The 112970-nt window shown below is 37.9% G+C and overlaps 3 protein-coding genes across 3 annotated transcripts; 2 read left to right on the forward strand and 1 right to left on the reverse strand.

Annotated features, from left to right (window-relative positions):
- The first annotated feature begins 3847 nt into the window (after positions 1-3847).
- On the forward strand, positions 3848-10347 carry SRP9 (signal recognition particle 9). The gene is made up of 3 exons (XM_070949473.1): positions 3848-3970; positions 4883-4951; positions 9550-10347. Exons 1-3 carry the CDS (start codon positions 3899-3901, stop codon positions 9667-9669), a joined length of 261 nt encoding a protein of 86 aa, XP_070805574.1. The 5' UTR covers positions 3848-3898; the 3' UTR covers positions 9670-10347.
- Positions 10348-14196: 3849 nt separating this feature from the next.
- On the forward strand, positions 14197-42219 carry EPHX1 (epoxide hydrolase 1). The gene is made up of 9 exons (XM_070949489.1): positions 14197-14261; positions 25979-26166; positions 27136-27316; positions 28416-28643; positions 29511-29640; positions 31937-32151; positions 35904-36012; positions 39086-39211; positions 41568-42219. The coding sequence occupies exons 1-9, from the start codon at positions 14234-14236 to the stop codon at positions 41779-41781; spliced, it is 1419 nt and encodes a 472-aa protein (XP_070805590.1). The 5' UTR covers positions 14197-14233; the 3' UTR covers positions 41782-42219.
- A 13538-nt stretch (positions 42220-55757) lies between these two features.
- Positions 55758-99621, reverse strand: TMEM63A (transmembrane protein 63A). The gene is made up of 23 exons (XM_070949503.1): positions 99592-99621; positions 96644-96835; positions 96049-96122; positions 93994-94048; positions 88027-88064; positions 86579-86721; positions 81990-82041; positions 80748-80856; positions 79395-79465; positions 76118-76198; positions 74575-74698; positions 74057-74190; positions 73229-73366; positions 72279-72432; positions 71480-71586; positions 68089-68175; positions 66635-66694; positions 64657-64819; positions 63301-63406; positions 60138-60305; positions 59475-59590; positions 59220-59285; positions 55758-56716 (listed from the first exon to the last, which is right to left on the reverse strand). The coding sequence occupies exons 2-23, from the start codon at positions 96827-96829 to the stop codon at positions 56555-56557; spliced, it is 2394 nt and encodes a 797-aa protein (XP_070805604.1). The 5' UTR covers positions 96830-96835; positions 99592-99621; the 3' UTR covers positions 55758-56554.
- Positions 99622-112970: the final 13349 nt, after the last annotated feature.

The raw sequence follows: 112970 nt of genomic DNA on the forward strand, positions 1-112970 counted from the left end.
AAGGGTGGTAGCGACGTTTCGACGAAATCGCATTCGTCATCTTCTGGCTGAAGTTCTCGGTTTGGTGCTTATGGGCAAACTGTGTGATCATAACTGATGTTTTTCTATGAAAAGAGGCAAAGGTGTATTCTGATTGGTCGACAGTGTTGTTGTATTCTGATTGGCTGATGACATAGCTGTATTTTGATTGGGTGGAAGCGCTGTTGCTTGGTTGTGGGTTAATGGATAAGTTATGCTGGAAATGGTGGCAACACAGGCATTATGATAAATCTTTGATCTATGGTTTATATTTTGTGTTATTAACACAGGAGGATATTGTAAAATCTCCATTCACACCCCACTTCAGGGAAAGATTACGGCAAAATCCCCATTTCCTCCCGACCAGCTGGGTCTTGGGAGGCAGAGAATAGATAGGGCGGGGCCAGTCAGAATTTTTACTACCGGTTCTCCGAACTACTCAAAATTTCCACTACCAGTTCTCCAGAACTGGTCAGAACCTGCTGAAACCCACCTCTGATTTATACCCTCTCTTGGGCCCCGCCTTAGAGCTTCCTGTTCCTGTGTAAGGGCAGGTATACCATTGGTTGCTGTAGGGGTCATGTGCAAATCCTAGGAGTTTGTCTGGTTTTTTTTTTTTTTTTTTTTTTAATATGCTGCCCTTCTCCGGAGACTCAGGGCGGCTTACAATGCATTAAGCAATAGCCTTCATACTTTTGTATATTTTATACAAAGTCAGCTTATTGCCCCCACGAACCGGGTCCTCATTTTGCCCATCGTAGAAAGGATGGAAGGCTGAGTCGACCTTGAGCCTGGTGAGAATTGAACTCGCAGTAATTGCAGGCAGCTGGATGTTAAACTGGTTGAACTGTGGGCTGATGTAATGTCCCTAGGTGATTTCGCAATGCAGTGAGCCCTGCTGTTAAATGGGTAGAGGGCTAATCCTATCATCTCCTGAGGGCCATGTCTTAATCCCATCACTCTGGAGCTGAAGGGTGGGGGGATGGGGAGCTGCAGGGAGCTGCTTTGTCTTTAAAAACATGTTTCTCCTTTTCTCATCTCATATAATATTCTGCCTTTTTAATATTTCCTAGAATATTTCATTCTTCTAAGAGGGGTGGGTGTTAACTTTCTTCAGGTTCATGGCATCACATGACTGCATTGCATAGCAGCAATCATGGCAATTCTGGTTACCATCATAAGCAGAATACACATGGGTCTTTCACCAGGAAGCAGCAGGAATCCTATGTAAGGAGGATGGGGCTGCCATGGAGGGTGGGGGAGGCACAACACAAGGCATATGCAAGCCATGGAAATTACTGGAGTAACTTGCGACCTTCCCTGCTGGTTTCCCCTTTGACTTATGGGAAGTCAGCAAGAAAGGTCGTAAATGGTGATCAAGTGACCATGTGGCACTACAACCATCCTAAGTGCAAGCTGTTTGCCAAGCACCCAGATCACGGTCATCTGACAATGGGGGTGATGTGATGGCCAGAATTTTGAGGAGCAGTTGCAAGTACCACTCCATTCAGCATCACTGTAACTTCAAGAAGTTGCTGAATGAGTGGTCAGTAAGCAAGGATTACCCACATATGAGAAGTTCTGGATGTTCCAACCAATCACAGGCTGAATATCTAAGCCAACAATGTGACGTAGCTTCTAAATAGCAAATGCTATTTGGGGATGTATTAGCAAGAAATTAGAGAAAGTAGAAAGTAGGAAGTAATTATCCCACTCTTTTTTGCCTTGGTCAGAACCCACTTGGAATACCATATTCGGTTCTAAGCACCACAAAGGTGTTGGTTACCACCTTTAAAGCACTCCATGGCTTAGGGCCTGGATACTTACAGGACCACCTGCTGCCACTGACAGCCTCCCACCGACCGATACGCTCCCACAGAGAGGGCCTCCTCAGGGTGCTGTCGGCCAAACAATGTCGACTGGCAACTCCCAGGGGGAGAGCCTTCTCTGTGCCGGCTCCTGCCCTATGGAACGAATAGCCCCCAGACATACGAAGGATCCCCGACTTCCGTGCCTTCCATTGTGCGCTGAAGACCCTGTTATTCCAACAAGCCGGTCTGATGGGACAATAATTTTAATTGGGTTTTAAATATGGGTTTTTAATATGGTTTTATAAGGGTTTTAGAATGGAAATTTTAAATTCGCCAAAATTGAATTATTTTAATATGGTTTTTAAACTTGTCTTTTATATTGTTTTATTATGGCTGTTCACCGCCTTGAGTCCTTCGGGAGAAGGGTGGTATAGAAATATAAATAAATAAATAAATAAATAAATAATAATAGTAGCAGTAGTAGTAGCAACAATAATAATAACAACAATAATATATTATTATATTATATTATATTATATTATATTATATTATATTATATTATATTATATTATATTTTATATTATTATTATTATTATTATATTATATTATATATGTCACTTAGAACACAACATGCCAGATATCACAGTTGTCGAAAATCAAAATGTACAATTTATTGACAATTTATTGGTACCAAGAGATGCCAGAGTCGAAGAAAAAGAACTGGAAAAAATTATGAAATATCGCGACCTGGCCATCGAAACTACACAGCTATGGATGAAACATGTAACAGTGATACCCATTGTCATTGGGGGACTTGGTACTATGTCCAAGAATTTTATAAGATACATCAACAAATTGCAGCTTCCTGCAATAACACCAGCGGAACTGCAAAAAACTGTGCTACTTGGAACATTGTACAACTTAAGAAGGTACTTGGTTGATACCTAGGATGCTGGCAGCAAGCCGTATCAATCAATCATTAGCACCAGTCAATGGTATTTGTTATGCATTTTTTGAATGTTCAGTTGACTGAGTTTCATATTTAATGAATAAAGATAATAATGAAGAAGAAGAAGAAGAAGAAGAAGAAGAAGAAGAAGAAGAAGAAGAAGAAGAAGAAGAAGAAGAAGAAGAAGAAGAAGAAGAAGAAGAAGAAGAAGAAGAAGAAGAAGAAGAAGAAGAAGAAGAAGAACCTGGAGCAGTGGTGAAATCCAATTTTTTTACTACTGGTTCTGTGGGTATGGCTTAGTGGGCGTGGCAGGGGAAGGATCCTGCCACCCCAGTCTGAGGCCAGCCAGAGGTGGTATTTGCTGGTTCTCCCAACTACTCAAAATTTCCGCTACCGATTCTCCAGAACCTGTCAGAACCTGCTGGATTTCACCCCTGACTTGGAGCCAATTTAGAACACGGCTACCAAGCTGATAAGGCAGCTGGTCACATTTAGTCTGCAGAAGAGAAAACTGAGCAGAGATTCGATAGCAGTCTTCAATATTTAGCGTTATTTTAAATTACAGCTTTCCTTTTCCTTCTCTGAACTAAAAAACGCATGATATGGATTAAGAGCTGCAAAGCTGCCTAACGTTGAAATACATCTCGAAATATTGCACAGCGAAATCTTGACAAGGCAAGGAGGGAAACCTTCGCTTTCTTACATTTACCTTCTTCTGATTGGCCAGAGCTGCCACCGGTGATCGCCTTGACTTCTCTGTCACATCGGCCCTTGAGACTCAGATCTCTGGCAGCGACTGAGCTCTTTTTTTTTTCCCTCTCTGCACCACGTGGGGGCGCTGTGCTCTGCTCCGTGACCGCTAAGCTCCGGAAGACGGCGCTCCTTTTACCTCTGTAACACTGTTATAGAATTTTTCTCTCCCGCTCGTGCGGCAGGAAGAGGCGGAGATTGAAGGGGGGGAGCCACGTTTGAATAACAAGCCTCCCTATTAGTGATAATTCTTGAGCTTACCCAATAGGAGAACCCTTTGCTCGAATGTGGGCCGTCTAAAAACGCCATCTTACTTCTTGTTCAGAGTGCTGAGCTGTACGTTCCCGGTCCGAGCGCGAGGGACCCAGCTATGCCGCTTTACCAGACCTGGGAGGAGTTCACTCGCGCCGCGGAGAAACTCTACTTGTCCGACCCACTGAAGGTACTTGGGCGTGGAGGAGAAGTCGGCGGGAATTCGCTCAAAGGTTGAGCAGAAGGAAGAGGGGTTGGTGGGTGTCTTGAGTCTCTGGACTTGCATGGTTTGTGGGGAGGGGTGGCATTTGTTACCATTTTAATGTAAACCACTAGACCAGTTTTCCAACTCTGGTGGTGCCGAAGTAGCAATAATTGCTGGCTTTTCTGTAGTTGGCAACTATAAAAAAAGCTTTAATTTCGCTCAGAGTGGAAAGATATTAATCAGAAGTTTTGATTTTTTTTATTTATTTTTTTGCCATGTATTGAATTTGTGATAGTTGAGTGTATTGCAAATCTACGCATCTCGCTCTTTATCATGTTTCCTGGCAGGACTAAATTCGGAAGTAACTCTTCTGGTATAAAATGTTCCCTTTTATTTGTATCCATTTCATGTATTCATAATCATGTTTATACTTATATCTGTTATCTAATACATGCTTGACAAAATGAAAATAAATATATGTATGTATGTATGTATGTATGTTTGTATGTTTGTATGTATGTATGTATGTTATAGTAAAGATAGGAAGTCTTCCGAACTTCTAGTGTTTTGGGTATTTGAATATCAATATTTCACTATTGAATGAACATACTCTCTTTGGTAGCAGCTGTTGCAGAGAGTTGTACAAAACCTCCTAGGCAACCAGTTCCTGTATGGTTATGCAGTATTGTGTAAAGGAGAACCATTTGTTGGTTTTGTTCATTTCAAGTGTGCCTTGGTTGGGAACTCTCATCAGATGAAAAAGGGCTAAAGGTTAAAATGCTGTGTGTAACTGGCGTTAAGGCAGATTTGTAAATAGCCATGTTTTTTTTTAACTTGTGGAAGTGTACATTGATGCTATTTTATTTTTTTATAAAATGATTTTTTGTGTCATTTCAGGTCCGAGTTGTACTCAAGTACCGACATTGTGATGGGAATCTGTGTATTAAAGTAACAGATGATGTTGTTGTAAGTAAAACCTAGGTGATATGATTTACAATTTTAAATTCTCAGAGTCCAAATTTTCAATATTGTTTTAACAGAAAAATTGGTTGATGTATCAGCTGATTTACTGAATACTTCTCAAAGAAGCAGTTGTATAAACTTAGAGGCATTCAAATCATTTTTCTAAGATGCGGTGTTTTTAGAGTTAGTGCTTTGGCATTTTAAAATTCTAAAGCAGTATCTCAGAATAAATGTGAATTTTTAGAATCTTAATATCCAGAGTTATGTATGGTGGGCGGCCATAAAAATCTTTTAAATAAGTATATAAATAAAAAAGCATTTACCTACTGTTTCACACATAATCAAATGTCTTGGGCCCAGTACTCCTCAACAGCTTCATAAATTATTTAGATGAGGAGGTAGAAGAGAAACTCATCGAATTTTCAGACAACACCAAGCTGGCGGGAATAGCCAACACCACAGAAGATAGGCTCAAAATCTAGATGGATTTTGACAGACTTGAATATTGGGCCCTATCTAACAAAATGAAATTCAGTGTAAGATTCTACACTTAGGCAACAAAAGCCAAATGCCAGGTATCAAATAGATGGTAACTGGCTCAACAGTAGTAACCTGAGAGGGATCTTGGCGTCCTAGTGGACAATTACTTAAATATGAATCAGCGATGTGCTTCAGCCAACAAACATATAAACATATTAACATATAAAAAAGATGTTGAGATTCTAGAAAGAGTCCATAGAAGAGCAACAAAGATGATTAAAAGATTGGAGTCTAAAACATGAACAGTTGCAGGAATTGAGTATGTCCAGTTTAATAAAAAGGATTAGGAGTGACATGATAGCAGTATCCCAATATCTAAGGGGCTGTCACAAATAAGAGGGAGTTAATATATTCTCCAAAGCACTTGAAGACGCAACAAAAAGCAGTGGATGGAAACTAATCAAGGAAGGAGCCAGCCTAGAAATAATGAGAAATTTCCTAACAGAACAATCAGTCAGTGGAATGACTTGCCTTCAGAAGCGGTGGGTGCTCTATTGCTGGAGGTTTTTAAGAAGAGATTGGACATCCATTTGTCTGAAATAATATAGGTTCTCCGGCTTGAGCAGTGGGTTGGACTAGAAGACCTCTAAGGTTCCTTTCTGTTACTTATTAGGGAAGTGCAATCTTTGTATATATTTCATATATATTTTTAAACTGAGAACATTTGTCTTTTAGATATCCTGATTAGAAGTAGCTGATTCTGCTTAAACTTTGCACTAAAGAACAATTTTTAATTAGATAGTCCTCAATTTACTACCAGAACTGAGCTCAACATTTCTGTTGCTAAGTTAAACATTAAGTGAATGTTGCCCCATTTTACGATCTTTCTTGCCATAGTAGTTAAGTGAATCACTGCAGTTAAAATAGTAACACAGTTGTTAAGTGAATCTGGCTTTCCCAGTGATTTTGCTTGTCAGAAGTTCGCAAAAGGGGATCACATAACTATAACAAAATAATCTGATCCTGAGCAATTGCACTTCCTTTTTATATATTTTGTCCTCGTAATCACTGCTTCTCCTTTGTTAGGTCTTTCTGTCATAGCAGTTTATCTGCATTGTAAAACTATATTGCAACAGCTGTTTTATGTCCTCATGATATAAGAATAAAGAGCAAGTTATGTGTTTTAGACTTTTAAAAATGTTTGATTATGTGCCAATGTTAGATTGGATAGATAGATAATCAATGTTATCTATAGGTGATCACATGGATTGACCTCTCCTCTAATCTGACTCCAGCCTGGCCCTTCAGGTCTCCCAACAGTGCACCTATTGCTGTAGTAATCAAGGGCACTCACCTTGCTCTTGGTTATTTCCTCCCCCTTTTTTTCCCTAATGTTACGTACATCTGAACAGAGCAGTCTGCATAATGTATCCAAAATATGATTACTTGAACAATTTGTTCAAATTTCATTTGTGCCTTGAGTGAGAACTATGATCATGGCATCTGAATATCTTTTCCAAGATTTTCATAACCACCTTACCAAATTCTACTCTGTTGACAGCTGGCCCTTTTATTGTTGATCATTGATTCTGAGAAGCAGAAGCTATCTACCATATCACTGACTTTGTTGTCAATTCTAAGGCTGATTGCTCTCCCTGTTATCATTCATTTGGTCTTTATATTTAATTGTAGGCCCATTTTTTCATTGTGCTCATTGACTTCTATTAGTAGAACTTCCAGATCACTTACATCTATCAGACTAATGACATCAGCATCAGGTTATTGATATTTCTTCCTGTAATTTTAGTTACTCATCTTCTTCCAGTCCGGCCTCACTCAATATATTTTCCACATGTAGGTTGAATAAATAAGGAGAGAATATATAGCTTTGTCTCATTCCTTTGCAACTGTAAACAAGTTTTTAATTCTGTATAGACCAGTGTTTGCAAACCTTTTCGGCATTGTGTGCTGAAATGGGAGCACATGCATGCTGGGGAGCGCCGGAAACCAGAAGAGCAGTTCTCCGACACGCTTGTGTGCGCTAGAAATCTGAAGAGCAACGGATAACGGCTGGTGTGCCCGGAGAGATGGCTCTGCTTTCCACTTCCAGCACACATGCCATAGGTTCACCATCACTGGTATAGACTGTGGCTTTCCTTCCTGTGTCATATAAAGTATGGGCTTTGTATGCAGAAGTTGAGGTATTTTTGGATTCTCATTTTCCTAAGGACATTCCATAACTTAACGTGGTTGACATAATTGAAAGCCTTTCTATAATCAGTAAAGCATATATTGACTTAGTTTTGGTATTGTTTGGCTTTTTCAGTTAACCAGAATGCATCAGCGATGATGTCTATTCTTCCTGTCTATTCTTTTCTAAAACCAGCTTCATCATTCCACATTTCTATGGCTATAATCTGCAGAGAAAGTGAGAAAATGCTAACATGTGATATTGTATGATAATTTGCACATTCTGTTAAGTCTTCTTTGATTGTGGTATGTAGACTAAGCTCCAATAGGGTTGTGTCAGTCTCCAGGTTTGCTGGTATAGTTGAGTTAGAACTGATTTGTCTTCTGTTGCTTGTCACATTTCTGTAGCCTTCTCATTTAGTAATGACCAGTGTGCTCATCTAATTTCATTTGGTTGTACTAAGAATTCATGTGAACAGGGAATATCTTCTTAAGTCTCTTGGTTGTCTTAAATATGTACAGAATTTCAGTACTGTACACAGTAATCCCCAAATTGACAGTCGTAATTTGAGCTTGGCAATCAAAGTTATAAATTGAGATAATCAGAAAGTGGGTCACCATGTGACCAGAACCAATTCTACAATCTTTTTCATGGTGGCTGTTATGGAAACTGTGCAGTCATTAAGCAAATGCTGCAGTTGTTCATGGTTTGCTATGGACCAGTTTTTGCTGGAAACAGGAAGTAAATACTGGTTTCCAGCAAAACCGTTGAAAATCGTAATCATATGACCATTGGACATTGCAAACGTCTGTAAATGTGGGCTGCTCAAAATGTGATCATGTGGGGAGATGATGTTGGAACTGTGCCATAAATAGCTTTTTTGGGGGGGAATGTCTGTGAGAACTTCAAATGGTTGTTAAGTGACCAGTTGTAAATCAAGGACTTCCTGTATTTCTTCTGTATGTTTGACTTCTCTGAATCTGTTACTACTCATCTATTAACCTTGAGCATATCAGTTTGAGATTGGAATCTCCTGAGTTTGAGGATCTTTTGGAAGACTTTTCTTATTTATTCCATTACTGTTTAAATCTTCAGTATCTTTATAGATGTCATTTGTAATATGGTTTCTTGTTTTTTAAAACAATAGTTCTCTGAAATAGTTAAATATGTTCTTGAAATCTTTGATATTCTTGGCTTTAACTTTGCTTCTTCGCTTCTGTCATTGTGATATCAATTTTTATTTCTTCTGTTTCTTGGTTCTTGACAATTTCTTTTCATATTAACTTATTTATTTCATTTTGTTTATCATATTTAAGACCCATTTCCATCACAGAGGGATTCTGGGTGGTGTACAATAAGATTTAATTCCACAGTTCCTCTGGTTGTCAAGTCATTGAGTTCAGGTTTTAAAATGAATCCTGGTGTTCTTAAAAATGCTGGGTATATTTTTAAGACCACACTATAGAAAGTGGTTGGCTTTATTCATTTAGCATGTTGAATGCAGTTGAACCTGAGAGCTTATCACACAGCACTGGATCATCAAATCACTTTTTATTGTTTATCCAGGTGGTTTTTATTTTTGACAAAATACAGGAGTTCTTTTATCATTGCTTTTTCCAGCATAGTATTGAAATGGTGCCTTTGCTAAATTGTTCTTCCTACATTACTATTCTTCCTAAATTGTTGTTGCCCAAAAAAGGTGCCTCTTTGGGGCGGGCGGGGGAGGGGGTGGGTGGAAGATCTTAATGTCATGGGTGATCCTGCTAGAAAAATGTAGTTTTAACATAATCCTGGCATTCTTTGTGTATCCCTCCCAGAAACACTCCCCCACTGCCACAATGAAGTAGCATAGCAGGACTGTGTGTGTGTGTTTAAAAATATGTTCAGATAAATCCTGATTAGTCTTTTCTCTGTGCTTTTTTTCTTTCAGTGTCTACTCTATAGGACAGATCAGGCTCAAGATGTAAAGAAAATTGAGAAATTCCACAGTCAATTAATGCGACTGATGGTAGCCAAAGAATCCCGCAGTGTTGCCATGGAAACAGACTGAATATCTGGAAATAAAATGAATGTTCCAGTCACGTATCACGGGAGGAATGTATCTGTTGGATTTGGGCATATTTGGAATGGACACACGATGGCATCAAGTGGACTATTAAAATTGAGTTTTGTAAGGATTTGGGGGCTCCACTTCAGAGTGGCTGGTAGACTATATGCTTTCATTGAAAGCTTCTATTTATTTTTCTTTCAGTTTGAGTGAGGAAATATATATATGTTCTTTCCTGGAATTCTTAAAGGTTAAAGTATACTCAGCCAGATTTATAACTTCCTTTCTTAAATCTTTAGGACATTGCCTAAAAATGGAAGGAGTACTCTGGTGGGTTGAAGAATGCTTTTATATAGAAAGGGGGTTGTGGAATTTTATGTTCTGTTAAATTAGCGATGTATAATCTTTATATATTGATGTATTATTTAGTTGGCAAATAACATCTGATAAAATGTTCTGGAAAAACAAGGATGCTCGCGAATCAATTCATATGTCTAGACTTAAAGATTCAGAACTGATTCTTGCTTCATAACCATATAAATTGAAATACATGTTCTGTTTTATAACAGCCAATGCTAAAAACAGCTATTTCTGTACTGTATTTAAGATTCTGGCAAAGACACCATCGGTGAGATGAGCAGCATACAAGTTTGATGAATAAATACCATGTTTCCCTGAAAATTAGACCCTGTTTTATATCTTTTGCCACCAAAAAAGGCACCAGGTCTTATTTTCAGAGGGGAGTGGTGTCATCCACTGACTCATCTCGCGCGCATCACCCCCAGCCTCTTTTTCACTATCAGAGCCCTTCAGGAACTTCTTCGTCCAGCAAGGCTTTCCTGAAGGCCTCTGCAGCCAATAACAGAGTTCTGGATTGATCTGGAGCTCTGTAATCAGCTACAGGGGCCTTCAGGAAAGCCTTGCCAGCTGCAGAAGAAATGGGCTGAAGTGTGCAAGGCCTGGCTGCAACTGTCCAAAGGTAAGTGGTAGGACAGCTCCACCCCCCCACCCCCTAGCTTAATTAACCCTACCTTAATTTTTACCTGTGCACCCTGGAGCGGACAGGGTTTTAATTAGGGCTTATTTGGGGCTCACGTGCAAAAATCAAGCTAGCACTTACTTTCTGAGTAGGTCATATTTTTGGGGAAACATAGTAGTTCAAATTGACTTTGATTTTGAATGATAGAAAGGAATAAAGATGTGCAGAACATTTGATCTTCAACTGCTTCTGATGTTATGTTACGTTATGTTTATTATATTTGTATACTGCCCTTCTCCTGAAGGACTCGGGTGGTGAACAGCCAGCAGATAAAATACAAAAAATACAAAATTTAAAACAATATTAAAATCCAATTAAATTAATTTGGCCCACAATTAAAACACTCTTATATTAAAACCCATAATTTAACAATTTAAAATTAAAACAATTTTAAAAAGTTAGGTCAGGTCAGCCCGGCTTGATGAAACAAACGTCTTTAGGGCACGGCGAAAAGTGCACAGATCCAGGATCTGCCGTATCTCCGGGGGCAGCTCGTTCCAGAGGGTAGGTGCCCCCATAGAGAAGGCTCTCCCCCTGGGGGCCTCCACCCTGGGGGCCGCCAGATGTAAAATTTCAGGAGTCATCCTGTTCCTAGTACAAAACTGAAACACTTCTGCAGTGCTTGAAACACCTGTGTTTCATACTTGAATGAGACATTTTGCAAAATATGTTAAAAATGGTTTAAACCAAATGTTTACTTGTAGAAACACCTGAGGCATATGAATAAAGTTGTGTGTAGAACTTTTAAATAACTGCTACAGAAACCAGCCTTCAAATGTCTTATAATTTCTTTTTATATGAAGTTCTCACTTTCAAATGCTAAATTAAGTAGTGGTCTATACATGGGACTATGTATTATTAAATACAGTTGATGATAACAAAAGTTTCACAATCATACAAAGTATAAAATGTTAGGCACAGCTTGCCAATAATAAAATAAAATTAATCTTAGATTGTTTTTCTGAAACTAGGAAATATTCACTAAGAAAATAATGCTCAAATATTTTACTATAGAGTTATCAGCTTCTCTAGGGAATTGCAATGATCAGAGATGTGCAAAGCTTACTGTTCCAGAGATTAAATGTTTTAGGAAATATGGAAATTTTGAAAATTTGAATTATATCAATCCAGCTGACTTTGACGACCATCATTGAATGGGGCAGGGTTTAGTTTATTATGCAAAGGCTGATTATATTGTTATAAGAAACTATTTCTCACTCTACTTGAGCTAGTTGGCTGTGAAATCAATTTTGTAATTTCAGAACATGTAAATAAGTGAGCCCCTGTGGTGTTTTCTTTAACTAAAATATGCTGTTATAAGCTTATGAAGAAATATAATCTAGAAAAGCACTCTTCATACTTGAACTAATAAACTGCCCTTTAGAAACTAAATTCAGATTGGAAAACGAGCAGGAAGATAATAGTTTCAATTACCTTTTCCGTTTGGAAAAAAAATCTCATAGCTTCAGTGGTCAAAAGTATTTCTTAACTATCATAGTTTGTTTTAGTATTTAGATACTGCACTAATTTTAAAAACTTACAGTAAGTGGAACCTGCAGTATGTAATGCTTCTAATCGGTATCATTCAGTAATGGGTTTCAAATCCCGTCGCTACTAGTTCGCCCGTGGATGCTCGTGCACGACGCTTCTGCGCATGCGCAGAGAGGTCCGGGCAAGTGGGCAGAGCCTCCTGCCGCCACCAGTTCACCCGATCTGGGGCGAACCGGTAGCAATCCACCACTGGTATCACCCATGCTATCTCCCAGTACACTCCATTCACCTTTATTTCCTCCCCTGCCTGTTGGTTGACATTCTGTGCCCACTCAGCATGCTTAAAAAATCCTGGAGCATTCTCAAGAGCAATGTTCCTCAACTTTAAGAAAAGTGGACTTCAACTCCCAATGCTGGTTGGGGAATTCTGGGAGTTGAAGTTCACTTGTCTTACAATTGCTAAGGTTGAGAAACACTGTTCTAGAGTGTTTTCCACAACAACAAGAAAAGTTACTTTCTAGCTGGGAATTTCCAGGATTGGTTTACACACACACATATACTATACACAAGCCTTGATCCTTTGTGGATTTTTGCACCAAAAATTTGACACTTTTGCTGAAATTCATTGTATCTAGAAAGCAACAAATTTGAGAAACCTGATGAGAAGAGTCTTCTGAATACTCCAGACCATCGTGAAGTCAGTTTATTTGGTTGATGAATACTCATTTCATGTGATTACTTCTGCTAACAAAATATGATTTTGAGAAAAAAAATCTGCCAGCTATTCAAAAAAGCAAACACTGCTGTAGAAATAGGTTTATGAGAATGCTAATATATCTAATTTCCTTCCTTATGCTAAATCACACTTCTGGAACACACCTCCCATTCAGGCATTCTCATCCTTCTTTCCCCCCACTCCCGTCAATCTTGCATAAAATAAAGTATATTATTCATAGTTTTCCACTGTAATTTATAGGCCAAGTTTGTGATATTAGTAACATGTAAATATCATGAGCTTAAATAGTCTCCCGGGGATGATAGAGGACAGGAAGGCCTGGAGGAAAGAAAGTTCTCCATGGGGACGCGATGGCTTGGACACAACTTCGCAACTAACAACAAAAATATATACCTATCTTTACCTTTTTTTATAACTGAACAAGGTTATGACTCAAGGCCCAATGCTGAAAGAGGATTTATAAGATTTAGAAAAACAAACACAAGATCTATTTTAGATCTCTTGCTCTTCCAGTTCTCTGTCCTTGTGTTTTGTTTTGTTTTTTTTATCCTCCTTTTTTCCATCTTTTCATCAAAACCGCCCCAGGATATTTGGCTGCTTTGCAGTGAAGGATAAAATGGTACTAATTTATGGTACTAATTTCACATACGTGTGTGAACTGGGCAGTGGTTCAGGCAGTACTGCGCCATAATATAGGGAGCTGCAGTCCAACGCCTTCAACCTCCGGGAGTTTAGGAGAAATGAGTACAAGTGAAGACCTGGGCTGATCTTTATACCGCGGACCGAAGCAGGAGTTTCTTAAGAACTACATTTCCCAGGCTTCTTTAGATTTAAGCTTCCGTTCCCTGCCTTAACCGCGCCGGGCTTGGGTTGGAGGTGCTGGAGGGGAGGTTCTGACCTGTTTTTGGAAGGATGAGAGATTGATGTGATTGCGGGTTTTTACAGAGCTCTCACTTTGTAATGAAAATTTAAGCCTTCCATATATTGTGCATTCTCTCTTCTGTGTTGATTCCTTCCTCGCTGACAACATTCACGCCGCTCGTCACTAGCTAAGCAGCCGCAGGGGAATCTTTTCGATCGTGGAAATGAGCTTCATATCTTGCTCAGGCAAGGGGATCGGGGGAACAACGTGGGCATATGGGTGGGATAGTCCATCTCCCGCTACCGTTTCCTAACGCAGGACTATAATTGGGAGAAAACGAAGCGTGGCGTAGGTATCTGAGCCATGACACGATCTGAAAGTCTGAAAAGATTGTCTTTTTCCTCCCGATACGCATTTACACGATTTTGTGTTCAAGTTTATGCTCTTGAGTCCCACAGCTTGTGCAAGTAAGTACTCGATTCTATGCAATTTGTAAAGTAACGACAGCAGAACTTAGGGGCTGAAAAGTCGCAGCCTCCTCTACGATCATTGAGATTTAAGATTTACTTAAGAAATTTCAGGGTACGGAGACGAATGCTTTTTAAAAAACAAAACAAAACAACAAAACAAGATGTAGGTTCCAGTGGCAATTTTAAAAAGCTTTAAATTGTCGGCGAAGATCTCAAGTTGGAAATAGATAAGTAGCCAATGTCAGCTAAACCTATCAACCCGAACCTCTATTTTATTAATTGGGTCACTAAAGTTCCTGTTAAGGCTGTTATTTTTTGATGTTCTGTTTTAACCTTGCCACCCCCAAATTCAGTGGTGTTGAGAAATCCTCCTCCTATTTGAGGAGCTATAGGAAAAGAGATGGAGGGAGAAATCTGGAATGGAAAGGATGTTCCTCTTCCCCCATGGATCAAAAGGAGAATTAAAATGTAACCTTCATAGTCTGAAATACTGCCATTTTTCAAGATGCATTCTTGATCCCCTGACAACAGCAAGGTTGGTTTTTTTCCCCACAACAAAAAAAACTTAAGAGACCCTCTCTTATAACTGCATGATTTCAGCTGGCAAAACCTTTAGTTTTTTCCCTTGGACTCAAATAAGAAAATGGGTTTTGAGTTTACTTCCCATGTTTCTTGATATAACCAAACTTGGATGACAGCATCTTATTCCAAAGACTTTTGATTTTGATTCAGACAATCAAAACTTGAGAACAGAGAATGGAATAGATCAGTCTGGATTGCAACCTTCGTTAGACATCTTTATTTTCTGGGAATTTCTAAGGCTCTGATGGCCCCTCAGAACAATTAATTTTTGCACTTTTGCTTTCGTGTATTTTTATTTATTTTATTATTCGTATTTCTATGCCGCCCACTCTCCGAGGACTCTGGGCGGCTTACACCAAAGACAGTATACTAAATAGCATATTGCCCCCAACAATCTGGGTCCTCATTTTACCCACCTCGGAAGGATGGAAAGCTGAGTCAACCTTGAGCTGGTGAGATTTGATCTGCTGATCTGCTGAACTAGCAGTCAGCTGAAGTAGCTGCAGTACTGCACTCTAACCACTGCGCCACCTCAGCTTTTCACTAAGACTTTTAGGCTGAGCTTTTGCACTTTTTTGTTCTTGGATTTGGCTGATGGCAACCTAGCTTTCTTCTCCATGAGTTTCTGAAATTACTGTTTGAAGATGACTTGTATGGGATAGGAATTAAGAGTGTCAGTTTAAGACTGAGGGATTCAGAGGCCATGAAATTCATTGAGGAACTGCGGTGGTCATCATTTTTCAACCTAACTTGCCTTGTAAGGTTGCTTGGGAAATGAAATGGGGAATGGGCACCTACTGCTTTAGTTGTTCAAAGAGGGCAGAGATCAGGCAGCAACAACAAGAAGGATCATCAAAGCTTGTGACTCCAGATGGCAACAGCGGTTTAGCAATTCCCAGAAAATAAAGATGTCTGCCTGATGAAAGTTGTAATCCAGACTGATCTGTTCCATCCTCTGTTCTCAGGTTTTGAATCAAGTTGTCTGAATCAAATTGTCTCTGCAATAAGATGTAGGTGTTCAGTTTCCATAGAAACTAACAACAGTCCCTTGTCTGCAACTGTAAGACATTTAAACAAAGTGAAAGAAAATATTTGAAATCATTTTTGGCTGTTATTTGGGATCTTATACATATTGTTAAATAATTTATTCTGTTGCAAAAATGGTTTATATTCTATCAATACTGCATATAATATAACGATATAATATCACAATACATATATTAAAATAAAAAATTCAATAATTATCAAGATATAAAAATGCAATTTTGAAAAATTATCCTATCTTTATTATTTTAATAAATAATTCAAAGTGATAAACATACCTAATACTCCTACTTCTTATTTTTCTCACAACAATAACCCTTTGGGGTGAGTTGGGCTGAGAAAAAGTGACTGGCCCAAGTTGGCTACCCAGCTGGCTTTCATGCCTAAGGCAGGACTAGAAATCATTGTTTCCTGGTTTCTAGCTGGGTACATTAATCACTAGACTAAACTAGCTCTGAATACTTATTCAGCTAAAAATCTAAAATCATATATATGGGTAAATTATCTACACAAGGACATACACTCTTAGCCTTGAAAACTGTGCTGAAATTTTAATGAAAATCTGTGTCATACTTTGAATAAATAAATACAGCTTGTACAGTATATACAGTTTGGCCATTGTTTTAAAGAACAAAGAAAACTAACACTGAATTCTTATCTTGGAATAATTCCCAATGAATATATTGGGAGTTATATATGTAGAACATTATAAGATTGCTTTGCATCTGAAATTTAAAGCAATGATAAGGTTCCACATGTTTTTAGGAAGAAAACTGAAATGCAACTCAGACCTTCAGAAATGGGTTTCTGAAGCCAAGATCACAGCTATGATGATCTGTATCATTTATCTTCTAGCAGAAGTTTTAATTCTGTGTTTGACTGGACTTGCAACTGCTGTTCTTTCATTTTTGTTTCAATGTCCACATATATTTCTCCAAAGTGAATATACCTATATGATCATGTGTCATTTGTCACCATTACATATCAAGAACTACCGATCCAACTTGCATGGAAGTTGGAAGTTGTCCATCAATTTCTTCTGTTTCTGATACACAAAATCCTTGACTTTGTGTACCAGAATCAGCCCTTGGCTTAATTAAGTCAAGGACTTAATTAAGTCAAGGACTTAATTAAGTTGACATCATCAAGGCATGATGTCTGGAACTTACTTTCCCCTTTCCAAGACCTGAGTAATTAAATAGTGGTTTTCTCACGTTTCTTTCTGCCTCAAGTGCTATTATGATATTAGTTTTATGCTAATTGATTATATTAATTATTTAAATATCATCACCCTAACTTGCAAGACAGTGATCACACCCCATTGAATTGTGAGCACAGGCAGTAGAAGATCCACTTGATCTCATTGATACCTCAGCCTAAACTTTCAACTGAGAAGACATTCCCTGAATATCCTTGACATTCCAAAAACGAAGGTACTGTACACAAAGACAATCCATACCGAGGGAGACATTCCTCAAGAAACAGATAACAAGGGTACTACCTAGGACTTAAAAAGAAGATATATAGAACATCTAAATTAGAGACTGTGATTTGTCTCTTGGTATTAATTTTCAAAAAGGAGCAGGAAACGGGTACAGGTTTGTGTCTGTGTGAATAAATGCATGTATGTATGAGTGTTTAAAGAGAAAGAATCTGTTTTCCGTCCTTGTTTCAGGTTCCTTGAATAATTCGTTATTCTTTTTTCTGTTTACATTTTGTTTCTTCTTAAACCTCTTGTTTTAATATAGTGTGGTTTCTTGTGGTTTCTTCAGCTCTTCAATTACAGTACTTATAGGCATGTCATTGCCCAGCAGTGATCTTAATATAAAGTAAATTATTTGTATTTTGCAAATTTTATATGTTATATCCTAGCTGAGAACATTCTACTAGAGCCCTTTGTGTTTTATACTATTTTACCAATATCAGTCTATTTATTACAAACATGTTGTAATCTAACATTTGATTATAGCTGAGTTCATGTGTGCTTTGCTGCTAGAATATTTATTGTTTGCTTATTTATTTCCACTGACACAATTTTCCCCAACCAACCAGCATCTGAATGGAATGGATCATAAATCTCAGTATCCCAAACTTCTGTCTGCCATAGCAAATTATCCCAAAAGTGCTTTTTCAAATGGCAACTGGACTTTCTTTGTTTTTTCCTTGAAGATGTGTCCCTTCTCATGCAAGAAGCTTTTCAGTTCTGAACTGAAGTAGCTTTTTTTTTTTTTAATTTGATTTATATGCCGCCCTTCTCCGGAGACTCAGGGCGGCTTACACTGCATTAAGCAATAGCCTTCATACTTTTGTATATTTATGCAAAGTCAGTTTATTGCCCCCACAAACTGGGTCCTCAATTTACCTACCTTAGAAAGGATGGAAGGCTGAGTCAACCTTGAGCATGGCGAGATGTGATCTTACTTTTAATCGCAGACAGCTGGTGTTAAATTACAGTGCTCTGTCTGTTGAGCTATCCAAGCTATCCAGCTTCTTGGATGAGAAGCAAAACGCCAGGAAAAAACAAAGAAAATCCGGTTGTCTTTTGAAAAAGCACCTTTGGGACATAATTTTGCAAGAACTATGTACTTCACTCTGTAGACGAAGGGCAAAATAAATAGTCTTTGTAATGGATTGCATGAGCTAAATTACTAGAACTGAAATCACATTTAAATCAATGGGCAAAACTAATCTGAATTTGTTAATTCCATTAAATGGAAATTTCTAATAGCTAATTTCATCCAAATCCATGACTTGAATTACAACCCACCCCTCACCCCTCCCTTCTTCCCTCCCTTCCTCCCTTCCTTTTTTATTTTTATTTTTTTGATTGATTAAATCCTCAAGAGCAATTCAAGCAAAAAAGGCTAGCTTTTAGGAAGCTCAGAACATGCTATTGGACATACCCAATTACTTCAGTGAACAGGCCCCCACATGCCACTGTTAATTCTTCTCAACATTTTGCTGTAACAATTGGCACATGATATTGCATGAAATTTAACATAAAACAAATAATTGGTCAGGTTCCTAAGGGTGTTGGCATTTTCCAGCATCTTCCCATGACACATAGCAAGGAGGCTTTAAAAAGAGTTGCATGAGTTCTATGAAAAGCAAAACAAGTCCAAGAGCCCCCTCAGTAGGTCCGGCCTTCAGCTCATTTTGTTCTCTGATTTTCTGAATATATTGTTCGTTTATGTGATTACTATGTGTAGTACTAATTTACGTAGTTTCATTTTGATAGAAAACAAGACATATTAAAAAGAAGAAAATAATTTTGGTTTTCCACTTCTAGGTGGAACTAATTTTCTCCTTTCATTTTTCTCTCCTTTCTTGGGAAGACATTGGGTTCTGTTATAGAATGTCTTGAATAGCAGCATTTTAAAAAGGAGGGAGGAATCAATCCATCAAATAAAATGCTGTAGATAAGATCCAACCCAGGGCAAGGGCCTAAGACACACTTAAAATTCCTCAAAGAGAAATGCTGGTTAGGCTTCTGGAGTTCCTATTTGCAGGCAGCCTTCTAATAACCATAATGTTGAGACCTGAGAGGAAAAAGAAGGAAGATAATATTTTGAGAAAAGAAAAGTAGAATCAGAGCTGAAAATGGCAAATTTGATATGTTTAAGAAGGAGAAAGAAAAGAGGTCAAGCTCGAGGGTTTAACTGTTGAGGTATGTAAGAAGAAGGGATTTTATTTGTATGGAGATGGGAACAGAGGGATCATTTCCTGTGGGACTAAAAAAATCAAGCTCTTTTTAAAAAAAATGGGAATAGAACAGTGCAGGAGGACATTATGCCGTGATCAAAGTTAATAAAGTTTTCAGGATTAGGTTTTAAGAAAATGATCCACAATACCTTTGGATATATTTTCTCCTTTTATTTTTTTCCTGGTTTGGGGGAGGGCAGTCTATCAGAGAAAGCAAGTGCCTAACATAACTTGCATGCCCACGTTAAACCCAAAAATACACTAAGGCAGAAGCTTGTCCACCACAAGGATAAAACACCCAAACACAAACTAAGCAATGTGATATATGCAGTACAATGCAGTGAGACATGCAGGTCTATACATTGGAGAAACAAAACAACCACTTCATGAACACATGGCACAACATAGGAGAAGAAACCCATCAAGATAAGATTCAGCAGTCCATCTGCATTTGAAAAACAAAGGTCACTCTTATGAAAAAACAAAAAGTTGTGATTTGATGTTAATGCCTTATTTTATTGCAACAGAGAGAGTGGAAGTCAATGTTCCTTTTTTTTCCTTATCTTTCCTCACTTCTCTTCCCTCCATTCCTCCCCACCATTTTCCTGTTTACTTCCACATTTTGTATCTTACTTTATAACACAATAAAAATGTTAAATGGAAAAACAAAGGTCATTTTTTTGAAGACAGCAAAGTTCACATTCTGGACAGAGAGGACTTCCAGAATGAAAGAGGGGTCAAAGAGGTCCTCTGCCTAAAATTTGAAGAGCCCTGTCTCAACAAAGGGAAAGGAACACAATACCATGTATCTTCTGTTTATAACACAGCAGTTCCAAGAAGGTTCCAAACCCATTTGCACTATTCAGGTGACCCTCAGGGCACAGATAAACCTTCAAGTGGCCTCAATGACTCTCAGTGAGAATGCTAATGATCAGATGACTGCAAAGAATATAAAACCTTCCATTCTCCACCATTCAGTCAGAACTGAAGAAGCTTCTTGAATGAGATGTAAAACATCTTCAAGGAAAAAACAAAGTCCAGTTGCCTTTTGAAAAAGCACCTTTGGGACAACTATGATTTGGATCAGTGGTCACCAACTGGTGGTCGGTGGACCACTGGTGGTCCACAAGAAAATTTTGGTGGTCTGCAGAAAAATTATTTGCATTTTTTATATTGCACTAAATCGGGGTCCTCTGTTGTGACCTAGGCTCACTTAGTCATTACAAGACACAATTAGTCCCAAACAAACCTATTTTATTATAACAGCTGAGAATTACTTCATTCCCATCTTAGTCCAAATTAATTGTAAACCAAGTCTTTCAGAATAAGATCTTCGGGCTTATCACAAACCTTTTATCTTCTTTGGTACCCTGCCAAAGGCCTTTCTTGGCAAAGCCCCATGAAGTTCAGAAACAAGAGACACCGACTAGAAACAGATTTAGCAATGTTGCTTTCCTACAAAGAGCCCAAGAGCCTTTGATGCTCTTTTAAGCCTTATGGGAGGGGCCAATCATCTCCTGACCTTAGTCCCGAGTCGTCCCTTTTGCTTTAGCTGCTCTTGCCTTTTGGCAGCTCTGCGCATGCGTGCACTAGGAACAGGCTCCTCCTGTTCTTCTGCCTTTCTGCTGTCCAACTCTGGAGGCTCCAGAGTCTGCGCCCTGGGCCCATCTCTGCCTCCAATGCAGATCCCTCATCCGGGCCTTCCCCAGACTCCAGGACTGGCCCATTGTCCTTCCCAGCCTCCTCACTGTCCGACTCTGCTGCCAGCTCCAGAGGCTGCTGGTGGACCACAACATCCTCAAACTATGGCCCCGGGACGAATACGTGCAATGAACATTTGTGTTGTTGCAGAGAGTCTCCCCCTTCAGGGTCTTTTTGTGCAAGTCGGAGGGGGGCAAAAATTCTGACTTGGGGACTGCCTCAGCCTCCTGGTGCAGGGCTTTGGGCGAAGGCTGGAGGGAAGCACCGCTGGTGGGAAAGAGCCAGGGGGCCTTGTTCCAGTGGGACTGCATCATGGCCTGGAACTGGATGACCATCTCAGCCCGCTGAGCCTCCAGGCACTGGCACTTGGCCTTGCACTCCTGCTGGTCTTCTCTCTGCTAGGAAAGCCTACGCTCATAGTCCTCAGTGAGGTGCTTCTGCTGAGCCTCCTTTTCAGCCAGATCCAATTTGAACTGAGCCAGCTGTTTTGCCAACTCTTTCTCATGGTGACTGCTTAGCTCCAACAACTGCTTCCTGTTGGGGCCCTAAGTAGCCCGGGCAGGCAGGCGAGGAGTGGGGAAGAGGGGAGGGGCAAGTAGAGGCTGGCGAGGTGCCCCTCGATATGTGTGACATCAAGTTGGCCAAGTCCACCCAGTCACATGATCACCTACCCATGCCCATCCAGCCGGTCATTAGGCAGATCATATTAGTGGTCCGCGGGATTTAAAATTATGAATTTAATGGTCCCTGAGGTCCAAAAGGTTGGGGACCCCTGATCTGGATGACTGAGAATCTGCAGACACCCAACAAACTTTGTCCTTTGCATCTAGGTGGAAGACTCCATGACACCACATTTATTGGAAGAAAAACAGCAACTGGACAGAAAGTATTGCGTAGAGCTCCTTGGGTCAACCAATACCCAAATAACCAGGAAAGGGCATTCCAGAGTTCTCTGAAAGAGAGGCGGGAGAAAGGGCCTACACTTGGTGATTTCCATGTGGAAAATGGAATTACCTTCCTTTTTTATTGATGTATTATTCATAATAGTTGCTCCAATCTGGAACCAAATCTGTTGTGTGAGGATCTCTGTTACATTTCCTGCAGTGAACAGTAAAGCAAGCTGAAGTTCTTGTTTAATTAACCTTTCAGCTTGAGTTCTCAAATTTGCTAGCACTGACTTTTCTTAAGCTGTCTAAAGTGCAAGCTGGCCATCTTTTGACAGTGAGTGAAAAAAAGAGTAAAAACAAAAAGTTGGTATTCTTTAAAACAATAAAAAAAATGTGGTATTGTGATTTTCATTTTTTAAAAAATATTTTTTTTGAGACGGTCATATTTACCAACAGGTCAAAATCAAACCACTCTGTTTATCTGTGAAACATTTCTGGAAAGACTAACTCAAAAGAGCCTGTACAGCAAAATACTTTTTGAATAATGCCTTCCCTGAGGAATATTTATTTGAAATTTGAAGTGGTAATAATTCATAATTCTCAAGATAGTAATGATTGTTTAAATACAAAATTCTGTAAACTATAATCTTCACTTTGTTTATATTTTAAAATTTTCAGAACAATTAATATTAAAGAAACTCATTCTTTACTTAAGCTGTCTAAAGTGCAAGCTGGCCATATTTTGACCATGAGTGCAAAAAAGCGTAAAAACAAAAAGTATTTAAAAAATCTTTGCATTGCTTCCTTAGAGTGTATGAAAGTGTGTGAATGCAGTATCTGTTGACCACTCATTAATCACATCTATTTCTAAGATCATCTGGCTGCTTTAATGAGTGGCCAACAGATACTGCATTCACATTCTCGTAGGCTGTGAAATAGCTTTTTAGAACTCAAGTTTGAAGCATTTCACAGTTCTAATGTTTATATCAAATAAGGAGATCATTGATTTGCAAGAGAAAAGACAGCAAACTACAAGTATTTTAAATTTCCAACCTGTTTCTAAAGCTAGAAGATACTGTAGTTATATTGGAAAAGCCAGGCATAATCTACTGAATGTGATAGGATAAATTCCTAATAGGTGAGATTTTATTTATTTTATTTTATTTTATTAGATTTCTATACCGCCCTACTCCCGAAGGATTCAGGGCGGTGCACAGCCAAACAATAAAAACACATACAATACAAAATTTAAAAATAGAATAAAATCAAATTAAATAATTTTGGCCCCGACAAATTTAAAACCCCAAGCTTTTAAAACCAATTTAAAATTGAATATATAAATACTAAAAGATATTTAAAATTTTAAAAATCTTTTATAAAAGAGGGGGAAATTTAGGCCAGGCCGGCCTGGTGAAATAGTAAGGTCTTTAAGGCGCGGCGGAAGGTGCGCAGATCCGGGATCCTCCGTATCTCTGGGGGGAGCTCGTTCCAGATAGTAGGTGCCCCCACAGAGAAGGCTCTCCCCCTGGGGGCCGCCAGTCGGCATTGTTTGGCTGACGGCACCCGGAGGAGCCCCTCTCTATGGGAGTGTACCGGCCGGTGGGAGGCTATTGGTGGTAGTAGGCGGTCCCGCAAGTACCCGGGTCCTAAGCCATGGAGCGCTTTAAAGGTGGTAACCAAAACCTTGAAGCGCACCCGGAAGACCACCGGGAGCCAGTGCAGCTCGCGCAGGAGAGGTGTTACATGGGAACGCCATGTCGCTCCCATAACCACCCGCGCGGCCGCACTCTGCGCCAGCTGGAGCCTCCGGGTGCTCCTCAAGGGGAGCCCCATGTAGAGAGCATTGCAATAGTCCAGACGGGAGGTGACAAGGGCATGAGTGACCGTGCGTAACGAGATCTTTTTGCAAATTATGTATTGCTTTTTCTTATTTTAGACAGAGGGAAGTAGCCTACAAGTTAAAAAGTATCTTGAAAGAGGGTGACAGGTATCCTTTGGATCCACATATCCAAACAATATATCGTGAAAAAGGATAACAGCATCCTTTCTACTGCTTCTTCTGAATATAATAACTTTCCAGTGCTGTTTCGGTGATTGCTATTTCATCATATTTGCTTTCCATTTCTAATCCTCCATGTTTATTTCCCACGCTATTCTAATGTACAATATACATACCCTTATTATGGTTCTCCTTTGGCCTGTACATAGTGTAACTGCTTTGATGGTTATTACAAATATTGCCCAGAAAGCAAACTGCTGAAGCTAGTATTTCCTGTGAATTCCTCTATCAAGAGTCTGTGTGGGTAGATGTAATGTGGGTTATATGATTTGTAGTTATGTGATTTCTGCTAGGCAATAACTTGTATATTTCTGTTTAATTCTTTTTTGGATTTGTTTTTTTTTTTATTTCATTTGTTATATTTACAACTTGTTTTTATTCATGATTTTGAAACATCTAACAGAAATAAACTTACAGTAATAAAGCAACTGATAATATGCAGCATCTTACATGAGAGCAAATAGCTTTAATATCTTATTTATTTATTTATTTATTTATTTATTTATTTATTTATTTGTTTATTTATTTATGAAACACCCAAAAAACCAGAGACGATGACAGAAAAGTGCAGTGTCATTTTTTTAATTAAACACTAGGGTAAATAAGATTATTTCATTTTATTTACAATAGTTTATTTTATCATACAAACATCTGTATGATTCCTTGATTCACAAGACTGGTACTTTAAGCATTAATAGATTTTTAGCATAAATTCTATAGTGCTGCCATTGAAAGATCTGACTCTGACTTCTTATAAAATGCTGTGTAACTTGAAATTACCAAAAAAGGCTTTGTTCTTGCTTGATGAATTCTGACTTATCTGCATTAGTATTAAGTCTCATCATTCACAGTATATATGGGATTAAATTGGTAAAGACTGTGGTAAAGAAACAATTCCTAGCTAATTATGAGTGCTCCTACTTAGCCCTTACCAGCAATTCAAATGGCTACATGCACTATACATGTATGTATATGAGGCAGAGAGCCAGTTTGGTCTAGTTGTTAAGCAGAGGTGGGTTTCAGCAGGTTCTGACCAGTTCTGGAGAACTGGTAGCAGAAATTTTGAGTAGTTCAGAGAACTGGTAGTAAAAATTCTGACTGGCCCTGCCCCCATCTATTCTCTGCCTCCCGAATCCCAGCTGATTGGGAGGAAATGGAGATTTTACAGTATCTTTCCCCTGCCACGCCTACCAAGCCACGCCCACCAAGCCACACCCACAGAACCGGTAGTAAAAATTTTTTGAAACCCACCACTATTGTTAAGGCACCAGACTAGAATCCAGGAGACTATGAGTTCTAATCCTGCCTTAGTCATGAAAGCCAGCTGGGTGAGTTTGGGCTAGGCACTGTCTCTCAGCCCAACTCATCTCATAGGGCTATTGTTATGGGAGAAATAGGAAGAGGGAGGAAATATTAGATATATTTGCCTCTTTGAGTTGTTTATAAAAATAATAAAGGTGGGATATAAACAAAATAAATAAATAATGTACTAATATACAATGGATAATTGCAAGTATACTCCAAAATCTTAGTTGATTGTTCCTTGCATATAGGATATGTTTCAATCCCATTTCAGATAATCCTGTAATATTACTGAGCTTCATGTTCAGATTAAAATTATATAAGCCTTCTTCTTAAAACTGGAAAAATTGTTATTTGCTCCTTTCTGGGGGAGGAAGTCAGTCTTTTCTGTAATGAAAATGTTCTTTAATCTAGTGTTTCTCATTATGACTTTGTAGTCATGATGTTGCTTGAAATGATACTGGCTGCTGTTTTGGGGACCATTATCTACTTGTTCCTGACTAAGAAAAAGGAGGAAGTTCTACCTATGGGAGATGGATGGTGGGCTGCAGGACAGAAGCCTGACTTTGAAGAAGATACAATAATACGTCCTTTTAAAGTGGTAACCTCAGAGGAGGAGATCATGGTAAGACACTCTTTCATATTGAAGTACAGTAGAACATGCTAGGCTAGTTGTACAGATCTGTCCATGCTTTCTGATAGATAATGCAGTAGCACTTCTACTCAAATACTTTAGAATTGCAGGCAAAGCATTAAAGTACTTGTAAAGGGACAGCAGAGAATGAAGTGGCTGGATGGAATCACTGAAGCAGTCGACGTGAGCTTAAATGGTTTCCAGGGGATGGTAGAGGATAGGAAGGCCTAGAGCAGTGTTTCTCAACCTTGGAAGCTTGAAGATGGGTGGACTTTCCTAGAGGAAAGTTGTCCATGGGGTCACAATGGGTCGGGCACGACTTCGCAACTAACAACACAAAGGATTTTATAATGTATTTATTATAGTTGTACCTCAGTTTTTATCCAGCAGCTGACATGGAGATCTTTTTTTTTTTTTTTCATTTTGTCCCCACTTTAATGATGCCATGTGCATGGTTGGCTTTATGTTAAGGCCAAGTAGAAACTGGCTGATGACATCAAAAATTAGGGGCGCCAACACCATCCCTTCTTTTGAAAAGGAAGGCTATTATAAAAATGTTAAATGCTCACATCAGCAGGAGGCAGTGCCAGCAGTCAGTGTGGGCTCAGACGCCACACAACCTTGAGTCAGCACTGGCGTGAAAAAAGTAGGGCTGCCACAGCTGAAGTAAAAACACTACTGAAAGTCTTGTCATTTCATTCATTCAGTCTCCAGGCCAAGAGGGATTTCTACCCAATCTGAAAAGATTATAATCTCTACCTAGGTTACAGTAGCTTTGTGAAGATTTGCATCTGTGTTGTAGTTCACTGTGTTCCTTTTCCATGTTTTATATATAGCTTACAATACATGATATATTTACTTAACTTCATTGCAGTCATTAACAGGACATTATATGATATCCAAGTTTTCTTTTTTTAATTTTACCTTCTTTTTCCTGTTCACACTTTGCTTGTGTTCTAGGATTTACATCAAAGACTTGACAAAGCTAGATTTGTAGAGCCATTAGAGGACAGTTATTTTCATTATGGGTTTAATGGAACTTACCTTAAGAAAATTGTCTCTTATTGGAGAAACCAATTCAACTGGAAGAAACAAGTGGAAATTCTCAACCAATTCCCACAATTCAAAACAAAGATTGAAGGTTTGCCACTAATAATTACTATAGCATGTACTATAGAGTATTTAAAGCCATTTGTGTTCTTAGCATCCATCCCTGAACTTTGCCATATCCTGTTTGCCAGTCAATACATTCTGGTACTTCCTTTAAGTTATGAGTGAACACACAACAGTTAGATGGAATCTTTACACAAAACTTTATTATATTTCATAGTTTTCCCCGATACAAGAGTTTCCTCCTCTTGTTCTCTCAATTGTCAACATTCCTCTCTTTGTTATCTTTCCTTTTTCTGTGCCAAGGACATGGAGAGAACAAGATGGAGTAAGCTGGATAACCATGGATATCCGCATGTACTTGAAAAAGGACTTAGTCAGCTGTGAATGTTGTTATGCTTATGCTTTATAAGTGTGGCCAACTGGCTATCTGAAACAATGTGTGGTGAATGGGGCCAATCAGTTTGCCTCTTTGCAGATTGGGAGGATTGAGAACTGCAATTCTTATATCCTTTTTTGGATGGTGAGGGAACTAAATTGAACTTGGCTTAAGTATTTCTGCCTAGTCATGCTAATCAGGCAGTTTCAGGGTTGTTTCTCTTGCACAGAGGGATGCTTTCAACAACATGGTTCTTTTCCTGCATATAAGTTCAGATAAAACATTTTTTTTCAGAACATCCCCAATAAACATAAACAAGCAGGGGTGGGTTCTAACCGGCTTTACTACCAGTTCTCTTTGTGCGCGTGGTTCACACGCGATCACCTCTCCGAATCGGGCCGAACTGGGAGCAACCCACCACTGTACACAAGGGAAATATGTTTATTTTAATGTTTCTTAACATAGACTCAGGTGGATATCCCCAACTCCCCCTTTTTGCTGGAGTCGGAAAACTGGGATTACTTTTAAAAATAAGGCAAAAGCAACTGAAACCACATTTTTGCTCTCCAGAAACCTTTGAGAGTGAGAGGCCATTGCTTCAGGCTGCGGTCAATTTTATTCTGAGAATACAGATACTAATTTGAAATCCACAGGGCACCCAGCACTCTATTGACTCTCAGAAAATTATATTATGTTGATCTATCTATTTGGTTATTACTGATGATTCTGTGTCTATATTTTCTTCTTGTAGGAATTGATGTCCATTTTCTTCATATAAAACCTCCGCACTTGTCTGAAGGGCAGTCTGCTAAGCCTTTATTGATGATCCATGGTTGGCCTGGCTCAGTGTATGAAATGTACAAAATTATCCCTCTTTTGACTGACCCTGCAAACCATGGCCTGAATGGTGACCATGTTTTTGAGATGATTTGCCCTTCCATCCCTGGTTTTGGATTCTCAGAGGCTCCTCACAAAAAAGGTATCTGGTTTTTTTTGGGGAAAAAAAGGAAGTAAAAATAAAAGGCCCAAGGTACAGGTACTCTTTGACTTACGAACACAATTGAGCCCAAAATTTATGTTACTAAGTGAGATATTTGTTAAGTGAGCTTTGCCTCATTTTACGACCTTTCTTGCCACAGTTGTTAAGTGAATCACTGCACTTGTAAAATTAATAACACACTTGTTAAATAAATCTGGATTCCCATTGACTTTGCTTGTCAGAAGGTCACAAATGGTGACTGGGACACTGAACCATCATGATTTAGTTGCCAAGCATCTGAATTTTGATCATGTGACTATCGGGCTGCTGTAATGGTTGTAAATGTGAAAAATAGTCATAAGTCACTTTTTTCAGTGATGTAACTTCAATCATTAAATGAACTGTTGTAAGTCGAAGACTACCTGTATTCTAGTCGGCCTTGTAGTGACTGATTGGGATTTGAACAATATGTCTCTTGTCTAAATCCAAGATGCTGTGAATTGCACCACCCTTATTCAATACAAGCCACCAATCACATGTAACAGCCCCCCCCCCCCCGAGTTCAATAAACATCCTGTGTTATCTGCATGAATTTATTTAAAAGCAGAGTAGGGGGTCTATTTTGTACAAGCCTTTAGGCATCTCTTCCATAGAGTTTATTGAGGCTTCTGGCAAGATTTAATATATGGAAGGAGTTTCCAGTGAAATACTGTATTGGTAATTGTGATCTCATTGTTTTGGTAAAAAATTTACAGGGGAAAATGTTAATAGTCTTAAATATGAATAAAAGAACAATTGCAAGGCCTGCTTATATTTGAATTTAGAAAAAAATTGTCTTACTTGTTTTTTCTTCCTTTCCCCCCCTAGGCTTTAATCCTATGTGTGCTGCCCGTGTCTTCTATAAGTTAATGCTGAAATTGGGCTTCCATAAATTCTACATTCAGGGAGGGGACTATGGGTCTCTGATATGCACAAATATGGCTCAGATTGCTCCACGGTGAGATTTTATCTTTCTAACAGTTAAATTCAAATCAGATTTGTCTAAGCAGTGCTTAAAGATGAAGTATCTTTATTCTGCTTTAGACTGTTGAATAGCACTGTATCATTCTACCGTAGACAAATTCATTTTACAGAGCCCCGCTGGAAAAAACAATAAATTTTTATCATCAAGAGATTTCAACTTATTTTTCTTGTTGAAAAAGGGTATGAAAACAGGGTCTTACCAGACCAAATTTTGGATCATGAAATGTAAATGCCATGTTTCTTGGATTATTACAACAGAAGTAGCAATGGATTGATTATTGGAATCTTTCACAAGTTACAATTTTGTATCTTACTGAATGAGTTTATGGAAAGTTCTTTTTCTTTTTTCATTAATAGCTGTTGTTAAAATTATTATTAATATTATTCTTTATGTTATTTCCATCTAAATGGTATGTGATGTTGCAGTACTATACTCATGCTGCACTATAACAATTATAGTCAGAGTCTGCATTCACAAGCAATCCATTTTCTACCTTCCAAAGATAATTCAGAATAAAAAAGCTAAGCCTCCCAATACATAGTAGAGCTAGTCCTCAACTGATGACCATAATGGAGCCTGACTATTATAGTAAAAAGTCATGATGGTCGTTAAGTGAAGCACCCACATGATCACCTCACTTATGACCCCGCCTTCCTTGCTCTTCCCAATATGGTTGTTAGACAAGCAAGTCATTAAGCAGAGCACAGGGTGCCTCAGGGGCCATGGGGAAGTTCCTAGGAGGCCTAGTACAGGTTCTGCCCCAGGCCTCCAAAGACCTCCCACACTCCCTGAGATAGCCCATGCTCTGCTTCCCATCACTTGGGCCTGCTTCCCACCCCATTGGGCCCTGCACCTTCCTCCTCATCTCACATCACCCATTGTGCACTTACTGTTTGAAGATCTCTGGAGGCTGGGTTAAGAAAGGAGAGCAGGCCACTCTGTTCCTTGGTCACATGGTGCAATCCCAGTAATGGCTGCCATTTGCATGGCAGCTTCATTGAATTGGGGGCACTCCAAAAATAGCAGCTGCTTCTGGGATGATGCCACATAGCCCAGGAATGGAGGGACTATTAGGAAATATTAGTTCCTTTAGTGTCTTCTCTTCCTTTATGACCATGGATGGGTGTCTACTGACATTGTATTTTTAATATCCCTTAACAAGGTGCTCAGTAAATTTGTCAGATGTTGCACTGGAGGGATGTGGTCAATAATGAGAACAGAAACTGAACTATCCATGAGGCTTCTTACCTCATCCCCATCTTAACACTCTAGCACAGTGATGGCTAACCTTTTCTGAACCGAGTGCCCAAAGCGCATGCACCGCAACCTACAAAATGCAATGAGCGTGTGGCCCCCGCACATGCACATGTGGCTCAGTGCTTGTGCCCTGCCCCTGCACATGTGCCGCACATATGCATGCGCACCCCATCCGGCCTATGCCCTGCCCACATGTGCCCCATCCCACACATCCCCACCCCCCTGTGCATGCATGCACGGCCCCCCCCATGTGCCCTGCACATATGCACCCCATCCTGCACACATGCCATTCTCCCACGCATACGTGCACAGCCCTCCCCGCACACCCCTCACACATGTGCACCCCACACATGCCCCGTGCATGTGTGGCAGAGACCTGACAACCAACTGGCTGGCGGGAGGCATGTGCATGCGTGGCAAAACTGAACTGAGGCGACTGCTCACGTGCCCACAAAGAGGGCACTGCGTGCCACCTGTGGCACGCGTGCCATAGGTTCACCATCACGGCTCTAGCACATAGTTGGCAGCTCAAGAGGGCCCTGCAGAGTAAGGGAGCCTCTTTTCTCTGGGATATATTTTTGATTAAAGGGAGGAGTTGTCCACAGAGGCAGTGACCTATCAATGGATGTGGTCTGGGAAAAAGAATTACTGAGAACAATAATGGCCTGCCAATGAACTGAACATCTAATTTCTTAAACCAAACTAGTTTTTCCAAGTCATCATCTCAATCTTTTGAATTGCAGGGACCATCTTCTTCAGCCAATGGACATGTTATGTAGGGTTGATAGATATTGTAACTTATCACATCTGGAGGTACCACTCTAAAGAGGGATGGCTGAGTCACATGAGTATCTCCCCAAAATTTCAGTTGTGGAAGATTTATTTACATCTGTAATATCCCAAAGAATCAAGTGTGACATTTTTAGTAATAAGACATACATATATGAATTTGAACAAATCACAATGTTGTTATTGTTAAAGTGCCTGACTTCTTTCTAAACAATTATTTTAGCCACGTGAAAGGCATTCACATAAATATAGTATTCCTGAGCACTATCAGCTTCAAGCAGCTACTCTCCATTCTATTGGGACAATATTTCCCAAAACTATTTGGCTTCCAGGCAGAAGAAATTCAAAAGATCTTTCCTTTCAAAAAAAAGGTGCTCTATAGAATTATTCGAGAGAGTGGCTATCTCCACCTTCAAGCTACAAAGCCAGACACTGTAGGTAAGAGAAGCTTTTGCTTTGACCATTGCATGCGCTTGTTTTTGCAGATAAGTCTTTATAGAATCAGGAAATGCACTTTTGTTTTTTTACTTAGAGTTAGGTGTGGTAGGATCTAATCTAGCCAGCCTTGGCTGAACCAAAAAACTAAACAGGGTCAAAGCTAGTTAGAAGGTAGGTGAAATCCCAGGGGTGTAGTTTAAACTGAGGGGTTTAATTGTTACTTGGACTTAAGTTTTCTTGTAGTGAAGTAGTAGCCCTGGAATCTTAAAAGTTTCTGGCAAATATGCGAATGAAGATGAAGGCTCACAATGTGAGCATTGATAAGAAGCAAAACTCCTGTGTGGCCTGTATGATCAGTCCCTTCCTCATGGGAAGCAACACTGATTCACTGTGCTTTTAACCAGATAGAGCAGTGTTTCTCAACCTTGGTAGCTTGAAGATGGGTGGACTTCAACTCCCAGAAACCTCCAACCAGCAGCGCTGGCTGGGGGATTCTGGGAGTTGAGGTCCACTCATCTTCAAGCTTCCAAGGCTGAGAAACACTGAGATAGAGGATTTCTATTCATTGTAATGTCTGCCTTCTTGTACAGGTAGTCTTCAACTTACAACCATTCATTTAGTGACCGTTCAAAGTTGCAACTGAAAAAGTGATTTATGACTGTTTTGTACCCTTACGACCATTACACTACCCATGGTCATGTGATCCAAATTCAGACACTTGGCAACTGACTCATATTTACGATAGTTGGAGTGTCCCGGGGGTCATGTGATCACCTTTTGCAACCTTCTGACAAGCAAAATCAATGGGGAAGCCAGATTGACTTAGCAAGTATGCTACTGACTTAACAAGTGCAGAGATTCACTTAACAACTGTGGCAAGAAAGGTCGTAAAAAAGGTAAAATTCACGTAACAATTGTTTCACTTAGCAACAGAAATGTGGGGCTCAAGTGTGGTCATAAGTCAGGGACTGCCTGTGTTCTGTACTTTCACACTATTGACTGTTGCTCAGCATATGAAGATTGGGACTGATTACAAAATCAGTGAAATAAAGAAATATGGTTCTCAGCAAAAAGGAACAGCACACATCTGCACATCGCTGGGCGCCTTTGCTTCTCTCCAAATTGTCAGGACATGTCCAGACATGTGTAAATATGATCATATTCATGTGTTGATAGTAAAGAAGATGATGAGTCGCATTTCTCAAATGCCTCTCACATACTTCTGGCAATCAAGAGATATAATAAAGACAGATAATTCATAACTGTCTGAACCATTAAACAAGTGTTTTCTTAGCAAAGGATCTGGCTGACCTAGGTTGATAATTACAGTTTCTTCTTCCACTTTTGCCTCTCCAAGTTCAGTTGCCAGTGTTTCTATACAATACATTCAATCAATCTATAGTGTGTTTTTGCATAGCTGTGGATGAAGCTGACAATGATGGGCACATTCATAGCATGGAATGAAAAACATCAAATTATGGTCCTTACCATCTTTACATATTGTCAGATTAATTTCTGTGGCTTCAGTTAATTTATTTTTCCTACTCCTTACTTTGTTTCTAAGGTAAAGCTCTGAAGTTCATCCTGTATCATGCTAACATTCTTCTATTACTCGGTTATCTCAGCATCTTTTCATTATAAATTGTTTGGAATCATTTCTTTCTGTGAGGAAGGAAAAACTTTACAGTTTTTCTTTCTCTTTTGACTTTGATTCCTTAGAAAACTAAAGAGGATTTAGCTTGTGCCCATATATATTTGTTTATGTGCTTCTATCTGCCCTGAGATTTCTCAAGACCCTAACCTACTCCTACTCCCATTTTTAAGGCCTTAAAATAGTAAAATAAACATTTTAAGCTTATTTTGGCATTTATAACTAACTGGAAAATTGCACCATTGTAATTCAGAGATTTGACATCCAATTAAAGAAGTGTAATCTTGGGGATTCTGACTCATGGATGATTGCTAGGGGCGATCCCAAAAATGCCTGCAATGGTGCAATCAAAGCTCTGTTCTTTGACATGCCAAGACAGGTCTTCAAATGCATTGTTGGGTCTGCTATGTTTTGACCTCTGTAGATGAATCTGTTCTAAGGACTCCACAAAAGGGGCTAGGGAACCTCCAGTAGTCACTGAGCTCTGTGGATAACTGTTGGAGCTTCTAGTGGTTAGTAAGCCATGAGTTGTGGAACCTGTACTAGTATATATGAGTAAAAGCACTGCCATTTATCCAATTAAAGCATTCTTTGAAACAGATGAGAAACACAATGAGTTTCTTTTCCTTACAGTAGTAGTTCTGCTTTCAGGGAAAGCTGGCAGGCTGACAAGGCAGAGACAAGTCTTGACTTAGCCTCATAGTTAATATGATACCAATGGATACATTCTTAAACTTCTGGTTTTCCCTTTATTAAAACATTGGATTAAATGGTGAACTGTTAATGTTGGTAAACAGTATGCAGTGTCTTAATTCTTTTGGGGTGTTTGATATATGCTGTTTCTCCCATAATGTTCCTTGTCATGAATCTGTTTATTAAATGTCATCTGGAGACAATAATTTATCATGTATCCATCAGTCTCACAAGTAGATTAAACAGGAATCATGACAAGATGATTTTACTTCTAATTCTGCTTAATTAGTAATGAAATTAGTAATGAAATTACTAATGAAATCCCACCGGCTGGTTCGCTCCCACAGAGAGGGCCTCCTCAGGGTGCCATCAGCCAGACAATGTCAGCTGGTGACCCCCAGGGGGAGAACCTTCTCTGTGGTGGCACCTACCCTCTGGAACGATCTACCCCCAGAGATACGAGTGATCCCAGACCTCCGGACTTTTCGTCGGGCCCTAAAAACTTACTTTTTTCAGTTAGCCGGGCTGGCCTGATTCCATGTTGGTTTTAAAGTTTGATACTGATTTTTAATTGAAATGTTTTAAATTATGGGCCAAATTTCATTTAATTATTTTTTAAATTATTTCAACTTTTGTGTACAAATGTTTTTATTTTGGCTGTTCACCGCCCTGAGTCCGAAAGGAGAAGGGTGGTATACAAATCTAATAAAAGAAAAAAAGAAAGAAAAAGAAATCAGGTGGTAAAAAGAGACAGTGGGAGATGTGTACTTTCAGATTTGTAAGATTCTGTTAACGTAAGACTACATTAACAGAATCTTACACGTCTGAAATGACAAATCTCTCACTGTTTCTCGTTACCACATACTGTAATAAGTTAGAACGGATCCTTTCCAAATTTCTTTTTCTGCCAGTTGTGGACTTCTCAATCTTTTATCTAATAGTTCCCTAGGCAGCAATCCACCCCACCTTCAAAATAAAATATTCCATTATAAAAGTAACATCTGAGATAGGGGTGAAATCGCATTGTAAGCCGCCCTGAGTCTCCGGAGAAGGGCGGCATATAAATCAAATTAAAAAAAAAAAAAATCCAGCAGGTTCTGACAGGTTCTGGAGAACTGGTAGTGGAAATTTTGAGCAGTTTGGAGAACCAGCAAATACCACCTCTGGCTGGCCCCAGAGTGGGGTGGGAATGGAGATTTTGTAATATCCTTCCCCCAGGAGTAGGGAAGGAATGGGGATTTTGCAGTATCCTTCCCCTGGAATGGGGTGAGAATGGGGATTTTGCAGTATCTTTCCCCTGCCATGCCCACTAAGCCACACCTACAGAACCGGTAGTAAAAAAAATTGGATTTCACCACTGATCTGAGAGTTATCGAAATTGAAACTCGCAACTTTCTCTTTTTTCCAGGCTGTGGCTTGTATGACTCTCCTGTGGGATTGGCTGCATATATCTTGGAAAAGTTTTCTAGATGGACTGATCCCAGTTTTAAAAACCTAGAAGATGGAGGATTAGAAAAGTAGGTGTTATTTACCACCCCACCCCCATCGTAATTTAGCTGACTTTAATTGTCCCAAACTATATTGTATCTATTTATTTTATGCTGTTCTGCTATGTGTTCATATGCTTAAAAACTGATGACTTAGGAGCTCCACAATGTTCCTCTGAGGACTAATCATGCAATGAGTTCTGCTGATGATTGTAATTTTATTGAACTAGATAAAAAAGAACTTCTATTGAACAGAAATACTTGGCTCTCCCATGTTCCAACTTAATTCTTAGTTCAATGTGACTTTTACAGTGTGCAAAACCTACTTTTAATTTGTGGGGCATCTTTCCTGGGGCATAAGCTATGGAGTCAGGTATATCTATAAGATATCTGTGTACTTTATCACTGCTCTACTTGACTAATTTTTAAAATATGGTTAATTATAAATAATGAATGAATAGGAAGCATTGTTTTAGCAGCTTCCAAGTTGATGCCCCATGAAATTCAATAAGAGACATTGATTGTCTTGGGACTAGTATAGATTGCTCATCCCTATTATAAAGCTGTTTATAAATTGTGCACTTGCTTGCAAATTACAGAGCTAATACATTATGGCATTGTGAGATAGACAGATGAAGCTTTGGTTTACATTGCACAAAATCCTCATGGAATCTCTCTGCTAAAAACTTCTTGAAAAGGAAAAGGATCTATGATAATTTTAAAATGTTTTAAAACATAATTTTAACAAAATAAGGTAATTGAGATACTACGATCTGTGATATATCAAATTATAGATCCATATAATCTAGTGTTCCATTTTACTCTGGTCAACTACTTGCTCACAGAAAGGGAATGAATCCATTAGTTCCCTCTGACCTGCATTCTATAACATCTAATATTAGGATTCAGTTTTATTCATTTAAAGCAGAGTTCCCGAACCTTTCCGGCTTTGTGGACCACCGGGGGGGGGGGGGGAATAGGAGAAAAGAGAAGATGGTTCTACGTGAGTGGCGGGCAAGGGTACACACAGCTTGATTTGCATGAGAGGTGGGCACGGTGCAAATGGAGCACACGCACATCCTCACTCACTGCTCTCACTAGTGAGGATATGCACATATGCTCAACCATCACTTCCACAGTCCAGTTCCAAATGGCTCAAGGCCTGGTAGTGGGCTGTGGCCCAGGAGTTGGGGACCCCTGATTTAAAGTAAAGGAATCTGCTGGTGATAGGGTTGAAAGCTATAAAAAAATCATGAAAAAATCATGTTTGCTCCTAGGATGTAGGTTATGTTCCCTGATCCTAAAGAGTCAAATTAATTTTGGATGCCAACAAATTTTATCTTAAAACGTCTTATTAATGTGTTATTACTGTTGCTAGAACCCACCCAGAGCACTTGAGAGATTATGACTCTGTTTTTAAAATCTTATGATTTCCTTTCACATGAATTGATTAGAATGAAATTAAATCAAATTATTTCATTTCAGTCAAACCTTAATTTTAAAAAATTGCTTGGGATGGTAGTAGCTGGTAGCTTGCCTTGAAAGCAATGGTATATTGGGCGATGAGATTTATTAGGGTGTTTATTAAAAGTGAGTACAGTTCAGAAATATTTGAATGCATTTTCCTTGCATTGAATGACAGATGCAGTATTAATAGGCAGTAATTGCTCATGTTTTTGTCATCTTCCTACTAATATATTATTAATTGCATATGGTAAGATTCAGTTCATGAATAATAAATATCACAAACTACTCATTTGCTCTTACCATTCTGGAGAGAAAACAGCAGTGACTAAAAAATCACAGCCAAAAAGAATAATGTGATTGTCAAAGTCAGTGTAAGAGATGTTTCTGCTCTCTCTCATTTTCTTTATGCCAAACGTTATGGACATCTACATCTGAAATAAAATCACTAGGATTTATTCCCAGATAGGTTTGCATAGCAGCCACTCCAGGGCTCCATAGATGTGTTGGACTACAATAGCTAGTTGCCAGGTTACTTTAACCAGGAAATAACCTGTTTTTTACACTCTGCGCATGCACAGAAGGGTTTGTGCATGTGCAGAGGGTTGGCACGCGCACGTGATGCACACATGCGCACTTCCGAACCGGTAGGGAAGGTAAGTAGATTTCATCCCTGGGTCTTAGCCATATAATAATTTTACTCCCTCGGGGAAGATATTTTTAAAAGATTACAATTGAATAAAGTGATGAAATTTGCAAGCAAGATAAATGTAACACCTAGGTGGGAAGCTGAAGAAGGCTTCCCCATTGTACACAACTGCTTGGCTAATGTAAAAGGCAACAAGCCCCAAATAGATTCCAGACATATAAAAGCAGCCTTAGGATATTTAGCAATAGAAGTCCTCAGCATGTTTCATTTTCATGTTGAAAATACCATTCCCAATATAGGGTTGCTCCAGTAATTTTGGACTTCAACTTCTTTAGTATATTGGCCTGAAATTATGGGAGCTGAAATCTAACACCTCTTTTCCTGTTGGCATATTATGTTTATTAGTTTATAATATAAAATACAAAAATCCAAAAGAAAATAGTAGGGAAAAGGGAAGTAGGGAGGGAAAAGGGAAGGGAAAAGTATGGGGCAAAGGGAAAAAAGAAAGAAAAGGTGTTGACTTCCGACCCCCTTTGGTGCAGTTGAATAAGATAATAGCATCAAACCTCAACATTTTACTTTTACATAATATAAACTAGCCATTTCTATAACAACAAACCTATTAATCAGTAAATCCCAAAATCAAAGTTTAATTTTTTCCCACATCAACCACAAAGTCCAGAAGTGGTTTCCAAGCAGAAATAAAAATAATTGCATTTTTTTCTTTGATCAAAGCAGTCAATTTGGCGATCTCTGCTAAATCTAACAACAGTTGAGGAAGAGTGAAATGGCTAGTGGTGCTTTAGATGCCAGGAGGGGAAGAGGAATATCAATTGTACTGCCTGAAAGGGCTGGCAAAATCCAATAGGAGCCCTTTATTATGAGTCAGAGTAAAGTTAGAAGGCAACTTGCCTACATTTCCTGTGAGTTGCACTAGCTACAGTTTGTGAAAAGAGATTAATTGCAATGCATCCAATTGTATTTTTTCAGGAAGTTCACTCTGGATGACCTTCTCACAAATATAATGATCTATTGGGCTTCAGGTTGTGTGGTTTCTTCAATGCGCTTCTACAAAGAACTTTTTTGGAAAGGTATTGGCGTAGAAAAACATGAAACGTAAGTGATTGCCATATTTCTATTTTGGAGTTCTTGCTCTAAAGCAGGCATTCCTACTAGTACAATGTCTGAAGTCTATTCCGCTATCATATATGTGCCAGTCACCTTAAATGTGAATGTATGATGAAGCTATCCTAAGAAAACTCTTTACTGCAGTCACTGAGTATCTCAGAAACAATGTAAGAAACAACAGGCTTCAGCTGAACCCTGGCAAGACTAAGTGGCTCTGGGTTTTGGGGCCTTCTGAGACTTTATCATCTTTGATAATGGGATGGGGTCCGGTTTTGCCAGATCCACTGCAGTTTGGGAGTCTTTCTAAACTCGCAACTCCTGCTTGAGGAACAGATAGCAGTCATGTTGAGTAGGGTTGTTACACAACTTTATGTTATGTGCTAGTTGTACCCTCCTTGGACCATAAGGCTCTATTCACAGTTACTCATGCCCTAGTCATCCCCAGAATGGATTACTGTAATGCCCTCTGTATGAACTTGAAGAGTATCTGGAAACTGCAACCGGTGTAAAATTCAGCTACGAAGATTATTATATGTATCTCTAGGATGATCTATGTTATACCTCTGTTCTGCAAACTGCATTGGCTGTCAGTTTGCCTCTAGGTGTAATTCAGTTGTTCTCTTCTTTGTCTGTTATGGAGTAGCTCCTGCTAGGTCTTTTTTTGGATTTGATGAAGGCCCAGTTGGGATAGCCATGGGTTCTGAAAGCTTCCTTGATGTGTTTTAGTTCTTTTTCTTTTCCATCTTTGCTAGTAGGCAAACTTTCAGCCCGGTGGTATAAGGTTCTCTCTTCAATCCCATTTTATGCTCCAGTGAGTGGTGAGACTTAGCAGGAGCTCCTCCATAACAGACAAAAAAGAGAAAAACAAATGAAGCAACACTATCATTCCATACTTTGCAGGAATGTCTGAAAAACTCAGGAATATTTTGAAGCAACAAAGTATACATACATGCTTTAAACCCAAAAATACACTAAGGCAGTAGCTTGCCCACCCCTAGGATAACACACCCAGACATAAACTGAGCAATGTGATCTATGCAATACAATTCAGTGAGACAGGTAGAGATCTATACATTGGAGAAACAGAACAAGTATTTCACAAACGCATGGCACAACTGGCACAACGTAGGTAAACAAACCCATCAGGACAAGATTCAGCAGTCCATCTGCCCTTGAAAGACAAATGTCACTCTTTTGAAGACAGCAAAGTTCACATTCTTGACAGAGAGGACCACTGGTTTGAAAGAGGGGTCAAAGAGGCCATCAACATTAAAACTTAACAGCCTTCTCTCAACAGAGGGGGCGGGATACAACACCACCTAACTCCTGTTTACAATACAGTCCTTTCAGCAGTTCCAAGAAGGTCCACACCCATTTGCACTATTCAGGTGACCCTCAGGGCACAGATAAACCTCCAAGTGGCCTCAGTGAGAATGCTAATGATCAGATGATTGCAATGAATGTAAATCTTTCCATCCTCCACCATTTAGTCAAAACTGAAAAAACTTCTTGGATGAGAAGCAAAATATCTTCAAGTTAAAACAAATTCCAATTGTCTTTTGAAAAAGCACCATTGGGACAGCCATGATCTAGATGACTGAGAATTTCCATAGACACACTGGTAACTAGTGCAGCTCATGCAGGAGTAGCATTACATGTGCCATGTATCTGGCACCATTTACTACCAGTGCAGCCAATTGCACCAGTTGGAGTTTCCAAATGGTCTTCAAGTACAACCCCCTGTACAGCATATTACAGTAGTCTAGCCTGGAGGTTACAAGGGTGTGAGTTACTGTGAGCAGGACTTCCCGGTCCAGGTATGGATGCAACTGACACACTACCCAGAAATGTGCAAAGGCCTTTCTAGCTATGGCCACCACCTACTCCTTGAGCCAGAGCCACAAGTCCAGAAGGACCCCCAGATTGTGTACAAAGTCTGTTGTGCAATCCCATCCAAGACTAGAGATAGAAGAACCTTGTCTCAGGGTGGTGGTGTCCAAATACAGCCACTCTGTCATCTCATCCAGGTCCCAACAGCCCTCAGACACTGAATTAAATAATAAATACAGATTCAATAAATAATAACAAACTTCCAATTCCATCTTGCAGTATAATCAGGACTGAGACCCAACAATATCTAGAGGACCGCAGTTTGTTCACTTCCTGCCCACTCTTAACCCTAAGGCACATTTTCCTGGAAATAAATCCTACTAATTTCAGTTCAATTGTCTTGTGTAGACAGAGTTGTTTTGTACCTCTTTATCTTTTGCTTCTGGTTCAAGAAAGTAATATTGTTGGGAGAAGAGCATGCCTTTCATTGTGCAATTACATCATTGCTTTGCAGGTTCCCTGTGGAAGTTCCCACAGGAATTGCCGCATTTCCCAATGAAGTCTTGTACATTCCTCAGTCATGGGTTCAAAAGAAGTATGTTAACATCGTTTCATTCAATTTCATGCCTCGAGGAGGTCATTTTGCAGCTTTTGAGGAACCAGAGCTCCTTGCAGCAGACATCCTACAGTTTGTAGATAAAGTAGAAAAAGCCGCCTTTGTCCAATAAAGAAGAAAGGTTCTGATTGGGTGATGGGAATAGTTTAACCTTCAGTGCAGGATTATTGAGATTAAATATGGGAAAAGGTGATTTGGGTTAAACTATTACCAATTATTCTTAGAAACTTTATAGCTCTGATTTTTCTTATGTTAGTTGATGAAAACTAAACTCAAGATAAACTGCTCCAAACTCGACTTCAGCAAATATGACTTCAGCAACAGAGTGGTCAACGCCTGGAATGCTCTACCCGACTTTGTTGTTACAGCCTCAAATCCTCACAGCTTCAACCTCAAACGGTCTACCGTGGACCTCACCCCATTCCTAAGAGGTACATAAAGGGGGCATGCATAAGCGCACCTGCGTGCCTACCGTCCCTGTCCTACTGACCCCATTTATCTGTACTTACTTCCTTTGTTTATGTTTATGTTTATGTTTGTACCTATACCTGCTATCTTGTACATGTTTGACAAATAAATAAATAAATAAATAAATAAATATTCCCTCTTTTTAAAAAACTCTTGAAACAGTGGGGTGATAACACTGGCCTATCTTACAATACCTTACTCAGATAATATAGATGGTGCTCACTGGATATGCAAACTGCAGCATTCCAGGAGCACATAATCTATTTCAGGCTGAGCAAAAGTATTGAGGGGTGTCAAAAAATATCAAGATGGCAAGCATGACCATGCAATCAAAATCCCATTGCTTTTTAATGCATGTGTGATGCACGTTAAGGGCCAAGTCTTTGACTGTGCAGTCACACCTGCCATTTTGACTTCTTTGAGCTCTCTTTGGATGCCCCTGCTCTAAGTTATACTTAATGGCCTGTCTGGACTGTGCTTTAAAAAAATAAGCAGGGGCAAAGTCATTGAATTTAAAACTTTATGTAAATAAATAAAACACAGTTAATATAATTATTTCTCCTATAATTCCTAATAATTTCTCTTTTGTCACATTAATAAATCATAATTTAGCTGGACCTGTTAAAAGGGATTGCATGATTTACAGCCTTGCTTTGCATGAAATACTAAGAACAATGATTAAGGTTGTTAAACCAATTGTCTGATACTTTTGTCAGTTACTTAAAGTGCCTCCCAGCTGATAAACTGAAGGCATGAAAGACCGATGGAATAACTCTCATGTCCTCAGCTTTGATTTAATGATTCTGTGCTTTGTCAAAAATTATATGAACTGAAAGCCAACAAGTCAAGCTTGTGCATTTTTGAAGGCATATAAAATCAATCTTATGGTCCACAGTTTCAGTTCTGGCCCCAGAGTAAATTATACAAATGAATGTAAATTGTGTTTACTGACTTTGGGGGATAAATTACATCTCTTTGGAACAATTCTGACCATCAAGAGAAGGTTTTCAATGGTTATTTTAAAAATTATATCATGGAAGAGGGCAACGACAAGCCACTTTGTTACCAAGATAATTGAAGTCTGATGTCACCAGGAGTTGAGTTTTTTAAAAAAAAAAACAGTCAAAGATAGAGGCAGTGAAGAATGAGCTTAGTAGAGAATGAAGGAACTAAAATGGTGGTTGTAGGGATGGAGTAGTGGAATTGTACAGAACTCAAAGCTTTAACAATATTTTTCAATCTCAAATCACATCTTCTAGAACTTCTGTCTTGCTTCTATACAAAGTTAGCACTCACCCCTCTCCTAGAAGAATGAAATATTTTGAGAAATATTTAAAAAGGCAGAATATTATATATCCCTAAAGGAGAAACATACTCTTAGAAAGCAGCCCTCACCTTTCTTAATAGCCCCAGCAGGATTGGGAAAGCCTATCTACAAGACAAAAGACCTTCAGCTCCAGGGTGATGGGATTAAGACATGACTCTCCAGGACATAATAGGATTATCTAGCAGCAGGGCTCACTGCATTGCAAAATCTCCTAAGGACATTGCATCAGCCCAAGCTTCAACCAAACTTATCTCAGACAAACTCCTAGGATTTGCACATGGCCCCATGGGAGTCTGACAACAGCCAATAGAATACATATTCTTGCACAGTAACAGGAAGCTCAAGGGCAAGGTCCAAGAGAAGGTATCACACATGCTTGGTGGTTCTGTTTCCTCAATAAATGGACCCTCTTTCCAATCAGCCTCCAGCCTCCATTTTGTCTCCAGTGCCTTTTTCCCAGCTTGGAACTGAACCAAATGGATATTTCTTCCAACACTTGTGAACAGAGATCAAAAGCTACCCAAGTATTTCTAATTTTATGTTAATTGATGAGTGCTTCTCACACTGTTCACACATGTATCTTTTTTTTTAGAATTCAATTCTTTTACAGAGCATCTCTGATTTATGCTATTTGGTCATCAAATGTAGCCAATACAGACTTGAATCTCATTTATTTTTCACTAGCCAGGAGCATTTCCTGATTACAATTCCACTCAGTAAGTTCCCCAGTGGAAAAGTATATTTTACTAGCACCTTCATACATTCCCAAAAGTTCTTCAAACAATAAAGCAGATTTGGTGGTAATATAGGGAATTGAAGGATGAGGGAAGAATCAGTGCAGGCCACTGTGTTATTATGGTTAGAGTGTATATTGAAATATACTAGATGAAACAAAGAAACAGCAGAAGAAGCTATCAGTCTTCAAGCAAGTTTTATTAGTTTCCTGAATGCATTTGTTCCTTTCTGACAGTTAAAAAAGAAAATTTCTGCAATCTAAATACATAATTAAAATTCACTCTAGAATAAGGTGACCAGACGTCCCGCTTTTGGCGGGACAGTCCCGCTTTTGAGCAATTTGTCCCGCGTCCCGCGGCGTTTTAAAAAAGTCCCAATTTTTCATTCTGCCTCCTGAGTCCCGGCTGCCTCCTGAGTCCCAGCTGATGGCTAGAGGGAAAAAACCTGTTTAAACTCTTGCCGCGGGGCTTCAAAGGGCCACCCTACGTTGATTAGCTCGGCTTCCCCCTCTCAGCTGATTTGCGCAGGGCTCTGCTCTTGCTAAATTGCTCAGCAGTATTTTTTTTCTCTTTGTGCAAACCAAGCTCAAAACGAAACTGAAAGTAAAACAGGCTGTTGGCTTTGCTGTTTGCTTGCAACGTTGGAAAATTAGGCAGCAGATTTATTTTCCTTTTCCTCACCAAAAAAGGTAGGTGCAAACAATGGAAAATTATTTAGGGCAAAAGAGGAGAGTTCAAGATTTTAAAACACAAAAGAAAAAAAAGCTCTTTTTAACTAGGGAATTGTAATAATTGAGATACTATTAATTGTATACTGTGTTGAAAGCAGAAATGGTTAAGTTGTGGTTTGGAGGAATATATGGGGGAAATTATTTGGTTTATTATTATTGGTAAGTATAATTAATTGATTTGTAAGAAATTGGATTGCATGGAAATAATCGGAATATTCATGTTCATATTGATTAATATACAAAAAAGATAGTTATATAACTAATTGATTTATATTAAAATGTTGAATTTGTATTAAACAACTGTATTACATAATTACATAATTAACCAATGTGAGGATGGATATAAAAATAGATGACAATGGGAAGGGGTATAATATAGAATAGAAGGGAAAAATTGAATTTGATTAAGATTAGAGATGAGGATGAAGGGTAATATTGTTTTTTTAAAAAAATAGATGAGGAATAAATATGGCAAAAAGGAAATATAGAAATTGTAAATTTAATTGAAATGACTAAACACTGTTTAAATTTGTGAACCAGCCAAATATTCTGTTCAAAGAAAATACATTGTATGTTTGTATGTGTGTTTCTAATTATTGCTATTTATTCATATTTGTTCTCTTTTATTCTTTAAAGTTTAACAATTCATTCTTTATCTTAATATCTTTATATTTGTTTGGGGTTGGCTTTCTTCCCTTTCATCTTTTTTATTGTACAGCAATCTTTCTCCTCAAACCTACCACCTCTCTTTTCTTTCCTTCTTACTTTCTCTTCCCCCCACCCTCTTGTTCTCCTCCCTATTTCCTCTTCCTTTCTCCTTCTCCTCCTCTCTTCCTCCCTCTCTTACCCTCCCTCCTACTCTAATTTCCCTTCCCTTCCTTCATCCCTCTCTATTGCTGTATCCTTTTATGCATATGGACTACTCAGAGGGCTGAAAAAGTTATTTTTGACTGGTCCTCGCACTTTTGACCAGTCCTCGAACTTACGACTGTCCTCACATTTTACATTTTTTGCCCTATCTTGTCACCATGGTGAAGAGAAGCAGTTGTGAAATGAGTGACATGGTTGTTAAGAATGCTGCACGGGCATAAATGTGAGGATGGTCATAAGTGTGAGGACCAGTCAAAAGTGTGAGGACCTGTCAGAAATGACTTTCCAGCCCTCTGAGTAGTCCCTATACACATAGCCATGGCCACCCGGTCACATGACCAGCTAGCCACGCCCACCCAGTCACATGGCCTCCAAGCCACGCCCACACAATAAGCCACGCCCACAATGGTGTCCCTCTTACCAATGTTAAAATCTGTTCACCTTACCCTATACACATAGCCATGGCCACCCGGTCACATGACCAGCTAGCCACGCCCACCCAGTCACATGACCAGCTAGCCACGCCCACAAAATAAGCTACGCCCACAATGTCCCTCTTTACCAATGTTAAAATCTGGTCACCTTACTCTAGAGATTGGGAAAAATTAAGATAATATTTGTCTTCAAATTTATACCCTTTGCCAGTTTAAAAGTTTCAGGTTTATAAATTGCTAAAAATCATGGAATTTAAAGATAGAATATTTTATACAGTTATGCTTTAATAATAAATGCCAATTTTTTGGCTAATGAGATTTTGCAAATGTAATAGTTGCATTCCTTCATAAAATATGTAGCTAATTGAGTAAATCCAACTGAAATATTCAGAATATAGTGTATGTCTACTTTTTTAAAATAGAAAATGAATCTCATAAACCTTTTTATAAAACAAGAGGGTCCCTTGAAAATCTTAAATATTTCAGGAAGGATAGTGTGGGTTTGATCTTCATAAATCTTATTACAACATTCTGTGCAATTGAATTCCTTTTAAAACAATTTCAATAAATCATCAAGAATTAACTATGGACAATAATTCATAGATGGCTTATTCAATTAAAATTGAATTATATTAACTGTCATTTTTTAAAGATATGCGAGGGTTAAACAAATTGGTCCATATTACCAACTTTAGTGGCAAAGCTCAAAAGGCAGTGTGGAAAGATTTTGAAGAAATTAAAAGATTGCCCAACAATATTTTCTTCAATGAATTCTATGTTCAGATTCCCTATGCATATAAATTGATGTAACACAAGAAATTGATTCAGTTCTTGCTGTTAGCTGTTTGGATGTTATAGAAAACACTGGAAATATAAAGTTAATCTTTCACTAAATATCACTAAAGTGCTATTCAAAAGTGAGCAAAAACCTGTTTTCTGTGGGTAGAAAAATTAACACAATAAAATAATGAACTTTCAATGCAGGTTAAATATAGCAAAATATTATTGCAATATTAATAATGTTTTCCCTATAAGATTAATGCTGGATGTTTAGATGTTATTTTGAATCAACAAAAATAATGAGCAAGTACTTTGTATTTTGAAGACATACAAAGATATACATTCATGTATATCTATTCCCAACTATTATACGATGATATTTTCCTAGTTTGTAGCTTTGCGTTCTTATTCTTTTTTATTTCCAAATTCTGAATTTTGTTTTCTAAAAATGAAATATCTTTCATTCCATTTTGTGCCACAAGTTTGTGATGATAAAATGGTGGGGGGGGGGATTTGAATTATTGTGTGTAATTGTTTGCAGTGTTTAAGCCTGATATAGCTTCTTCAAATCATATGCTAGCCAAATTCAGAGAAGTCTTTCCGTTCAAAAGCTCAAGAGAGATCAAGGTGAATTTCTACAGATCTTGATGAGATAAAAAATGAGAGAGATTTGTGCAGATTTTACACTGTTTAATGTGGTGCTCTAGTAAACTGTAATGATGCCAGAAATGACATGCAAAAATAACAGCTAATCTGGTGTTGATCTAAAGAAGATTTTAATGGAAAATTCTGACAGCCAAAGATCCTAACTAGCACTGTTGTGCATTTCATTTCAGTTGCATCTGTGTATGTGTTCATGAAGCAGACTAAACAAAAAGACAGGTGTTAAAATAGAGAGGAGGAACTTCCCCTGGGTTAGCCCATTCTCTCCTCCTCCTCCTCACGATTCAAAGAGTGAGGATGAAATATTTCAAGAAGTAGCATCTTGTGTGCCATAAATGGTGTTGAGGATTATCCTACAGACTCAGGGATGTTAAGGTGTCAGGTTTCTATTTTTCATCTTCAATGTTTTATATTTTTATATATCTTGGTTATAGGACCTTGTGAGTCACAGCCAAACAGCCAAAGGAGGAAGATTTTGAATTCTGTTATTTTCAGAGGTTAATATTTCTGTTGTTTCAGACACTGTTAAATATATGATTTTAGTATAATCATCCTGTATCACAGAATAATGGGGTTGTTGGAGGTGCTTTTTGATGAATGAAAGGCGGTTTTATATGTGAATAAATGTAAATAAATCTTATTTATGTGTATTGGGGGCAACTCAAAATCTGGAGTTTGTTTGTTCTTAAAGGAACAATGAATACATGCATGTGGCAATAAATGTAATTCCTAAAAATAAAGGAAAATAAACTCTAGAAGGCAGTAGGCATTTTTAAAATGGTAACGCCTTTCAGGAAAGCTGGTGGGGAGGTTAAAAACATCAAGATGGCATCTGTGATTAAAGTCCCACTACAGCTCTGCTATAAAATCTTTTAAGTTCTTAGCAGCATTTTTTTTAAAGGAATGTGTATTATTTTGGTGAAAGTAAAGTCATTTCATGACTTTATTCCAGTCCCAAAGTTTTGTAGTTAGGGTTGGGAAAAATACCTGAGCCTCTGCCACCAATGGTGATAATATTGAGTTAAAGGAATTAATGAACACGTTTAATATCAAATAGTATCCTGTATGTGTCATTTCTCCTATAGTCTTCCCACTGTTCTATCATAATGGCTGATATGACAAATTAATAAAGCAATAGATTCTAATTATCTGAAATTGCCTTTTCTGTTTATGTCTTGTTTTCTGTTCTTGACTTTCCCACAACCTTAATTTGCCCTTCTTTGGCTCCATCTACTATATGTGATCTGTTTCAGGCATGAGGTCACCTTCCTGAAACATATGTCAACATATGCTAAGGTTATGTGGCAGAGCCACAGCATAAATAAAATTAATGTTTCCTACTAGACAAATCTGTCATGTTACAGACAAAATAAGTGGAAAGGAGGCTTACTGAATGATGGTTGCCAGACTTGCTTTCCAATGAAGTGTGGGAGGCTTTCTTTTCGTATTATGCCTTCAGCAGCAACCTCTTTGGAGGTGAGGGGGTCCCAGACGAGGGGGAAATCCAATACACATTCACTGAATGCCTTTCTTGGAAAGAGGAGGAGCAGGAGGAGGAGGAGGAGGAGGAGGAGGAGGAGAGGAGAAGAAGAAGAAGAAGAAGAAGAAGAAGAAGAAGAAGAAGAAGAAGAAGAAGAAGAAGAAGAAGAAGAAGAAGAAGAAAGGTGGTCCAGTAGTACTTTAAAAATGGCATATCTATGTTGACTACTACAAGGTAGTACAGTATATAGACTCATTGAAATTCATGAGGCATTAATCATAATTAAGAAATCCTATTGATTCAAATCTTTGGTCCATTCTGAGTGCAGGCAGAAGTTTAAGAGTTTAAAATGATTTATCCTTTAAAAATGTCCTTGAGAATAATTGTGCTAAATATTATATGGTTGGGTAGATACTGCATCTTTCTCTGTCAGAATTTTCATAATTTCTAAATCCTGGGAAATCTGCTATTTTCTGGTATTGGACTATTGGACTTTAAAGACCAAACTGGAGCTCTGGCAGGACCACATCTCAGTCTTTGAAAATTTAGAAGTGAAAATGCAAGGGGCTAAAGTACTAGATTAGTGACAAAATCATCTTTGTTCTTTTCAAGACTAATCAAACCCAAGCCTGTTTGTAATTCCACTCTGTAATGAGTTTGGCTTTAAGCAAGTCCCATAGGAAGGAAGAAGTGGCAGAGCCCCCTTTTTATGTGTGAAGCCAAGGTGTCAAAAAGAGAATGCAATTTTGGGCATGTGGAGCTATGTTTAATTGAGTCACATTTTCTGTAAATTCTTCACTGATTCTTTCAAGGACATGCGTCACAGTATCCAAAATTGAAACATGGGGGAGGGGAGGAACTTTCTCATAAAAAGATCATGCTTTTTCTATTCAACATGGAATACTTCTCCTAACCTTTTCATATTTAATTAGTTCAGTCAACATGTGATCATTGCAGAATCAGGTGATTTAGCATGAAGACATGTTTACGTTTGGCTGCTGGGCTCTCCTTAATATTCTATTGTGGTTTAAAGGGCTTCTGTCTCTAAAAGAGGCCAGCAAGAGAGGCCCCTTATGGGATGGAGAATGTCCTGCTCAGGGTCACTATCTCATTAATAAGATGTGCCACATATGTTTTATAAATGGTTGCCATTCTTATTTTTATTTCTTCTGTTTAGGTATCTAAAGATTTGTATGTTTTTCCAAAAGCAAGAAATAAATGTAAGAAGTTGGTGGTGGCTGAGACCATGTGGTTAAAGAGCTGCAGCATTTTATATCTATTGTGAGGCATCTGAAATGATGCTTCACTTTCAATTATGTGGTTGCAGTTAAGTTCTTGATTTTTTTTGATCTCTCAGTGCCCTTCATTTAGAAATTCTAAACATCAGAATACTACAATTCCTGTCAAACCATATAATATGTGTGTTTTAAGCTACCATAATTTAACGTAAGTTGTTTTTTTAAGTGTAGGAGAAAATCAGGAGAAAAAACATCTCTGTGACATAATAGATCATTTCTAATTGCTCCATTCTTGTAGCCTTTGTCTGCATGAAATTTGTCTGCCTCTAGTTTCTAATTCTAAACTTTGGTTGCTTGCTCCTTAGAGAATTGACAAATCCATTAAAGATGGTTTCTTCCACATTTGTTCTCCATTTCACTAAGTTTTTGGCTGGTGATGATTGGCTATTGTGGTAAATTCTATCATAAACAGTTGAAGCTATTTAGTTGTAGGTGTGTGTTGCATTATCTTCCTTTGTGGGATGAAATACCTGTCAAGGGAAAGACAGCTGATCTTGACTCAATACTATTACTATATCTGAATCAAAAGACGTTCAACCTTTGCCCTTAAGATTTTAAGGCAGACTTCTTAATGCCCTCCAGAATGCACTGGGTGACAACTGCTCTAATTGGCTAGGAATCTATGGAAGTTGAAAGAGAGAAAAGTTGGCAAAGACCATGCTAAGCATTTATGACACTGAGCAGGGATGGGCTAAGCCAGTCATCCCCAAACTGATGTCCTTCAATTGTGATGGTATTATCCTTCTTAAGGTAAAACCAGTTGGAGTGTCATGATCTAAAGATAGGAACTTCTTTTTGCCACTACAATAATTGTGTTCCTACCAATAATAAATCCACAAGCTATGCACCTGATCCTTTAGAGTAGGGAGAAGGAACCTATAGTTGGTTATTTGTTCAACTGTATCTTCTAATATTTAGGATCACCACGTCCAATAGTGAGAGATAGTGGCAATTGTAATCATAAGTCTCTGGAAATTCCCAATTCCAATTACAACAGAAATTCAGTTTCCTCCATACCAGAATTAGAACTATTTAACTGACAGATGATCAAAAATGATTTCATGGGGATTTAGTACCATAGAGGGAAACCGCTTTATCTGTTTTGTATTCAAATAAATGGATCCTTCAATATAGAAATTATTAAAATAGGAAGATATGACTCTCTACTCTTCTATATATTGGTGAATTGGAAAACATAATTTTTCAGAAAGAAGAAATTGTAGTTTGATCCATACATTGTATCAAAAATTCTGTTAGAACTACAGCTGTATGCATACTGTATTGTTCAGAAATCCTAGCCTCACTCTAAAAATAGCACTTTCTAGAATCACTTGCAGAGATATCCATAGGGAAGTAAAAAAATAGGCAAGAGGCCAGACACACTGCAATCAAAGCCTCATCTCTTTCTAACTTGTGATGTGTGATAAAAAAAGGGTGTGGCTTTGGTTACATAGTTGTGGCTGCCATCTTTTTTAATCCCTTCCCTGAATATATCCCTGATCACTTGGAACTAAAAGGGGTTTAAAGGAGCCATAGCAGTCCTTGTTATCAAGTGGAAAAAAAACAAAAGCAAGTCCTAATGACTTAGTTGACATTAATAATGGAACAGATGAGTCCATTCATATCTAATTTAGGAAAAGAACTAAGCAAAACAGGAGTCTTTTTTACACATTGGCAGCTCATTTATAGATATTCACACACCCTTGTATACACCCTTCACATCACCATTCCATCCTAAGGATTCAATATGCCTTTGTATAGGCAATCGAAAGACAGCTGGTCTACATTCAGATGCTTCCAAAGAGATCACTTTACAGGCTGGATGGAAATGAGGCCCAGCTCTATTGCTAGGCCTGAAAAATTGGGAGAGCTGAATTTGCCCTTGGAGAACTTTGTATCCAACACAGACTGATCTGAGATTGTCCTCTGCAGTAGCTACTTGACATGTCTGAAATAAGTAGAATAATTACACAAAATGGATACTTTTGATGTATCAAAATTAGAAGACAGTTTTCAGGGCAGTTGCCTTTCGGGTTATTTGCTGTCTCAGCTTTACTTCTTTGCAGTTGGTCAAAACTATTCAAAGCAGTTGGGGGTCAGCTGTTACAAAATATGAAAAATGCCTTCTAGCCAATTGTGTACTTCTTAAAAAAAAAAAAGGCTTGTGATCCAATTTACTTATCAGATGTTTTTTTAAAGATTTAACTTTACAACACTCCCCAACATTTGGAATGGAAATTACCAGGGATAAATTGCAGTTTATATTTGCCGGAATGTATTAGGTCATATTACATTTGGCAGATATCTATTATTCCTTGAGAATATTCATTTCCAAAATCAAAGTTCTAATCACATTTTTGCTGTTTATTAAGAAATGGTTCTTAAAACTTATATTTATAACTTTTTTTTGCTAAGGACTGAAGGAAGCTCAGTGCTATAAAACTGGTTGATCTAAAGGTTCCTAACAGCTAAAAAAGTTAACAAGTAATTTCTGAAAGTTATTTAAAAAGGGAAGTATGTGAATCTAGTGGTTTTTTTAAAGTGCTGCCCATGGATTGAGGGAGACAGTTATTCCCTCATCTCCTGGAGCTCTAAACCTGCCAGAGACAAGGAGCAACTCTTATACTATTTGTGGAGCATTTGTGGGGTTCTCGAATCCTCTCCTTGTGTGGAGATGAATCTACTCACTCTTTACTCTACCATGGTTATCCACCACAGTTGTCAACTATACTAAGTTCACCATTTCTTCTCCAGAAATTCAAGTCAATGTTCCCAAAGTTCAAGACAAATTCAAATGTGAAATAATAATATGACAGAAGTGTATTATGCAGAGTTCAAGTACACACTGCTTAAAAAATTGAAGAATAGTTGTTTATAAGCAAGAGGCAATAAAAGCTGTGATTGCATACATTTGAATAGACAAAGAGTTTACATATATTCTTTGTTTACAGAATTAAAAGATATGTGCAACCTTAGGGCATTAAAATATGACCCTGCTTATGAACATAGGAAAGTAGAAAGTAGCTCTAGAATTATCCTTTGCGGGAGGGAGGGGATGCCAAAATAAGCAAGGATATGGTTGCAGCAGTGTGAGCAAAGACTCAACCCTTTTCCATGTGTACCAATGTTGTGTGTACCAATGGACAAGGCTTATATTGTACTGCGGCCACTGAATTCCTATGGATGTTACTATTAAACTCTTTGAAAGGTATTGAAATAAAATGCAAAAAATGACAACCTTAGTAAACCAAGGAGGTTGAACCCCTTCCCTACCCTAAAAAAATCCAGAATGTTGAGATTCCTATTTTTGAAATAAAAAGGCTAAGGGAAAACTGTTATCTGCATGTATAAAATATAGCTTAGTGTGGAAAGAGAGGACAGGGAGAATTTTTCCTTTGCTCTAATACTCAGACCAGGAGTCATTCAATCAAGCCGATTGGAAAATATAGAAACAACAGAACCCCTTGTTCAGGGGTGGTATTCACTTACTTTCGCTACCAGTTTGAAAATGTGAGTGCGCGCACATGCACTCACTTCGCTCGCTCGAGCCACCTACACTCATGCTCAAAGCCTTCCCTGCATGGGCACAGTGTCAAAAACAGGACATGATGACGTCTAGGCAGGTGGGCAGAGCCTCCCCAGCTGCCGCGACCAGTTCGCCCGAACAAGATAGAACCGGCTGAATACCACCACTGCCCTTGTTCACCCAGTGCATAGGTAGGTTGTGAACTTTATTACCACAAGATATTGGGATGGTCAGTAACTTAGATGACCATAAAAGAGAATTGGAAACGTTCATAAAAATCAGTTTCCCAGAGAGAAATAGAGTATACTATATAGTCTATAATCAGTGCCTAGATGCTGTAGGGGCCTAGATGAGTGACAATGAGCTACGATTGAAGCCTGGCAAGACTTCAAGTGGCTTTGGGTGCATGGAGTTTCAAGATCCAGGTCTTCGACATTTTCAGTTCTAGATGGGGTTGTACTATCCCATTCAGAACCAGTTCCAGGGTTTTTTGGACTCCAGGGTTCTCCTGGACTCCTAACTGCTGCTCAAAGATCACGTAGCAGTTGTGACTAGGAGAGACATTACAGAGTTTTGGTTTGTGCACCAGCTGTGGCCTTTCCTAGATCAGGAGTCCCTGCATTCAGTCACTCAAGCCCTGAGGCATCTCATATTTAGACTACTGAAAAGCATTCCACATGGGCTACCTTTGAAAAGCATTTGGAAAATACAGCTGGCATACAGTGCAGTGGTATGGGCAGTTCTTAGGGCCCCTAGAGTGGCCCATGTTACACCATTTCTTTGCAAGCTACACTAGCTGGCCATTTGCTTCCAGATGCAGTTCAAGGTATTGGTTATGACCTTCAAAGCCCTCCATGGCATAGGTCCAGATTACTTGATAAACCATCACATTCTGCTAACACAAGCCCGCATTAATCGTGCTGGCAAAGAAGGTCAGCTGAGAATCCTTTTCTGTCAAGGAACTCCAAATGACAGGATCCAGGAGAAGAGCTTTCTCTGCTGTAGTTCTGACCCTCTCAAACATCCTGCCCAAGGTTGAGATTTGCCCCCATCATCCTATCCTTCTGTAAGGGCCTAAAAACCTGGCTCTGCTGGTTGTCTGGGAACCCTATAGGGGACTACATCACTGGAGACGGCTACTGGACTTATTAGTTGGCCCCACCTCCCTCCTGTGCTTCCAGCTCTCTCTCTGCCTATCTTTTTAATTTCTTATGATTTTACATCCATTCTTTGATTGTTTTATGCCTTGTTGTTATGTTTACACTTTTAATCATTTTTTCCTGTTTTATTGTTGTAAGCCACCCAGAGTAGACTTATGGTAGGGTGGGCAGCACACATAAATAACAAATTTATTATTTATTTATTTATTTATTTATTTATTTATTTATTTATTTATTTATTTATTTATTTATTTATTTATTTATTTATTTATTTATTTATTTATTTATTTATTTATTTATTAATATAAATAGTATATAAATTGCATTATGCTGTTAATTCTGTGTTCAGTATAAATTTAAACATATTTACGTCACTGCCCAACTCACAAATGATGACTCTGGGTAGCTTACAAAATTAGAAGTCCACAGTACAGAAACCCCCAACATTCTCCACTTTCAATATCCTGAAAAAAAAGCAACAATACATAATTGCCATATTGTTACTAAGAAAAATAAGGGATAAGTCCATGAATACCTCTGGTGTCAATCTCAACAATGTACATTTTGGCAATATTTTACAACAGGTAGTTTCAAAATTCAATAAGAACAGTGATAAATGTGCATTTGAATCCAGTGTTTTATTGAAAGTGATTGCTTAATTACATTTAAATTTAACATTACTTCTTTCAAAAAATTTTATCTACCTCATAATTCAAAAACAGTGTAACGTATTTGTGATACTTTAGCAGATTTAAAGATTCTTAAAAAAATAAACCTTAGAAATTAAAAATAATAAAATGTTTACATCCTTTATTGTTTGACACGTTAGCTTCTTTTGTTTGAGGCCCTTAACCTTGTGACATAAATAAGAGTTCTCGGCCACATATAGTCTGTCATCCCCAAGTCCTTTAGGTTTTGACACATATTTTCTCTACTTTTTGTAGAAAAATATTTTTACAAGGAAAAAAATACTTCTGATTTGATAAACTATGGGATTACTAGAAGAAACTCAGAATGTTCCCCATCTTATATTTATCTGTTTTTTTCTACATTTAATAAAAACAGATGTTCCTTCAGACATAAACCCTCAAGTGTTTAGCAACCAGTGCTCTGGCACTTGCCCATAAATATTTCTATAAAGGCAAATAAGTAAATATGCTCAAATTTGTGTTCTAAGCATTCTTATTCAGTATGCAAAGCACAACAGAAGTCATTACCTATAAAAAATTACCTACTCGCAAGATATCTTTGTGAAAATCCCTGAATGTAGCTTCATAAATTCTGGTTCTCTACATGAAGAGGTCATACTTCTTAAAGAGATTGCACTGCAACACAGGAATCCATTTGTGAAATCTGCTCTTTTGAAACAGGGCTAAGTGTGCCATCTTGTGTTAGTTCATGATACCAAGATTTTTCACATCTCTCCGATACTTGATTCCTCAGCATAAGAGACACAGATGACATCTTCTTCCCCCACTGTGCCTATTCCTGATATAGCTCCATAGGATATCCGACCTGAGGAAGATAAACCAGTCTTTTCGGTAGAAGCACGCTGGAGAACACGAGGAACATAGATCTGGAATGGTAAGAGGTTTTCACATAATTAAATAACAAGGCAATTATAATTCTAAATTATCTAAGATTTTAATCTTAATTCAGTCCATACTTTACTTCCAAGCATTTTCTATAGGAATAAAACAAACACATAAATTTCTTTACTCCAATTCTACAGGCTAAATGTACATTTATGTCTCACAAATCTTAAGCCAAACATATTTAAATCCTGTTCCTATTCTTGTCCATCTCATTAAGTTACTAACTTGATATGGTGAGAGAACTCATAGCTTCAGTGATCCTGAGAGTGATATGGGGAGAAGCATGACAGGTTCATGCTCACTGGAAGAATTGAAAAGGGAGAAGTGAAGCTAAAATCATAACATGTATGAGGGCAGATGAGATTCTGCAAAAAGGAAGAAAGTTATTCCACCTAGAAGAAACTCTAGAATCAAACCCAGAATAAGGTAATATAAAAACTTCTGCTACTGTAAAATTGTATGTCCCAAAATTGTACTGACATGGATAAAACATTTAGACAAGCATGAGTGCCAAGCACTGAGACCTTCTAGTTGCTGGGGAAAAGCTGAATCTGGTCTTCTTGTGGCCACATCAAAGTCGCAAACCTAAACCTTGATACTGATGGTATCAAAATTAAGTCTTCATTTTACAAGGGCACATATAATGTGAAAAGCATGAACAAGAAAAAGTGATAATTGTCAGATTGGAAATGAAGTCTACTAAAACTAATAATTTAGGAATTAATGAAGTGAATGTGAATGTATAATCAATTATATACTTAATTACATGCTTTTCAAGGATTACTATCAGCCCATCTTTACATATGCACTTATGCCCTGAATAACTCATGATCTCCTAGTTTCTACTTTGATGCTTTAACCACTACACCAAACTGGTTCTCTATAGTTAAATCTTTAAAAAAGAAATTACGAATGACAAAGCATTTGCAGAGAGAAAGCATATTCAAGAACCAGTCAAAATAGAAACTGAGATGCAACAAGCAAAAGGCCAGTTGTGAAATAGGAAAGCAGCAGGTGCAGATGAAATATTCACTGAACTGTTTTTGGCTGCAAGAGAAGCCTTTTAAAGTAACAACAGATCTATCTCGAGAAATAGTCTGGTGGCGCAGCAGACTCAAGTGCTATTAAGTAGCACCAGCTGCCTGCAATTACTGCAAATTCAAATCTCACCAGGCTCAAGATTGACTCAGCCTTCCATCCTTTCGAGTTAGGTAAAATGAGGACCCGGATTGTGGTGGCAATAAGCTGACTTTGTATAAAAAAGAACACCGCTTAGAGGGCCCTGAAAGCCCTACTAAGCAGGTATATACAAAAGTATGAAGGCTATTACTTAACGCATTGTAAGCCGCCCTGAGTCTCTGAAGAAGGGCGGCATATAAATCGAACCAATAAATAAATAAATAAATAAATAAATAAATAAGAAGTACAGTAGTCTTCTTCATATTTCTTGAAGAAGAAATATGTGGCCTAGTGATTGGGGGTGGGGGTGGGGAATCAGTTATATTTAACTATGTTCTGAAGATAGAGGAGGTAGGACTGCAAGAAAATATACAAATGATTGCCTTATTAATTCTTCATGCAGGCAAAGTCTTCTGATCTTGCACTCATATATGCAATTGTAAATGAAGAAAAATGCGAAATAGAAAGGACCGTTGCAGAAAGTGTAGATGGACATGAGATCACATAGTTAATATAAAATGAAGAATGGAGAGAAGAAAAATGTTTTGAGATTTATTTTTTATTCATCAATTACAGCAGGACTATCAGAAAAAGTACTGTATAAAGACAATAATAAAAATCAAAAGTTAAAAGCAATTTCAAGTGCTAATGTATGGCTACAGAAAAGACCTGAAGGACAAGAGAAAGAAGACAGACACTTTTGAATTACAGCTAGTAAAAATTCCATGAACTTCATAAAGTAACAAATAAAGACTGATTGCTGTCTCAGGGCAGTGACCAGCAAGCAGAAACTAACGTTCTTGATGAAAGCAGATGGTAGATTAAAAAAAGACTCTATACATTGAGGAAAATCGAGAGACAGCAGATAAGGTAGAAGTTATGAAGTGATCAAAGGAATTCCTTGAGAGGACTATGGATTATCACCACATATAGCAAGTGTTTATCATTGCATAGTTACTATGCAATGGTTATATCTGATTCAATGGCATCTACCTAGCTAATTGTTTTTCTAAATAACAGTATTTTCTAATATTATACAAATCAAGAATTGGTATGACTCCTAGGTAAAACATTACCAAAATTGAACATCACATATGTTCTTATGTCGCAAGTAGTTGTCTTAACCTGTTTCAGTTGCCCATAACATTTTATCTGCAAAGAAATGTTTTGTCAACAGGTCAGAATTAAAAACACAATATTTCAGTATTTCTTAATACGGAAATCATTAATGCAACTCTCTAATAGACACAAGCCCTTTCTTAGAATATTTATTTTCCCATGTAATAGTATTTATCTGATACTTACAGAAGATTTTGGAGCTGCTACAAAATCACTTTTATTTTCTCTATCCCTGGACAGATATTTTTCTTCCTATAAATGAAAGAAAGTTAAATTGAAATAATTGTCAAAATATGTGCACAATATATTTATAATTCTACAAATAACTATTATATTTATCAACATATAGAAACTGCTTTTCTTTAATGATCATTTATGTGTTTTATGTTAATATCTAAAATACAGCTATTTTAAAATTAAATGAAGTGTTGATTCATTTACCTTGTATTGCATGGGGGTCAGATACCAGAACAAGCTAAAACAGGTATATGTTATGCAAACAACAATGGTTATGCATACAACTAAGAACGTAAGTAATGTTGTAGGTGCATTAAATCCTAAAAGAGAAAGAGAAAAAATCTGTCAACTTAAATTTAAAAGCATGATAGACTAGGCAGTGGTCTGTGTTGAAGTGGATATAGTGTCTCTTCTTCCTTTTCCCCATTCTTAAATCCCAGATTAAAAATTATTAAGTTATAACTGGAGCAGCAGATAGGTGACCTCTCAGGCAATACAGTTTTAAAAATTAGAAATGGAGAGTAAAACTACTAAAATAGAAGAATAAAAATGGAGAGCATACACTCAGAGCTCCTCACCCATCTCTATCTTGCACTCCATCTTATGCAGAAGATATTGGTAAGCCATTTTTGAAAAATGTTGCCAGAAAAAACTACATGGGCTTGCTGCTGCATTGACTCCAAGGACCACAGCAACAAAAACCACTCCTTTGGTTACTCCTGTGTCTTTACATTTTAGGATATTGTTCTCCTCGGCTCTTATCCAAATGTATTATCAGTGGATTAACAGAATACCCATGATACATAATGTAACATATTTATCTGCTGCAATGTCTGCATTCTTTTTTGGAGAAGCAGAGATATTTACCTAATCTTAAAAGTGAGAAGAAAAACAGCCAGAAAAGGCAGAGGATGGGAGCTGCTAATGCCTGACTCACAGCTGCAATATGAATCTGCTTCTCTAGTTTGGTAGGAAGGTATGCATAATAGAGGTTGTAGCGATCAACGGTATGTTTCAGCAATAGATAAATTAACCCTGAAAATAAGAAAAATATGACAGAATTACTAAGAATGACTATAAAAAAGTTTAGCAAAAATTTATATCAACATCCAAAAAACTCCCTCAACTCATCCTCCACTCCTAGTGATAAAATAAGTCTAAAAAATTAACACAAAGGTATAATGAATGGTTATAACATTTTCTTGTTTTCTTAACATGTATTATTATTTAAAACTCAGTATGTTGCACATAAATAGTGCACAATGTTAAAATGCAATTTAACAACTAATGCAAAAAACTGACACCCTGGGTATCTTTCCTTACTATCTACACAAGCATTACAGACAGCTTTTAAATATAAGTTCCCACTATCTATGGCATGCTGTTGAGATGTTCTGAGTATGGGAATAAAATATGAGTGCTAGATGTAATACACTAGAAGGTTTAAAAAGGTAAAATCAACTTTTTATTAATAGCACTTAAAAAGGGCATTTTTGTCTCCTAAAGCCCTGTCAAAATCAAACTCCAGGCCGATGGCAAAGATTGCCTGCAATACTGAATTCTAACCACTACACCATCAAATGCTATTGTTAAATATTTAAAACCCCCAACTTCTTTCAGATAACTTAAAACATAACTGTTTAATGTAAAATGATAAGTGATATTCTCTTTTTCTATCAATGGAACTACTAGATATGGCTTCAGATTCATGGATGTTGGTAAGCAGACTCATTCCATTTCTCTTATGTAGATTTATTTATTTTATTTTATTTTATTTATTATTTTATTTATTATTTTATTTTATTATTTTATTTTATTTTATTTTATTTTATTATTATTTTATTTTATTATTATTTTATTTTATTTTATTTTATTATTTTATTTATTTTATTATATTTTATTTTATTTTATTAAATTTTTATACCGTCCTTCTGCTGCTGGACTCAGGTGCACAGCCCAGAATAAAAAACATCCCAATACAAAATTTTAAATTTAATACAAAAAATACAAAATACAAAATACAAATACAAAATACAAAATACAAATACAAAATTTTAAATTTTAAAAGAATTAAACAAATTTTGGCCCAAAATTTAAAACCTCCCGACTAAAATCCATTTACAATTAAAAATATCTAAGGGGGGGAGTGGGTTACACCAGCCCAGCTTGATGAAATAGAAAAGTTTTGAGGGCACGGCGAAAAGCACGGAGATCTGGTATCCTATGTATCTCCGGGGGCAGGTCGTTCCAGAGGGCAGGTGCTGCCACAGAGAAGGCCCTCCCCCTGGGGGTCGCCAGCCGACATTGCCTGGCTGACGGCACCCTGAGGAGTCCTTCTCTGTGGGAGCGAACTGGCCGGTGGGAGGTTATCGGTGGCAGAATGCGGTCCTGTAAGTACCCAGGCCCAATGCCATGGAGCGCTTTAAAGGTGGTAACCAACACCTTGAAGCGCACCCGGAAGACCACCGGAAGCCAATGCAGCTCGCGCAGGGGGGGGTGTCACATGGGAGCGCCCCATCGCTCCCATAATCCCCCGCGCGGCCGCATTCTGCACCAGTTGGAGCCTCCGGGTGCTCAAGGGGAGCCCCATGTAGAGAGCATTGCAGTAGTCCAGGCGGGAAGTGACGAGTGCCTAAGTGACTGTGCGTAAGGAGTCCCGATCCAGAAACGGACGCAACTGGCAAATCAGGCGAACCTGATAAAAAGCCCCCCTGGCCACGGCCATCATATGCTCTTCTAAAGACAGGCGTGCATCCAGGAGGACACCCAAGTTGTGAGCCCTCTCCGTGGGGGCCAGTAACTTGCCCCCAATAGCCAGCGATGGCACCAGCTGGCTATATCGGGACGCCGGAAGCCACAGCCACTCGGTCTTGGAATGGTTGAGTCGAAGCCTGTTTCTCCCCATCCAGACCCGCACGGCCTCTAGGCACCAGGACATCACTTCAAAGGCATCGTTGGGATGGCCTGGGGTGGAGATGTACAACTGAGTATCGTCAGCATACTGATGGAACTCCACCCCAAAACCACGGCTGATCTCGCCCAGCGGCTTCACATAAATGTTGAACAGGAGGGGTGAGAGGACTGACCCCTGCGGCACCCCACAAACAAGGTGCCTCGGGGTCGACCTCTGCCCCCGTCAACACCGACTGCGACTGGTCAGAGAGATAGGAGGAGAACCACCGTAAGACGGTGCCCCCCACCCCGAACCCCTCCAACTGGCGCAGCATGATACCATGGTCGATGGTATCAAAAGCCGCTGAGAGATCTAACAGGACTAGGATAGAGGAACAACCCCTATCCCGAGCCCTCCAGAGATCATCCACCAACGCGACCAATGCTGTTTCCGTGCTGTGCCCAGGCCTGAAGCCGGACTGGAGTGGATCTAGATAAGACAGCTTCATCCAGGTACCAAGGAAGCTGTTGTGCCACCACACTCTCAACAACCTTCGCCACAAAGCGAAGGTTGGAGACTGGACGGTAGTTAGCCAAAACAGCCGGATCCAGAGAGGGCTTCTTGAGGAGGGGGCCTCACCACCGCCTCTTTCAAGGCAGATGGCAAGACACCCTCACTCAAAGAAGCGTTAATAATCCCCTGGAGCCAGCCTCGCATAACCTCCCGGGAGGCCAGCACCAACCAGGAGGGACACGGGTCCAATAAAAATGTGGTCGCGTTCAGCCGTCCCAGTATCCTGTCCATGTCCTCGGGAGCGACAGGGTCGAACTCTTCCCAAATGACATTCTCAAGACCGGCCTCCATCATCCCATCTGTATCCACCCAGTCAGAGACCAAGCCTTCCCGAATCTGAGTGATTTGATGCCCTAAATCTCTTTTTCTTTTTTGCAAGGCTTCCTACCAAACTTAGACTAAACAGCCTTTTAAGCATCTTTGCAATGAAATATTCACTTCATCTAAAACAAAAGGATAAAAGTATTAAGTAATTAATGCATTCATTTCAATGTTATTTCCAAGCCAAGTATCTGGCACTTCAGTTTGCCCCAAAATACAATCCCAATTAATTTATCAACTTACCAAATGGGACAATAATAGGACAGGTAATACTGTATGCCATGATGACTGTGAATACACATAACATCCCAGCATACATTGCTCCAAATTCAAATTGATAAGCTTGTTCCTACAAGGAAATCAAAATACATTAAGCATGAAAATAGCTTACATAAATTTCTAAGGAAACTGGTTTTTGCAAATCTACATCAACGCCAGAAACAATCAATTCCTCACTTATATAATTATATGCGAAATCTAGGCTTGTAATAAAAATTTCAGATTCAGATGGGAACATTTTGTACATACTGCAACATCCCCCCGACTTCAGGAACTAAACATTGCTTGCACAGATACCATTTCATGGGCAAAGGCTGATTCCTCATATCCTAAATTTATTAGGCCATCATTGCTCAGGAAAGTCACAATGGTGGTGGTGATCTCTCTTTAATAGTGGCTATACCCAGCTCTTACACTGAAGAGGCTCTTGAAGAACCAATTAAACATTATGGCGGTAACAGTTGAGAAGCTCATTGTCCAAACAGAATGGCACATAGCATCTGGAATCCTTCACTGTAAAATTTGACAACAGAACGCTGGATCTCCCTATTTGCATATCTTTAGCTATGAATCTCAGTTGGCTACTATTCCAAATGTAGCCATTACTTATTCTACTAGGAGGGTGGCTAATCTGACCATTCTGTCAAGACAGCAATACGTCCTTAGGAGATAATATTCAGGATGGCCACACTGTCTGTATATTTCTTAATTGTTCTATATAATGTATTTTTGCTTTAGCTGAAGCTTTTTCTGTGAGAAGGTGCCTGAAAGGATGGTTCCTTCCTTAGCTGCATGTCACATTCAGCATGTTCCTCTCCCATGATAAATATGAAGACCACTCTGATTTGCCTGCTGTGAAGGGTACCCTCCACCACAATAGGAAAGTGAAATGTTAGCATTTATCGTACAATTTTCTTTCTACAATGGATGATTGGCATCCAGCTGTCCTTGAACTAAGTATTGCTTATGGTATGGAAGCCAGGGGAGGATATATCATTGTATGTTCTTTCTGTGAGTAGGTTACTGTTGCTGTTATTCATTTTTCTATCTTTAAGTGACATAGCTAGGAGCTGATGCATCCTGCCATAACTATATATAAAGTTCTGTCTTCTGGTTTAAGTGGAAAGAACAAATTCAGTAAAGGATATCTTCTACCCAGTAATAATAATAAGCTTTCTTGGTAAGTAGTGATGTTTCATGCACTACTAAGAGGTCAAAGAGTCTCAGAATGAAGGGCAGCAAACCCAATGGGTAGAGATGTAAACACTCTAATGGAAGAATTAAATATAAAATGTGTTATATGATAGAAAGATTTCATACCTGCTTAACATTTCTCCTCTCAGCAGAAGATTTAGCCATCATCATGCGAATGGTGTACATCATAAGGCCTGGGAAACGCAACAGTTGTGTTCCATTGCCAATAAAAGCTGAGGCAATTACATAGTTCACAAAGAAAGCTCCCTGATCAGGCAAAAAGACACACCTGCAATGAAAAAAATAGGCATGTAATCTAATCTCCTTTTCACCCATCTGGAGACTATGGTGAAAAGTGAGCATTTTCTTTCTCTCCTGCACATCTGCCTTGAATAGAAGCAGTGAAAACAGGAACCAGTATTGTCTTCGATGTCCACTCACAACAGGGGTGGATTCTACTTACCTTTACTACCGGTTCACAATGGGGCCGCGCACGCTTGCTTTGCTTGCACACATGTGCGCTCTTCTGAGCATGCACAGAAGCAATCTGATGACGTCGGGGTCGATGGGCGGAGCCTCCCGCCAGTTTTACTACCAGTTCTATAGAACCGTGCGAACTGGGGGCAACCCACCACTGACTCACAATATATGAAATCAATCCAGCAATGATTTGCACACACACTCATAGTTTTGCCACATACTCTTTTATTTTACGACAACTGGAAGAATTTTGAAATACAAAAAAGTGATGAACTTTAAAAATACTGCAAATTCCTCTGAAGACAAAGGAAGTTCTCAGTCAAACTTGGAAAAAACAAAGTATTTTTTTCCAATGCTTTTCTGCTGTGAATGAGATTCGCAGAGGCTTAAGGTACCTGTTTTGCTTTTGTAAGGCTTAATGTAAGTATTTTTCTCCTTACCACTCATGCCTCCTCAAAAAAGTTGAGCCTTGATAGTACAGGGGTTTAGTGCACCCTGTTATTAACACAGCTGCCTGCAATTTCTGCTGGTTCGAATCTCTCCAAGGCTCAAGGTTGACTCAGCCTTCCATCCTTTCTAAGGTAGGTGAAATGAGGACCCAGTTTGTGGGGGCAATAAGCTGACTTTGTATAAAATATACAAAAGAATGAAGGCTATTGCTTAACGCATTGTAAGCTGCCCTGAGTCTCCGGAGAAGGGCGGCATATAAATCAAATTAAAAAAAAAAAAAAAAGTTGCCCTGACTCATTCTGAGGAGTCAGTAGTTCTCATGGCCTATGAAATATATTCCAGAAGGTATCAGTCAAGGGTGAACATCATAGTAAATAAAATCTATTGATTAATTACATTGATGTCCCATACACATAGCAGCCCTTTCTCCAATTTTTCCCCACAGCTTAGATAGACTGGGTTGACACAGAATGACCAGCCCAAAGTCATACCGTGATTTTTAAATCCTTGTCAAGATATCAGTGGCTTGAGCCTTGAACATCTCTGATAGATGACTGCACGTGATGTACTTGGAGCCAATGGCTGCACTAAAAACAGAAAGACTGCAGTGACTGGAACAATGGTTCTAAGTAGAAGAGACAACCTATAAGTGTGGATAGCTCCACTTTTTCTGGGGTTTTAGGATAAGTTTAAGAGGCATTTTAATTTTTAGAAAGCGATATTAAACTTTCTCCATCAACACTCCTTCTAAAGTTGCATAAAAGCCATACAGCGCTTGTACAGCTCTTTGGCTTCTTTATTTATTTATTTATTTATTTATTTATTTATTTATTTATTTATTTATTTATTTATTTATTTATTCATTCATTCATTATTTATTTATTTATTTATTTATTTATTTATTTATTTATAAACAATGCCTTCCTTTTCAATGGAATAACTTTAGGTCACACTTTTGGGGAGCAGCGCTCCTGAAGACACAAGGAGCAATGTTTACTAGTTATTCAAAATCATTTCCCAAGACAAACAAATTATCACATAAGAATCTTCATATTCAGTTCTTCCCACTGGGTGGTATCAATTTATGATTAATAAATAAAATAGTAACTGAAGACATGTTTGCATATCCTGGGTCAGTTAGAAAAAGGATGAAAGCTTCTTTTTAGATACTTACTCTAATCTAACTCTAGATTCAGATGCTTTATCAAATACCCAGCGAAAGAAGAAATCCAGACTGAAAGAAATATTTGGTGTTAATTTCTTCAATTTACTACAACATCAAACAGAAAAGAAAAATTTGAGTACAATAAATTTAATAGTTTCAAATAACTTGCATATAATTTCACTGTCTATCCCCACACATATTATGAAAACATAAGAGTTATTAAAAAAAACCCCAAGCTATAGATGGTCCATGTTTAACAATCATTTGTTCAGCCACTATTTAAACTTTTGACAGCACTGAATGAGTGGTACTTATCAGTCCTCAGAATTTCAGCCATCACAATATTCTTTGGTCACCATATGCAATCTTCTTTGTTGGTTTTCGACAAGTAAAGTTATTGGGGAAACCAGCAGGAAGTTGCAAGTGATGAGCACATGACATCCTCACTTAACCACTCACAGGGATTCACTTAACAATGGCAATTGGGATTGCTAGAATTGCTGTCACTAAGCAGCGCAATCATGTAACAATTGAGCTTTACAACAGAGAACTCCTGTATCGTGTTTCTTTTGAACTTTTTAGCCAATTAAAATCAATTATAATGTGTTTAATTTTAAAATGAAATAGGTTTTGAATAAAATCCAATGAAATTCTGCTCTTGGTGGAATTATTCAAATGGTGTAAAAAGTAAAACTAACAAAATTTTGTCCCTGTCCTACTGTCCCCATTTATTGGTATCTATTTCCTGTATTCATAATCATGTTTATACTTATATCTGTTATCTTATACATGCTTGACAAATAAATAAATAAAATAAAATAAATAAATCTCCTCCCCTCCCCAAGATGGACATGACAAAAAAATCGATTAGGGCTGAAGGCTCACTGGAACAGGACTAACAGTGACCTTTGAAATGCCATGAGTGTTTAGAAATTATTCCCCTGTCCCTGTATCTGTATCCCTGGAAAAGGAAAAAAAACTATTGGGTGAAATGTAAGATGGTTATGTTGCTATAGTTCCATAGCTCCTAACAGAGCCTAGAAGTTTATGAATGAATTGTCCACTCACTATATTACACCCAGAGAAGATTTCTAAGGTGTGGGAAAGCTGTAGAAGAAAAAGGCAAGCCCCTTGGGCAAATTCTGAATTTCACCAGCAAGAAGACATAGATATATAAACAACAGACAGAGACCAAAATGTGATAAGCAAGTGAAAAGAATTCTACCTTTCAAACACTTAAATGTAGAGAGTTGCTGATTATTTTTACATGGTTTATGTAAATTTTGTACTGCAAAGAGGAAGTAAAACATGAAGAAAAAAATAATTAGGAAGAAAAAGAAATTATTTCTTTGGCATGGCAAAGATTGTTTCAGATATTTAAAGGCTGCAATTTTTTAAAAAAAATTGAAAAGAAAAGAAACCCTGTCATACTCAGAGAGCTAGAATTTTACAGTAGCCTTTACCTAGTCAAACCAAGCGAAGGTAATATTAGTACCATGAAGATCAAAAATGAGTAAATCTTGTGCATCATTGTTCTGTTTTCATCAGACCTATTAAAAAAGAAGAAAATGATTGATTAATAGTTGCATGTTGTCAAACGTTATTAAGTTTGATACGGTAGTTACAAATGAAAATGCTTAAAATTAAAATTTGGAAATAAATTGATTTTGGATTACTCTGGAGTTTGTTACACTGACTGTTTTTACACTGGGTTCTGTCAGCTCTACCTTAAAAAAAATCCTTTAGTGCAAGCATCCATAAGTCAAATACTGAACTGGATCCAACAGCTATACAATAAATATTATTTGCTCAATCATTTAGTTGACTGCTTTCAGTGAAAAGCCAATATGTTAAATATAAAAATAATTTGTTTATTTATGATCCAAGACCAAGTCACAAAATTTAAAATACAGCACATCTCCTGGATAGGAAGGATCTACTCACAGTCACTCACACCCTGGTCATCTCCCATTTGGATTCTATAGTGCACTCTACATGGGGCTGCTTTTGAGAAGTACCTGAAAGCTTCAGCCTGTACATAATATAGCGGCACAGACACTTATGTGTGGCCCTAGAACAAGGGTCAGCAACCTGCGGCTCTGGAGCTGCATGTGGCTCTTTCACCACTCTGCTGAGGCTCCCTGTCACTCAAAATATGTGTCACAACCACCAATGTGCGAAACCTGCCGACATGCAATTTATTGAGCTTTTCAACCCCCAGTAGGCCAACCATGGATAAATCCAAGAAAAGAAAAGTTTCAGAAGAAAACAAAACGATTAATTCAACTACATATATTAGTTTTGTGGCCGCTCAAAAAATAGCCAGGCACGGGAAGGGTTTTGTGGCTCCCGGTGTTTTCTTTTTTGTGGGAAACAGGTCCAAATGACTCTTTGAGTGTTTAAGGTTGCAGATCCCTGCCCTAGAACAAATAAGTAACACTTCAGCTCTGCGAGCTGCATTGGTTCCTAGTTTATTTTCACATCCAATTCAAGGTGCTGGTTTTGACTTTAGTTCTTTGACCAAACCCTTCAAGGCATGGGGCCAGATTATCTGATTATCTGTTCCTGATTACATCTGCCAATCCCATCAAGTCCGACAGAAGAAGTATGTTGCAGTTTCTGTCTTCTGAGGAGTTGCATCTAGTATAACCCAGAACTTGAATAATGCATTTTCACTATAATTTCTTCTCTTAACAGTCACTATATATTGATTTTAGATTTCTTTTCCAGCCAATTATACCATCTGTTCCATGTTTTGTAATAAATCGTTTCCATTGAATAAATGCATTATTCAATGTGTAGTAAGTATGTATATAATGTAGTGATTATATGAATTATATGAATAAGTATGTAACAAACAAAATGCATATGTATATAATTGGCTGAAGGATAAAATGGATATTAACAAAGATTCCGGTATTGGAAAGCTGTAAAAGTGTAACTAAGATTTTAAAGATGTAAATGTCGAATAAAAATAAATTAAAAAAAGAAAGAAAAAGAACTTGAGTCATTTCTGCTGTGGCGTCCACCCTGCGAAACATCATCCCCCACAAGGTGAGGCTGGCCCTCTCCAATTCACCAACTGTTAACGTTCCATAAGTCTCTCCAAACGTGGATGTGTTAACTGACCTGGGGAACTCAAGGCAATAGTGAGTTGTTTTGACCATAATGGAGCCCACAATTACTTGTGAGGCCGGTCTGGAGAAGTAAAACCATGACCAGTCTGGACAAGTAAAAACTGTTTCCAGCAAAAACATTGTAAATCACGATAAATCACGGTCACATGACTGCAGGGTGCTGCAAACGGCTGTAAATGTGGACTGGTTACTAAGCACCCAAAATTTGGTCTTGGACAATAAATAAACAAATAATTATAACAATTCCATCAATTGCAAAAGATCACATTGCTTGGATCTGACATATATTATGCTGATGCTGTTACATATGCACATACGGAGTACCGTATTTGCATACCCATCGCTGATTGGTCCAACTAGCGGAGGGAAAAATAAACCACTGTCAGTAGCTGGCTAAGTTGATGGAGCTCTTTAAAAAGAGAGCTCCAGCAGCCTGCCGGTGAGTCTGTTCTGATTGCGAGTCCACAATAAAGGTGCTGAATGACTGTTCACGTCCTTCCTCTTCATTGTGCCCCCTATCTAACACTGGTGACAAAGGTGGGATACTGAAGAGGACAAAGGTGGACAAAGAGCTGACCTCCATCTTGTGGCATCTGTGGCCATCTTATTGCAAGGGACAACCTCTGCAGCGGCCAACCCAAGATGACCACACAAACTTCACCCATACCCGCGCCATATCATCCAAAGATGGAAGAATGGCATATCTACATGGGTCGTTTCCAAAAGTTCCTGGAAGCCAACAACTACCAAGACCTCTCCGACAACAGGAAAAGGGCACTTTTCCACAGTTATTGCAGGAGTCCAGCGAAGAGACCTGGGAACCAAGGAAGAAGAGGCCGGGCGGAGTCCACCACACCCAGGGAGAAGTTCCAGGAGGTTTCTTTCGAGGATTAAGGAGCGGCAGCAGGCCTGACTGCACAGGTCACCGCTGCTGGAACAAGTGAACCGTGCAGGTCCGGGTGCACCCTCAAGCGCCCTGCCTACCTGCGTGACTACGTACATGTGTTTTAACATTTTTAAAGTTTTTAATGTTTTAATGTTTTTCTTTTTAACATTTTTATGGGATTGTTCGCATTGTTTTATTCTTTGTTGTAAGCCGCCCAGAGTCACTTGGGAGTTGGGCGGCATAGAAATGCGACAAAATAAATAATAAATAAATAAATACGTGCCTAGAACAAAGATGATTGGGTAAAAGCTTTCTAGGAGGGGAGGGGTGTTATGTATGCACATACGGAGTACCGTATTTGCATACCCGCCGCTGATTGGTCCATCTAGCAGCAGGAAAAATAAACCGCAGTCAGTAACCAGCTAGGCTGATGGAGCCCTTTAAAAAGAGCGCTCCGGCAGTCTGCTGGCAAGTCTGTTCTGATTGCGAGTCCACAATAAAGGTGCTGAATGACTGTCCGCATCCTGCCTCTTCATTGCACCCCCTATTTAACTGATACATTACGATATCCTAGGGTTTTGGGAAGAACTCAATACATATGAAGGCCAACACAAGCTAAAGAAATGGCAGCTGTGACTTTATTGTGAACAGAGAATAATACTTAATATAAATATTATTTTGTACTTTATATAAAGCTAAAATCAGAGCTGTGCAAAAGAAGAATGTGGGAAAAGTAGACATTACTACAAATTCTGAATATTATCCCTTGCCTTTCCTATCTTTTAAATCCTCCAATGTAATTTGATGAGCCAAAACAAAGAGTCTTCTTACTTTGACCAGTGTGATTCAAACACTGTTGAATAATAGACGATGGTTGGTAGCAAAGCTGTAAAGGACCACAAAAGGACTGTTGGGAAGAACTGACTAATAACAGGATTCTGGGGAAAGAATAGAGAGAAATATAACCAGTTCTATTTGTGCATTTACCACAAATGCAACCAAGCCAAACATATTTATTATATCAGCTTAACAACCACTGAAATAAAATTGGTCTTATGAAAAGAATAATGATAGCAGATAGGATTTGGAAAGAGATCAAAATCTCTTAGCAGCTTAATCCAAAAACAAAGATTTCATTTTAAAAAACCCTGGTAATTACCATTTCCAAACAAGACCCTTTAAAACAAGATGAACAACTTTTAGTGGCAAGGAACTGACATGACTAATTCTTGACATGTCTAAGGGCTAAGATTGGCATGATGCAAAGTGAATGATGCTGGGAATGTCTCCTTTTTGGGAAGGCAGAATTTTAATTGATGTTCAATTGTCCTTACTGAGGATATAATTTTGTGTTTCCTATCACAACACGACAGAAGAATGAATTCTGGCAGTAACACAGAAAATGTACCAGGGAACACAACTATAGGACTTAAAGGATGAAGGTTGCTTGCCTATATTTGAGAAATACGTGTCAGTGTTTATTAAATGTGGTTGTATTTCACCTTATCTATATTTTCTTTGCTTTACATAACTTAGAATGGTAGTTAAGTTTAACCTCAGAGCTAAATCTTTTATGAGAACATAAAGAAGCAGAGATGATTAAAATCAGATATAGTGCATTATTACTCACATTAAGATATTGAATTGGTTTGGTTACATTGAACTTGTCCATTGTTGAAATGATGATGGAAGGGGTTGTCAAGAAAAAGAGACCAACAAAAAGGAGTAAATTGATAAAAAGCCATCTACCCCACCAATCCCGTCCTTGAATTGAGAGATTATTCCTGTCAAGCAAAAATAGAGAAGCAGTAACAGCGCTTATTTTCCAAACTGGTATTAAGAATATGATCTGTCTTGTTCAAAATAAAAATATGTAAAAATGAGAAAGTTAGTGGTTATCTTGAAGTGGAGATTAAATGGACAAGAGATTGCTTATGCCTTTCCCTGGCCTGCTGCCTCCCCGAGTGCAACCTAATAATCTACCCCAACCTCCCCAGTGTTTCTTCACAATGTAGCATTTGTTTGCCTTTACTGAAGAATTCAGCAGGGTCCCCACTGTAATAACTTTTACTAAGAAGTGATAGAACTCTGATAAAAATTCCTCTATCTCTGGAACAGAGCTTGTTTCAAACGAGAGACAAATTCTTATGATCATCTAGATTCATGAATAAAAATTGGCTAGATTTTTTTCACAATAGTTTAAAATAAGGATTGAATGTTCAGTCTTGACTGTAAGACATGTGTATTGTTCAAGTAGAACATAGAAGTCCTGCAAAATACAGTGGTGTTTAAAAGTTTGTGAAACTTTTGAATTTTCAATATTTTAAGCAACACTGTACCTTAAACCATTTATAAAACTGTGCATCAAATTAGTTTATATTTTTAGTCTGGATATCAATGCAATTGTTTTGAGATTGTATTTTCAAGATGCTCTATCAATTTCTGGCCTCATAATTAAATAATCTGACAATAATATAGACGATAGCTAAGATAAATTTCATTCATCTTCTGGAAAAAAAAATGGTATCGAATTTCATTTCTTTTACACATGAAATAAGAGGGGAAAATAAGATACATTACCAACAAATATCCTGAGGATATGTAGCGTATTTAATATTCCATTTGGAAATCTGAAGATCTTTGCTATAGGTTGATGGTTGAGGTTCTCCTCTGCACTTAAAGCCTTGACATTTACAGACGTTGTAATCTTTGAGAATGCTACAGTAAAATTAAGCATTTTAGCTTTTATGGTTGACTCAGCATACAAGACTGCACATAAAAGGTTGTCCTCAATTTTATGACTGTTTTTACAGCAGGCATTAAGTGAATCATGCAGTCAGAATCCATTCCCCCAAATGGGTGTTTTTTGCTGAAAACCAGCAAAAGATATTGTAAATTTTATGTGATTGTGGGATGCTGCAATCAATTATAAATGAGAACCAGCTTTAAAACACACAAAATGTGGTCATAAGGCCGTGGGGGGAGGGGGGACAGTGCAACATTTTATGACAGCCAGAAGTGCTTTTTGAGTCATAAAGCACTTTTCTCAAGTTTGTTGTAAGTCAAAAACACACAAATAAAGCATATTATAATAAAATGTTTATACTATTACTATCTGAAAGATGCAATGATTGATCTATTCAAAGCAATGTAGTCCAATCAAGAGATCCATTTTACTAATCAATGGTATATATACATACACTCACAGATGCCTTTTAATAGGATTTCTGTGTTGAGGGATCCAATCTGGGTTGGTCACCGGGACCATCACCAGGATTTCTATACATTGCCTTCAAATAGGATTTAATAGAACTGCTTTGAATTGGAAGTAATCGTAGGAATAGACTAATGTTTCAATTCATTTAAAATAATTAATAGTAATAATAAAATTTAAAAATACACACTCACAGAGAGGCCATGGTTATCCTCTGGAATGTTACGAAAGCCATTCCCAATGGCTTATCACAAATTAGTTTCTCTTCTTTCAAGTATTCTTCTATATATTTTTGGGAAACTCCAGTATAGTAATCTATAGCATCTTCCTGTTGAAAAGCAGAGTGCTGTTACATTTTAATATTCAAGTATTTATATATAATTCTATTTCACTGTTCCATTTGTTTCTTTTTATTTTCCTTCCCTAGATGTCAAGTAGTTTCACATGCAATTATTTCAGTAATAATAAATCAAACTTCTAAAAAAAAAGTTACCATCTAAGTGTATTTAAAAAAAAAAGCATGACAAATATTAGGGAATATAAATCATTTAACTGCATCTGATTCAATTTCTGAGGAGAATGAACTTACGAAAGCAGTTCTGTTTTAAATTCTTATTAGTCTTTTCCTAAAAAGCAAGTATGGCAAACCTTACCTAATTTTAAACATTGCAATGATTTAACATTTTAACTAAGAAACACAACAGTTTCTTACCCTTTCACATCCTCTGATGTTACAGAAAAAGAACTGACCACATGGCTTTGTATTTATGCGATACCTTTTACCAGTGTGCTCAAAAGCTTGGGTATAATAAGCCATGTTCTTCTCTGCCTTTTTTCTGGTATAAACACATACATAAATGTGATAAGACAAGGAATTTGTTATTAAAATGAAGTGTATATCTAAAATATGTACTCATTTTCACAAATAATTTTCACATGATAGGCAATATACTTAAGTGGATAACACATATCATAGGTATTCCAAATATTTCTACTTCTTTAATTATGCAGGCTTAATCATATGGATACTATTTATATAAGATTCACTTTTAAGCTTTGCAGTTAATTCTGTTAATTAGAGGAACCTAATTAGGTAAGAAAAACCTTCAAAGTCCTTATAGTAATAGTTTTTGAAAGGATGTACACTTTTATCGAATTAGAAATTATTAAGAGATCATCTTTAATATTATAAAGTGTGCTTAAACATTTGGAGTCTTAAACAGGGTCTTTTACAGGACACCAACGAAAGCAACTCTCTTCAAAATTCAGGATTCAAAATAATCAAACAATAAATTAAAATACAACCTTAGATTCTTGTTTAAAACAGCACTGGATTTAATGGACCAAAAAATGGAGAAGAAAATTACAGTGACTTAGGTAGGGTGTGAAATGGACATTTTGCTCCAGACCTCACATAATGTTTAAAAAGGCATTCTTTACATTATTGTCTCAGACATACTGTTAATAACAGCATCTTAATGAAACATCTAATTGTTCCATCAGCCATTTCTTGGACAAAGTATTTGCCTTCCAAGTGTCCAAAGTCCAGGAACAACAATGGCATTTGGTACAATTGAAAATTGTAAACACCCTTCTTTCATCTCCGTTTCCTGCATCTGCTACCTAGAACCATATTTAAATCAGCCCTAGCAGCCTGGATGAGGAAATTCTGTCCTTTGAAATATCTGAGAGGAGCATCCACTTAGTGTTGCATCATTTTCTCAGAAATCTGCAAACAAAGCTGTAGGCAACATCATAAACTTGGGATGAAGTCTGCAAATATTGACTTTCTCAAATAATTTGCTTATTTTTGTTACTTTTGAAACATAGTGTATTGCATCTTAGTCAGCAAGCAGAATATAAACCCTTTAAATAAATATGGTAAGATGAGAAAAAAATTAACCAGTTTTATTCACCAAACTCCTTAAGTGATCAGGCTATCTTGTATCTAAATAAATTCAGTACACACAATGCAGCATCCCCAATAGGTGCACTTCCTTGGAATTTCTCAGAGCAAGTGTCAAAATGTATGAATTATTTCACTGAGAGAATCAGACATTTAACAAATGAGATCACTCTACTGTGATCTACTATGACATCCTACCAATTTGTTCTCTATTGAGTATTTGTGCATGTACAGTATTTAATAAATTTTACAGCACGGCTTTCAATATTTATGATAATGGCATAGAAAGCCTATTGTAGTTAACATATTTTATACTTAAACTAAGATGCTTTCTCCATAATACAGGTACCTTTCATCGGACAGATATGTGAGTTTGGCTACATCATAACACAACTGCACCTCCTGCACAATGCAAGTTGGATATGCCTCTCTGCAAAAAGAAAAAAAATAGCTAAGTTACTACAGATTAGTTATAGGAGGATAAGCAAAATTTCAAAATAATATGCTTATAATACAAAATTAGCCTCAAGCCCATTTTGAACAGGATCAAATCTGACATATTTCAGAATAGGTTTACTGTCATCTGCTACCATTGCCAGCTCTGTGAAACCTTACCTGCTCGCAGAAATAGTAAATGAGAGGACAATGCCCCTCAGAAATTGCAATGGTGGAATTTGGCTCTAATTATGCTACGGATTATATTACTAGGATTGATTTCCTAGGGCAGCATTTTTCAACCCAGTGTCTTCCATCTGCACTGTACTACATTTCCCAAGATTTCAAATCAGTCCAATTAAAACCCATTGTGAATTATGGGAATTGCAATTCACAAATATGGAGGGCCATGGGTTAAGGAAAACTTGTGGAATTATTTCAAATCATTTTATCAAAATCATTACCAAAATTGAAAAAGGAAGGGTTGGTTCACCACTAATATTATTGCATAGGTGTAACACTGAGAACTATATCCTTCCTTACAGCACGACCATATCTACACCATCAATAATTATACCTGCCACGCGAAAATTATAAAACAATCTTAAACAATATTGTTGCCAGCCCAGAACAAGAGCAAATTACTACTAGCATAGAACCATTTTCATTGCAGCATAAAACCATCTTCTCAAATGTTATGTATGTTATCCACTGTCATTACTCAAGCACTAGAAACATTTCTTCTGCTTCCATTATTAACTCTTGTTATTTTTCAATTATACAAATTGTTTGACATAGATTTATGTCAAGATACAGCATCTCACACCTTTCCTTAGGCTACGAAACTGCTTTTCTCAGACTACATCTGAGGTACCTAAAGAATGATTAATCTTCTCCAGTTCCAAAAATGTAGATAATTTTTATTTAAATGAGGAATCCCATGACTTGATTATCCATGACTGCCTCAGTATAGTAGACACCAAGATATCAGATAGAACATGTATAACGTTAACTAATGTTGAATCAAATACGAATACTCAGCTCTTCAAGCCAATTTCTTTTAAGAAAAATAATTTTGAGGTAAAAAGAGCCTTTTTAATGAATTCTTGTTTTCAGTCCTCTTTGGAAAGCATTCTAAAACTCTTAGTCTCTCTCCCGCCATCATATAGGCTCAGACAAATTGGATCTTTCTTTCGCTGAAAGAGCCTGGATTTATTTAACGTATCCCCTCAACGTTTAAATCTTAAAGGGAAGACTTGAACATAAACAAGAGGAAGAAACTGGCCTAAGGCATCAACAGAAATGCATAAAACTTGCAGAAAACAGTACAGCTCAGAACTATCTGCAGAAATGAAAATTGGATCAAAATGATGAAAGCAGTGTCCCATATACATTTTGCCCCTTTCATATCTTCATGAAACTTCATGACATCCTTACAAAAGAGGGAAAGCTTGCATTGCCACAACCTGACCTTCTTCCACAATTTGCCTTTCTTGCCTCCCTTTATAAGCATACAATATTTTATTCTTAATTCCAATCATAGATATATCTAAAGTAACATCAGTGTGTCTAGTTGAGCAACTTGATTTTCATTCCAAATTAGAGAGAAAATACTTCTAATGAGTTACGGAGGACATTTTAACTACTAATTCTATTCGTAACAAGAATACCAAATCTTGATCCCATTGATAATAATGGAAGAAATTCATATTTAGTAAAATTTGTTCCAAAATTTTCAATGTACAATATCAAAGCCTTCTTTGTGTCTAGGTGTTCCATATAATAGAGATTATATTGGGCCTGTTTCCTGGATGTGCTCCGGCAGGACAGTGGAATCAAGACGTGATATAGTCAATGAGATATTATTTTACTGCCAAGAGTTGAATGGGCTTGTTCTTGGCAAGTAATGTAGGATTTTATGTTTTGTTGATATTGAAGAAGGTGTGGTATGGGAATGAGAACTATAACCTTAGTATTAATTGCTGGCATAGTGAACATCTCACCAAATGCCTTTGAGAATTAGTATATCATCAGATCAAATGCTTTCCATTTAGCCAGATTAATCCACTTCACCCTGGACCCTCTGCCTATACAAAATATAGAAAATAAGTTATGAGAATTTTAGGGCACAGGGCAGGGGTGAAATGCTCCTGGTTCGGACCGGATCACCCGATCCGTTAGCGATGGCGGCGGGTGGTTCGGAGAACTGGTAGCAAAAATCCCTGCAAACCCCACCACCACCACCACCACCATGCCCACCTGAGCCGCAGGATCATCAGAGGCTTTTTTTTAACTTTTAAAAGTATTTTTTCTACAACCTCTTCCGATTAAAAAATGCTTTTAAAAGTAAAAAAAAAGCCTCTGATGATTGCACGGCTCAGCTGGGATAGTCAGAGGCTTTTCAAAGCATTTTTTCTGCAACCTCTTGGCCGAAGGGGTGGTAAAAAAAATGTTTTGAAAAGTCTCTGACGATCCCAGCTGAGTTTCCTGATCTGCAGAGAGGTATTTTTTTAAATGCCTCTCTGACGATCCCAGCTGAGTTTCCTGATTGGCAGAGAGGTATTTTTTTAAATGCCTCTCTGACGATCCCAGCTGAGTTTCCTGATTGGCAGAGGCTTTTCAAAGTATTAGAAAAAATGCTTTGAAAAGTTAAAAAAAAAAAAGTTGGCCACGCCCACCCAGCCACATTACCCCACACACACACCAAGCCACGCCCACAGAACCGGTAGTAACAAATTTTACATTTCACCCCAGCAGAGGGTTCTGATCAAAATACGGTGATATAGTCTACTAAAAGTTTTTAGTAAGATAAGCAATCTCAGGAGAGGTTTTTTTTTTAAAAAAAGATAATTACCTCCCTATTTCCATGTGTACAACTCTGTTTCTGACTAAAAACAGGCATTACTTTTAAAATAACCACATAACTGCACAGAGCTATTCGCCAATTTTCTGAGCCAATGTCACAGAGGTCCATTTTGGGATACGGAAGCTGGTCCGTCCCATGGATTGCACCTGCCTGTGCACGGAGAAGGACTAATCCAGTTACTAACATATCCTCAAGGAAAACAAAAGAATTACAATACTCATTTCTCAATATACCTGACTGAACTACTGCAACAAAGAAAATGTATATTTGCAAATCTTTTTATAAAAAAAGAAATTTAGGTTTTTCTTTTTTAAAAAAAACTTACTTGAAGTGATTTTCAATGGCTGTTGCACTGGCATTTTGGGGAAGACCGGTTATGAACAATGTGCGCTTTACCTACATATAAAAAATAAGAGTTTCTCAGTGAATTGACCAGGAAGATTGAAAGGAAAAGTGATAGATCATCTCTAAAGTCCCTCCTAACCCTTTCTTTGTAAAATTCTATGACTGACTTCAATTCAGTTCTCTCTTTAACACATTTATAAATTACATTATATTTAGCTTCAGTTTTTAAATTGTTACCAGGGATATTTATTAAATTTCATTGCATGTTATATCTATATAGGCTAATATGGATCCTAGAGATAAGTAAGTCAAACTAGTATTCCTTCTAAGCAGACCAGATCTGAATCTGATCTGATCCCAAGTTCTTTGGAGGGACACAGATAAGCTACTATGAATGCAAAAAAAAAAAAAATGTATTTTTTTCATCGGTACTTCAGCCCCCCACAGCTCTGAACCTGCTTTTACAGTTCCTAGAGAACACACAGAGATAACATTACTGATAATTACTGATATTGAGTAGCAAAAACAAAACAAAAATTCAATTTATTTCACTTTCTTTTTGACAATTTAAAGCTTGAAAGCAAGTGATTAATAAGCCTTTATATAGTTATTTCTGAGCTTTAAACTTCATGTTAAACAAAAAAAATTACAAGTATTTTCTGTCTGTCATGTATAAATTTGCAATCACAGTGAATAATTTGGAATATTTGAAAATTCAGATTTTGTAATCAGCTTGAACCTCGTTTTCACTTTTCTTTACATAATTTAATACAAAAACATTAAAACTCCATACTAACATATATGCAAATAAAATCCAACAAACTGTCCTCAATCTAAACTCACTTTTATTATAGTTATTTTTATGTTTTTTTAATTAGCAACAACTTTATGTCATAACTTTAAAATTAATCCCCCATCAGAAGTACAGATTAAATAAAAAGCGGGATGGTGATGGGAATTGTGACCACTTTGTCCTCCAAACATACAGTTTTGCAAACTGTCAATTACATTTTGTTTGAAAAGCAACATTTTTATGAAACAGTTGTCTCAGAGAAAATCTAAGTGACTTATTAATAGGGAAAAATCAAAGTGAGAGCAAGAAACATTATTCTCAATTTGAATAGACCTTCTATTAACTCTGCTGAGAGACTCTACAAAGCTGAATCATGGAATAGGCAATTTAGTTTGTTCCATGTTGGAGACCCACTCCTCCCATCACACTCTCAGTGATAAGTACAATATGCCAAGAAGCAATTTTCACAATCCAGTCTCCCTCTGGTTTTAATTTAACTGTTCAAGTGTTAAGTATTTTTTTTAATTCATAGAAACTTACTATGCTTTCTTTTTTGTATCTAATGGAACCCACATGTTGTTTCATAAAGATAGCTGTCAAAATCAAGTAAATCACAGCAAAAATTGTATGTAACCAGAGAAGATTATTCCTGTAAAGTAGAATGTTTCAGAAAATTAGAAATGAAATAATTGGAGCAAAATATTTGCATTGATTACATTTATCATGGCCTGGCTTTCCTGGCTTTCTACTTATAGGATGCCTCTGCCTGACTTTTTCAGAGTTGCTTTTCACCTCTGAGACACATTCAGCAAGTGCCCCTACAGGTAGTACTTGACTGCAATTATGTCACTATTGAAAAAAATAGACTCACAACCTGTGCCTAAATTATGGCTGTTGCACCATCTTCATCAAAATCCAGACACATGGCAGCCCACCTGCACTTATGACTCCAGGGTCACTACCATTCAGCAAGCCACCTAGCCCATCAGCATAGTGCAAAGTTGTTACAACTTGAGAAGTCTCAGTTGCCCACTCAGTTCACCAGTGCAAGAGCACTGCAACTCCTAGTCCCCTTCTCCCACCCACCCATTTATGCCATTTTTCTACCCTGCACAACTGCACTTTTGGTGGAAGAGCTATGGCTGAAGTCAAGGCCTTTGGAGAAGACAGCTTTATGCCATGCTAATGGGTCTGGTTGGTGGGCCAGATGGGGGGCTGAATTGCAGTACCCCTATGGTTCTAAGTGTGGGCAGGCTACCAAGCACCCAAATATTGATCATGTGATTGTGTGGGTGCTTTAATGGCTATAATTTTTAGGCATGAGTTGTAAGTCCATTTTTTTCCAGCATGTTTTTAATTTTGAACAGTAACCGATGGTCATAAGTCAAGGACTACTTGTATATATGTGATTCCTTAGTTTACTCCAAAAGTTACAGCTCAGATTCAAGTAGTATTCCTCCACTGGTAGCCCACTTAGCTACACTCTTCATATGCAGATAGCCTATAGAAACAGCTGTTGGGAGGGAATGAAAATATGTCTCCATTTTACTCTTAGGCTTTGGGAATTACATTTCCCAAGTTTCATGACAAGTTACATTCTAGGATTCAAAGATAATTCATTGATAACTGTGTAGTTATTACATTTTTGTTTTCAGTGCACGTCTAGCACATCTTATTCTCTTCTACTACATGATTTAAAAATATTGTCCAAACTGAAAAGTAAAGAATGTTCAAGGAAAGTATTCTGTGTATACAGCATGCAAACATCTCATGATTACTTACCCTATTCGTAAGTTTGCTATAGTAGTTCTTCCAAAGCTAAAAGGATCTTTATCTAAGAAGCAGAAAATAATATTTTAAGTATGTTTTATTCATTCATTTGCAAACAATTAAGTATTATACAAATACAGCAGCTTGGTTATCCTATTACTGCTGCTTTTTAAGATGAACATAACATAAAATAGCTCCACTGAATCAAATCAAGAGTCATCTTAGTCTAGTACAATGGTTAACAGGATCCATCTAAAAGGAGAAAATGGATACAGGCCTTTATTTTGCCCTTGTCCCCTTGCCTCCAATATAGAGACTAACAGCCCACGATAGACCTGACTTCTATGAGCTTGTTCTAAATCTATTCCCAATTAATTTCATCAGATGAATCCTAGTCCTAGTATTTTTAAAGAAAGAGAAAAAAATGAATCTCAATTTTATGCAGCTCAAAAATGCTCACCTGTCTCCTTTTTTACAAAGATATTCTAGCCTTTACTCATAAGAAAGGCATACTGGTTGGCCTTTTCTACATTTTGTTCCAGCTCTATTATAGTATTGTTTTTAAACAAAGTGATGAGAACTATAGATCGTGTTCCAGACACAATTTCTCACTACATTTCTGTAACGGGATTATAATGTTAGCAGTTTTATCTTCAATTCTTTTCGTAATGATTCCTAGGATGGAATTTGCCTTTCATAATTAACCCTACCCCTTGTCATTATCTTCATTGAATTACTCACTGTGACTACCAGATTTTCTTACTGATTACAAGTGGCCCTCAACTTACAACCATTCATTTACTGATCATTCAAAGTTACAACAGCACTGAAAAGTGATTTATGAGCATTTTATGAACACTTATGACCATTGCAGCATCCCAATAGTCACATGATCAAAATTTGGATGCTTGACAACTGGTTCGTATTTATGACAGTTGCAGTGTCCCAGGGTCATGTGATCACATTTTGTGACCTTTTGATAAGCAACGTCAATGGGGAGGTCAGATTTACTTAACAACCATGTTACTAATTTAACAACTGCAGTGATTCATTTAACAACTGTGGCAAGAAAGGTCATAAAATGGGGCAAAACTCATGTCTGTCTTACTTAGCAACAGAAATTTGGGGCTCAATTGTGGTCGTAAATCAAGGACTAACTGTTGTTCCATGAAGCTCTGCCCCATCAGTGTATATACAACGTTTAGGGGGTTTTGTTGCATTATGCCTCAATTTTACACTTAATGAAACCGAACTTGCCAAATTTGCCATTTGGCTGCTCATCCACTCCAATTAAAGTGATATTTCACAAGATCTTCAAAATCATTTGTGGTCTAAAATACTCTTAGTAGCTTGGTAACATCCACTCACTCGGACAGCTCATTGTTTATGTTTATTTATGATCAGAATTAAGCACAGGTCCTTGCACAAATAATTCTTTCTATGCTCCAGTGATAAAACTGTGTATTCTTCTCTTTCTGGTCCCTAACCAGTAAGTAATTCATAAAAAGACAGGCCCTATTAGCCCATGATCACTAGGTTAGTCAAACTTCTGATGAAATTTTGTTAACAGCGTTTAGAAAATTCAAACACAGTATACTGTGTTGACAGGGTGACCTCCATTCAGGTGTCTGTTGACATTGTAAAAAAAAAAATTAGAAAATTGATAAAGCAGGATAACCTTTGCAGAATCCATGCTGACTTTCCTTCAGCAATACTAGTTCTTCTGCATGTTTATTTTTTCTTTGGTTATCCATTTCTACCTACTTTTTCTGATACATGTCTGTTACATTAACTTTCATCTCATCTTAAGCCCAAGATCAAGACAGAGTCACGTCATCCTTAGCAATATCAGCATTAAAATAGCATTTTCTCCTTATGTCTATCCTGTGAAAGGGCAGCCATAAGTTATTGAAAACATGCTAGACTTTGACATCCATTGTTTTGGAGAGACATCAGGTGAATTCAGTAACTTTATATATAAACAATCTAGGCCAGAGGTCTTCAAACTTGGGATCTTTAAGACTTGTGGACTTCAACTCCCAGAATTCTCCAGCCAGCCAACAGCTGGCCTCTGATCTAGGCAGAATAGAGGCAACAATGCAGACAGGACATGTCATGCCAGTATAGTTTTTGCTGACTCAAGGAGGCAAAAAAGTGCTTCCCAGTGGGAAAAGAAACTGATTAACTAGAAGTATTGATACATACACTAGAAAAGTGCTAGTGACAACCAAGCCAATGTTCTACAACCAGTAAAAATCTAGAAAACAAAATGGAATTAAATTCTAATACAGTGGATCATCTCCATATAAATTGTCCTTCTGGCAATTAATATGTGCACTTTAAAGGTTCAGGATTCTTCTAACAACAGCACTATCATGGAAGCTCATGTTGAAGAGAACACAGAATTAAACAGAAAGGAGTTTCTTGCCACCCATTTTTTCCCCTTAAGATTTATAGATGTCATTAGCCCTACATTTCTCTGTTCTTTCCTTGGAAAAAGTACAAGTAACTGAATTTATACAAGCTGGCTCTTCCCTATATGCACAGATATGAAAGAATCATATCTGTATAATGGAAAAAATAAACCCAGAACATTAAATGGTGACTATCCTCCTTCCCGTCCCATCTCCCCTCTTCTTTTGGATATGACCAAGGTCAAACCCAGTGTGTCTGTTTGCCTAATCCTATCAGACTCAAATTGACCCTCAATTTGAGAAAAAGCTCCTGTGCAATCCCATCTAGACCAAAGAGTAGAAGCTTCTCTATCAGCCCACAGCATGGCCCAATAACAAATTGGAAGTTGCAACCTAGAGAAATCCCAGCCTTCCATCTTATTAGCTGAACCTCAGCATTCCATTTCCTTACAATGAACTTCCTCATTTCTGCTGTCCATATGAAAGGTCCACTTTGCCTACCAAGAGAACTCACTTCAATTACAGAGACAAAGACCTGTCAAGCTTCTCCAAACTGGTCAGAAACCTTAGGATTTCCTGTTTTGTGGCCCCCAACTTCAATTAAAAAAACTTTGCTTTTCCATTGTTCAGGGTTCATCTTTCTTGTAAAGCAGGTATCTAACTGTCATTGCAATAAATATGGATCTCTTTCTCAGTGTTGTGCTTCTTACTTTGGCAAAATTCTGTGGCAATTGAACAATTGTGAAAATTATTCTGAAACCCAATACTTTTGTAACAACTATATAATACTTTTTAAAACTTGGAAACAACGTTGTGAGAGAGAAAAGTTTTTTTCTCTCTTTATTCTGCCACTCTGCTCCCAAAGTATCAGGAATAGATGAAACACAAGGTCTCTATAGTTTTATAGCTTTCCTTGAGGAGCAGTAACTGTGGATAAAAAGACAATCTTTTTTTCTCTGTCCATTAAGAATTACATCGATAATCCACCTAGACACAATATAACATTCTGCAAATATATCAATTCCTATGATGCTATCTAAGCAACTTTATGCAGAAATACTGGGGAAAAAACAATTTCACAAAACCCAATCTAAAACATATTGTTCATAACAAACTACCTTGTTATACTTACTGATTTCTTACAACCTTGGCAATCCTTACGCATTGCAGAAAAAGAAAAACATATATTTTAACTTTGGCAGTTTCAGTTTCCTGAACTATTAGAAAATGGCAAGAATAATATTTTTCAGGAAAATATAATCCCTTAAATCCAGACCTGTCTATATACTGAAAAAGCTAAATATGGACTGTACTAAATTCAAAGTTTTTCCATTTTAATAATGTCCTAAAATAAAAAGTCTGCTACAGTTTCTGTATTTGGAATGAACAAATTGACAGAATTCACTTATTTTCAATTATCAATAGTTAGCCTACAGCCTAGGTTTTGTTCTTCCAAATGATGGTGAACTGAGCAATTCAAGCAACTAACTTCTGAAATACAGGAGAACATTCCAGTTACTTAATGTCAATGTACATATCCACTTGCCTCTAAGCACAACTTGGAAGGAAAGTAACATGTCATCACCAAAACAAATGTATCGTTCAATAAAGATTATACTATAAGTACGTTTTGTACTTAAATAACTGTATATCATTTCAGGAGATCAAAATCTAGCAAATTAAATTACAGAATAGGGCATTTTGATTATAAAAGATATAAGATGCACCTAACCATAAGACACACCTAGGTTTAGAGGAAGAAAACAAGACAAAAAACTTTCAGGCGGAGCCTGAGAGGACTACAGATAGGTGTCTTCTCATGTGCCAGCTCTGCCTATTGATTCCTGAACTGAGGAAAAGAGACAGAAGAGGCCGGCAATGACAAAGACAGAAGAGGTGGGGTTCAGCACTGTAAAAGTAGTAGCCCGCTGAGGCCCGGCTACTATTCACCAAAGACACACAGACATTTCCAACCACTTTTTTTTTTTGGGGGGGGGGGGGTGGTGCAACTTATGGAGCGAAAAATACAGTAATTTTCATTGGCTATTTCAGTAGTCTCATATGAATTATAGCGATAATCTTCAAGGCATTTCAGGTAATACAGAACACTTGTATTACAGTGCTACAGTTAAATCAGATTGCTCAGTTTTGCACATATGCAATTCAAATCATAAAAAAGTTTCTTACCAAGCAAGTCACCTGATAGGTTTGCAGGAAGTATAATACACAAAGACAACACGCTGACCACGATCATTAGACAAATGAGATGGCGTTGAAAGGAGAGATAAGTAATGGCATCATGCCCACATTGATCGTAAATCTCATCATCACTGCACCACAAATAAAGAGAAGTCAATCACCAAATTTGAAAGTTGCTTAACCTTAAGGAAATTACTACATAGGAACAAATCAAAAATGCTTGTGATATCTAATAAAATTATATAAACATAATGGAAACATAAAAATGATCAGTAGATACTGTTCAAATTATTGCTTCTGACGTTATACACCCTTATTTTAATAATCTTCTATTTTACATGCCTTCTGTATTCCAGCTACTTAGAAGCATGTTTGATAAAGTATTCTCAACAGCTGTATTCGTTTTATGGAATGGTTTGTCCCATGAATGCAATAAATACTGCCTCCATCTATTATTCTCTAAATACTATTTTATTTTAATAGACTTTTCTCCTATGTACCATGAGTTTTAAATATTTTGGTTTTTATTTCTGAGTGATCCTTATTTAAAATTGCAGTTGTCACTGTAAATATAAATCATTTTAGAGACTCAAAGTAATGCTACTACATAACATAAAAATTAATAATTAAGATGCAAGTAAAAGTGCATTTGTATAAAAAATTTGAGCCTATTCTGCTCCTGCTTTTTTTTAAATTAAGCTTGTCAAGCATTATTCCATAGTAAATGAAAGTCTTCTTAAAATGTTGTTCTAGGTTAAAGTAGTGTTACATACAAAAGTAAAATAAAATTCCAATTTAAAACTGAACAACCTAATATAGAACAATTAGGCTTAATCCTGTAAATTCAAAAACTGATTGGATGCTATAAAAACAGAAATGTCACTCAAATTTTAGAATATAGCATTTAATAGTTGTTTTTCCTTAATGAAAAATGCAGCAATACTGATCATAGAATTTTAAATTTCAATTTAATTTGCAGCTGATTCAGAACAGTTATTGCATTTCTGTAGAACATTAACCAAAGTACTTAACCATAAAGCAGCACTTCTTGTTACAAAATCCAAAGTTGCACATAGGTTTTATACTAATCACATAATTTAGTGCATGTGTATTACTAGATCTTTAATTATTCATTCATTGAAAAATTATTATAATGTTCTAACCTGAGAGGATTCATAGCAGATTCATATTTTAAGGGAAAACCTAAGTCTAAAATAAGGTAATTTTAAAATTAACATCAAAACTATGAGTTGATAATATGAAGGACAATATAGTTCCTTTAATAATTACAGTTCTTATTTACTGAATGTATAACACTAATGCATAAAATAGTCAGCAAACAGGACAATGAAATTGAGAAAAATGCAAATATTTTTTTATTTTCTTAACAATATTAAACAAAATATTCAGATCACAACTTTAGTGCATATACTTACTGCATGCGAAATGCAGAAATCATCCAAGAACAAAATCCCTAGAAATAAATATTTACAGAATTGTTATTCTGAAAATAAACCAGTCTTAGATATAACACAAAGCCTCTGGGTGAGATCATCCATCACCATGAGTTGAGGTATCTGCAGTATGCTGACAATATCCAACTCTATATTTCTTTTTTCTTTTTTTTTTTTAATAGACTTTATTGAGATTTTTTACAGAACAAAAAGGAAATAAATAAGTAAATAAAACAAACAAACAAACAAACAAACATTCAAACAATAACGTAGAACATGTTGATGAATTGGATCTAATTGATATCTGGCGTACCTTGCACCCAAATGACAGACAATATACCTTCTTTTCAAACCCACAAAAGTCGTGGTCCAGAATTGACATGGCATGGGTCAGTAGGAGTTTGGGGTTAGAAATTGGAACAGCTGTAATTAACCCAAACGATTGGGCAGACCATAATCCATTAGAGATTAGATGGAAGCCTGTTCAGAGAAAATACCAACGGAGGTGGAGGTTCAATGCTAAATTACTGGGCGACAAGGACTGTATACAAAAATTCAAAGAAGAAATAAATTTCTTTTTCAAGGAAAATGAAAATAAAGGCACATCCCGTGCAATAGTTTGGGACACAATGAAGGCCTACCTGAGAGGAGTTGGGATTTCATACACCGCACATAAAAATAAACCAGAAAGGAAGACCCTGGAAGACTATTTAAATCATATAGGAGAAGCAGAAAGAAAACTCCAAGATGATCCAGAAGATGAAGCAGCCAAAGAAAATTGGATGATGTGGAAGCATAAAATAAATATTATGGAGCAAGAAGAGTTGGCACAAAGAATGAAAAGAACGAAACAATATCTTTTTGAGAATACTAACAAATCGGGGAGGTGGCTGGCCTATAAATTAAAAAAGGAAAATGAAAGGGGAATAATCCATACTTTAGAGGACTCTAAGGGCAAATTATTGACTAACGAGGAAGAAAAACGAGATAGGGTGAGAGAATATTACGAATCTCTATATAAAGAAGGGGAGATATCGGATGACAAAATAGAAAAGTATTTGATAAAAGCAGAACTCCCACAAATAACTGATGAAGAGAAAGAAATGCTTAATAGAAAGATTACAATTGAAGAATTAAAAATAGCCCTCTCCAAATTGAAAAACAATAAAGCCCCAGGACCTGACGGATTTCCAGGGGAAATATATAAAAAATTAGAAGAAATACTCCAACCGAAATTAGTAGAAATTTTTAATGACGCACTGGTAGACCATAAAATTCCAGAGTCATGGAAAGAGGCGCATGTCACACTCGTGCCGAAAGAAGGTGCCGACCTAAAACAAATTCAAAATTACAGACCAATTTCGCTTCTAAATACGGACTACAAATTATTCATGGGCATAATTGCGGAAAGAATGAAAAAGATTTTAAATAATTGGATATATAAAGACCAGAACGGATTTTTACCGGGGAGACAAATTAGGGATAACATGAGAATTGTGCTAGATACGCTAGAGTACTATGAGGAACACCCAGGAAAACAGATGGCTCTGATTTTTGTCGATGCTCAAAAGGCATTTGACAACCTAAATTGGAAATTTATGATTAAACAAATTGAGATTATGAAATTCGGAACAAATTTTGAAATGATGATCAAATCTATCTATAACAACCAAAAGGCGAGTATCCTGGTGAATGGGGATAGGACTAAAACATTCCAAATTAGTAAGGGAGTAAGGCAAGGCTGTCCCCTATCCCCTCTATTGTTCATTCTGGCCCTAGAAGTCCTTCTACGGAAAATTAGAGCTAACGATGAAATAAAAGGATTGAAGATCAGGAAGGAGACTTATAAGACACAAGCATTTGCAGATGACGTCGCCCTAATCCTTGAAGACCCTATAGAGTCGGGACCTAAAGTATTGGAGGAATTAAGTAAATATGGAGAGGTAGCAGGCTTCATATTGAACAAAACTAAAACCAAAGTATTGATTAAGAACATAACTGAGAGTCAGCAAAACGAGATAGAAGAAGTATTAGGACTACAGGTTGCCAAAAAAATTAAATACTTAGGAATTTGGATTACATCAAGATGTTCGACTCTGAAAGACGATAACTATATTCCCCTAATTAGAAAAATAAAACAAGACCTAGATAACTGGAAAAAAATAAGATTATCACTTTTGGGCAAGATAGCCACAATTAAGATGAACATCCTCCCCAGAATATTATTTCTATTCCAAAACATACCAATAAATCTAGATAAAAAATTCTTTCTAGAATTAGACAAAATCATTAGAGAATTTATATGGGAGGGGAAAAAACCGAGATTTTCCATTAAAATTCTAAGAGGCAAAAGAGATATAGGTGGATTTGGACTCCCGGATTGGGAAACATACTATAGGTCAGCCAAGCTAGTTTGGATAAGAGATTGGATCACCCTGGAAAATGCGAGAATTCTTACTCTAGAAGGCCATGACTTGCAAAAAGGCTGGCACGCCCACATCTGGGAAATTGAGAAGAAAAAGAAGACATACTTCCATAGACATAAAATTAGAGATTCCTTGATACAAACATGGACCCAGATCAGACAAAAACACTACAAGAAAATCCCAAATTGGCTCTCAACGATGGAGGCCCTGACTCACCCAAATAGGTGGGAGAGGGAGAAAATGGCTAGATATAAAGATATTCTAGACGAAGGAGGGAGGCTTAAACCAAATGATACCTTACGAGAGCAAGGAATAACTTTAGATTGGTGGACCTACTCACAAGTAAAATCCAGATATCAGAGGGACAAAGAACAATACGGTCTAGAACCGGGACCAAATGGATTGGATAAAGTCCTGATGGAAACAAATAAAAAGATTCTGGCAAAATTATACAATTATTTGTTAAGCGATGAGAAGTCTGAAGATGTTACAAAGAATCAAATAATTGCATGGGAGAAAAATATAGGGTGCAATATAAATTTTGGGGAATGGGAGGAGGCATGGAATAGAAATCTTAAATTGACTAGAGCGGTGGCATATAAGGAAAATCATTACAAAATGTTTCATAGGTGGTACCTAGCCCCGGCCAGACTAGCGAAGATATATCCCAATATACATCCCAATTGTCGGAAATGCGGCCATGGCCAAGGCACCTTCTTTCACATGTGGTGGACATGCCCGGAAGCGAAAGGATATTGGAGTAAGATCAGGAGATGGTTACACGAAATAATTGGGGAAGATATTGAACTAACACCAGAGATTTTCCTCCTGGGAATAATAAAGAAGCCATATAGAAAGGAAATGATACATTTAATGATCCATATAATTACAGCCGCTAGATTGGCATACGCACAGTATTGGAAAGAGAAAATTCAACCACCAGAAGAGCTTATAATTAAGAAAATACTCGAGTGCGCAGAGATGACTAAATTAACTTATGAATTAAATGATGAAAAGTCAGTATACTATATGGTGTGGGAAAGGTGGTACAAGTGGTTGCATGATAAAATGGAAGAAAGATCAAAGGTGTGTTAAATATTGGTTAAAAGTGAGTCAAAATATCAACAAGTATTATATATGTAAATAGTTAAAACACTGCATATCCGATACAAATTGAAAATGTTTATTATATTTATGTGTCCAACTCTATATTTCTACCCCTGGTGACCCAAGTGATGCTGTTGCTGCCCTCTCACAGTGCCTAGAGGCTGTGCAGGCCTGGATGGGAGAACAACAGGCTTCCACTGAACTCTTGTAGGACCAAATGGCTCTGAGTGTGCGGAGCCCCAAGCTCTGAGACTTTGTCATCTTTAGTTCTGGATGGGGTGGCACTACCCAGATGGATCTGGTTTGAAACTTGTGGGTTCTCCTGGATTTGTGACACCTGCTCAAAGAGCTGGTGCAATCACAGCTAGGACAGCCTTTGCTGCACCAAGTCCCTGTGCTCAATCATTCAAGCCCTAGTCATCTCACAGTTGGACTATTGCAAGCACTCTACATGGGGCTATCCTTGAAGAGCATTCAGAAAATACCGCTGGTGCAAAGTGTGAATTGCATTGGCTACAGGTTTGTTTCTGATGTAATTCAAGGTGATGGTAATCACCTTTAAAACCCTTCATGGCATCCATCCAGACTACTTGACGGATCGCCTCACCTCACTGGGATTGCCCTGCCTTCCCCCTCCATGCCAGCAGAAGAGGCATGCTGCATGCTCCATCAGCCAGGGTATTCTGGTGGGGTCCAGAAAAGCCTTCTCTGCTATTGCTACTGCCCTTTCGAACATCTTGGCCCCCAGAGTGAGGTCGGTTCCAACCCTCCTGACCTTCCACAAAAACTTAAAGATCTGGCTCTGACAGTTGACTTGAGGCTCCAATGGAGGGATTTCATATTGGGAGTGATTGATATATTAATAATAGATCCCACTTCATTCTCTTCTCACCCTACTCCTTCCCTCTCCATCTTTTAGTGAGGGCTCAGTTTTATCTTTTTAATATTGTAGGCTGCCCAGAGTTACTCCATGGTAAAATGGGTGGCCAATAAATTTTACAAATAAAATAAAAATAATTATTAGCAATAATCCTGTTGCAAAATGTGACTCTCACTTGCTCTTTCCAGCTATAATTGTAGTAAGGCCAGGGGTGTCGAACTCATGGCCCGTAGGCTGGATGCATCACACGCTGATCATGCCCACCCCCGTTTTAGTAAGGGGGGGGGGAAGTCACAATATGTCATGTAACAACAACGTGACAATGCAAGTTTGACACCCCTGCTCGAGGCAATTTAAATTCTGCACTTCTCAAATAAGGGAATTGACATGACCCAAACTGGTATCAGGAGATTAAAAAAAAACAAACTTTATGAATTGGTGGCACCAAAGATCCCTGTAAATTGCCTTTTGTGACCATTTAGGAATAAGCGAAGGGATATTCTTGGATCATTCTTACCTGCCAATATTTAAGAGAAGTTGTCAAATGGAAGTTTCATGGATCATCACATTTCCTGAACTTACAATCTTTAGTGAAATGGAAAACACCAAAAAGATGGGATTGCCCCAGTAATTACCAAGTAAATTTAATAAAATAATTGGCTAGATGTAGTCTCTAATGGTGTCTCCCATTTCTCTAATTGCAAAGAGAGTGCCCTTTATTCCATATTTTAATAATACATATTCCTCAGAGTCAACAGGATCTTTGGGGGGGAGGGGGAATCAATTGCAAATGCAACCATCATGATGTGAAACAGTCATAATCATTATTGGATAAATATACTGTTTATATTATTTTAGAGGAAAATCATAAAATGGTATTAATTTTACTTACTATTTCAACCATTTTATGATTTAAAATAAGTGGATCTCTCCACTTCCAGAATGTGCAATTCCTTTCGTGGACCACATTAAATCTCCTTTCGATACCAATGATCTGACCATTTCAAGGAGAGAAATACTGGCAATTTTTCAGAAGTGAATCCTGCAGGCTGGAAGCAATTTGTGCTATTGCAGACACAGTAGTCTATTCAAAACAGAGCTGTTTTGGGGACAGACCATTGCAGAACATTTACCGTAATATTGCTTCCAGTTTAGAAGATTTGCTTCAGAAAAGTAATAGGTTACTCTGGGAATGGGTTTACAGTTGTCCTGGAGATAAACAGACACTCAAAGATATACAATAAGAACAAACAGAACAGTCTGAGGATGCCATTCTTAAAATAATGAGTTCTACATTTACCTAGTTTAAAAGTATTAACATAACTGCACAGTGACATTTCTTTACAACACTGATTCTTTATCTGTAAAATATTAAAGTTTAAAGAAAATTTCCGTACTTCCACAAACTAGTCTGTAAAGTATTGGAATAAGATGGGAGCTATACAAATATTAATTTTAAAATATTTCTAAAAATACTAAGTGACAATATTTTATGAATAGCAAATTGTCATATGCTTAATCCAATAGGCAACTGACCTCTTCAGAATGAGGTTCTTCAAGAACAGAAGTGGACTCAATTACTTCATAATACCTATATTCAGTAGAAAACAAAAAAACAGATTTCAATGTTAGAATTTTATACTAATATAATAGTTGTTGAAAACTTCAAACATTTATTTTTAACGGCATTTAATTATAAAAATACCTGAAGTAAAAAATATTTTTATAGTAAAAGATGCTAAGGCCCAGAAAAGGACAAAAATAAGCAATAGGCACACACATACAGTGGGGCAAAAAAGTATTTAGTCAGCCACCAATTGTGCAAGTTCTCCCACTTAAAAAGATGAGAGAGGCCTGTAATTGTCATCATAGGTAGACCTCAACTATAAGATACAAAATGAGAAAACAAATCCAGACAATCACATTGCCTGATTTGGAAAGAATTTATTTGCAAATTATGGTGGAAAATAAGTATTTGGTCAATATCAAAAGTTCATCTCAATACTTTGTTATATATCCTTTGTTGGCAATGACAGAGGTCAAACGTTTTCTGTAAGTCTTCACAAGGTTGGCACACACTGTTGCTGGTATGTTGGCCCATTCCTCCATGCAGATCTCCTCTAGAGCAGTGATGTTTTGGGGCTGTTGCTGGGCAACACGGACTTTCAACTCCCTCCAAAGGTTTTCTATGGGGTTGAGATCTGGAGACTGACTAGGCCACTCCAGGACCTTGAAATGCTTCTTATGAAGCCACTCCTTCGTTGCCCGGGCGGTGTGTTTGGGATCATTGTCATGCTGAAAGACCCAGCCACGTTTCATCTTCAATGCCCTTGCTGATGGAAGGAGGTTTGCACTCAAAATCTCACGATACATGGCCCCATTCATTCTTTCCTGTACATGGATCAGTCATCCTGGTCCCTTTGCAGAGAAACAGCCCCAAAGCATGATGTTGCCACCCCCATGCTTCACAGTAGGTATGGTGTTCTTTGGATGCAACTCAGCATTCTCTCTCCTCCAAACACGACGAGTTGTGTTTCTACCAAACAGTTCTACTTTGGTTTCATCTGACCATATGACATTCTCCCAATCCTCTTCTGGATCATCCAAATGCTCTCTAGCAAACTTCAGACGGGCCCGGACATGTACTGGCTTAAGCAGGGGGACACATCTGGCACTGCAGGATCTGAGTCCCTGGCGGCGTAGTGTGTTACTGATGGTAGCCTTTGTTACGTTGGTCCCAGCTCTCTGCAGGTCATTCACTAGGTCCCCACGTGTGGTTCTCGGATTTTTGCTCACCGTTCTTGTGATCATTTTGACCCCACGGGGTGAGATCTTGCGTGGAGCCCCAGATCGAGGGAGATTATCAGTGGTCTTGTATGTCTTCCATTTTCTAATTATTGCTCCCACACTTGATTTCTTCACACCAAGCTGCTTGCCTATTGCAGATTCAGTCTTCCCAGTCTGGTGCAGGTCTACAATTTTGTTTCTGGTGTCCTTCGACAGCTCTTTGGTCTTTACCATAGTGGAGTTTGGAGTGTGACTGTTTGAGGTTGTGGACAGGTGTCTTTTAAACTGATAACAAGTTCAAACAGGTGCCATTAATACAGGTAATGAGTGGAGGACAGAGGAGCCTCTTAAAGAAGAAGTTACAGGTCTGTGAGAGCCAGAAATCTTGCTTGTTTGTAGGTGACCAAATACTTATTTTCCACCATAATTTGCAAATAAATTCTTTCCAAATCAGACAATGTGATTGTCTGGATTTGTTTTCTCATTTTGTCTCTCATAGTTGAGGTGTACCTGTGATGACAATTACAGGCCTCTCTCATCTTTTTAAGTGGGAGAACTTGCACAATTGGTGGCTGACTAAATACTTTTTTGCCCCACTGTACTACAGTACCTGAAAGGATCAGAGTAAGATTTCAAAATTATTTATCCCTATATCATTTCTCAAATTCCTGTTACTCTTTAACCTTCAGGGATCTAGGTAGCAGACCTTCCTGTTCAGCCATTTACCCTGCCAAATATGCTCTACAGTAGAGATTAAAGTTTTTAAACACACTAGGATCTACAGCACCAACTTTTTATATTTACCTTTCTGATACTAATGCAATGCGACCATAATCCCAAAATCTTCTTCTAATAAAGGAAAATATCAACACCAACACCTAGAAAATAAAAAGTGGATCAATTAAAGGTTCAATATTCATTTTGAATTACATGTTTCCTCCACTTTTAGTTTAGACAATATAAAAACTTCAAAATCAAGTAGAACATCAACACAAAGTAATCTAATATTTGGTAAGGAAGATGCATTAGTTAAAAGAATGCTCTTTTTAAATATTATAGTTGCATAGATTATATTATTATATTATAAAAATATAATGAATACTATTAAATTGCATTAGAAAAACACTCAAACAAACAAATACTACCCTTTAGCTTGGTGAACAGTACAAAATTTTTCAGATTCAAGAGAATGAAGTAGGATTCCTATCAGCATGGCAAGCCCTATTTTCCAGCACAGTTCTCTAGTGGAACAGGGAGAATGGAATATTGAAGCCCTTCTTTTATATATATATTTCAGCAAAATGAAATAAACTATTTATTCACTCCTCAAATTGCCATGAGCCAACAATGTGGAAGAAAAAAGATCAGTTAGCTACAAAAAAAAAAAAATCAAGCTTACCAAAAAGCAGATTACATCAAGCAGCAGGACAGTAGGAACCCCACCAAAGGTTACTCCTTGAAGTACAGTAGTTCCTCGTGCAGAACTGTAACAGTAGGTCCCATTTTGAGACTCAGTATCATTTCTTCTACTTAACAAGTGAACCATGTGTGAATGACCAACATCAAAAGTCAGGAATGGAATCATGTTGTCCTACTTGAAAAAGAAATTGCATAGCAGGAAAAATACACTTTTACAGATTATTTATTTTTGTTTTATTTTATTAAAGTTATTTGCCGCCCATCTCATTTTGAAGCGAATCTTATATTATACAGTTCGGGGGGGGGGGGGGGAGAAGCAAGATTACTTTGAGCAAAAACTACCATATTTAACTTTAAGCAATACTTAGAAGTTTTCATTAAATATTTCAAAAAAACAAATAGATTAAAATAAACATCCTTTAGCATGGCAACATTTTAATAATATTCCTGCGTAAGGGTTAATAAGAATTATGACTGGAAGGCGGCACAGGTACAGAATCTCTTATTTTACTTTTAATATTTTCAAAGATATAGAACGCTCATGAGACAGACTAAGTAAGTGGATCTCTATATTTTAGCTTTACAACCTGCCCTACAGCTTTAATCCAGTGTACTTTCTGACACCTAGGTGATGTAATTACCTAATCTATTTAAATTGAAGGACTAAAAATTTTGACATAATAGCGTTTGTCTATTTGTAGTCAGTTTTCATAGCCGTTCAAGCATGAAAGAAACTTGCTCATTTCCAGCCATCTACAAGTATTAAATTGCCTTTAAAGCTATAAAGTGGTCATTTATAAACCACTTTCAGAAAAAGAGTTGTTCACTTAAAAAATTCAAAATTATGCTTGATAAGCAGGGGCAGCTGTGCCCAGAGGAGCCTTTACACAGATCCATTTTGTATGCCAGTTATGACTCCTCTTGGAACAGAAGTGTTTACTTCCAGTCATTTATGCCTTTGACATCATCTGACTGGATTACTACAATATACAGTAATCTATGTGGGGCTACCCTTGGAGAGAGTCAGAATGTACATCTGGTCCAGAACGCAGAGATTTGAAAGGTATGCTTTGGACTTTTTATATAATACACTGCTACAAGTGCTATACAGATTTTCTATTTGCTCTTCGATACAATGGAAGTTTCTGTTTGTCACATTTAAAGTCCTTTATGGCTCAGGACCAGAATATCTAGAGGACTTATTCCCAATAGCTTCTGTCAATCCCTTTAAGATTTGTTTTGAGTGTGTTCTTCTGTGACCCTTCACTTAAAGAACATTATCTCCAGGGATCTTAGAAGTGAACCTTCTTGTTGCTGCCATGTAAAACAGCATCCTGCAGATAGGCAAATGGGACCTTCCCTACTGAGTTTCAGAAGGACCATTAAAGCATGGTCATTTTAGGAGGCTTTGGGGCTAGAATTTTATTCCTTCTGACAGTGTACTGTCTTCCTTTCCCATTTTTGGTTTTATTATTTGCTCTTGAAGATAGAGATATAGAGATATTTTCTTTGTGTATATTGTTTTTAGATCAGCTGGGATGTATGCCATTGCAGATGTACACTATAATTAGATTGGTCTATAAGCCCAATAAAATAAATTAATAAATATTTCTAAGAGGTACAAACTATCATTCCTTTAACCCAATTTTACAGTTGCAATTACAATTTATTTACCTCCGATTCAGTCATTTGTTTTTCCAGACATTAATGCAGTTAATTCTGAAAGGGTGTATAAATCAGGCTAGAACAAGGCTATTCGCCCAAAATAAATTATAGGCAAATTGATTGGTGATGTAATTAGAAAATGCAGTTCTTCCCTGTCATAGAAACATAAGATTCCAACTATTCCATCAGGAAATCAGAATCCATAAAGCAAAATAATTTAATCATCACAATTCCATAACAGATAAAACATAGTTTAATACTTCTCCTTTCTGAAATTTCAAATTGTTTCTTAAAAACAATTTCAAAAATTCCTGCAGATGGCAGAATGGAGTCATTTTCACTTGCCACCAATAATTGAGACTGAAATATTTCCAGTCTTAGAATATATATGTATGTATAGATAATTTACTAAAGTTTTCATAATGCCTGTGCTTATTTGGACAGACTTAAAAAAAACCTCAAGATCACTGCATAAAATATCTGAATATTGAATAGAACGTTATTCTCTCTTACTATATAAAAGTAATAGAGGCCTAACCTTGCTTTGCACTTCCTCTTTCCTTAATATCATTTTTCACTAAACTGAAGTTCAAGAGATGTGGTCTTCTGCATCAATAATTCTCCTTTCTGAACTTCAAGCAACTGTCAAAACTGAACTTGGGACAACAGGGAGCAGCAGGAGAAGTTGCAGGGACCTACCAGATCTAGGGTGCAAAAATCTGGCCGACTATTAAGGCGATAGAGAAGAGGCAGGATTTTCTTTTTGGCTGCCATCTAATGGTCATCCGGATTTTGCACCCCGGATCGGGGAGCACTCTATAAATTAAGCTCTTAGACCAAGGCAAGATGACAGTCAGGAGGGCGAAGCAAAGTGATACACGACAAATCCCCTCGGAACAAAATAACGACAACAGTTGGCAAATTGGGAAGATTATGGGAGTCGCTTAAGGAGGCGGGGAGGTCTCGAAGACCCAAGACCAAGCCAGTCGCTCCCTCCGTCCGCTCCCTTCTCCCAAAGCAGCTGGTCGGCGGAGAGATGCGGCAGCCAAGGGGGAGCGATAACAGCTGTTGCCGTTCTCGCTCAGCTTTTTCAAAGACGCTCAGCTCCCGCTTTTCCTCCCGCACTCCTAATTGCTGGGTACTTTTGGCTTTCCCGCTTCCCAAGGTTGGCCAGCGCGGCCAACCAGAGCCTGAACGAGAGTATTTCTCGCCCCCCCCTCCTCTCCTCGGCTTCGCCCACCACCAGCCCAGCCCCCTACCTACCGTTCTACGGAAAACCAATAGGGAACAACGCAGCTGCTTCGCTCTTAAAGAAAACAAGAGGGGCGACTCGGAAAGCCGCGCATGCGCCGCCGTTCCGGAGGACGGAGTAGATGGAACTGCCTTCCTCCCTTTTAAGATTAGGTGCGTCGGACGGTGTTTCCACAGTGGTGCAACCTGCTTGCCACGTGGAGCATATTCTCTCCCCCCTCCTCTCCCCACGACGTATTTGGGAGATTAATCCGTAAAGTTAACGCTCTTCGAGGTGAATGCAGCCTTCAGAGGAGGCGGCGTTGGCGTTAGCGGTCTTTGAATCCTAACATATTTAGAGCCCAAGGGGATGGCAAAACTTTTAATAGTTCAGTTGCGGCGTGAGAAGCCCGGTTTCAGACAGCTGCTTTTAATACGGCACAGATCAGCGGGGTACGATCTGTAGCGATGAGGGAAAGGCAGTGGACAGATGGCGATTTACTAGGGCAAAAGTGGAGGACACGGGTTTTTCTAAATTTCCAACTTCCCTATTTGGCTACCCTTGGTTGGATTTGAAAATTGGTTCTCTAGTGATTCTCAACCTTGGCTACTTTAAAGACCTGTGGACATCAACCTCTCAGAAGTCCCCAGTCGAAGGCGAGAGGGAATTGAAGTCTATAGGGCTTAAAAGACTAAAGTTGAGAAACTCCTGTCTATGGAGAGTCTCGGTCATCCAGGTCATGGTTGTCCCAAAGGTGCTGTTGCAAGAGGCAACTGGACTTTCTTCTTCAGCTTCTTGGATGAGAAGCTAAAAGTCTTCAAAGAAAAACAAGAAAGGCCAGTTGCCTCTTGAAAAAGCACTTTGGGTTGAGAAACACGGTTAAGCAAAGGCTGGAGAGGTTCCTTCCCACAATCTCTCATTGTGGTAAGGCTTAAACTAAAAGGCTTAAGCAATGTTACAATAATGGAATAGTGTTTTTCCTAAAAGTTGTAAATCAACAGAGACAGCACCAATAGATTAGAGAGAGATATTAGAGGGATAAAGACTCTGTGAGATGGGCAGTATGCAAATCTAACAAATCAAATATTTAAAGAAATTTGTCCCTTGCTTAAGATTAATCATTTTCTCTGATAGAGATTTTTATCAAAACACCAACTGATGCATCAAGAATTACCTTCAAAAAGCATTTTTCCCATAACATGGGCAATTTATCAATAGTTGGCTAAGAGATTAACATAGAGTATTGGATTTTCTCAAATGAAAAAATAGCTCTCCTTTAAAAAGGTAAAAGGTATTTTTTGTGTATTGTATTTGCATATTAGAGCTTTTTAATATTTCTAGTTTGTCCACTCATTTTCAGCTGTCCACAATGATTTATTGTGTTACCCAGCCATTTCCGTGGCAACATAAAGCCTATTTTAAACCAGGGATGGCAAAGTGATGCTATAAATCACTAGTGCAGAAACGGATGATATCTAGAGACACCTTCTAATTTGCTGCTCTCTTCCTGTAGATATTAACAATACTGGTATTTGCCACAATATCAAGAGTCTACAGAAACTGGTCTATCTTTTTACAGTTTTTAAAAGGTATTATTACTAACAGGCAACGTACGTTAATAACCTTTTTACCTAACTAATACCTGACTACTAGTAACTTATTTGCAGAATATTATAGTGGGGGTGGAAACTAGGATTGTGGATCAGATGATACGTTCTGATTGTAATGCTAACTAATTTGTTTTTCCATATATTTTCTTTAATGAACAAGTATACATCTTTCATTTCTTTAATTGACTTCTCTATCACTTGTGTGGAAAATAGATCATATTTTAGGTCATGTTAATGCAACAATATTGAAAATTCAGACGGGTTTATAAATGTTTAAGCACCACTGTAGCTTCAAAAACCATAGTGAACACTGAATATGCTAATGTATGAGCTCAAAGCTTAGCAACACATAGAAATATAAGCTCAGCATGGTAATTCTAAGAGAACATGTAGAGATCTACTTGGCTATTGTAACATTGCATTAGTTTACTATCTATTTATTAAGGTGAAAGTAAGACTTTGGTTAGGATTGGTTTTGAATTTTTCTCACTAATGTGCATAAAATGCTTTTATATGAAACAATTCTACCAATACATCTGTCTTTTTCCATTTCTGACTTTATAAATTGGAGTTTGAACTGAATGGCTTGTTATACTATTGGCAAATTCAGTATCTATTTATAGTGAAAAGATAAAATCTCCCTCAAATCTGAATCAGTTCTTGGTGACTTCATGTCCTTGCAGTCCTCTAAGCATGATTTGGAAATGGTTTGATATTGCCTTCCCATTGCCTCAATTCCTCAGTATAGACTACAAGCATAGAATAGCAAAAGTATCTATATCTGCCATCCAAGTATAACTAGATTTGGCCCTGTTTACCTTTCCAGAGTTGGCAAAAGTCAGCTTGGTGGTGCCATATAGATGGTTCAGTAACTACCAAACATTTACTTTATAGTCCTAGAAATAAATGGAAACCTAAAGGCAAAATCTAATTATACGGATCAACTATTCAAATCTTTCATTATATTTTGGATAATCCACTTATCACTTGAGTAATCTTAACACCCAAGGGTTATGGTGCACAATTACTTACATTTACATGTGTGATTGTATCCACATGACTTCAATTAGTGAGCCACGGTACACTCCTAAAGAGTAAACTCAGCTTCTTCTTTTGCTTCCCAGCAGGATTTTTCTTTATGGATAATCTTCCCCTGAGGAACACATATATCCTTGAGACAGCAGGTGGTATGAGGTGTTGTCCCATAACATCTATCTGTGGTTGTATTATTTCCATTACAGATTTTCTTCCAGTGGTGAAAGTGAAATAAAGATTAGATTATCTGTTAAATGCCTCTTTGTTAAAAATTCTAGTTATTACGATTAATTCACTTTCCTAACAGTGCCTGCCTTTTAAATGTTTCTCCTCTGAAAATTATTTCACATGTTATGCTTTTTAGAAAGTTCAAAACATTCTTAAAGATCCATCTCATCCTGGGCACACTTTTTTTGACCTTTTACCATCTGGCAGACGGTATAGGATAATAAAAACAAGGACAAATAGGCTGAAAAAACAGCTTTAGGGCTGTAACAGGACAATAACTATATTGAATTCTACTGTATAGTGCAATATTTATGCAATACCGGGTTTTCAATTCAATTGTGTAGAATGTGAAGGATATGTGTTTATGTTTTATTTTTATAGTTATAATGTTCACTGAAGATAGCATTTAATTTCGTTGTACAAGGTGCAATGACAATAAAGTAAACTAAACTAAACTAGAATTAAATAATCTGTACATTTTTTTACAGGATCTGTTTTTAAGGTTCTGATTTGAAAATGTTTTTCTTCCATTTTTAATTTTTATTTTCAAAAATGTTAAATTGTTTTAAACTCTCATTTATCTACAGAATTCCTTCTGTATATTCCAAAGTAAGACTGATATTAATTATCTATGCCGCCCAGATCACCTAATAGGAACTCATATAATTCTAGATTTCCATGTGAAAAAAAGAAGGGACAGGAAGATTTGAAATAAATAAGGAAGCCTTATTCATCTGTATGTTCAATATGCTTATACTATTTCAAAAGTTAATACATGAATTATATTGATAAAGTATAGAAAAATTCCCTTTTTTTGTTGTTACTTTCTCCACGTCCTTCAAATAAATCCTTTGTTCTTATCTTCCTTTTTCTGTGGTGTTTCCAAGCCCTTAATTCTTAGAATTTCTTCATATCTTTAATCAACATGGTAAATAGATTGGTTGGGTTGAGTAATCTGTGTTCAGACTTCAGCCAGAAGGAGGGGAAGAAAAATATTTTGCAATCAGCAATTTATGCCTTAATACATATTCAAATACTTGAACTAATTCAAATGAATTACGGTAATAACAGTAACTATTTCTATGGTATAAAACCTTTTTATTTAAATCATTTAAACCAGTGGTCCCCAACCCCCGGTCCGCGGACCGGTGCCGGGCCGTGGAGTACCTGGCACCGGGCCGCGCAGCGGCCGGGGGACATGAACGCTGCAGCGCAAAGGCTCCTGGGCCGTGCGCAAAAGCTCCTGGGCCGTGCGCAAAAGCTCCTGGGCCGTGCGCAAAAGCTCCTGGGCCGTGCGCAAAGGCTCCAGGGAAGAGAGCCCCGCGCAGGTACGCACGTGTGGCCCAAAGCTCCCACCCCTGCGCGCGCTCAGCGGGCCACGGTAAAATTATCAAAGGCTGATTGGTCCGCGGCGATAAAAAGGTTGGGGACCACTGATTTAAACAAATACTTACTACTCTGAGTATTTGCTTTGTGGCAAAGTTTTCTCGACAAAAATTCTGGCATGTTGCACTAAGTTCCATTGCAGAGTGCAGAGTGTTTTTGTATGTATTTTTTTTAAATGTGGAATCTATAGGCAATGACCTTCCATTATGCATACTTAAGTTTTTTTTACTTCAATAGATATTCCTGCATCCAGAATCTGCCTCCAATCTAAATAAGATGGCCATGTGTCCCATATTATAGAGAAAAGTGCCCTTTTAGCCATTTTATGAGTGTGATTAAGAATGATAAGATAAATTGATTATCTTTCCTATTATTGTATTTCTTTTAAATTCTAGGATTATCTTAACATTTGCATTCATTATATCAAATAACAAACATATACATGTTTCATGTAGATTTTTCTCCTTTCTCCTCTCCGCCTTCTCCCCCCCTCCCCCCCGCCATCAGTAACTAAGTGGCTAGTGCAGCCTTTAAGAAACAGGAAAATCTGATGCCAGTATTCTTGATATGGGGAGTAACTACATTGATCCTTGTATCCAACTACAATGGTGTCAAGATAATAACTGGTGCATCATTAGATTGCTGTTCAAAGGATACAGCTTAGTATTTGCACTCTGATATCTGGGGCCTATATAAGTTGTATTGTTTGCAACATGGCCTCCTGAAATATGTGCCTTCGTGTCATAGGGTAGGAGTTTATAATTACTGGTACTGTAGTTCATTGCATCCATTGGTTTTATTTGCTTTCAGCAACTTAGAATAGATCAATAAGTTTATTTTTTTATATATAAACAGATATTACTGCTAATTGTACATGACATAGTATAAATACTACTGTTATTTTTGTTGTAGATATTCTTCTGCCATTGATTTTCACCCAGATCACTACAAATATTACCTCTTCTCTAATTTGCAGACTTAGAAGGGAAGCTAGGCTGGTTTTGCAATAATACTTCACAGATCTTTAGCAGGGATCATTTTCTGCCATGCTTCTTCTGACTGAACTTTTTCTCAAGGTTGACTGAGAAGACACCTTCTAGAGATTGCAAATTACTTGTCTTTTATTAGCATGCAGCTTGTAGCAATTTCCTTTGAAGGTCTTTATTAATGCATTCATATAACACCTTGTAGAAGCTTCTGTTCTATTTGCAGGAGCTTTAAAGTATAGCTATCCCCGCTGTCCCATGGTTAAATTAAGTAAAATTGGGGGGGGGGGAATAAACTGTCAACAGAGCTGAAATTATAGGGAAAAGCTTGTTTTCAGAACACTGCATAATTAATTGTGCAAACAAGCTACAAAATGCAATGAGAAAACAAGAAAGTCAGATTGGTACAATAGAAGACAAACTTCTTGGCTTCCATCAAAGATTGGAGTAGAGATCATTGGAAGTATAACAAATCTCCTGATTGTAGTGGAATTTAAGTAAAACTATTTTGCCTTTTCCTGATGGGTGTTTTATTTTGCTGTGTTATTCACTTTTTAAATATTTCACTGGATCATTAGGTCTATGAGCTAGAAATTCTAAAATACATTAGCATAAATGCATAGTGGCATCTCAGTTCCTATTGTGGGAGATAGAGCCTGCTGTGACAGAGAGATAAGAGGCAGATCTATGAAAGGAGATACAAATATTTCAGTTATCCTGGTTCTTACTGCTGTTTCTTCCTACTTGCAAGACTGACTGCTCTCACATACACCACATAATTAGATCACAGGAGGACATCTTTTGTGAATCTCACTTCAGATTAATTGATATCTGCCATTAATTTTGCAGGACCCCAAGTTATGGAGAAAAGCACCATTGGAGCTGAAGCAAGCCACTTCTTTGCTACAGTTTAGGAGGGAATTTACTCAAGCCTCTTCATTGGTTTAATGTTAATTATTTTAACTCTTTTAATATTGTCTCATAGTATTGTTTTAATAATGTGTTCAGATTCCACATTGTAGTTTGTATATTTGCGGTCCTATGTTCTTATGTAGTTTAATTGTGCAGTACAGTTTCTGAGTCATAAAATTCAAGTTTTGGTATGTATGTGTATATTTATTTATTTATATCCCACCTTTATTATTTTTACAAATAACTCAAGGCAGCAAATGTATCCAACAAATCTTCCTCCTCCTAATAATAATAATAATAATAATAATTTTATTTCTATACCGCCCTTCTCCCGAAGGACTCAGGGCGGTGTACAGCCTATTTAAAAACACAAAAAACATGACAACAATTTAAAATTTAAAATCATTAATAATTAGGCTCCAATTAAAATCCCAGGAATTTAAAATACCCCAATTTAAAACATTATGTTAGTAACCCTGCCTGGTGGAACAACAGGGTCTTCAGAGCGCAGCGAAACACCCGGAGGTCGGAAATCTTTCGTATTTCGGGGGGCAGTTCATTCCACAGGGCTGGAGCTCCCACAGAGAAGGCCCTCCCCCTGGGTGTCGCCAGCCGACATAACTTGGCTGATGGCACCCGGAGGAGACCCTCTCTGTGGGAGCGGACTGGTCGGTGGGAGGCTATTGGTGGCAGAAGTCGGTCCCGAAGGTACCCGGGTCCTATGCCATGGAGCGCTTTAAAGGTGGTAACCAACACCTTGAATCGCACCCGGAAGACCACTGGGAGCCAGTGCAGCTCGCGCAGGAGGGGTGTCACGTGGGCGCAACGGGTTGCACCCATAACCACCCGCGCGGCCGCATTCTGGACCAGTTGGAGCCTCCGAGTGCTCTTCAAGGGGAGCCCCATGTAGAGAGCATTACAATAGTCCAACCGGGAGGCGACAAGGGCGTGAGTGACCGTGCGCAAGGCGTCCCGATCCAGAAAGGGCTGCAACTGGCGAATCAGGCGAACCTGATAAAAGGCCCCCCTGGCCACGGCCGTCATGTGCTCTTCTAAAGACAGCCGTGCGTCCAGGAGGACACCCTGATTGCGAGCCCTCTCTGTGGGGGGCAAAGATTCACCCCCAATAGTCAGCGATGGCACCTGCTGACTATATCGGGGCGCCGGAAGCCACAGCCACTCGGTCTTGGAGGGGTTGAGTCTGAGCCTGTTCCTCCCCATCCAGGCCCGCACGGCCTCCAGGCAGCGGGACATCACATCAAGGGCATCGTTGGGGTGGTCTGGGGTGGAGATGTACAGCTGAGTATCATCAGCGTACAGATGACACTTCACCCCGAAACCACGGATGATCTCACCCAGCGGCTTCACATAAATGTTGAACAGGAGAGGCGAGAGGACCGACCCTTGCGGCACTCCCCATGCAAGATGCCTCGAGGTCGACCTCTGTCCCCCTGCCAACACAAACTGCGAGCGGTCGGAGAGGAAGGAGGAGAACCACCGCAAAACGGTGCCCCCTATTCCTAACCCCCTCAACCGCTGCAGCATGATACCATGGTCGATGGTATCAAAAGCCGCCGAGAGGTCTAATAGGACTAGGACAGAGGAGCAGCCCCTGTCCCGAGCCCTCCAGAGATCATCCACCAACGTGACCAATGCCGTTTCAGTGCTGTACCCCTGCCTGAAGCCCGACTATTTTCCTCATGACAACAATCTTGTGAGATGAATTGGGCTGAGAGAGAACTATTGGCCCAAGGTTACTCAACTGATTTTCATGGCTAAAGTGGACCAGAACTACGGGTGGGCTGCTGGGGTTCGCAGGGGTTCAGGAGAACCTCTAGCTAAGGTTCTGTGCAATTTGGAGAACCCCCAAATCCCACTCCTGGCTGGCCCCACCTATCCCATCCCTCCCAGGAGTCCCCATGCTGTTCTTTTTGGATGCAGGTAAGTGCAGGGCACGCGCAGAGGCTCTGGGAGGACAAAAACCGGGCCTCCGGGAAGTTCGGAAGTTCCAGAGGGCCTCCGGAGCCTGGGGAAGCTGTTTTCGCCTTCCCAGAGGCTCAATAAAAGCCTCCGGAGCCCAGGGAGGGCAAAAACACCCCCCCTCCCCAATGGTGCAGGAGGCCGACTAGGCCATGCCCACAATGGCCATACCCACCCAGCAACCGGGCAGAGAACTCCTTGCTAAAATTTTTGAAGCCCACCCCTGACCAGAACTCATGGTCTCCCACTTTCTAGCCTGGTGCTTTAACCACTTAGACCAAACTAGCTCCTGACATGAGCCAAACAATATTCAAAGGAAGTCAAAAACAAACTAATTTGATTTCTAAGGAATTGAACTATATTTCCAACCTTTCATTGGCATCCAGGAGTTCACAGAAATCTTGACAGAGTTATATTGTTCCAAAACACAGCCAATCCGTACATGCTATAGAATGAACTGATGAGATCAAAGGATTTTTTTCTGTTTAAAGTTAAATATGGCTTAATCTTAATAATAAGATTTTCACTGTGCCTGGAGGCTGTGAAGGCCTGGCTGGATGGGAAACAATAGACTTTAGCTGAATCCCAGCTATGAGTGGCCTCTCTTTATCCAGGAGTTTATCATCTTTGGTCTTGGATGGGGTTGCATTACCCCAGACAAACCCAATGCATAATCTGGGGCTTCTCCTGGATTTAACAGCTCTTGCTCAAAGAGCAGGTGGCAGCCATGGGTACGAGGGTCTTTGCTCAGCTTCATGTTGAACACAGTAACTCCTTTTCCTGGATAGGCTTTCCTCTCAGACATCCATGCCCTGATCATCTCCAACCTATTGCAATGCACTCTACATGGGATTAGCCTTGAAAAGTATCTGGAAGCTTCAGCTGGTTCAAAACACAGCCATGTGGGCAATTTTAGATGCCTAAAGAAGGGCACATGTAAGAGGCTGACAGAAAATGTGTCTAGATAGTTTCACAACCATTAATTCCTACCCCACCCCCCCCAAAAAATACACAGAGTTGCTGAGATGGAATCCTGGCAAAGTGTTATTTATCAGGCCATATAAAGATGGAAGCAACAGTAACTGAGGGAAGCAGGAAGGCTGAAAACAATTTATCCTGAATGCTTTGTCTTCCTATGGGAAGCAGGAAGAATCAATGGTCTCATTGGTTCCTTCGAATTCTATGATCACTAAGTCACTTTTACACACACTGCTATTTTTTGTTACAGTATTGAGAGCTCTTAAAATAGGGTTACTATATCTGTGCTGCATAAATATGAAGGGGCACTTAATGGAAATTATCTCTGTTGTTCTCTAATCATTGACCTTTTTTTGGTTGATGGAAATGTAAATTCTTTGTTTATTGAATGAATACTTGGGAGCCCAACTAACATGGTAACCCTTGAATCTATGTGAAATAAAATGCTTTCCTTTTATTTAAGAAACTTCATGTTGCTTTTCTTTTCTTTTTTTTAAGGTTACCAACATATGTTCCAAGGGATTGTCAGACATGGGCAGGAAGAATTTATTCTTAGTCAGATGGGAGGATTACGGAAAGCTTTGGTACCAAGTGTATGATCTGATTCACACATAAAATTCAGCCATGATGAGATTTCATGGGTGTTTTTAGCTCAGTGTGATATGTGATTCTACCCATTAAGGCTTAACATTATATGCAATCCAGATCATTGTTCAATGAATCATCACTTTAAAATTTTTGGTTTAATACATTTTGTGGAGTTAACCCATTCTTTTAGTCTAATCTATTTTAGAATTGTAAAAATGGAAAGGGGGGGTAAACTCAAATCTTCAGCAAAAGCAAACTAAAACTGAAATACACAATAAATTAAAAAATAGCCCGATTACAATTGTTTATTTAATTTTTTCAATTTAGACAGAAGCCCATCTCACAATAGGAACTAGACAGTTCACATACAAACAAGTCAAGGAATCAAACAACATTTAAATAACCACAATGGGTTCCACTGACCCCCATGCTTAGGAACACATTCACATTTTGAGAGTTTTACCAAAAACCAGCAAGGTCAGAGCTGACCTTTAGAACACTGTTCTAAAAGACAAAAAAGCCCCCTTTCCTGGGTCCCACAATATGATATTCTTTTACCGATGGGATCTGATAATTTATTGTTTTAAATGTATGTAAAATGTGCACCATGCTTATCTTGCACCAGCTTTACAATTAGACTTAAACCAATCACAATTCCTTATTAACACCTAGGTTTAGTGATAAAAGAGCATGTTGTTAATTATGCAACAAACAGATAATACATATGAGTTTTATAAGTGTCAGTTACACAATCAAAGAATAATCTTTTATTTACAGGCATGACCAATGCAAACTTAACCTGCAGTTTTGGTTGAAAATGAGATTCTCGTTTTCTCTCTCATATTTCATTCTAAGCAGACACTTTAAATCCCTTGTCTGACATTTTAAATCCACCATGTAGGTTCCAATCCACATTGCTCAAGAAAGCTCACCTACATAATGCTTGCCTTTTCTTGTTTGCATGACAAAAAAGGAATACTAAATCCAGCAATTGGAGCAGATAATCACCATTGTGTGAAATCCTCTTCAATCCACATTTTATTTTTTCTAATTGAGTTCAGCTGTCTGTTTAATAATTTTATTTCACCTGTGGTCATAAATCTGCTTCCAATACACATTTAACATTAAAGAGATTTCAGTCTATTAGACTAGACACCACGCAGAGGAGAAAACAATCTCTAATCTAGAGACTCCAGATGCAAAAATCATTCCCCAAAGACTTGGTTTTACTTACCGTGCAAGCCAATTGGGGGGGGGGGAGATAATTTAGAACTGTGTACTCCAGGAAAGAAGTATATTAGTAACAGTAATTTAAGCAGATACCAGCTTTTCTCAGCAATAATTGGTCTACGTTTGCATATTTTCTGAAAATGCTTCTATTGTGCAATTGTCCCTCAGTGAATGCAATATTTTTCAAGAGATTATGCAGATATTATTGTCTTTCTGCTTTCTTCTTTTTTTCTGTTATTTTCTTAACAGTGTTTCTTAACAAAATCTGTTCAGAAGGCTATAATTGCCTTTTAATTATCAGTAATAATAGGTTTGTTTATATTTTTTATTGATATAAAGTACTATTCTTCCTCTTAAATGCTTGTGTTTATAAATGTTAGAATTCACAAACATCTTTTTTTCCTCAGAATAAGTTACCAATTTTGTATTAAATGCTTCTCTTATGTACATTTTCAAAGATTGTTGGATAATTGATTCAAATCACTTTATTCTCAAATGCAAGTGAAACGATAACTGAAATTTGCCTTTTGAAATATGGATTGTGATATTCTTGGATTCTATACAAAGCATATGCTAGGTTAATTAGAAGAAAATGTAATCTTACCTTAGTAATACTATTAAATAATAATAATAATAATAATAATAATAATAATAATAATAATAGTAGTAGTAGGTACCATGTCCAAGAATTTTATAAGATACATCAACAAATTGCAGCTTCCTGCAATAACACCAGCGGAACAGCAAAAAACTACGCTACTTGGAACATCATATAACTTAAGAAGGTACTTGGTTGATACCTAGCAGCAACCCATATCAACCATTAGCACCAGTCAATGATATTTGTGATGCATTTTTGAATGTTCAGTTGACTGAATTTCATGTTTAATGAATATAATATATAATAATAAATTAGTAAGAAGAAAAAAGAAAGAATGGACTGGCCTAGATAAATGAAAGTGAATTATTGGGGGAAAAAACATGTTCGTCTATGATGGTTGACAAAAGCTGATCTGTTTTCAATAACATTTGTGAGTCTGAAAGGGTGCTATTAGATTCCTCCAGATCTGGTGCAGAAGACACACAGATTGATGACTGAAAGAAAAAGAAACAAAATCTATGGAGTCTATGGTGTTCTTTGAGCTTGGTTGTTTGCTTGCAGATGTTTCATTACTTAATTAGATAACATCATGACACTCACACTTCAAGGCTCAGCTATGCTTATTCTCTCCTATTGGATTAATAACTTCATGCAGTTAAACTATACCAGTAGCTACAGAAAACATCAGGTCAAATTAATCTCTCATTTTAAATATCTCTGAATACATTAAGTATTAAATTTTCTATAGTGATTTTTTTTATTGAAAATGCTCTTTGATCATCTCTCTGAAAGAACCTGCCAGTGTTACTCTTCTAACATTGCTTGCTTTTTACTTGCAAAAATCAAAGCACCAGACAGATTTTAAAATGCCAGCATTGTGCTGTTGGTATTATACAAATAAAAATTTGCTTAAAAAGGATAAGATATTTATTTATATGTCGTATGTTGTGTAAATGTCTAATTTGTGTTTTAATAAAATTTATAAATTTTTTATTTTAAAAAAATGCTTTTTTTAACTGTGTGAAATCTTCCCATGGAAAGAGTTCACATGAGAACAAAAATGTTCCCCACATACATATGAGTTACATAAAACCAATTATACATGAAACAGCATCCAATTATATCACAGCAATTGTAATATATTTGTAATACAATATATGATTATAACTAAGGCACACCAGATTTTAAAAACAACCTTTTAAGTTTAATAACCGATATCTGTGTTGTCTGGTTTTTCTTTTCATTTCCCATCTTGATTTTTCTAATCAAGGAAATATATTGCTTCAGATTGGAAGCCTATCTAGATTTTATTTGTATGGAAACTGGAGAACATGCTAATGAAGTTAACACATAATAGATCAGGATATTGTTGAATGATTGCTTTGTTTTGATTCAAATATGCTTACCCAAATAAAGCCAAGCACCATGATAGCATGATGTCTGAAACTAGTCCATGATAATGCTCTGGGCAAGGCAAATATTTCTGTGAAATAAATGAGAACTGAAATTCATATAAAGACATCCTATTCAGGAAGGGCCTGGAGATTTATCTAGGCTATTTTGCCTGTAGGTCTGGCAGGAGTGGTGAGCCTTGGCAATGGCTATATTAAACGGAGGTATTATTTATATTTGCCTGCTGACTGTGATTATATTTTATTGAATTTTTAATCATGGTTTTAGAAGAGTTGAATGCTGCTGTGTTGTGTATACTTATTTTCTCCATTTCAGGCTCAGCTGCAGCTGTTGCTTGGCTAGACCAGGAATCCAGAAGCAAGAAAAGACATGTACAACAGTACTCTTGTTCAGCGTATTGGCACTTTCATTTCAAAATGGGTATTCTGAAGTTTGGAAAGGAACATCTGCCAGGTTAGGGCTAT

Source organism: Pituophis catenifer, unplaced genomic scaffold (genome assembly GCF_029215685.1).
Source record: "Pituophis catenifer annectens isolate HBS135680 unplaced genomic scaffold, rPitCat1.0.hap2 SCAF_1, whole genome shotgun sequence".
NCBI lineage: Eukaryota > Metazoa > Chordata > Lepidosauria > Squamata > Colubridae > Pituophis > Pituophis catenifer.

Coding starts and splice junctions, on each gene's coding strand:
- SRP9 (XM_070949473.1), top strand. CDS start 3,899: ATGCCGCTTTACCAGACCTGGGAGGAGTTCACTCGCGCCGCGGAGAAA. Junction 3,971..4,882: donor ACTTGTCCGACCCACTGAAG/GTACTTGGGCGT, acceptor GTGTCATTTCAG/GTCCGAGTTGTACTCAAGTA. Junction 4,952..9,549: donor AAGTAACAGATGATGTTGTT/GTAAGTAAAACC, acceptor TTTTTCTTTCAG/TGTCTACTCTATAGGACAGA.
- EPHX1 (XM_070949489.1), top strand. CDS start 14,234: ATGCTCTTGAGTCCCACAGCTTGTGCAA. Junction 26,167..27,135: donor CCTCAGAGGAGGAGATCATG/GTAAGACACTCT, acceptor CTTGTGTTCTAG/GATTTACATCAAAGACTTGA. Junction 32,152..35,903: donor TACAAAGCCAGACACTGTAG/GTAAGAGAAGCT, acceptor TCTTTTTTCCAG/GCTGTGGCTTGTATGACTCT.
- TMEM63A (XM_070949503.1), bottom strand. CDS start 96,829: ATGATTCCATTCCTGACTTTTGATGTTGGTCATTCACACATGGTTCAC. Junction 82,042..86,578: donor CCTATCAGGTGACTTGCTTG/GTAAGAAACTTT, acceptor TCTGCTTCTTAG/ATAAAGATCCTTTTAGCTTT. Junction 60,306..63,300: donor TCCTATTATTGTCCCATTTG/GTAAGTTGATAA, acceptor TCTTATTTTCAG/GGTTAATTTATCTATTGCTG.